Here is a 108,402-nt window from a genome sequence, read left to right as displayed (position 1 = left end):
CGTGCTTTGGGCGACGTCGACGGTTTACCATTCGGTCTACTGGGTCGGGTATGTAATTTCCAGCGGCTACGATGAGAGGGTTCTCATGTCGTGCCGCCTTCTCAAAATGGCGCAGCGATGCCGACTGTAGATACTTACTGACAGAGTTAAGCTCCAGGTCATCGTGGAGATCCACGTTCCTCAGGAACCATGGTGCTCCGACGGCTATCCTGCAGAATCGGGATTGAATAACCTGAAGGGGCTTCAAGTTGGTGCGGGCTGCGTGAGCGAACACTACGCTTGCATACGTCATAACGGGGCGTATGCAAGTTTTGTAGAGAGTTACCTTATTACGGAGGGACAGTTTGCTTCGCTTGCAAAGCATAGGGTAGAGACGTCCTAATATGAAGGCGGCACGGTCGCGTACCGTTTTAATATGGGGACGGAATGTCATCCCTCTGTCGAGGGTGACGCCTAGGTATTTGACCTGCGAGGCCCACGGTATGGGCTGGCCAAAGAGAGTGACGGGGCTAACGGCGGAGGTGTTTGCGCGCCTATTCGACGAAACACAATAAAAAGTTTCAAGCTATTAAAAGTATTCTCTATTTTTATTGCTTTGATGCGGAACGAGTTCAGGGTCTACCTGATGTTAACTGGTCACAGAAGTCCATAGACATCAACAACATAATTGCCGATACCCACCTTGAGACATGAGTCGTAAGTCTTAGTTTTATCAACGATTGCCCTATTTTCCAAGACGCATTACTACTTGCATGTCAGAGATAGGCGGGGTGGTGGTACATATTCGTGCCGACCCAGAAGACGCCTTACCACCAGTATATTTCATTTTATCTATTAAGTGTAAGTCAGGACGTAGCCTAAAACTCCTTGAAATTTTTCTGTTTTTTAATAAGGTCACTACTAATTAGATGTTTTTAATTGATCACGTAGACAGGTAAACCCACCTGATGTTTCATGGTCACCGAATCCCATAGACATCGCAACGTGAAAGTGGTCCTTGAGATAATACGTCATTCTGGAAACCATTTGAAAGCATGGGTACATGCTTGCGGGATTTGAGCACAGGTATAGTCTCATCGCTTTAAGGTTAAAGTAAATACTTTAAAAAAATACAAATTATTATTGTGACATTGCTGCATCAAATACGTCCCTTTTTAGACGCAATAAGGTAACCCACAATCTGTTCATTAAGTAATGAATGAATATTATTAACTTAACATTAACTCAACATTCACCCTAATATGGATTTAATTTTTTTTATGTCCTTTTTTATTTCAAGTCGATTAAGAATCATCTGCAATGATCCTAAACATAAATATTTAATTTACCTAAGGGACTAATGAAGAGTGCTATTTAAATTAAATCAACTCTTAGCACGTGGTCAAATTAAAAAATGCATTAAATTTATAATTTGATGACGTTCAATAGGTTTCTGATAGTTTCGTCTTAAGCTATTTTTTTCTTTACGACAAAGCGCGTTAAGGTAATTGTTGTCAACATTATCCATTTCATTTTTAAAAAACATTATTAAACGGTACAAAACTATTTTTTTATATCTATAGCCGCACGTTAAACCGATTGCTATTGCTATTGATAAGAGAGTATATAAAATATATACAGTCTATATCTAGTCTGTACAGTGTTGCAACGCGTGCTATTTGCAAACGAATGTACGGTTTTCTTACCACTGGTTGGGCCTGCGAATTTAATTTATTAAATATTGAATAATAATTTACTATATAATATTGTAAACACATTCATAATGCCACACGCATTTTCTTTCGTAAGCTATACTTTTATGCATCTATACAGGGTGTTACAAAACTACCCATAAAGCCGAAAGGATGAGCAAACCCTATTTCAATAAAATTAAAGAGTAAACTATGCTGAATGTACATTTCTACCTAATTCGTGGAACGACAAAAATTTTAAAAGACCTAACCTAACGAAACAACCTAAACGAACATTTACTTTTTCATTATAGACGTCAAATTTACAGAAACGGCTCAAAGTGTGATCCGTCTTTTTCAATACACAACCTCACTCGTCGAGATATCTTTACCAGTACCAGTACTTGAGTATAATGACAATATATTTTACTTGTTTTTTTATGATTGAGGAAGGATTACTGGCCTGGAGGCCTTTCCAGTTTCACCAGGATAGGTGGGCGAGCAAAGGCTCAGCCAGGAGGGGTGGGATTTGCTAACAGCTGCCCGAGTGCCTCCGAAGGAGACCTAACCGCTCAAGAGCAGCTGCTTTGCGAATGAATCATCTACCGGATCGAAATCGCGACCCGCTGAGAAGATCCGACGAGAAACTCAGCGAGCTGATTCATGGGTTAGGTTGCACGTCGAACTCTTTGTCGAGTTCGACGAGTGCGGTTACCGAGGTCCCTAAGCCTGCTCCTAGTGTTAGAGCTGAAGACGTCTAATATCCTTGTATTGAGGTAGCAAACATTTATGTATGAAAAATATAAAAACTATTAAAGTAGACAATTATTAGGTACAACAGCTACGTAGGCCTTTCTGTAAAATAATCTGGTTCCCGAACATGACAGCTTAATAGGGTTGACAAATTTTTTTGCTTTGATAATTAATTATATTTTTTACGGGGTATTTTGTAACACCCGGTATACATACCTGTACGAATTATTACTTATCAATGTTTCACATCTGCCAGCCTTCCCGCGATGGCTCACAATTTGTTTTATTCATTAGCACGATCCACTGGTAGGTACGTGGTACAATCGCCGCGCCGCCTGCCGTTAGAGATTGTCACAATGACATAAAAAGACTAGCCCTCCTATAGAACAGAAAGTTTCACGGCATAAATAGGGATATAAACCTCACAACACACTTGGCCGCCTGTAATTAATATATGAAATGAGGTTAGAGATTGAAGAAAAAGTATGAAATAAATGATGTGAATACAGTAAAAATTGAACTCGACCATGTCATTGACACAATACGCATATAGTAAGAATCATTAGGTAATGAATTACCTATATTATAATTCATTCGAAGTATCCGTAGCACAGTCAGTGAATCAGGTGCTCGGATTCGGGATTATCTTTATAAAAATCGCTCCTAGCCTTTAAAAAAAATCCCTAGCAAAGTTATTTCAATCAATAGAACATTGAGTTTAATCTTGCTCTCTATTAGATTCGTTAAACTCAACTAGGTTACTTTCATTTTACAGCAGACGCGGTTTAGACCTCGTTGAAGTGCTAATCTATATTAATATTATAAATCTGAAGAGTTTGTATGTTTGGTTGAACGCCAAAAAACCAATACAAGCAGAGCACCAATAAAAAATGTTTTAAATCGTTTTTTTTCTTTTCTTTTTGAGAGCTTCCGCTGCGTGGGCAGCGGAAACGGTTTTAGCAAAATAAAATTATGTATGACAGAATTGTTCCCCTTTAAAAGTTCTAATAAAGTCTGCGACAACTTTTTTTTTTATTGCTCTTGTAGGCAGACGAGCATACGGCCCACCTGATGGTAAGTGGTTGTCGCCCATGGACTTCAGCAATGCCAGGAGCAGAGCCAAGCCGCTGCCTACCGTTAAGTAATATTTGTTAAATAATATCTATATTTTATGCTAATCAAATTTGTTCAAAAATAAAGCATTGTTTGTGAAGGTGTTTTTATGAAGATAATATTAATTCTTATCCAAATAAATACGTTATTCATTACAAGTATTTAATTTTAAAGAAATTTGCCCACACTTGATTTTAATGAGTATCTAGCTATGAGTATTATAATGAGTATGAGAATATATCGCAGTTTCAAAATAACATCGCAGCAAAACAATGATCAAGCGCGTAATAATGATTTACAAGGCGCCACCCGGTCGGTGCGCGGTGGCACTTAATAAGAAGAATACACCAAAATCACTTCAAGATAGGCTTTGGAAATTATAATTTTTCCTGGTCTTCTCCAGGATCCCATCATCAGATCTTGATGATTACAGGACAATTCGAGAAGTCTACTCTTCAGAACAAAAAAAGTTTTTTTTATCAGAATCGGTTCACGCATTCTCGAGAAATCGATGAACATAGATAGATAAAAAATGGTGGTCGAATGACCTCCTATTTTGAAGTCGGTTAAAAGCATGATTTTGGTACTTTAAATAGCTCCTTAACATTCTATTATTCAAAAATATTTTCACTTTCTATGTAAATTAAGTCGCGGATAAAATTTAGCGTTATGCCAAAGAAACTATTCCACGCCGACGAAGTCGCAGGCAAAAGCTAGTTCAAAAATAATTAAATTCGTTGCATTTTCACGGGATAGGTAGTTCTTCGCTTATTGGTCTATAAACTACTAGTAGATGTGTCAATCCGTATGTTCGTTAAATCAGAAACTGGCGAACATACTGTAGTATTTAACTATAGCAGATACATATACCCGAAGTTTATATACTAGTCAATCTATGCAAAAATATTGTGCATAAATACAGTAAGTACTATATTTGTGTGAAATTTCACCCATATCCGGTTCAACATTTTTGATTTTTTTTTGCCTACCTAATCGTTGGTAGCGGTTATTCCAACCACGCGCGTACGGATAAGTAAGCTCACGGGGCTCGACCTGAGAGTACTTACTAACACTAGCCCTTGTAAGAGCAGCACTTCGTTGAAACTACCACTGGATCGAAATCGCATTGTATAACAAGCATTAAACATTTTTTATTGCCTTGATAAGCAGACGAGTATACGGCTCATTTAATGGTGAACGGGTACTATCGTTCGTGGATGATTTCAATATCAGAGGCGCAGTCGTCGCTGCCTATCCCTAATTACTCTCCTCAAGCCTCGTTTGATGAGGAAAATGATATATATTCCAAAACCGGATCGGGTACCATACGAAACAAATTTTCGTATTTATAATCTTTATATATTATTTCTTCTGTGCGTATTTTTGTCACTGAAATCATTAAAATCGGTCCAGCCGTTTAGTCCTTCTAACCGATTTTAATGATTTTTTTGTTTGCGTTTGGGTGGCACCCTGGATGATTTAAATTCACAAATCAGCCCGGCAAAGGGCGCTGCAGTCGGTACCTAGATTATTTATCTTTCCTATAAATAATTTATATGGCAAAACAACGTTTGCCGGGCCAGATAGTATTATTATAGATATTAAGATTTTACTAAATACATTGATAATTGAGTGGAGTATCTGTAAACTCTGTCACAAGGAAGTTTATCTAAAATAATAAAGTAGGTTGGTACGTATGTAGAATTCGCTTCTATCTTAATGAGTTTGGTATCAGTTGAAGTAGGTAGGGACCTACATTACCCACGTAATAAATTGTGGTTTTACGCATCTGTCATAGGGTTTTATCTCACTTTTGACGGTAGGACGTCTGGTTACCTACCAAAAAAGTATGCATTGTTGAGCCAGTTCAAAATTAAATGTTGATTTACAATTATTAACTCTCAGATAATCTCTTTTCTATTTTTCAACAACAGCTTCGGTCATAGTACTGCTCTCTGATATGGATCACGTGCTTATTCTATATATAACTTGCTTCTTCTGACTCAATCTTGTTCTCACAAACCAACCAATACTCAATAAAGATGCTTTCTTCGAGCCTCTTTGGGGTATCAGGTTATACCCCATCACATTTTCGCGGTACTCATCATCAACATAGTTAATTTCACTACTTAGAAGCATTATGAATTTAATTATTGCTTAGGTGGTTGGATTAGCTCAGCTGGTGATGAGTGGTTACCGTAACTCATATACATCTACAACGTAAATGCCGCCACCTACCTTGAGAAATCAGTTCTAAGGTCTCAGTTTTTGAGTTCAGCAGCGGGCTTATCCTTTAAACCGAAACGCATTACTGCTTCACGGCAAAAATAGGAAGAACGGTGGAACCTGCTTACCTACCTGAGTGAACTCACAAGAAGTCCTACCATTAGTAAGATTAGTATTTTAGTTGCGCAGCAGCAAAATGATGCATTTTTATAAAGTTTGTGTAGCGCAGTCATCCTCCGTACAATGTTAATACAGTAAAAGTACACAGTACCTATTATTTAATCTTATGAAATATGACAGTAACCAACGCAGAGTCCCAAAAAATGCTCGCTAAGATTTTATGTAAAATAAAATATAGCCTTTGATAAAACGTTTTTGATTTTAATACGCTTGTACAAAATTCGTAGACTATTTACGAACGAAGACTTCGGTGCACTTTTTCATTAAAAAACATATTACATATATGTATAAAAACACATTATCAATTTACTGAAATTGATAATTTTATATGTAAATAAAATTATGGACAAAAATATATATGGACTTTTCATCTTTTATATGACTGCATTTAAAAGTTGAAAAGCCCATATTTTTCTTCCACGTTTTTAAATATAATATTACTACGTTTCTCTGCAGTAAAATAAAAATAGGTAAAGAAATGATTACTCTTTGGACAGGAGAATTTCTTAGTGATTTACGATAAACATTTGTGACAAGCATTCGTGCTACCGTTACCAATTCTAAACTATTATCTATTGACTGTCCACTATCTGAAACCCAGTATGTTAGGCTTATCGGAGGCACACAAGCAAAAAGCCCTCCTAAAATAAAACACACAAATGAACGAAGTCATTACCAAATTAACCACAAACAGGTGACAAAAAGCATTTTGTAAACAAGCCTCAATCTGTCCGGTCGTTTAAATGTTTAGTAATACAAATTTTGATGTACAACCTGTGCGCTTGTAAAATTTTATTAAGTGAATTAACTGTTTGTGTGAGTGAGAGTGGTCTCATGCAGGGTATGAGCTATGTCGTCAGTGACGCCATCCCCACCAAGCGTGGTATCAGATAACGATGACTCGAGAAATTCCACGTCATCAGAATTTTCTAACGCTACCATTGAAAAACACAATATAAACAATATAATTATCACCCAAGAGAAAAGCGCATTTAGGCCTAGCGGACTGTCTTCTCATACGATCCAAGATATTATCACTGAAGATGTCAATTATCCTATGGGCAATAATACCTTCTCTGATTGTAAAGTCGAGGTTTTATCTCCAATACCTAGTGCTTTCGTGCAAGACTACAATTCCAGAGATTCGACTGGTTTTACTATTCACGACATTCTTGGATTGCATCAACCATTCACTCAACCTCATATGCCGGATGAAACCCAAATAAGATACGATTATCAATTGTCAAACTACGAAAATGTCAATAACATCGGTCAGAATTATTGTTCTGGAACTGAAGAAGTAAGTGCGGAAGGATGTCTGACAAAAGATGATATTTTGTTCAATTCCACTTCTTCGCAAATAAACAGTCAAGTTCTTTACGATAGAGATTACGCTGATAAAGAACTTATCGAATATGAACGAAGGGGATTGATTGCGGACGCAAAGGATCACGAAAAAATTAACTTACAAGAATCTGGTTTCAACAATCAGGTAAGGATAGTTTGGCAATATGGACCCCAGACACTAAATGATCGGCCAGCACGAGTTTTGAAATGTCGTCGACAATGAGTTTTACCGCAGAATAACCGGATTTTAATGACAATTTAATTTTATATTGATAATAGCCATTAAGAAGTAGGTCGAACATACCTTATTGTGGTGTGATACCTAGTAAAAGTGAGACGCGTTTAAATTAATATATTTTTACAGAACTCTTCTTGGACCAACCACACGTCTTTAAGTACACCTATCGTAAGAGCCTCAACATCCATATCAGGAACAGGTAATCTCCTTCGCTGTTAAATATAATAAATGTAGCTAAATATATCGATTAAAAATTATTAGTTGAAACCACTACGTTCTTCCATAATTCAATTCCAGAGATCATTCTTGCCACGAACCATCCCGACCTAGACTGAACTCCAAGGTGTTTTCTAAACGCTATGACATGTCCTTCTTCAAAGGAGGTTTCAAAGAATTCTTACGCAGTAGGCCACGGTTATCAGACATAATTAGGTACACCATGTGTTAATCTGCCTATAATAGCGATAAAATTATTCAAAACCGGTTAAAGTACACCTTCCAACTTTTCACTTCTCATCTTGTAAATATTTTTATTTTTTGCTTAACCTAATCTAACATCTTCAACTTCTCTAAAAATTACAACACTAATTTCAGGAATGTCATCTACATCACCACCGTTTCAAAAGGGCTTCACAAAACGAGCTAGAACTGCTTACACCAGTTCTCAGCTAGTCGAACTAGAGAACGAATTCCACCAGAATCGGTACTTATGCAGACCAAGACGCATAGAGCTGGCAAATTATTTACAACTTTCCGAACGACAAATAAAAATTTGGTTCCAAAACCGTAGAATGAAATACAAAAAGGACAATAAACATAACAAGCCATCGTCGTCTGTGGACGATAGCAGTCCTTCAAGTTCCAAGGAGCTATCTCCTAGTCAAGATCACAAGTTGAGCCATGTGCGAAGTTGCGGAGGTCACGATAGACACAGGCGATTGCTGAGCGACAGTCACGCGAGCCATCACAAAATATACACTTCAGCGAACGACAATATTACCAGACCTCCTGATTACAGTGCAATGAATTCAATGAAATCTACAATAAAAGGACAGCAGGGAACAATCGAATTGCCATCATATACACCGAATCTATCTTATTCGTCGTACTATGCTGCCGGCACGAGTGGTGCAGCTTACTCACCTCTGTCTGAAGTTTATCGGTACACTAACGATGACTCACTACCGTCGAATTCTACGTTACCGCCGCTAACATCAGATAGCTATGTTCCAAACGGAATAAATTTGAAGTTAAACGAGGACATGACAAGATTCACTTCTAATACTTCGTATTACAGTTCATTATCTAATAGTATCGTGATGCATCATCCACCAACAGATTCTTATGGATTTAATGCTATCACTTCGGTTCCGACACCTACTTATGATGAAGGCAGTTTTACTACAAGAACCTCTACTTTACCACTAAGCCAAGATTCATACTTTTCATATTTAACGTCTGCGGAAAATGCTAATCAATTAGCCTCCGCTTCCAACAACAAGTTACCGCCGTCGTATGTTTCCTTATAACTAACTAATCCATCTTAATTGCATAATTTACAATTTAACATGAGATAATGTTCCATATTTCTGAGTATATAATATTTAGAAAAGCTATTTTGTTTATTTGTAAATTTAATTTAAAATACACTCATTTGTATAAAAATTCGCAATTTGTAAAAATTTACAATGAAATAAAATTATAAACAAGAAACTACAGTGAGAATACATTCTAAATCTTTGTTAAAATGGTAAATGCAATTAACATCCATTTGCTAATTTATGCAGAGGGAATCTAAAATATTGGTATAATGGTATAAACAGATTGTATGGAAATAAAGTTTTTCATCTGAGCGTCTTGAGAAATGGTAGTTAGCATCCGAGTTTGTAACACGTAACGCTTTCACACCCTAGGGTAAAAGAACCGTAAGTACTGAAATTACGATGAATGAATTTGACCTATTGTCTACGGGCTAGTGGCGGCATTTACCTTGCAAATATTTATGGGCGCTTTCGACCTTTTAATTACAGAAAAGTATTGAAAACAATTTTTTTTATTATAAAGAATGTTAGATTAGATTCTTAATTTGATATCAAAAGAGCTAACGGACCACCTTATTTCAAAAAGGGCTCGGAAAATTCTAAGAAATAATTGTAATTTAGTTTTACATTGCATTGTATTTTTTACATGTTAAATATGCAATATTTTATCGACAAATTAAAATGGGTTGGCTAAAGAATCGATTGTCTCTGACACTGCTGATATTCATGAGTGCCGGTGACTACTTATCATCAGATGATCCTAAAATTCGTTCTACACGCTATGATTGTAAATAAAATGAAAAAGGTCCCCAACATTGATGCCATAAGCCTTTTAAAAAATCTACGTTTTTGTAATTCGCTGATTATAATTTCAGTATAAAATTATCAAGTCTTATTAATAAAATTGACTTTTTTTAATAGTAATTTATGAGTTTGCATTGCTAAACCAATTTATTTAAAACTTGGTTCAGTTGTTCTTTGCGTTCATGGAAGGTTTTTTGTGGTTCTTACGCGAGGTGGTGCGAAAACATTTTAAACAATTTTGCGGCCGAGAGTCGCAGTGGAGCGTGGTCATGTAAACGAATATACAACCAGTCGTTCTTTGGTTTAGATTCGTTTAGAATTTGCGCACAATAAGAACTTCTAATATCTGGAAGACTGACAGTCAAAACATATAGCTTTGAGGTTTAATCAACTCCGCGAGACACAAATGCTATTTCTCTATTAAATACCATAAGTCAGAATATTTTAAATTAATAATGGCGTGTCCAGTTATACAAACCATAATCTCAACAACCTATAACTGTACTACTGTCTGCCCGTAACTTATCAGATGTTAAGTTATGCACCATTCTGTCCCCTACCCCAAATTACAAAGATGGTATTGTGCATTGCAAGCTCGAAGCACGATCCTACCAAAGCTTATCACAAAGCATTCGTGAATTCCAGTTTAAAGCCTAAGCTTTATTCTGGCTTATACTTAGTGTCGCCCACGGTTTCCGATAACAACTTAACACTTGGCGAACCGTGAGCTTGATTGCCTATCTGATCTAACTAAAATACATTAATAACTCAAATTAGTCATTATTAAATTGGTTTTCCTCTTTGAAATCCTCCAAATTAACGTCTTAATGATAACAACGAGTGGTCAAAAACTAACAGTAATTGTTTTATTTTATAGAACTAGTTTATTTTTATCGTCGTGAACTGATAAAAAAGAATCGATGTAAATTATTTGTACAAAAAAAAATCAGTACTAGTAAAAGTTATTAATAACAAATTGCAAATATTTGAATACTTTCACGTAGGTATATTAAGTACTTCATTTATTTGGAATATGTACGAGAATAAAACAATGTTTTTCTGCACCAATATTTTAGAGTACTCCACAGCCTAGTTAAAGATTCTTACGCATCAATGCTCTGAACAAAATCACACGACGCATGCGTGATTTGACGATATCCATGATGATCGCTGCTAAAAATGAGGGTATTTGATAATATTTGTATAAAACCTAGTAATTTTTATTAAATTTCGAGCTCAGTCTGAGTATTGCTCTGTTATATTTAAAGATTTAGTGCAACTGTGGAATGTACATATCTATTTGAACAGTACGTAGCGTATTCAATTGTGTTTTATTAAAAAAAAAATTAAGTATATGTACTTTCTTTTTAATTCTATGAGGATCTTCATTGTCAAATTGTGTAGATGACTGTGTTCATTTCTTTTGCATGTCTTCTGTTTTTACAGTCTTCGCAATATTTTCGTAGACTGAACAAGAAAATATAATATGTAATTTCTACTTAAGTGCTTTTGTTTATGACGATAAAGATACTAAAGTAACAACGATACGTTTTCGTTAATATATTGTAGTTTTTTTTTTTACATACCTATCATTCGAACCAGAACAATTAGGTTCCCTGTGTACGTATTGAATCGAATATCATGGAACACGATTTTGCGGTGCCTTAATGAATCATTCTAAATAACACCAACACCTCTGTTCGACAACGCACCACCTTCCAAATTTGAGTTTTGACAATTTCCATTATGTGAATTTACTTCCTGGGTGTTACCAAAGCACTATATTATAAAACAAGTTATAAAACGTATTTGTCCAAGTTTAAAAATATTCTTTTGTGTGTACAACAAAATCACTATCTACCACTATCCACCGCCTGAGCAGTAATTTTTTTTTTATTACTTAGATTTGTGGACGAGCTCACAGCCCACCTGGTGTTAAGTGGTTACTGGAGCCCATAGACATCTACAACGTAGACGCGCCACCCACCTTGAGATAAAAGTTCTAAAGTCTCAGTATAGTTACAACGGCTGGCCCACCCTTCAAACCGAAACCCATTACTGCTTCACGGCAGGAATAGGCAGGGCGGTGGTACCTACCCGTGCGGACTCACAAGTGGTCCTACCACCAGTAATAATAATTTGGCATGTAACCCATTAATTACTGATAAGCGATATTACCACTTTGTATATACAGTCAAACCTGGATAAGCGAGAGTTCAAGGGAGCACTATCTCATTCTCGCTTATAGAGGTTTCTCACTAACCCGAGTTTCTCACTAATGCACCCTCTGAATTTCATTTCGCGATTTTCCGGATTCAAACCCATTCACTATTTTAAGTTTATCACTTAATGACAGTACTTTAATTTTCCGTTTTGACATGATGCAGAACAGAACTTTCCTTCGCAATTAATTAACGATAAACTGAGTAAGTCCGACAAACAGGACGGTACACAGGCACACGTGTCCATTCGAGAAGAATGCGATAAAATAATAACGTTATTTAGTTCCATTAAATAGAATAGTTTCAATATTGACGAGAAAACAATACAAAAACAATGGTAGGAAGTTCCACGAAAGTTAAGAATGAGTCATAAAATAGCAGATGTTAAATTTGTAATTTGTTTTGTCATTTGTTCCTCCTAAATATTTATAATATAAATAAATAAAGCTCGACTGTCGCTTATAGAGGTATAGATACGTAGCAGTCTCACTTACGGAGGTCCATGAGGGAAAAACGACTCTCGCTTACAGAGGTTTCTGTTTCTCGCTAATAGAGGTTTTGGGAGCTTAAAATGACGGGTCCTGACTATTACTCCCACTTATAGAGTTTTCTCACTTATCCAGTTCTCACTTACCCAGGTTTGACTGTAATATATAATTTCTTTTAAAATTGTAGGCTTCTCCGATAATAGTAATAAAAATACATGATGGCAAAATGCAGCAAGTGTTAATTCTATTTGGTTTTACTTTACAGATGCAACGTTTTCAACAACTTTCCTTTCCAACCAAAAAAAGCAAAAGAATAAGGAGCGCTTTCACTACTGAGCAAATAAATTATTTAGAAAATGAATTCAAGAAATCCCATTACATAAGTGCTGTACAACGTAAAGAAATAGCAAATATAGTAAATGTACCAGAGAAGGTAATTAAGATTTGGTTCCAAAACAGAAGAATGAGGGAAAAGAAAGAGTTATGTCTCATTGACAACTATGAAGAAGATGAAAGTTCACAGAACATACCATTTGTTCAAGATCCATCGAGCTACGCCAGTACATCAACACAGGACGCGTCCGTTTCATTGCCATTAATGAGTAATACTGTGGAAACTATTCCACAACCTGGTACTAGTAAACAAATTGATGATCTCAACAAATCGTATGATAAAGATAACGAAGAACAATTTTTGATTACAAATGAAGGCTCTACTCTATTCCCCTATTATATTGATTTATCTAAAAAAAACGAACATATCAAACAAAACTATCCAGAAAAAGCAAACATGAAAGCAACTGGAAATACAACAAAATCAATCAACCATAATCGAGAAAATCCGCTAGATTTATCACTGAAAAATAGTGTTGTAGAGAACCAGGGCGATATCACAGCAACAGCCGACAGCCCACGTATATTTCTAATTGATTCTCAGTCGTATATGCCTCCGAAAAATGTAATTGACAAACCTGTTATTCCAAGCTTGGGACAAGATATACCTGCGAGTACTTCAAAAACAAGCAATGAAAAGGAAGACAGTGAAAAAAAAAGCTGTTGTAAATGTAAAAAGAATGGTATTTCTTGGCCTGTATTATTTCATACCAATTCAACGAATTCTCAGTTCATACTAGCTGCTATAGAAATACCAAATCCTAATCCGCCAAAATGACTATATATCTATATTACGAAGTTATAACAAAACATTCAACGCTTAGTGTTGTTTGCGATTAAAAAACAATTTGTTTTTGCATTATGTAATTTATTTCAATAAAAAATACTTTTAAATTTTCGAATTGATTTAACCTATTTTTAAGCCTATTTTGTTACAATACTATTATAATTTATAATTTACTAATAATGTCCGTGCTTTATAGAAAATATACAATTAAGATTTCTTAGAAATTCGTTTCACAATTTTAGTTTTTTTATTTAGACAACACTTAAAAAATAAATACTTTAATTAAACTATAATTAATTTGATAAAACATTGTAGTAAATATACCTAGTCAGGTCATAAGTATTGTCACACAGTAAAAACTTTTCTTTTAGAATGCTGGCCACAAAAAAGTTTATTGAATTCGAATTTCGAATTGTTCATGAAAATAAAAATGTATACTTTTAGAATTTTTACTAATTTTTAAATATGGAGTGGACGCTTAAAGAAGACCGTGTTGCAGTTATTGCGTTGCATCGTTACGGTTACGCGCCAATTCAAATTTTTAACATACTGAAAAATTTGAATCTAACCAAAAGATTCGTTTATCGTACCATCAAACGATACAATGAAGACTCTAGTGTAGATGACAGATCAAGAAGTGGTCGCTCTCGGTCTGTTAGGACTCCAGCAGTGAAGGCGCGAATTCAAAGAAATCCCAAACGTAAGCAGAAACTGTTGGCCCTTCAGATGGGGTTAAGCAGAACCACGGTGAAAAGGGTGTTAAATGAAGACTTAGGGTTTCGGGCATATCAAAGAAAAACAGGACATCGTTTGAATGCTCGTCTAATGGACCTGAGACTGAAGAGATGCCACGCTTTGTTTAAGCGGTACGCGGGAAAAAAATATCGGGAAATTCTTTTTTCGGATGAAAAATTTTTACCGTAGAAGAGAGCTACAACAAACAAAATGATAAGGTGTACGCACACAGTAGCGAAGAAGCGAGCAACCGTATTCCACGTGTCCAACGAGGTCATTTTCCATCCTCGCTCATGGTATGGTTGGGAGTTTCTTATTGGGGCTTAACAGAGGTACATTTTTGTGAGAAAGGTGTAAAAACGAATGCAGTTGTGTATCAAAATACAGTCCTGACGAACCTTGTGGAACCTGTTTCTCATACTATGTTCAATAACAGGCACTGGGTATTCCAACAAGATTCAGCGCCAGCTCATAGAGCGAAGAGCACACAAGACTGGCTGGCGGCGCGTGAAGTCGACTTCATCCGGCACGAAGACTGGCCCTCCTCCAGTCCAGATTTGAATCCGTTAGATTACAAGATATGGCAATACTTGGAGGAAAAGGCGTGCTCAAAGCCTCATCCCAATTTGGAGTCACTCAAGACATCCTTGATTAAGGCAGCCGCCGATATTGACATGGACCTCGTTCGTGCTGCGATAGAGACTGGCCGCGCAGATTGAAGGCCTGTATTCAAAATCACGGAGGTCATTTTGAATAAACTTTAGTGTCATAAGAATCTATGTTTTGTTAAGTTCATTTTGGTATATGAATGGTTACATAATGAATAAACTTGTTTCAATTATTTTACATTAAACATGTGACAGAATTTATGACCTGACTAGGTACATTAACAACCCTGGAGTTTACAGCAAACAAGAACATCTTAGGGTTAGATGACTTTTGTTTTAAGCGCTTAAATCGATAACGTCAAATTTACCTTCAAAAAATATATTTGCATATACCAATTACAGGTGGTAAGGCGTATTGTGAGTCTCCACGGGTAGGTACCACCCTGCCTTTTCTGTGGTGAAGCAGCAATACGTGTCAGTTTGAAAGCCAGCCTTGGCACTATAGAATTGAGACTTATAACTCATGTATTAAGGCGGGTGGTGGTAATTATGTCGTATTTGCTTATAGGCTCTGGTACTACTTAACAATAGGTGATCCGTAGGCTCGTTGACCCGTATAATCAATAAAAACAACTAATGCACTATCTAGAAAGAGCATCATTGAAGTTATAAATACAATATTATCTTTACACAATTTTTTTTACTTTATGCTTTGTCAACTTAATAAAATAATCTCATCCATCTGAGCTGGAAATTATATGTAAAAATAAATCTTTTTTTATATTAAAATATATTAAATTTATAGAAAATAGTATGCATACGTACTTAAAATAACTATTACTAATAATAAAAATAAAACTAGTTTACAACTACCAAGAATTAATAGATTAGAAAAATGAATTCAGAATTAATGATCGATTCACGAGGGTTAAGGAGTCGCAAAGTTTCAGCAAATGTGGGTTATGAATCCGCTGATTATATTATTGGCGCGGTTTATGATTTAAGTAGCAATAGTATGATTAGGTGTGGACGTAAAATCGGTAAAAACGAACCAAACTCATCAGTGAACTAAGCTATCTTCATATTATTTTGGAAAATCATAAAATATCGAATTAGTTTGTCTCTTTTAAATTATTAAAGTTATTGAAATTTTTTGGGCACCAATAATTATTTTTTTCGTAATATTGACAGGACGTATCTTGTACCGGACTGTTGTATGTTAATGTATTAATTGGATAATATTGGGTGTACGTATAGTCAATATTGGTGCCGTAACAAAGTTCTGCATCGAGTGAATTGGTTGATGTTTGGGCAGCATCAGAAGTTGCATACAAATTCTCACCGTGATTACTGGGTAAAACGAAATTATAGTCTGGATTTATTACTGGTGAATTACTCGATGGTTGGGGATTCATTGTCTCTGGCTCAGCTAAAGAATCACTTGACTCTGAAGATTGCCTTTTCTTTTTCATTCTCCTATTTTGGAACCAGTTTCTGATGCATTTTTCCTCAATGCCCAATTTCTGAGCTAGCTCTCGCCGGTGGCTTACGTGAATGTAATTTGTCTTCTCGAATGTACTCTCTAACATCCGTAATTGTTCCCATGTAAAGTTTGTCCGTAAACGTTTGCATTTCTTCCTTGCAGTTTTTATTGACTCTGTAATGTTAGCGATGAATGTTATATTTAACTAATTGAACATTTTTTCACACATTTTTAGTCGATTCGGTTATTTTTCAGAGGCAATGACTTTGCCGTCCAAGTTACTATTACTATGTATTCGGAGCCCATACATGTCACCATCCTGTGTCTATCGGAATCAAAAGCATACATTGCATTCCAGTTTGAACAACAGGAGGGCGTTCTTTCAATTCCGCGCGGCTAGGTACCACCGCCTCGCCTATTTCTGCCGTGAAGCAGTGATTCGTTTCGGTTTGAAGGGTGGGGCAGCCGTTCTAACTATACTGAGATTTTAGAACTTATATCTCAAGATGGGTGGCACATTTACGTTGTAGATGTCTATGGGCTTCAGTAACCACTCAACACCAGGTGGGCTGTGACCTCGTTCACCAATATAAGCAACTAAAAAAAAAAAACATTGAGGTTTCGACGTCATAGTTATCTTCGATTGATCGAAGATAGTTATAGTGAAATTAGACCTTAGTAACCGACACGAATGAAAAAAGTAGAAGAATGAAACCATTCGTTAAGCTTCATTGCCATAGAGATGTCAATCCAAACTAAAATCTAAAGGGAAGTAAAGAATAATATCTAGTCAAATTTTACATATAAATATAGATTGAGATATAATTTTTTTTATCAATTGATTGAATTAAATATTACATAAAAAAATATCAATGACAAGATAGATATTGGACAATTCTTACCTTTTTTTGTATCGCATTCCGGAACTGTGGACGATTCTGTGAATGGCATGCCATTTTCCCATTGTGTTTGCTAGAAACAATGCGTAATTCTTCAATTATTTAATTGTTAAAATAAAATGAAAAATTTCATTATTAAGATGGCAAATTGAATTTAGAACTTCAAATTTTTCATGTCGCTTTCACAAAAGTAATTTGTTTTTAAATTATCTAACAAATCAGTACTCTTAGGGTAAAACTTTGATGCTTTTTCAACAAGTAATAAAATAAGCAATCGAGCTTACCTCATAAGTGTTACTATGTGGTGTCAAATCTGATAGAAGAATGCTTTGAAACATTTTGTTCGTAAACTATAATATTATCCTTCAAATAATAACTAAATTCGTATTTGACAAAAATAATGGATACGTCTACCTTCAATTTGAAATAAATACTAGTCCAAAGATGCGTTCTAAAACAATAATCATTTAAAAAATAAATATGAACATTACGAGAATGAGAAAGAAAGAATTGGAATCTCCAATGTAATTAAACGTTTTTCAAATCTATTTTTTTCAGTACGAATTATTTGAAATAATGTAAATGAAAAAAAAAAATTAAAAAAATTATAATACTAAGGCGATTTTTTTTTTCAAAAATACAGTTTACAGGCAGAACTGAACTATACTAACTAATACGTAGGTCTGAATGCTCATAGCTATGTTTCGAAAGTGTGCTTTTCCAATTGAGAAAATTCATAGCCTTTTAAAACCATATTTCAGAATACTTAAGTGCTTTATAATTGGATATTTAAAAGGAGTGCAGGCCAAGTTTTTATGCAAAAATTTTAATATGTTTATACATAATATAATAGCTTATACTACATAAATCAAATTTAAATAAAAATAAAGATGTGGTGTCGTGGGACACCAGGTAGGAACGAAGTTCCTTCGGCTAATGTAGAATCGACACAATTTGCAAAAAAAGAAATGGTGCTCAATTTTATGTAGGTTTTCTTGGTTTTTCTCTTAAATTTTGCTGATTAGTTTTTATTTAAGTACGGGAAAGTATTTAGGAAATTCAGTATTTTAGGAAATAATAATTTACGTAAAATAAAAAAAATAGTAATTCAAATTATCAATTAAAATAACAAAATATGTCTCTTTATTTTTGGTTGACAACATAAAATTACATAGAAATAGAAATAATTACTAAATAGAGAGAGAAGGGATTAGAGAACGAAAAGAAAGAAGGAGAAAGAGAAAGGTATTATACACTACTCGCTTGTATATACGACTGTCGCGCCTGCGCACGTCTCATTTAACTGTTTTATTCCACGCACTTTTTTCCACGGATTTATTCCACGCACTTTTTTCCACGGATTTTTTCTTACAGTTTTACTATCACATTTTTTTCAGTTCGGTCGCGCAGCAAAATCCGTATCCCCTCCAAGCCTGCCGTAAGGAACTTCGTTCCAAAAATGTGGTGTCGTGGGACACCAGGTAGGAACGAAGTTCCTTCGGTTAATGTAGAATCGACACAATTTGCAAAAAAAAAATCGTGCTCAATTTTATGTTGGTTTTCTTGATTTTTCTCTTAAATTTTGCTGATTAGTTTTTATTTAAGTACAGGAAAGTATTTAGGAAATTCAGTATTTTAGGAAATAATAAATTACGTAAAATAAAAATAAAATCGTAATTCAAATTATCAATTAAAATAACAAAATATGTCTCTTTATTTTTGTTTGACAACATAAAATTACATAGAAATAGAAATAATTACAAAATAGGGAGAGAAGGGATGAGAGAACGAAAAGAAAGAGGGAGAAAGAGAAAGGTATGACTCCAGCAGTGAAGGCGCGAATTCAAAGAAATCCCAAACGTAAGCAGAAACTGTTGGCCCTTCAGATGGGGTTAAGCAGAACCACCAAAAAAATATCGGGAAATTCTTTTTTCGGATGAAAAATTTTTACCGTAGAAGAGAGCTACAACAAACAAAATGATAAGGTGTACGCACACAGTAGCGAAGAAGCGAGCAACCGTATTCCACGTGTCCAACGAGGTCATTTTCCATCCTCGCTCATGGTATGGTTGGGAGTTTCTTATTGGGGCTTAACAGAGGTACATTTTTGTGAGAAAGGTGTAAAAACGAATGCAGTTGTGTATCAAAATACAGTCCTGACGAACCTTGTGGAACCTGTTTCTCATACTATGTTCAATAACAGGCACTGGGTATTCCAACAAGATTCAGCGCCAGCTCATAGAGCGAAGAGCACACAAGACTGGCTGGCGGCGCGTGAAGTCGACTTCATCCGGCACGAAGACTGGCCCTCCTCCAGTCCAGATTTGAATCCGTTAGATTACAAGATATGGCAATACTTGGAGGAAAAGGCGTGCTCAAAGCCTCATCCCAATTTGGAGTCACTCAAGACATCCTTGATTAAGGCAGCCGCCGATATTGACATGGACCTCGTTCGTGCTGCGATAGAGACTGGCCGCGCAGATTGAAGGCCTGTATTCAAAATCACGGAGGTCATTTTGAATAAACTTTAGTGTCATAAGAATCTATGTTTTGTTAAGTTCATTTTGGTATATGAATGGTTACATAATGAATAAACTTGTTTCAATTATTTTACATTAAACATGTGACAGAATTTATGACCTGACTAGGTACATTAACAACCCTGGAGTTTACAGCAAACAAGAACATCTTAGGGTTAGATGACTTTTGTTTTAAGCGCTTAAATCGATAACGTCAAATTTACCTTCAAAAAATATATTTGCATATACCAATTACAGGTGGTAAGGCGTATTGTGAGTCTCCACGGGTAGGTACCACCCTGCCTTTTCTGTGGTGAAGCAGCAATACGTGTCAGTTTGAAAGCCAGCCTTGGCACTATAGAATTGAGACTTATAACTCATGTATTAAGGCGGGTGGTGGTAATTATGTCGTATTTGCTTATAGGCTCTGGTACTACTTAACAATAGGTGATCCGTAGGCTCGTTGACCCGTATAATCAATAAAAACAACTAATGCACTATCTAGAAAGAGCATCATTGAAGTTATAAATACAATATTATCTTTACACAATTTTTTTTACTTTATGCTTTGTCAACTTAATAAAATAATCTCATCCATCTGAGCTGGAAATTATATGTAAAAATAAATCTTTTTTTATATTAAAATATATTAAATTTATAGAAAATAGTATGCATACGTACTTAAAATAACTATTACTAATAATAAAAATAAAACTAGTTTACAACTACCAAGAATTAATAGATTAGAAAAATGAATTCAGAATTAATGATCGATTCACGAGGGTTAAGGAGTCGCAAAGTTTCAGCAAATGTGGGTTATGAATCCGCTGATTATATTATTGGCGCGGTTTATGATTTAAGTAGCAATAGTATGATTAGGTGTGGACGTAAAATCGGTAAAAACGAACCAAACTCATCAGTGAACTAAGCTATCTTCATATTATTTTGGAAAATCATAAAATATCGAATTAGTTTGTCTCTTTTAAATTATTAAAGTTATTGAAATTTTTTGGGCACCAATAATTATTTTTTTCGTAATATTGACAGGACGTATCTTGTACCGGACTGTTGTATGTTAATGTATTAATTGGATAATATTGGGTGTACGTATAGTCAATATTGGTGCCGTAACAAAGTTCTGCATCGAGTGAATTGGTTGATGTTTGGGCAGCATCAGAAGTTGCATACAAATTCTCACCGTGATTACTGGGTAAAACGAAATTATAGTCTGGATTTATTACTGGTGAATTACTCGATGGTTGGGGATTCATTGTCTCTGGCTCAGCTAAAGAATCACTTGACTCTGAAGATTGCCTTTTCTTTTTCATTCTCCTATTTTGGAACCAGTTTCTGATGCATTTTTCCTCAATGCCCAATTTCTGAGCTAGCTCTCGCCGGTGGCTTACGTGAATGTAATTTGTCTTCTCGAATGTACTCTCTAACATCCGTAATTGTTCCCATGTAAAGTTTGTCCGTAAACGTTTGCATTTCTTCCTTGCAGTTTTTATTGACTCTGTAATGTTAGCGATGAATGTTATATTTAACTAATTGAACATTTTTTCACACATTTTTAGTCGATTCGGTTATTTTTCAGAGGCAATGACTTTGCCGTCCAAGTTACTATTACTATGTATTCGGAGCCCATACATGTCACCATCCTGTGTCTATCGGAATCAAAAGCATACATTGCATTCCAGTTTGAACAACAGGAGGGCGTTCTTTCAATTCCGCGCGGCTAGGTACCACCGCCTCGCCTATTTCTGCCGTGAAGCAGTGATTCGTTTCGGTTTGAAGGGTGGGGCAGCCGTTCTAACTATACTGAGATTTTAGAACTTATATCTCAAGATGGGTGGCACATTTACGTTGTAGATGTCTATGGGCTTCAGTAACCACTCAACACCAGGTGGGCTGTGACCTCGTTCACCAATATAAGCAACTAAAAAAAAAAAACATTGAGGTTTCGACGTCATAGTTATCTTCGATTGATCGAAGATAGTTATAGTGAAATTAGACCTTAGTAACCGACACGAATGAAAAAAGTAGAAGAATGAAACCATTCGTTAAGCTTCATTGCCATAGAGATGTCAATCCAAACTAAAATCTAAAGGGAAGTAAAGAATAATATCTAGTCAAATTTTACATATAAATATAGATTGAGATATAATTTTTTTTATCAATTGATTGAATTAAATATTACATAAAAAAATATCAATGACAAGATAGATATTGGACAATTCTTACCTTTTTTTGTATCGCATTCCGGAACTGTGGACGATTCTGTGAATGGCATGCCATTTTCCCATTGTGTTTGCTAGAAACAATGCGTAATTCTTCAATTATTTAATTGTTAAAATAAAATGAAAAATTTCATTATTAAGATGGCAAATTGAATTTAGAACTTCAAATTTTTCATGTCGCTTTCACAAAAGTAATTTGTTTTTAAATTATCTAACAAATCAGTACTCTTAGGGTAAAACTTTGATGCTTTTTCAACAAGTAATAAAATAAGCAATCGAGCTTACCTCATAAGTGTTACTATGTGGTGTCAAATCTGATAGAAGAATGCTTTGAAACATTTTGTTCGTAAACTATAATATTATCCTTCAAATAATAACTAAATTCGTATTTGACAAAAATAATGGATACGTCTACCTTCAATTTGAAATAAATACTAGTCCAAAGATGCGTTCTAAAACAATAATCATTTAAAAAATAAATATGAACATTACGAGAATGAGAAAGAAAGAATTGGAATCTCCAATGTAATTAAACGTTTTTCAAATCTATTTTTTTCAGTACGAATTATTTGAAATAATGTAAATGAAAAAAAAAAATTAAAAAAATTATAATACTAAGGCGATTTTTTTTTTCAAAAATACAGTTTACAGGCAGAACTGAACTATACTAACTAATACGTAGGTCTGAATGCTCATAGCTATGTTTCGAAAGTGTGCTTTTCCAATTGAGAAAATTCATAGCCTTTTAAAACCATATTTCAGAATACTTAAGTGCTTTATAATTGGATATTTAAAAGGAGTGCAGGCCAAGTTTTTATGCAAAAATTTTAATATGTTTATACATAATATAATAGCTTATACTACATAAATCAAATTTAAATAAAAATAAAGATGTGGTGTCGTGGGACACCAGGTAGGAACGAAGTTCCTTCGGCTAATGTAGAATCGACACAATTTGCAAAAAAAGAAATGGTGCTCAATTTTATGTAGGTTTTCTTGGTTTTTCTCTTAAATTTTGCTGATTAGTTTTTATTTAAGTACGGGAAAGTATTTAGGAAATTCAGTATTTTAGGAAATAATAATTTACGTAAAATAAAAAAAATAGTAATTCAAATTATCAATTAAAATAACAAAATATGTCTCTTTATTTTTGGTTGACAACATAAAATTACATAGAAATAGAAATAATTACTAAATAGAGAGAGAAGGGATTAGAGAACGAAAAGAAAGAAGGAGAAAGAGAAAGGTATTATACACTACTCGCTTGTATATACGACTGTCGCGCCTGCGCACGTCTCATTTAACTGTTTTATTCCACGCACTTTTTTCCACGGATTTATTCCACGCACTTTTTTCCACGGATTTTTTCTTACAGTTTTACTATCACATTTTTTTCAGTTCGGTCGCGCAGCAAAATCCGTATCCCCTCCAAGCCTGCCGTAAGGAACTTCGTTCCAAAAATGTGGTGTCGTGGGACACCAGGTAGGAACGAAGTTCCTTCGGTTAATGTAGAATCGACACAATTTGCAAAAAAAAAATCGTGCTCAATTTTATGTTGGTTTTCTTGATTTTTCTCTTAAATTTTGCTGATTAGTTTTTATTTAAGTACAGGAAAGTATTTAGGAAATTCAGTATTTTAGGAAATAATAAATTACGTAAAATAAAAATAAAATCGTAATTCAAATTATCAATTAAAATAACAAAATATGTCTCTTTATTTTTGTTTGACAACATAAAATTACATAGAAATAGAAATAATTACAAAATAGGGAGAGAAGGGATGAGAGAACGAAAAGAAAGAGGGAGAAAGAGAAAGGTATTATACACTACTCGCTTGTGTATACGACTGTCGCGCCTGCGCACGTCTCATTTAACGGTTTTATTCCACGCACTTTTTTCCACGGATTTTTTCCACGCACTTTTTTCACGGGTTTTTTCTTACGGTTTTACTATCACATTTTTTTCAGTTCGGTCGCGCAGCAAAATCCCTATCCCCTCCAAGCCTGCCGTAAGGAACTTCGTTCCAATAATGGTTAAAATACAATTTTAAATTAATCTCGGGGGTAATGACGAGAGTAATGACGTGTTCAAAGTAGATGACGACATTCGCGTTGTGGAGTCTTGTGGGTTTCAGTTATCACTAAAAATTTTTAGTGATAGGTGTGATAGTTTTTAGTGATAGGTGGGATCTGAGCTGGTTTGACCATCTACGCCATTAATACATTTCGCTATTCATATGTACATATTGTATACCTATATGAAATCAATTAAGTATGTACATGAAACTATGAGGTAATTTGTTTTAACAGTTTACTTGGAATAAATTATATTCATGTCTTTAATGAACTAGTATGAACGAGCTGTTGTCTCAGTTGATGTTAAATGCCGGAGCCCATCGACAATATAATGCCGCCATCGACCTTGAGTCATGAGATCGAAGTTTAAATATTATTAATGTTTAGTAGACTACAAAAAAGTATAATTCGCATCATAAATTGTATATTAACTAAAATTCTGTTTTAAGAAAAATAGTTTTTCATAAAGTTTTATTTAAAAAAACATAGTTTTTTTTTTATTTTGTCATCCTATCTATTTATTGACTTGATACATAAAAGCTCCGCTATTATCTATATATTAATACGTGAAGGAAAAACTTTGTATTCTTTTTTCCCACACTTATAGAGAATATAGAGAAGGAGTGCAGAATGTTAATATTTTTAAAAATTATTCCTAAAAATATGTACATTAAATCAATAAAAAAAAACATTACACACCCTACCATGTATTTGACGCATACACGCATGCATACTATTTATTGTCAAACTTCTATGTATTCAATATATTTGTATGATAAATATAAATGTCTTTCCAGGTTTATGGGTGTATATTAAATATATGTATAATAAAAATATTATATTTATTTCCGTTATCTGGTACTTGTAACACAAGTTCTTTACGAACTTATCACGGGACTAGTTAACGTGCCGTGATTGTTATTAAATATTTATTTATTATTTATTTATAACTTCTTGACGTCTGTGGTCAAATTGAGAATAGATTAAATATTGTTTGTCTTTATTAATATTTTTCCATAATGTATTCTTGGCTAAATTTGTTATTATAGAAGTATAATAGTCTTTGAAAATAGAACCATAATAATGTATAAACATAAAATTTCAATTGATTAAAGTCGAATTTCGACTTCTGCGGGACCACTATATAGTTTTTTTTTTTATTGCTTGGATGGGTGGACGAGCTCACAGCCCACCTGGTGTTAAGTGGTTACTGAAGCCCATAGACATCTACAACGTAAATGCGCCACCCATCTTGAGATATAAGTTCTAAGATTTCAGTATAGTTACAACGGCTGTCCCACCCTTCAAACCGAAACGCATTACTGCTTCACGGCAGAAATAGGCAGGGCGATGGTACCTACCCACGCGGACTCACAAGAGGTCCTACCACCAGTAATTACGCAAATTATAATTTTGCGGGTTTCATTTTTATTACACGATGTTGTTCCTTCTTCGTGGAAGTCAATCGTGAACATTTGTTGAGTACGTAATTCATTAGAAAAAGTTCAATTATAACGCACAGATCATTCGTAGTTCCGAGTCAATGTTTCAGAACGCCTTACCTTCATTATTTTTAATCGAAGGTAGTTTCGTCTTGAGGCTAGCTTTGCCGACATAAAACGAATTTCTGTTTAATTTTCATTGAAAAGTGAATAGGTTAATTGTCAGGCGGTGGATAGACTTTTGGGAAAAATGTTTCATAACATGCTGTTAACTGCTTTGACCCCGCACAGTAATACATATGAGGTATGTACGTAATTTGGAATATTTGAATAGATATCGTGAAAATTACTACAAATCCATCACTACCTACAATCTTAATGTCATTATCCCTTTCTTTAGTAAACTAAAAGCAGCTACAGATTCGCATGAAAACTACATAGACCATGCTGTTACCAAAATCGAGGCATAAAGTGCCAATGTACAAGTATGGTAAAAGTCTTTTCTCACTTTTCAAACCGAAGACCATGATTAATTCACAGCTGAAATAAGTAGAATGGTAGTTGGCACCCATACTTATGCCAGACACGTAATACACTCAACAAGAACTTAGGAATTGCAGAACTAATAGGGTGGCAACTACAATTACGCGAGCATGATAAAGATGTCTGCACGGGTAGGTCCCACCGCTCTGCCGTGAAGCAGTAATGCGTTTCGGTTTGAAGGGTGGGGCAGCCGTTGTTACTATACTGAGACCTTAGAACTTAAATCTCAAGGTGGGTGGCGCATTTACGTTGTAGATGTCTATGGGATTCAGTAACCACCTAACACCAGGTGGGCTGTAAGATCGTCCACCCATCTAAGCAATAAAAAAAAAAGATGTAATAAAATCATATAGATATACTAGCTGACCCGGCAAACGTTGTTTTGCTATATAAATGATTTCTAGGAAATATATATTTTTTGGGTGAACCACCCTTAACGTTTAGTGGTATGAAAAATAGATGTTGACCGATTCTCAGAGCTACCCTATATGCACACAAAATTTCATGAGAATCGGTAGAGTCATTTCAAAGGAGTTTGGCAACAAACACCGCGACACGAGAATTTTATATATTAGATAAATACCCGTAGTTTATGATTGATATCCAATAAATGCATTAATACCAGTTAAACCTGAACTAAACTCAAGAAAGCTTAGCATCTTTTTTTTATTTTTATTTTATTGCCCTTGTAGGCAGACGAGCTTACGGCCCACCTGATACTGAGTGGTTACCGTCGCCCATGGACTTCAGAAATGCCAGGGGCAGAGCCAAGCCGCTGCCTACTGCTTAATACTCTCCACAAGCCTCGTTTGAAAAAGGACATGTCATAGCGCTGAGTAACACTGAGTAATCGAAATTTATTCGAATAATATTATAATGAAAGTTTTGTTTAAGAATAATCCATGGAAGAATCAGCATTTCGCCACACCATGGCCTGCGATTCCGGAAAACATTACAAAAAATGGTATGATTTTTTTTTAACTACATAAAAGTGTAACTAGTTTCGTATTTGTTAAATAGCATGAAACTAGATATGGACTACGTGGCACAGACTACCTTATAAGTTACAGATAATGCTTACAGATTTTTTTTATACGAAACGAATACTGGAAAGCCGTAATAATTTTATTTTAGGTCTTTACATGCATTTGTTTGTATGTAAATTCAGGGTTTTCCCACAAAGATCTCCGGTCATCGTTCTCGTCGAATCCGTCGCGGCGTCACTTGCGACGAAGGGCTCGACGAGTAAATTAACCCACAGACAAAGCCCACTGAGTTTCTCGCCGGATCTTCTCAGTGGGTTGGGTTTCCGTTCCGGCGGTAGATTCTACGAAGCACGGCTCTTGCTAGGGTTCGTGTTAGCAACGTCGTCAGGTTTGAGTCCCATGAGTTCATCTACTAGTTAAGGTTACGCTGAAATAGCCTCTCAAGGCTAACAGCATAGGAAGGAAAAAAAACAGGAAAATAATTAGGTATCAAGCTGAAAACTGAAGACAGTGTTGTATTAGAATAATCTATGGCCAAAAAAAAATTTGCCAATTCGGAATAAAGAATACTTGAACATAACGATCAAAGTATTCTTCTTTCAACTCTTGAATTATGTTTTAACATGTTTCGTAGGTGGACAAGCTCACGGCCGACCTGGTGTTAAGTGGTTATCGAAATCCATAAACATCAACAGCATGCTGCTACCCATCTTGAGACATGAGTTCTACGGTCTCAGTTTTTTATAATACAACGGCTGCCCCAAACTTTCCAAACCGAAATGCATTACTGCATCACGTCAGAAATAAGTACGTAAGACGTCCTATCACCAAATCCCAATTACGCAAATTACAATTTTAGATATATAAATTCAAGGCTGCCATCGAACAATTAATAAATTAGTTTTTGTATGAAACTACTAATTACAACTTAGATTTTTTTACATTTGTTAAAACCTTGTTGATTTTATGGCCATGTTTCGACTTGTTGCACCTATTGTGGGACACTGCATATATAATTAGTTCATATTTTTGTAATTGACAGATTTTACCAATCCAATGTAATTTAGCACAACATAACCACTATATAGTACAGATACATAACTAATAGATTGTTATTCACACTGGAAATGTTTGCAGAATCGAGTAAGCCTAGAAAGTACAAATCTAAGCGTGTGCGTACATCTTTTACTTGGGATCAACAGTTAATGCTAGAACAGACGTTTGAGAAAACCCAATATATAAATGGAACTGACCGCCGAGAACTAGCTCAAAAATTGGGCATCGGCGAAAAATGCATCAAAATATGGTTCCAAAACCGAAGAATGAAGAACAAAAGAAAATCTTCAGAGTCTAGTGATTCGTATACTGAAGCAGAATGCTCATCTACATCTGATATTCCAAAACCTGTCCACGCAAGAATATCTAGTGCAGTTAACATGACATTTCCACATAACGAATATGTTTTACCTAGTAATGTTGGAAGGAATTTGTTTAATATTGCTCAAGGTACTCAATTCGTCAGACCTTCATATGATACAGGATTTCCCTACGATACTAATATGTACCCAACCCAATACTATCCCAATAATATAACCGCATACTACGATTCGGGTGAAAATCAAGGCATCCAAAATCATAACCCGAATAATTACAATCGAATATCCAATGATCATGACAATTGAAGCCAATCACTATTAATACTCTTAAAAACTTTTAAATTATTTATAAAAAAAAGAGACAGAGAGACATCTAAATTATTTCATAGTATTATTTCTTTGTTATTAAAATAAATATTTAATGATTTTATGAAAATCAACTGGTAATTATATATTAACTTAAAAACAATTTATAAACGATACAAGAGTATGATTAATGTATCGAATAGTGTATCGTTGAAAAATTGTTTTTAAGTATGAGTAAAAAGTTTGTTGATATATTAAATAATATTACATTTATTAATTATAGAATTATTTAGGAGTACTGACTCAGTACTGCATAATTATGTTAATTATTTTAATGAATATTTAGTTTAAGTTTTTTAATGTTTCAAAGTATTTATCTTTAGTCTAGAAATTTAAAATGTTCTTTCTATTTCCTTACAAAGCTATCAAGAAGAACGCCACTTTTCCTGAAAAGTATTGTTCTGACTAAGCCTAATTCTTAATTCTATCATAAAGCTGAAATTCCAAATTCAACTTTTTTGTAAATATTATCATATAAATTATAATTGCTAAAAGTTTTAATATATAATTATGCTATGCTAAGTGGCATTTTAATGGCATGGCGTAAAATAATAACACAATATCTGTTACCTTATTTAGATTTAATATAATAGAGAAGTGAGAAAAAAATAAACCCATGTAACACTTCCAGTAACAAACAACGCTCAACATTGTAGTTACGTATTTACAAAATACTAATGCAATATTCCACTATTTTGATTCAGTTTAATTAATTTATAATTTTATAGACTACCGTAAATTTACGTACAGTGGATTTTTCAAACCACTTTGCAATAACACCGGTACAGGTATAATTTTTTTATGACAATCGCAATTGCAATCTTCTATTCTGTTATCATAATTGTCAATATTTTGTACTGTAGCAACAACTGGTTTTAAAAACGGTAGTAACTTCAATGGCTCATAAATTTCACTTTGTAGCAACCCATCATTTAATTGTACACAAATTTGAGGGACACTATTCTTGACTGCTGCTACTAGATTGTTTTCTCTATTCTTCACCGATAAATCCATTGGAGCTAGTTGGATGTCGTCGTACATTTTAATGGTTTTACTTTCATTTTGTTGTACCAATGTTTTTGCTATATTGTTTTTGTTTTGTTTTAAATATTCGTTTTTGCTAATTGAATTGAGGTAATGTGGAAATAGAGGAGAGTTTTTTTCTGTCAGTTTTAATCGTCTTGCCCCTATGTCTTTATAATTTTGTTTACATTTTTCTTTAAGATCGTCCATTTCATTAATGTTATTTGATTTTGAAATCCATTCCACAGAACTACTAAGTGTTGGTGACGACAATAATATATCATTAGCTAATGTATGTGCATTGCTCATTTGCTCCGTAATGAAATAATCATTAGGATGATCAAACTGTTCTTCAAAGTCTTCTTTGCTACACAATTCTTTCTTTTCTTTCATTCTTCTATTTTGGAACCATATTTTAACAGCTCTGTCTGAAATGTTTAATCTGAATGCGACCGCTTTGCGTTGCGTACTGTTTACGTAAGGAAGTTTCTTGAATAGTTTTTCCAAATAATTTACTTGGTCTGTTGTAAAAGCGCTCCTCATCCTTTTTACTTTTTTTATTGAAATCGATTCATGTTCCAAGCGCTCCATCTGTTAAACAAATAAAGTCTTATTAACAAATATAACTAAAAAGGGTACGTAAAAAGTAGAGTCAAAATATTTCTATTTTTTATAAAAACAAAATATTGCGAAGTTGAAGTATTCATTTTCTAGATTTCACATTTTAATCAAATTATTGACAGAATAGCATACAACGCCACCTATTGATTGGAAGAGCACGCTCCGACAATCATTTACAAAGCCACATTAATACATACTGTAATGGAAGTCTTCATTATATAATAATATCGTTTTTTTTTTTAAATTAAAAATGCATTACGCACCGTCTGTTCGAAACAGAAGATCTTATCCTAGTGCAAAAAACGAATAACCCTAGGGTGCATTACTATCAGAATCAAAAAAAGCATTCGAACTTGATAAAATTAACAATATTGTTTTATATCCCTTCCACACAAACAGTAATTTCCACACAAACAGTTCCTTGAACAACAAATTAAACAGTAATTTTGGACATAATTAATTTAGTAGGTAAAGTTTTAAAGTCATGCAAATTACGATATGCGCATTGGTTAATGGTATGAATTATAATAATAACCTACTACGTTTTATATAAGACACTAATGATATAAAAAATAACATGCAAGAAGAAAATGCAAAAAGATATTTTGTTCAAACTACATATATACAGTTTATGAATTCAATAACTTATTATAAAGATTTAATTAGACAAATTTTGAAAATTATAATCTACATTTGACTATTACATGGAAATGAAAAGTGTGGTTACTGGACCCATAAACTTCTACAACGTAAATGCGCCACCCACCTTGAGATATAAGTTCTAAGGTCTCAAGTATAGTTACAGCGGCTTTATCTTGAGTAAATTAACTAACTCGCGATCGTTGTGGCTCTGTTGAGAGATTGATAAACGGAATGTGCTTACCATAATGTACGATGTAAATCAATCGTATTCTAACACTAAATACAGGCTTACTTTTCTCACTGTCTGTTGATTTTTGAATTTGCCACTGTATCGGAAACTTTCTATGGACTCCCTCATTCTGCTTCTGTAGTGACTGCTCATCATTATTAACGTTATTTTCAAGATCTTATAGTACAATACTATGACGAGAAAACCGCTTGTCGTCTATTTATACTGGTGATAGAAAAATAATTTCTAATAGTCCGTTATTAACTAATCACCGTTGATATTTTATCGTTCATTTTCGGACATTAAATTTTGAGTTCAAAACTGGAAAAATAATTTATAACTTGATAAATGATATTAATGGCGATTATTTCAATTAGCGAATAATCAATAATATTGTTATTTTGTGTGTCATCTTAAAAAATAGACGGCTTTACAGCGTGCCCGGTATCAACTTAGTACATTTTATTTTTAATTATTCCAATCAAAATTAACCTAGCTAAGTAAATTTTGTTAAATACCTACTACAATTTTAGATATATTCCAAGAAACTAAATTGGAATTGCATCTCGGTCTTATGGAAGACTTGAATAGGAAATTTAACGAACTACAGACGAGTTACTGACATTCGGAGAATACTAACGAAATGAACTACGAAATTGAATACTTCTAACAGCACTATTTTGGGTACTTGTGTCGCGCCTCCATACGTCCCCGCGTGAGCATATGAGGCTCATCTATTTATTGAACATCACGGTCCTTAGCATAAACCTGGGTTGCCAGTACGACGTCGTACTGTTGGTCAATACTACTACCTCAGCGGGGCCTGTCAGAATTTTTTTTCGAACTAAACCATACCGGTTGTGTTTTCTTTCTACTTTTCACAACTGAAGACTTCCGGTTTCGTTGTGCTGATAGCAAATTCATGTTTCCGTAATTAGGCCGTTTTGTTGTATACTCTTCTGTGTATAATTTTTTTATTGAAACCGACTAATACTTCTTATTTGTTATTATTTATTATGCGTGCGTGACGCCACAGTTCTGTTTATTTTGCCGCGAAACAACAGAGCAGGCCGTTTGAAGTCCCATTAAACGTTTTCTAAGTTTTCGGATACTATAGGAGAAAAATGAAACAAAGCAATTGTTAAAAATAAAACATATATTTATTGTACATAGCAAAATAAATTAATCATATGAAATACTTAAGTATTTCACGTTCTAAGTGTTCACTAACTAGTTCGATGATATTTACATGTGTCTATCTATCTAAATAACATGAATTTACTAAAAATAACATTAACATAAATACAAAAGTGTTTTTGCTACAAAAAAATAATATTATCAATATACTGAAATGTGACATTGAACTTTACAACGGAAAAATGACAATGGGATTGACGTAAAAGCTAGACCTACTGTTTCAACAAGCGTTAGCTTTAGTGGAATGAAACAGTATCTAGGGGCCCTTGCCAATACTACATTTAACAAGAACAGATACTATACTACTATATAATAATGTATAATAATAACACTTGAACACAACACACACATCAACACAACGTCAACAGGTCAATATTCATTTTCGGTGTTCATACTGTGAATCCAGGATGAGTCCCACGTCATGTTATTGGAATTCGGCATGGGCGGCGTGCTCCCTTGCATTGAACTTCCAGTAGGCTGATTAACCTCAAACTCTTGTAACGTTAGTTGTTGGAGCTCTGTCCCGGGAGCTCCTGTTGAACTGGCAACGATTCTATTTGCTGTCGGAGGCTGAAGTAGCCTTTGTAGCCCATACATCGGCATGATCGAAGAAGATTGTGCTGGTTGGTTTCGTTCAGTAAACATTAGGTCACTGAACGTATTGTTGTGATATACTGGAAGCGGACCTAAATCTGGCGAAGAAGCAGTCGTGCTGGTTTCTTCAGACTCTTCTAAGTGCTCCGTCAAAATCTTTTTCTCTTTCATTCTTCTGTTCTGGAACCATATTTTTATAGTCCTTTCGTTGAGATGTAAGATTTCCGCCAGCTCCAAGCGACGTGCCCGGTCCAGGTATTTTGTGCGAGTGTATTCTTGCTCTAGCTCCGTCATTTGGTTGCTAGTGAATGCTGTTCTCACACGCTTTGGTTTTTTGGTGCCTCCATTATTAATTTTATTTATAGCAATGTTGTTCCAGGCTTGTGATGGATTCACAAGTTGTGGAACACCAGTACCTTGTCTAGGCCATGTCGGAACACTTAACATATTCATATGCGCATTTGGATGGTTGTTTATGTATATGTCAGCTGCGTTTGGGCCGCGGATAAAGGTTAGCTGCTGATTCGGTGGCTGAAGTCCGTTCCTTTGTAATTGCTGATAACAGAAATTGGAATTGCAGCAATTTCGAGCACACGCCTTATTGACGCTTTGAGGCACCGGTGTATTATTGGCCACAAAACCAGACCTGATCTGAAACCCGCTGAAGAAAGTGGCACTTGCACCTGTCGCGTTTTGAACACCAGGAGTAATCGATATACCTGTAGTTGACAACCCATTTGCATCATTCGTGTTGCTCACTTGTACATCATGAGGTATAAAATCATTTGCGCCATTTGCGTTGTTCTTCTCGTGTGCTTGTTGTTGTGCTTGTGTGTTATTGAGTATGGAGTTTTCCGTTACGGGTATCGTAGAGAATTGATTAGACTGTTCCTGATGATTGTAAGATGAAGTCTGTAAACACAACACATATTTTTATATTATTTTCAGATCGATTTGTTCAGTTTAGTTATGTTCTTCTCAAAATATGTAGGTAGCAGTGCCTCAGTAGTATGAAGCCATTTCACTGTCTTAACATTGTCGTTGTCTATGAACAACACTGGCGGTAGCGCGACTTGTGAGCCCGCACGGATAGTTTTTTTTGGGATGATTTTTTGGCACGATTTTTGGCATGAAGTTGTAGTTCGTTCCAATTTGAAATGTGAAACAGTTGCTATAGTATACAATTGAGACCTCGAAGTCGTGCTCCAAAGATGATGGCGGCAATCGTGTGGTGATGTCTACGGACCCTGCTAACCACTTACCCACACTAAGCACACGACCAATGTGTCAGTAAATACAGGAAACACTCTTAAAGCAAAACATAAATTTGCAAAGTAAATAATTACCGGAGGCACTTGCAGCACACCGTCGCTTGAACGCATTTCTTGATTCCACTGATCCTCGTTAGGATTGAACTGAGGCAAATTCGAATAATTGTATTGACACGATTCCATTTTTGTAAATTGTTTGTTTCGGTGTTCCGCACGCTCCCCACGAAGGAATAATTTCAAATAAGCTCGCACATAAATCAACCCGTTTATATATTGCAAATTCTCAATTCAAATCAATGGGTTTGTAAGAATGGATAATTAAAAAAGGTTCGGAGACAATTAGGTAATGGATTTTAAACTAACAACTACACGAAAATAATGTTCAAAAAATAATGAAACTCATAATTACGATAAAATAAATCGATGCATAACGAGATTTGTGTATTTTCTAATTAAAATATTTATAATTAAAATATAATAAATATAAAATAATATTGAAATAGTACATAATTCGTTTATGAATCAAAACACAAAACTTTGAACACTGTTTTATTGTTATCGTATGACAAAAGCCAAATTAAAAAAGTAACATTTTTTTAGGATAACAGGTAGTGATTGATTTGACAAACATACCTATAAGTTTAAAATAGGTTCATTAATATTTTAGAATTACGTAACATAGTAATTTTATATGTATTTCAAGTTGTTTCTTTTTTTCATATTTATTTCGATAATACAAAATCTAAATGTTTGTCCAAACATAAATCTAAAGTAATCTCTTTTATGATTACGTGATCGTAAACAGAAAAAACTGTAATGATTTCATTAAAATATTCATACAAGCGTTTCTTCTTCTTCTTTTTCTTCTTATCCTTATCCTACACCATGTAAGGTCGGCGCAGCATGTCCTCTTATCATGCTGCATAGATACTTGGCGTGAGTTTTACGACCGGCCTACACATATTAGTTACAACAATACTGTGCAATCCCACGTAAATCATTATGTCATTATATCAGATACTTCGTTGTCATTACATGAATAGTCGCGGACAGTCGATGATAACTGTTTACCGGATCTCATAGATATATGTGTATTTTTAACGGGTCATGTCTTCGTAACTAAATCCGGCTAGAGAACTAGAGCACGTTGCCCGCGTCGCTTCGCCAGACGTTGCACTCACCAAACACACAGAAACTCCAAACCTAGTCTAATCACCATTGAGGTGCATCCGTAACAATAGAACTTGCCCTTCTGGAGTAAAATCGTAACTAAATAAGAGATTAAAACGATCGTATTTTTATACACAGACGTTATTATAATGATACGGCATAATGGCATAATTTTCATTAGATCACATCACACTTCGACGTGACGAAATTACGTAACGCAGTGGAAGAATAATCCATAGAGAGAAAATTAACTGGAATTATTGAATTCTAATTCTCTGGCTATAATATTCATAACCAGCCGTACTAAATAGTAATAATGAACTGAAATAATGACTTAAATAAATAATTCGTAAACAGACTGACAAACAAATAATAATGAAAATTTACTTGCTCTCCCTTTTTCTTTCTTTGTTAATCAACACCTCGCAATGGAATCTCGCCATGGACCAAACACGGCCGAGGCAACTAAAATATGACGAAGCGTTTAGTGCGCTATACGTCTCATCTCACGTTACCGTCATCGCAGATGCGGCTTTTTTTTTTATTGCTTAGATGGGTGGACGAGCTCACGGCCCACCTGATATTAAGTGATTACTGGAGGCCACAGACATCTAAATGCGTAAATGCGCCACCCACCTTGAGATATAAGTTCTAAGGTCTCAGTATAGTTACAACGGCTGCCCCGCCCTTCAAACCGAAACGCATTACTGCTTCACGGCAGAAATAGGCGGCGCGGTGGTACCTACCCGTGCGGACTCACAAGAGGACCCACCAGTAATTACGCAAATTATAATTTTGCGGGTTTGATTTTTATTACACGATGTTATTCCTTCACCGTGGAAGTCAATCGTGAACAATTGTTAAGTACGTATTTCATTAGAAAAATCGGTACCCGCCTGCGGGATTCGAACATCGGCGCATCGCTAGATACGAATGCACCGGACGTCTTATCCTTTAGGCCACGACGACTTCATCGGCTGTGACGATGTTCGAATCCTGCAGGCCGGTACCAAGTTTTCGAATGAAGTACATACTCATAAATGTTTATGAATGACTTCCACGCTGAAAGAAAACATCGTGCAATAAAAATCAAACCCGAAAATTTATAACTGGCGCAATTTTTTTTATATTTTTTTATTCTAAAAATTCAAAAATCTAATATTAAAAAAAAATATAAAAAATTTATCTAATATTTAAAAAAAAAACGACATGCCCGCTGAGTTTCTTGCCAATTCTTCTCAGGACGGAGGCTAGTTCTTGTGAATTGGCGGTAGTTCTTTTGACGTTCAAAAAGTATGTACTTTCATTTATGTGATTTTTTTTTTTTAATTTGATTTGATTTGATTTGATTTGATTTGATTTAATTTCATTTCATTTGATTTCATTTGATTTCATTTGATTGCTTTGATGGGTGGACGATCTCACAGCCCACCTGGTGCTAAGTGGTTACTGGAGCTCATATTTGGAACACGTACTTATATTATTTTAAAAACTTTTTCCGGTTTTGCGCCATTTCACATATTTTTTCGTGTTCATTATCAAATCACAATATAGAATGAGCTGTTAAAGAAAATAGGATTGCAGTGACCGCCTTGCACAAAGTGGGTATGGAGCCGTCGGTCATATTCCAGACACTTCAAAAGCTTGGTATCAGCCGTATGTTCGTATATCGTATTTTTTTTTTTTATTGCTTTGATGGCTGGACGTGCTCACAGCCCACCTGGTGTTAAGTGATTACCGGAGCTCATAAACATCTACAACGTAAATCCCGCCACCTACCTTGAGTTGTGAGTTCTAAGGTCTCAGTAGGTTTAGAACGGCTGCCCCACCCTATAAACCGAAACGCATTACTGCTTCACGGCAGAAATAGGCAGGGTGATGGTACCTACTTGGTGCAAATTATAATTTTGCGAGTTTGATTTTTATTACACGATGTTATTCCTTCACCGTGGAAGTCAATCGTGAACATTTGTTGAGTACGTATTTCATTAGAAAAATTGGTACCCGCCTGAGATTCGAACACCGGTGCATCGCTTAACACGAATGCACCGGACGTCTTATTCGTTAGGCCACGACGACTTCGAAACTGTCAACAGATACAACAACACTTCGTGTGTCGAAGGCTAGAAAAGATCGGGCCGGCCGCGTTCTGCTAGAACTACAAAGGCTGTTAATGCTGTTAAAGTCAGAATTCGTTGAAATCGCATTAGGAAGCAAAAAATATTATCGCGAGAAATGAATAGTCCCGCTAGGGCTCTGTCGCGTATTATAAAACAAGACCTGAAGCTCTTTGCTTATCGTCGATATACAGGACATGCCCTAAATCAACAGAAACAGAAATATACTCTTTACCAATGAAAACATTTTCACGATTGAAGAACACTACAATAAGCAAAATAATAAAGTGTACGCTCGCAGTTCTAAAGAAGCTACATAAGTGGTCATCATCCTGCGTCAGTGATGGTTTGGGGCGTGTCTTATCAAGGAGTCACAAAACTACATTTTTTGTGAAAATGGAGTGAATATTTCAGCCAAAGTATATCAGGATATCACGTCTTGGATCATGTTGTAAAACCTTTCAGCAATAAACTTTTTAAAAATATACCGTGGACTTTCCAGCAAGAAACCAACGTTCCGGACTTTATAAGAGCTTGAAGACTGGCCCTGATTTCTTTCTCTCCTTTTAATTTTAATAATATTATTATATGTATATAAATAATATCATAAAATGCAATTTTTTAATGTTATAAAAAAATGCATTTTCGTTTATAACAGAATAAGTTCTGTAGCCATAATGGCTGGACTAAGTAGATTACCATAATATATCTAAATACTATAAATACTAGTAAGATTGAAACTTTCAAGAATTTTTTCTGAAGTTCAAATTACTTGAGTAGTTTTGTAATAGTCGAAGTGAATATAATTGTATAAATAAAATTAAAAAAATATATTCTAAAAATTTATTTTAAAATGTTACGAATTACGAAAGAATGCACGTACAATACATTAATCGAACAGTTCCATTGAAATGATTTGGACCTACACTAATAGATGTACTCATTACGGTACACAATTTTAATGAGAGACCATTACATAATTGCAAATTGGTGCTACATAATAATGATGTACCTACCTAATTAAAAAGATAATTACGGTAAATCGTTATCAGTAAATTTGACAATTTTAAAGGAAATTTTATAAACTAAGTTACAAAAATCCAATACATTTAATTAAAATTGTGTTGAGTTCTCGAAAGTTAGACTTAATAAAAATTGTTTAATTGTGTTGTATATTATACCTATGTTTCTACAAATTCTGACACAAAATTAAGTCAACTGCCTAATAATTACTGCCAGAATTATAAAAAATCACTAGATTAGTCAGTATTCAGTATTCAATTTTCGGTAACAAAAGTATTAAATACCATCGAATAGTCAACAGTTTATTATGTGAATAATTTCTTCATTCTCTCTTTCATAAACAAAACAGTTTTCGAAAATATAATGAAAACATAAACATGAATATCTATATATTAATACGTGAAGCAAAAACTTTGTATCCCTTTTTACAAAAATTGCGCGGACGGAGGAGTATGAAATTTTCTACACTTATAGAAAATATAGAAAAGAAGTGCACAATGCTTATTTTTTTTTAAATAATGCATAAAAGATACATTAAATCAATAAAGAAAACATTACACACACTACATGCCATGTATTTGACGCACACACGCATGCATACTATTTATTGTGAAACTTTTGTTCTTGACGTCTGTTGTCAAATTAAGAATAGATTAAATATTGTTTGTCTTTATTCATATTTTTTTATAGTGTAGCCTTGGCCAAATTCGTGATTATAGAAGTATAAAATAGAATCATAATAGTGTACAAGCTTACAATTCCAATTAATTATAGTCGAATTTCGACTACTGCGGGACCTCTAGTTATAATAAACCCGTTAAACGTTCGCGAACAGAATCAGGGTTGTTTCCGTGGCATGTTTGATTTATTGATTTTGCCTCTGCGTTTCTTTTTGCTGCTAGATCTCATTCTGTGGCAACCCTATCGAATAGTTGATATTTGTTTGAACAAATTCAATCTTTCTTATAATAGGCTAGGTTATTTAGATACGAAAATCACACAGAAGGTCACGTAATCTTCTTTTTATAAATAATATAAAACTGAATTACAAAGTATTTCATTTCTTTTTAAAAACAAATTGGTGGCTGCGATCTGGAGTTTACTATGCATGAAAGATATCTTTCTACTCGAGTAGTAGATAGCCGTATCCGCGAAAAGGGCTAATTGGGTCGCGGTGACCAGGGTATACGCTTTTTTACACGCTTTTTTACAATAAAATCATTATTTCTTACACTATTTTTAATTCAAACTTATTAAAATTTATTATCTATTTTTTAGTTGGATTTTCTATAAAAGCGTATTTTGTTAGTTTTTGTAAACTATTATTTATTGTTGACACATGACACTGTTACCGCGAAGTGAACAAAAGAAATCTAAAGTATATTGTGCGTATCCTGGTAAGAACCCGGGTAACGTTACACTAAAAGCTGAAGCGACAGGGCGATATATTTTTAAGTTCAGTATATGAGTTTTATGACTAAGGCGGTGATTGCGCCAACGCTTTAATTGATATGCGTTCCAAAGGAAGATCGAGGTGAGACAGTCAGAGTCTTACGAGGTGTTTTTCATCATCAAAAAATTGAACATGCACAAAAGCTTAGACGCGTCTGAACCATGACCTGGGACTTAAAAGGACTTCTGTTTTTTTTTAAATTGTGAACAACTCCTACATCTCAAAACTAGAGGAAAAGACTTATCAGTTTTAATATGATTTGCAAAAGTTTTTTTCTGTTTGACCACTAATTGCTATTCTAAATTATTTTGATAGGACAATACAGTGGCGAACCTATTCTTGAAATGTAAACAGAAATTAAGAAACAAACATGATTAGGACCGAAGTATTGTACGGCTAGAACTAAGTAAACAAGCTCATTGTAAACATGTTATTTGTGGTCATTTGATATTTTTTGCCTTTGCAGGCATACAAGTATGCCGTCCACCGGCTCATGGACATCGGCAATGTTAGGGGCACAACCAAGCCGCTGCCTATTGCTAAATCTAGGTGTACATTTTCACTACATTAAACAAAGTCGCGTTCTCTGTCCCTATGTATGCTTAAATCTTTAAAACTACGCAACGGATTTTGATGCGGTTTTTTTAATAGATAGAGTGATTAAAGAGGAAAATGTATATGTATAATAACATCCATTAAATAGTGGAGAAATCAATAATAAAATACAGTTTCCGAAGCGAAGCGAGGGCGGGTCGGTAGTTATCGAAGGCGGGTCGGTAGTTATTTAATATATGAGAAAAGACGAAACAGTTCACATTTAGTTTTATCTCCGCTCTTTGTTTTATTAGTTATAGCGTAGATTGTACTAATTTACTGCCCATACGGTACCAAGTAATTATCAGACCATGAACAAAATAATATGTTCAAAATTGACTTCCACGGTGAAGGAATAGCATCGTGTAATAAAAATCAAACCCGCTAAATTATAATTTGAGTGGTTATTGGTGGTAGGACGTCTTGTGAGTCCGCACGGGTAGGTACCAACCACCACCCTGCCTGTTTATGCCGTGAAGCAGTTAGTCTTGCCTGTTTACATATCAAGAAAACTGAAAATAAACTTTTAATTAGGTATTCGATAAAAATTTGACCTGATGATACATTCAACATTCCAATGTATTGACCTAGCGTGTGGCCTTGTCTTAACATCAATACACAATTGATTGGAGTTTAAATTAAGCAGGATTCTACCAGTAATATATATACGAATATAACACCTAATAAAAGTCGAAATGAGTTTTATCGTGTGAAGTAATCTAATATTCTCTAAGGAGCATTAATATAAACCTAGCCTAAGTAACTGTATACTAATATAAGCAATGTAATTGAAAAAAATTATCAAGGAAATAAAGCTATTCATGACTCACCGTTCAATTAGGATTTTGTAATTAAAACTTTTTTCTCGAGCCCTATATTTTGTATTTCTCATCGAATTTCTATGAATGTATTTTTTTGTTTCTTATTACTAAAAAGGTTTTTACGTAAGTTACGTAATTTCGTCACGACAACGTAGGCAGTTCAAAACAAGTACTATTTGTTCCATATCGAGGAGTAAAAGGCTTTTTGGTTTAAGCGACATTTCGGTTAATACGCGACATTTATCTTTGTAATTAAAGATCCGTTTTATTTTGTATTATTGTATTTTGTATTTCGGTAGGCAGCGGCTTGGCTCTGCCCCTGGCATTGCTGAAGTCTATGGGCGACGGTAACCACTCACTATCAGGTGGGCCATATGCTCGTTTGTCTACAGTTATTACAGGCAATTAAAAAAAAACCCGCTCCTCCCCGCAAGGCTCCGCCTTATCGCTGCATCTATTTAGTTTATTTATTAACGACATTCCCCGGTCACCGCCGACCCATTTTTAGCCTTATTCGCCGACGACACGACCGCTTACTACTTGAGTAGAAACAAATCCTTAATCGCGAGGAAACCCCAGAGCACAGCCGTAACCCTCGGACAATGGTTTCGAAAATGGCGGCTAGACATCAACCTAGCGAGAAGCACAGCGGTGCTCTTTCACTGGAGGAACTCAACCCATATCTTCTCCCGCATTAGGCGTAGAAACCTCACTCCCCCGATCGCCCTCTTCGCTAGTTAATACCCTGGGCCAGGAAGCACCTGGGAGTCACCCTGGATGCATCGGTGACATTCCGCCCGCATATAAAATCATTCCGCGACCATGCCGCGTTTATTCTTGGCAGACCCTACCCTACCATCTGTAAGCGAAATAAAATGTCCCTTTGGAACAAGGTGACGCTTTACAAAAATTTCATACGACCCATCATGACGTACGCAAGTGTGGTGTTTGCTCATGCGGCCCGCATACACATAGATACCCCCCAAGCCCTCCAATCACGTTTTTGCAGGTTAGCCGTCGGAGCTCCGTGGTTCGTTAAGAACATTGATCTACATGACGAGCTAGGCCTTGAATCGATATGCAAATACATGAAGCTAGCGTCGGAACGGTATTTCGATAAGGCTATTCGTCATATCTTCAATCGCCTTATCGTTACCGCCGCTGACTGCTCCCCGAATCCTATTCACGCAGGAATCAATGACAGAAGACCCAGAAGGACCCCTAGAAACAGAATAACTGTTGCATTAGTTACTTTCGGCTCTAACAATAGGAGCAGGCTTAGGAATCCCAGTAGCCGTACTCGTCGAACTTGGCAAAGAGTTTGACGTGCAACCTAACTTAAGCATTAGCCCGCCGAGTTTCTCGCCGGATCTTCTCAACAAGTCGAGATTCCGATCCGGTAGTAGATTCATTAGCGAAGCAGCTACATATAAGTTGTTAGGTTTCCCTTGGAGATGCTCGGGTAGCTGTTAGCAAATCCCACCCCTCCTGACTGAGCCTTTGCTCGCTTACCTGTGGTGAAACGGGAAAGGCCTCAGGGCCACCAGTAATCCTACCTTCACCCAGCGACATAAGCAACGTGCTCTAGTTCTCTAGGTGGAACATCTTGATAAGAAAACACAATCCATTAAAAATACATAAATATCTATGAGATCCGGTAACCAAATATCATCGACTGGCCGCGACAATTCATGTACTGACAACGAAGTATCTTATATAATGACATAATGATTTACGTGGGATTGCATAGTATTATTGTAACTATGTCTACGCTGGTTGTAAAACTCACGCCAAGTACCTGCGCTGACCACATGATGTGGGATAAGGATAAGAAGAAGAAATGGTTTTATGAATATTTTAATGAAATCATTATAGTTCTTTTTATTATCGTGACTAAATGAGATTACTTTAGATAGCTGTTTGGACTGGCATTTACATTTTCTATTATCAATAAATAAATGAAACTGAGTACTTGCAATACGTATAAAATTACAACGTCACGTAAATCTAAAATATTAATGAAAATATTTTAAAATCATAGTTATATTTGTGAAATCAATCACTTTCTGTAATCCTTAAAATGTTTATTTGTTTAATTTCACTTTTGTCATACGAGAACAATAAAAAAATATTCAAAGTTTTGTGTTTTCATAAACGAATTATGTACTATTTATATATTATTTTAATATTATGTTATAAATATTTTAATTAGAAAATACACGAATCTCATTAAATATCGATTTATTTTGCTGTAATTATGTGTATTATTAGTTTTTGTAAATTATTTTCGTGTACTTGTTAGTTTAAAATCCATTATCTAATTGCTTTCGAACCTTTTTTAATCATCCATTTCTAATAAGCCCATTGATTTGAATTGAGAATTTGCAATATATAAACAGGTTCGGTTGTGTAGGAGCTTATTTGAAATTATTCCTTCGTGGTGAGTGTGTGGAACACCGAAACAAAAACATACAAAAATGGAATCGTGGAAATACAATTTTTCAAATGTGTCTCAGTTCAATCCTAATGAAGTTCAGTGGAATCAAGAAATGAATACAAGCGACGGTGCGCCTCAAGTTCCTTCGGTAAGTAATTATTTACTTTACAAGTTTGTGTTTTGCTCTAAGAATTTTTGTGTATTTAATTAAACGTTGATCGTGAGGTAAGTGGTTAGCAGAGCCCGTAGACATCACCTAACGAATGCCGCCATTAACTTTGGAACACGAGGTCTAAGTTTGAATACTATAAAAACTGTTTCATATTTCATATTGAGGAGAATTACAACTTCGCGCCAATAATAGGCAGGATAGTGGTACCTATCCGTGCGGGCCCACAAGTCAAGCTACCGACAGCGTTGTTCATATAATTCAAATTCAAATTCAAATTTCATTCATTCATTCAATTCATTCATAGTCAACGACAATGTTATGTCTCAAGTATAGTTACAACGGCTGCCCCACCCTTCAAACCGAAACGCATTACTGCTTCACGGCAGAAATAGGCAGGGTGATGGTACCTACCGGCGCGGACTCACAAGAAGTCCTACCACCAATAATTACACAAATCATAATTTGGCGGGTTTGATTTTTATTACACGATGTTATTCCTTCACCGTGAAAGTCAAGCGTGAACATTTGTTGAGTACGTATTTCATTAGAAAAATTGGTACCCGCTTGAGATTCGAACACCGGTGCATCGCTCAACAGGAATGCAGCGGACATCTTATCCTTTAGGCCACCACGACTTCAGAAGTTAGTTGTTAGCAAGTTGGATTTCTAAATGGGCATTTAGAAATTAAAGACATAATATAATAATCTTAAAAATAAATTAACCATATTGATTAATTCATCACTACTGTTTGAGAAGCTTACAGTTTTGTGAACAATGTATTTTTCATAAACTAAACAAATAGATCTGAAAATAATAAAAAAATATATTTATTTACAGACTTCATCTTACAATCATCAGGAACAGTCTAATCTAAGTTTTGCGATGCCGGAAAACCCCGTTATCAATAACACAGAAGCACAACACAAAAACTTCAAACTTCAGCCACCGAATCAACAGTCATGCTTTATTCGCAGCTCAAACGGAGCTAACGCGTACATTAACAACAGCATAAATGCACATATGAACATGTTAAATGTTCCGACATGGCCTAGACAAGGTACAGGTGTTCCGCGACTTGTGAATCCAGCACAAACATGGAACAACATTGCTGTAAACAAAGTTAACAATGGAGGCGCCAAAAAACCAAAGCGTGTGAGAACAGCATTCACTAGCAAACAAATGACGGAGCTAGAGCAAGAATACACTCTCACAAAATACCTGGACCGGGCACGTCGCTTGGAGCTGGCGGACATTTTACAGCTCAACGAGAGGACTATAAAAATATGGTTCCAGAATAGAAGAATGAAAGAGAAAAAGATTTTAACGGAGCACCTAGAAGAGTCTGAAGCAACCAGCACAACTGCTTCTTCACCAGACTTAGGCCCGCTTCCAATGTATCACAACAATACATTCAGTGACCTAATGCTTACTGAACAAAACCAACCAGCACAATATTCTTTGGTTGTGCCGATGCATGGACTACAAACGTTACTTCAACCTCAGACAGCAAATGGAATCGGTGCCAGTTCAACAGGAGCTCCCGGGACAGAGCTCCAACAATTAACATTACAAGAGTTTGAGGTTAATCAGCCTACTGGAAGTTCAATGCAAGCGAGCACACCACCCGTGCCGAATTCCAATAACATGACGTGGGACTCATCCTGGATTCACAGTATGAACACCGAGAGTGAATATTGACCTGTGATTCTTTTTTATTTTTTTTTATTGCCTTTGTAAGCAGACGTGCATACGGCCCACCTGATGGTGAGTGGTTATCGTCGCCCATGGACTTCAGCAATGCCAGGGGCAGAGCCAAGCCGCTGCCTACCGAAAAGTGATTCGAAACATTTCAAACCTGACGGCCGATTGCAGATTACAGTGGCAGTGTAACCCAACTGCATGGATTCATAAAATTGTGTTTGTTGTCTACTGCTGACGTGATATCGCTAGTGTTATATTCGAAACATCAATGGATTGATTGGTTATTAAGTTAACTAGATATAGAGGTATATCAATTGTTCCTGGTGTTCAAAACGCGACAGGTGCAAGTGCCACTTTGCTCAACGGTTTCCAAATTTTCCACCAGATCCGGTTTTGTTGCCAATAATACACGGGTGCCTCAAAACGGAAATAAGGCGTTAGCTCTAAATTGCTATAATCCCAATTTCGGTCATCAGCAATTACATAGCAACGGACTTCAGCCACCGAATCAGCAGTCAACATTTACTCGCAGCTCAAACGCAGTTAACGTTTACATTAACAACAACACAAATGCATATATGAGTATGTTAAATGATCCGACACGGCCTAAATAAGGTACAGGTGTACCACGACAATCATGGAAAATAATATAATAATATAATACAATCCAACACAAACATAGAAAGACATTACTGTAAACAAAGTTAACAATGGAGGCGCCAAAAAACCAAAGCACGTGAGAACAGCATTCACTAGCAACCAAATGGCGGAGCTAGAGCAAGAATACACTCGCACAAAATACCTGGACCGAGCACGTCGCTTGGAGTTGACGGAAAATTTTCAACTCAACAAGACGACTATAAAAATATGGTTCCAGAATAGAAGAATGAAAGACAAAAAGATTTTGACGGAGCACTTAGAAGAGTCTGAAGAAACCAGCACAACTGCTTCTTCCTACCAGATTTAGGCCCGCTTCCAGTATATCACAACAATACATTCAATTGCCTAATGTTTACTGAACGAAACTGACCAGCACCACCTTCTTCGAACGTGACGGCATGTGAGCTACAAATCTTACTTTAGCCTCCGAGAGCAAATGGAATCGTGTAAATAGAATTTTACGAGTTTGCCTGAATTTAATCCTATCGAAGTTCAATGGAATCAAGAAATGAGTTCAAGCGACTCGGCGCGACGATGCGCCGCAAGAACCTTCGGTAATTATTTACTTTGCAAATTTGTGTTTTGCTCTAAGAATGTTTGCATCTTTAGTGAAACGTTGATCGTGTGGTTAAAGGTTGGCATCACCGTAGACATCACCACACAAATGCCACAATCAACTTTGGAACCTGAGTTCTAAGTATAAATTGTATACTATAACAACTGTTCATTTCACTCATTTAATTGGAACGAATTACGACTTCACGCTAAAAATAGGCCGGATAGTAGTACCTATCCATGTAGGCCCACAAGTCAAGTTAGCGCCAGCGTTTGTCATAGATAGCGACAATCTTAAGACTGTGAAATGGCTTCATTCTACTGAGGAACTACAACATATTTGAGAAGAACAGAACTAAATTGAATAAATAGATCTGAAAATAATATAAAAATATATTCATTTACAGAGTTCATCTTACAATCATCAGGAACAGTCTAATCAATTCTCTACGATACCTGCACCGGAAAACTCCATACCTAATAACATACAAGCACAACAACAAGCACACGAGAAGAACAACGCAAATGGCGCAAATGATGTTATACCTCATGATCTACAAGTCAGCAACACGAATGATGCAAATAGGTTATCAACTACAGGTATATCGATTGTTCCTGGTATTCAAAACGTGACAGGTGCAAGTGCCACTTTATTCAACGGCTTTCAGATTCCCACCAAACCCCGTTTTGTTGCCAATAATACACCAGTGGCTCAAAGCGGCAATAAGGCGTGTGCTCTAAATTGCTGTGATTCTAATTTCTGTCATCAGCAATTACAAAGGAACGGACTTCAGCCACTGAATCAGCAGTCAACATTTATTCACAGCTCAAACGGAGCTAACTTATACATTAACAACAACACAATTGCACATATGACTACGTTACATGATCCGATATGGCCTAGACCAGATACAGGTGTACCACGACTTGTGAATCCAGCACAAACATGGAACAACATTGCCGTAAACAAATTTAACAATGGAGGCGCCAAAAAAACAAAGCGTGTGAGAACAGCATTCACTAGCAACCAAATGGCTAAGCTAGAGCAAGAATACACTCGCACAAAATATCTGGACAGAGCACGTCGCTTGGAGCTGGCGGAAATTTTACAGCTCAACAAGAGGATTATAAAAATATGGTTCCAGAAGAATAAAAGGGAAAAATATGTTGACGGAACACTTAGAAGGGTATGAAACAACTAGCACGACTGCTTCTTAGCCAGATTTAGGCCCGTTTCCAGTATATCACAACAATACATCCAATTGCCTGATGTTTACTGAACGAAACCAACCAGCATGCCCTTCTTCGAACGTGACGACATGACAATGTGAGCTACAAATCTTACTTTAGCCTCCGAGAGCAAATGGAATCGTGTAAATACAATTTTACGGATTTGCCTCAATTTAATCGTATCGAAGTTCAATGGAATCAAGAAATGAGTTCAAGCGACAGTGTGCCGCAAGTGCCTTCGGTAAGTAATTATTTACTTTGCAAATTTGTGTTTTGCTCTAAGAGTGTTTGCGTATTAAGTGAAAAGTTGGTCGTGTGGTTAGTAGTAGATAAGTAGTTAGCAGAGCCCGTAGACATCACCTAACCAATGCCGCCATTAACTTTGGAACACCAGGTCTAAGTCTGTATTGTATACTATAAGAACTGTCTCATATTTCAAATCGGAACGAATTACAACTTCACGTCAATAATAGGCAGGACAGTGGTATCTATCCGCACGGGCTCACAAGTCAAGCTACCGCCAGCGTTGTACACAGGCAACGACAATGTTAAGACAGTGAAACGGCTTCATACTGCTGAGGAGTTGTAATACCTATATATTTTTTAAAACCTCGTCTGTAAATTTATATATTTATTAAAAAAATCAAATGTTTTGTACGATAAAAAGATAAATTAAATCAAGTTATTCGGTACTACTATTTGAGAAGCTTACAGTTCCGTGAAAAATGTTATTTTGATAAACTGAACAAACAGATCAGAAAATAATAAAAAAAATTATTTATTTACAGACTTCATCTTACAATCATCAGGAACAGTCTAATATAATCTCAGCGATGTCCGCACCGGAAAACTCCGTACTCAATAACACACAAGCAGAACACAAAAAGAACAATGCAAATGGCGCAAATGATTTTATACCTCATGATGTACAAGTCAGCAACACGAATGATGCAAATGGGTTATCAACTGCAGGTATATCGATTGTTCCTGGTGTTCAAAACGCGACAGGTGCAAGTGCTACTTTGTTCAACGGGTTTCAGATTCCCACCAGACCCGGTTTAGTTGCCAAATAATACACCGGTGGCTCAAAGCGGCAATAAGGCGTGTACTGTGCTGTGATTCTAATTTCTGTCATCCGCAATTACAAAGGAACGGACTTCAGTCACTGAATCAGCAGTCAACATTTATTCACAGCTCAAACGGAGCTAACGTATACATTAACAACAACACAAATGCACATATGACTACGTTACATGATCCGATATGGCCTAGACAAGATACAGGTGTACCACGACTTGTGAATCCAACACAAACATGGAACAACATTGCTGTAACCAAAGTTAACAATGGAGGTGCCAAAAAACCAAAGCGTGTGAGAACAGCATTCACTAACAACCAAATGGCGGAGCTAGAGCAAGAATACACTCGCACAAAATACCTAGACCGGGCACGTTGCTTGGAGCTGGCGAACATTTTACGGCTCAACGAGAGGACTATAAAAATATGGTTCCAGAATAGAGAATGTAAGAGAAAAAATTTTAACGGAGCACTTAGAAGAGTCTGAAGCAACCAGCACAACTGCTTCTTCACCAGATTTAGGCCCGCTTCCAGTATATCGTAACAATACATTCAGTGACCTAAAGCTTACTGAACGAAACCAACCAGCACAATATTCTTCGATTGTGCCGACGCATGGGCTACAAACGTTACTTCAGCCTCCGACAGCAAATGGAATCGTTGCCAGTTCAACAGGCTGAGCTCCAACAATTAACGTTACTAGGTTTGAGGTTAATCAGCCTGTTGGAAATTCAATGCAAGCGAGCACACCGCCCATGCCGAATCTCAATAACATGACCTGGAACTCATTCTGGATTCACAGAATGAACACCGAAAAGAATATTGACCTGTGATTCGAAGTATTTCTAACCTGACGGTAGACTACAGATCGTAGTGGAAGTGTTGATTCACATTATTAAAATAGTCGCCAGCGGTGAATTCAACGAATACTTGTGATTTAAAATTGTGTCTGTTGTCTACTGCTCACGTGATGTCGCTAGTATTACAATTGCCTAGGATTATAATCGTACGCAATATCAAGGGATTGATTGGTTTTTGGTTTTTGTCAACAGTCACTATGTTAAGTACGTTATTATAAGTTAATAGATTATGTGAGCTACTGTAGCTAATGTAGTCTTGTTTAAGAATAAAATACGTTTAATATATGTTCTTGTTAAATTTAGTATTTGCGAGGGTCCCTAGATACTGTTTCGTTCCACTAAACTTAAAGCTTGTTGAAACATTAGGTCTAGCTTAGGTCTAGCTTATGTCAATACCATACCAACTTTTTCACAAATGTTAATTTTAGAAGTATTAAAACATTGTATTGTATTGTCTGGGTCCTTATGGACCCAGATATATTTTTAGATTATATTCATTTTTATACAATAGATGGTAGTGTCACACGACTAATTTGTAATTGTAAATGAATGAAAAACTTGTCAGTTTTCCGTTGTAAAAGTCATGGTCTCATTTCAGTCCAATAATAATAATATAGTATTATAATTTTTTTGTAAAAAAAAACCCAGTAAATACATACACTTTTGTATTTACGAGTATAATAATGTTATTTTTAATAAATTTATGTTATTTAGGTAGACACATGTAAATATCTTCGAACTAGTTGGTGAGCACTTAGAACACGTAAAACACTTTAGTACTTAATAATAATATGATGCAATGTTTGATTTTTATTGAGGTGTACAATGAATAAATATTTTATATTTAAAAATTACTTTGTTTTTTTGTTTCCTGTAGCATTAAAACCTCAAGTATTTTTTTAATTATCATTTTTGTTATTTCCCCTGTAGGCAGACGAGCATACGGCACACCTGATAGTGAGTGGTTACCGTCGCTCATGGACGTCAGCAATGCCAGGGGCAGAGCCAAGCCCCTGCCTATCGTTTAATACTCTCCACAAGCCTCGTTTGGAGAAGAACATGTCATAGCGCTCAGGAAACACCGTGTAAGGGAGCTCATTCCAAAGCCGGATGGTACATGGCAAAAAAGATCTCTGGAAACGCACTGTGGATGACTGCAGTGGTTCCAGGTAGTATGGATAAACTACTCCGGTGGCGAGCGGTACGATGGTAAAAACGAGATGATGGTATCATCTCAAACAATTCCTCAGAGCACACCCCATGGAACAAACGGTACAAAATACAGAGGGAACCGAAGTCTCTCCGCAGACCCAGAGGTTCCAAACTATCCATGAGAATGGGTCTATCGACAATCCAAACAGCTCTCTTCTGTATGGAGTCAAATGGAAATAGTTGGTATTTGGGAGCTCCAGCCCAGAGGTGGAAGCAGTACTCCACGCGAGGCCGGTACTGTACTTTATAAAGCAAAAGTCTTTGTCCAGGTGTGAAGTACCGCTTCGCTCTGTTGAGGACTCCCAGCATTTTTAAGCTAACTTAGCTTTGCCCTCCAAATGACTCCGAATTTATACACCACTCGAACTATAGACCCCAAGTATCCCAATACTCTTGGAAGGTTGCAGGGATACTCCTTGGAATTGCGGCACCAGAGACAAAGAGGTCCTTGTTCGAAGTGTTCCAAAAATTACAAAGTACTGTTGATACTACTCACAAAAATATAATAATAATGGGTGATTTTAATGGACAAATTGGGGAATGTCGTAGTGGCGAAGAGTACATTGTAGGAAGACATGGCAATGGCAATAGGAGCAAAAACGGACAAAAATTGGTTAACGTAAGTGAATACGTTTATCTGGGCCAATTATTATCACTGGCAGAGAGCATGCAGAAAGAAATAGAAAGAAGAATAGTACACACTTGGTCTTCAGATTGATTCGTTCTGGTAATTGAGTGAAGTAATGAAAAATAAAGAAATGCCTATGACACAGAAACGAAAAGACTTCAATGTTTGCATACTGCCATGTCTTACATACGGATGCCAGACATGGGCCTTAACTGAAAAACAATAAAATAAATTTATTATAATATATTATTATGTATGTCAGAATGAGATAGAGAGAAGCGTATTGGGAGTAAGAAGACGGATAAAATAGAACTAAAAAAGATCAAAGGAGAGACTAAATTTGGAAAAGTTCAATCAATACGCAGAAAATTAAAATGGCGCTAGACGGGACATATTACGAAAGAAAAGAAAGAGAAATGTACTAGAATAATAACGGAACCCTACTCGGAACGGTACCTTAGAGAAAACAGAAGAACTAGAGGAAGACAGCCAAAGCGATGGGAAGATAACTTGAAGCAAGTAGCTGGGCCAGGATGGTTACGTACAGCAAAGGACAGAAGCAAATGGAAATCCTTAGACGAGGCCTTTGTCGAAAGACAAGCTATTAAGAGGAGAGATAAGCCGAATGCCGAGATATGTTTTAGTTTAAGTTAATTTGATAGTTTTCTCACTTCTATTGTTATCATTTTATGTTTAGTTAAATAAGTTAAACTCTAAAAGCAATAAAGGCTTATTTATTTATTATGCGTGTGTTCTGCAACGCGAAGCAACAGAATAGTCCGATTGAAGCCCCATCGAACGTTGCTAAGTACTTATAAATTTTTGAATGCAATAGGAGAGAAAAAAACAAAGCAATTATTAAAAATTAAACATTTATTTAATGTACACCTCAAAAAAATCAAACATGGCATCATATTATTATTAAGTACTAAAGTGTTTTACGTGTTCTAAGTGCTCACCAACTAGTCCGAAGATATTTACATGTGTCTACCTAAATAACATAAATTTATTAAAAATAACATTATTATACTCGTAAATACAAAAGTGTATTTACTGGTTTGTTTTTTTACAAAAAAATTATAATACTATATTATTATTGGACTGAAATGAGACCTTGACTTTTACAACGGAAAACTGACAAGTTTTTCATTCATTTACAATTACAAATTAGTCACGTGATACTACTAGCTATTCTATAAAAATGAATATAATCTAAAAATGTATCTGGATACTTATACATGCATACTTCAGGTCTTAACATTTGTAAAAAGTACGTATATAAAAGTATGGGATTGACGTAAGCTAGACCTAATGTTTCAACAAGTGTTAACTTAAGTGGAATGAAACAGTATCTAGAGACCCTTGCAAATACTACATTTAACAAGAATAGATCTTAAACTAATTTAATTCTTAAACGAAACTACATTACATAATAATATGGAGTACTTACTTATCTATAGCTACTACATGATGTAAATAAATAGCACTTCCCACCACCACTAAAGTCATTTGATACAATTACAAGTCAAAACTTATTTACAAAATTTCTTAAAGTAGCTCACACAATCTATTAACTTAAATTAACGTAGTTCACACACCATACGGTACGATTGACTAAAACCAATAACCAATCAATTCATTAATATTGCGTACGACTATAATCTTATGCAATTGTAACACTAGCACTGTCACGTCAGCAGTAGACAACAGACACAATTTTAAATCACAAGTAATCCTTGAATCCACTGCTAACGATTATTTTAATATGTGAATCAATATTATTTGTCGTTTGCAGTTAGGCGACACTGCTACTGCGATCTGTAGTCTGGCGTCAGGTTTAAAATACTTCGAATCACATGTTTAAAATTTTTTAGTTTTCATGCTGTGAATCCAGGATGAGTTCAAGGTGCTTGCATTGAATTTCCAATAGGCTGATCAACCTCAAGCTCTTATAACTTTAATTGTTGGAGCTCTGTCCCGGGACCTCCTGTTGAATTGGCAACGATTCCATTTGCTGTCGAAAACTTAAGTAACGCTTGTGGCTCATATGTCGGTACGATCGAAGATGGTTGTGCTGGTTGGTTTCGTTCAGTAACCATTAGGACATTGCATGTATTATTGTGATATTCTGGCGAAGAAGCAGTTGTGCTGGTGTCTTCAGACTCTTCTAAGTGCTGCGTCAAAATCTCTTTCTCATTCATTCTTTTATTCTGAAACCATATTTTTATAGTCCTCTCGTTGAGCTGTAAGATTTCCGCCAGCTCCAAGCGACGTGCCCGGTCTACGTATTCTGTGCGAATGTATTCTTGCTCTAGTTCCGCCATTTGTTTGCTAGTGAATGCTGTTCTCACACGCTTTGGTTTTTTGGCGCCTCCATTGTTAGCTTTGTTGATAGCAATGTTGTTGCATGTTTGTGCTGGACTCAGGTGTAATGGAACACCTGTACCTTGCCTAGGCCATGTCGGAATATTTAGCACGCTCATATGCGCATTTGTGTTGTTGTTAATGTATACGTTAGCTCCGTTTGAGCTGCGAGTAAATGTTGACTGCTGATTCGGTGGCTGAAGTCAGTTCCTTTGTAATCGCTGATGATAGAAATTGGGATTGTAGCTATTTACAGCACACGCCTTATTGACTCTTTGAGACACCGGCGTATTATCGGCAACAAAACCGGATCTGGTGGTATATTCGGAACCCGTCGAACAAAGTGGCACTTGCACCTCTCGTGTTTTGAACACCAGGAACAATTAATATACCGTTATAACCAGTTAACTTAATAACTAATCAATCCATTGATATTCCTAGCCATATCACGTCACCAGTAGACAACAGACACAATTTTAAATCACAAGTAATCGTTGAATCCATGCGGTTGGGTGACACTGCCACTGCGATCTGTAGTCGGAGATTACTCGAGTCAGATTAGAATTTCTTCGAATCACAGATCAACAATATTCATTTTCGGTGTTCATACTGTAAATCCAGGATAAGTTCCAGGTCATGTTATTGGTATTCGGCATGGGCGGTGTGCTCGCTTGCATTGAATTTCCAATAGGCTAATTAACCTCAAACTCTTGTAACGTTAGTTGTTAGAGCTCTATCCCGGGAGCTCCTGTTGAACTGGCAACGATTCCATTTACTGTCTGAAGTTGAAGTGATGTTTGTAGCTTATGCGTCGGCACGATCGAAAAAGGTTGTGCTCGTCGGTTTCGTTCAGTAAACATTAGGTCACTGAATGTATAGTTATGATATACTGGAAGTGGGCCTAAATCTGATGAAGAAACAGTCGTGCAGGTTTCTTCAGACTCTTCTAAGTGATCCGTCATAATCTTTTTCTCTTTCATTCTTCTATTCTGGAACCATATTTTTATAGTTCTCTTGTTGAGCTGTAAAATTTCCGCCAGCTCCAAGTGACGTGCCCGGTCTAGGTATTTTGTGCGAGTGTATTCTTGCTCTAGTTCCGCCATTTGGTTGCTAGTGAATGCTGTTCTCACACGCTTTGTTTTTTTGGTGCCTCCGTTGTTAACTTTGTTTGCAGCAATGTTGTTCCATGTTTATGCTGGATTCGATTGATCAATCGATATACCTGTAGTTGATAACCCATTTGCATTATTCGTGTTGCTGACATCATGGACATGTACATTTTTTTTTTTTTTTTTTTATTGCCCTTGTAGGCAGACGAGCATACGGCCCACCTGATGGTGAGTGGTTACCGTCGCCCATGGACTTCAGCAATGCCAGGGGCAGAGCCAAGCCGCTGCCTACCGTTTAATACTCTCCACAAGCCTCGTTTGAAGAAGGACATGTCATAGCGCTCGGGAAACACCGTGGAGGGGAGCTCATTCCATAGCCGGATGGTACGTGGCAAAAAAGACCTCTGGAAACGCACTGTGGATGACCGCAGTGGCTCCAGGTAGTATGGATGAACTCTACTCCGGTGGCGGGCGGTGCGATGGTAAAAACGAGATGCCGGTATCATCTCGAACAATTCCTCAGAGCACTCCCCATGGAACATACGGTACAAAATGCAGAGGGAACCGAAGTCCCTCCGCAGACCCAGAGGCTCCAAACGATCCGTGAGAATGGGATTATGGACAATCCGAACGGCCCTCCTCTGTATGGAGTCAAATGGAAGAAGCTGGTATTTGGGAGCCCCGGCCCAGAGATGGGAGCAGTACTCCACGCGAGGCCGGACTTGTGCTTTATAAAGCAAAAGCCTTTGTCCAGGCGTGAAGTACCGCTTCGCTCTGTTGAGGACTCCCAGCATTTTGGACATCATGAAATATAAAATCATTTGCGCCATTTGCGTTGTTCTTCTCGTGTTGTGCTTCTGTGTTATTGAGTACGGGGCTTACCGGCATCGCAGAGCTTAGATTAGACTGTTCCTGATGATTGTAAGATGAAGTCTGTAAATAAATTTATTTTTTTAATATTTTCAGATCTATTTGTTCAGTTTTTCAAAAATAAATTATTCACGGAACTGTAAGCTTCACAAACAGTAGTAACGAATTAATCAATATAATTTATCTTTTTATCGTACAGAACGTTTGATTTTTTAAATTTCTAAATGTTCTATTTTGCTAACAAATTTTTCAAAAGATGTTTTTAAAAAATTTATATCACAACTTCTCAGTAGGATACAGTCATTTCATAGTCTTAGCATTGTCATTATCTATGAACAATGCTGGCGTTAACTTGACTTGTGGGCCCGCACGGCTATGTACCATTATCCGGCCTATTTTTGGCGTGATGTTGTTATTCGTTCCAGTTTTAAATGAGAGACAGTTGCTATAGTATACAATTGAGATTTAGAACTCGTGTTCCAAAGTTGATGGCGGCATTCGTGTGGTGATGTCTACGGGCTCTGCTAACTACTCACCAACCACTAACCACAATACCAACGTTTAACTAAATACTCAAACAATCTTCGAGCAAAACACAAATTTGAAAAGTAAATAATTACCGGAAGCACTTGCAGGACACCGTACTTTTAGTTATTTCTTGATTCCACTAAACCTCGTTAGAATGGACTGAGCCAATTCGATAAATTGTATTTACACGATTCCATTTGGTGTCGGGGGCGGAAGTAACGTTTGTAACCCATACGTCGGCATGATAGAAAGAAGATTGTGCTGGTTGGTTTCTTCAGTAAACATTAGGTCAATGTATTGTTGTAATATACTGGAAACGGGCCTATATCTGGCAAAGAAGCAGTCGTGCTAGTTTCTTCAGACTCTTCTAAGTGCTACGTCAAAATCTCTTTCTCTTTCGTTCTTCTACTCTGAAACCATATTTTTATAGTCCTCTCGTTGAGCTGTAATTTTGTAAATTTCCGCCAGCTCCAAGCAACGTGCCGGGTCTAGGTATTTTGTGCGAGTGTATTCTTGCTCTGGTTCCGCCATTTGGTTACTAGTGAATGCTGTTCTCACACGCTTTGGTTTTTTGGCGCCTCCGTTGTTAACTTTGTTTGCAGCAATGTTGTTCCATGTTTATGCTGGATTCGATTGATCAATCGATATACTTTTGGTTGATAACCCATTTGCATTATTCGTGTTGCTGACATCATGGACATGTACATCATGAAATATAAAATCATTTGCGCCATTTGCGTTGTTCTTCTCGTGTTGTGCTTCTGTGTTATTGAGTACGGGGCTTACCGGCATCGCAGAGCTTAGATTAGACTGTTCCTGATGATTGTAAGATGAAGTCTGTAAATAAATTTATTTTTTTAATATTTTCAGATCTATTTGTTCAGTTTATCAAAAATAAATTATTCACGGAACTGTAAGCTTCACAAACAGTAGTAACGAATTAATCAATATAATTTATCTTTTTATCGTACAGAAAGTTTGATTTTTTTTAAATTCTAAATTGACTGTTTTGCTAACAAATATTTCAGAAGAGGTTTAAAAAAAATATATCACAACTTCTCAGTAGGATGCAGTCATTTCACAGTCTTAACATTGTCGCTATCTATGACAAACGCTGGCGCTAACTTGACTTGTGGGCCCGCACGGATAGGTACCACTATCCGGCCTATTTTTGGCGTGAAGTTGTAATTTGTTCCAATTTGAAATGAGTGAAATGAACAGTTGTTATAGTATACAATTGAGACTTAGAACTCGTGTTCCAAAGTTGATGGCGGCATTCGTGTGGTGATGTCTACGGGCTCTGCTAACTACTCACCAACCACTAACCACAATACCAACGTTTAACTAAATACTCAAACAATCTTCGAGCAAAACACAAATTTGAAAAGTAAATAATTACCGGAAGCACTTGCAGGACACCGTACTTTTAGTTATTTCTTGATTCCACTAAACCTCGTTAGAATGGACTGAGCCAATTCGATAAATTGTATTTACACGATTCCATTTGGTGTCGGGGGCGGAAGTAACGTTTGTAGCCCATACGTCGGCATGATAGAAAGAAGATTGTGCTGGTTGGTTTCTTCAGTAAACATTAGGTCAATGTATTGTTGTAATATACTGGAAACGGGCCTATATCTGGCAAAGAAGCAGTCGTGCTAGTTTCTTCAGACTCTTCTAAGTGCTACGTCAAAATCTCTTTCTCTTTCGTTCTTCTACTCTGAAACCATATTTTTATAGTCCTCTCGTTGAGCTGTAATTTTGTAAATTTCCGCCAGCTCCAAGCAACGTGCCGGGTCTAGGTATTTTGTGCGAGTGTATTCTTGCTCTGGTTCCGCCATTTGGTTACTAGTGAATGCTGTTCTCACACGCTTTGGTTTTTTGGCGCCTCCGTTGTTAACTTTGTTTGCAGCAATGTTGTTCCATGTTTATGCTGGATTCGATTGATCAATCGATATACTTTTGGTTGATAACCCATTTGCATTATTCGTGTTGCTGACATCATGGACATGTACATCATGAAATATAAAATCATTTGCGCCATTTGCGTTGTTCTTCTCGTGTTGTGCTTCTGTGTTATTGAGTACGGGGCTTACCGGCATCGCAGAGCTTAGATTAGACTGTTCCTGATGATTGTAAGATGAAGTCTGTAAATAAATTTATTTTTTTAATATTTTCAGATCTATTTGTTCAGTTTATCAAAAATAAATTATTCACGGAACTGTAAGCTTCACAAACAGTAGTAACGAATTAATCAATATAATTTATCTTTTTATCGTACAGAAAGTTTGATTTTTTTTTAATTCTAAATTGACTGTTTTGCTAACAAATATTTCAGAAGAGGTTTAAAAAAAATATATCACAACTTCTCAGTAGGATGCAGTCATTTCACAGTCTTAACATTGTCGCTATCTATGACAAACGCTGGCGCTAACTTGACTTGTGGGCCCGCACGGATAGGTACCACTATCCGGCCTATTTTTGGCGTGAAGTTGTAATTTGTTCCAATTTGAAATGAGTGAAATGAACAGTTGTTATAGTATACAATTGAGACTTAGAACTCGTGTTCCAAAGTTGATGGCGGTATTCGTGTTGTGTTGTCTACGGACTCTGCTATCTACTCACCAACCACTAACCACACTACCAACGTTTCACTAAATACACAAACACTCTTCGAGCAAATCACAAATTTGAAAAGTAAATAATTACCTAAAGCACTTGCAGCACACCGTCGCTTGTAGTTACTTCTTGATTCCACTGAACCTCGTTAGAATTTGCTGAGGCAAATTCGAAAAATTGTATTTACACGATTCCATTTGGTGTAGGGGCGGAAGTATCGTTTGTAGCCCATACATCGGCACGATAGAAAGAAGATTGTGCATGTTGGTTTCGTTCAGTAAGCAGTTCATTGAATGTATTGTTGTGATTTACTGAAAGCGGGCCTATATCTGGCGAAGAAGCAGTCGTGCTACTTTCTTCAGACTCTTCTAAGTGCCCACAGAGCCATACTTTCTAAGCGAATGGTTCACGGCTCCTGGTAGCCTTACTGCGCGGATTAGCTCACATTAGTTTTACAGTCAATACTCCTTGACCTCCTCCTTTTGCATCCGGGCTTGGGACCGGCAATGGCGGAGTTAAGTTCACGTTCAAGTTTAACTTCTAAGTGATCCGTCAAAATATATTTTTCTTTCATTCTTCTATTCTGGAACCATATTTGTATAGTCCTCCATGGTTAATTTTTCTTACAGTAATGTTGTTCCATGTTTGTGCTGGATTCACAAGTCGCGGAACACCTGTACCTTGTCTAGGCCATGTCGGAACATTTAGCATGTTCATAGGTGCATTTGTATTTTTGTTAATGTATACGTTAACTCCGTATTAGCTGCGGATAAATGTTGACTGCTGATTCGGTGGCTGATAGAAATTGGGATTGCAGCAATGTACAGCACACGCCTTATTGAATCTTTGAGACACAGTCGTTTTATTAGCCACAAAACCGGATCTGGTTGAAATTTAGAACTCGTTGAATTAAGTGGCACTTGAACCTGTCGCATTTTGAACACCAGAAACAACTTTTATAACCAGTTAACTTAATAACCAACCAATCCATTGATATTACTAGCCATATCACGTCAGCAGTAGACAACAGACACAATTTTAAACCACAAGTAATCGTTGAATCCATGCGGTTGGGTTACACTGCCACTGCGATCTGTAGTTGGACGTCAGGTTAGAAGTACTTTGAATCACAGGTCAATATTCATTTTGGGTGTTCATACTGTGAATCCAGGATAAGTCCCAGGACATATTATTGGTATTCGACATGGGCGGTGTGCTCGCTTGCATTGAATTTTTAGTAGGCTGATTAACCTCAAACTCCTGTAACGTTAGTTGTTGGAGCCCTGTCCCGGGAGCTCCTGTTGAACTGGCAACCATTCCATTTGCTGTCGGAGGCTGAAGTAACGTTTGATGTCCATAGGTCGGCATGAACAAATAAGGTTGTGCTGGTTGATTTCGTTCAGTAAACATTAGGTTATTGAATGTATAATTGTGATATATTGGAAGTGGGCCTAAATCTGGCAAAGAAGCAGTCGTGCTGGTTTCTTCAGACTCTTCTAAGTGCTCCGTCAAAATCTTTTTCTCTTTCATTCTTCTGTTCTGGAACCATATTTTTATAGTCCGCTCGTTGAGCTGTAAGATTTCCGCCAGCTCCAAGCGACGTGCTCGGTCTAGGTATTTTGTGCGAGTGTATTCTTGCTCTAGTTCCGTCATTTGGTTGCTGGTGAATGCTGTTCTCACACGCCTTGGTTTTTTGGCGCCTCCATTGTTAACTGTGTTTACAGCAATGTTGTTCCATGTTTGTGCTGGATTCACAAGTCGCGGAACACCTGTACCTTGTGTTGGCCATGTCGAATCAATTAGCATGATCTTATGTGCATTTGTGTTGTGGTTAATGTATAGGATAGCTCCATCTGAGCTGCGAATAAAGGTTGAATGCTGATTCGGTGGCTGAAGTCCGTTATTTTGTAATCGCTGATGATAGAAATTGGGATTGTAGCAATTTACAGCACACGTCTTATTAACTCATTGAGACACCGGGGTATTATTGGCCACAAAACCGGATCTGGTGGAAATTGGGAACCCATTAAACAAAGTGACACTTGCACCTGTCGCGTTTTGAACACCAGGAACAATTGATATACCTTTATAGCCAGTTGACTTAATAACCAATGAATCTATATTGCGAATATAACACTAGCGATATCACGTCAGCAGTAGACAACAGACACAATTTTAAATCACAAGTATTCCTTGAATCCATGCAGTTAGGTTACACTGTCACTATGATCGGTAGTCGGCCGTTAGGTTAAAAATACTTCGAATCACAGGTCAATATTCATTTTCGGTGTTCATACTGTGAATCCAGGATAAGTTCCAGGTCATATTTTTGGTATTCGGCACGGGTGGTGTGTTCGCTTGCATTGAATTTCCAATAGGCTGATCAACCTCAAGCTCTTGTAACTTTAATTTTTAGAGCTCTGTCCCGGGACCTCCTGTTGAACTGGCAACGATTCCATTTACTGTCTGAGGTTGAAGTGATGTTTGTAGCTTAAGCGTCGGCACGATCGAGGAAGGTTGTGCTGATTGGTTTCGTTCAATAAACATTAGGTCACTGAATGTAATGTTGTGATATACAGGAAATGGGCCTATATTTGGCGAAGTAGCAAGTCATGATGGTTTCTTCAGAGCCTTCTTAGTGCACTGTCAATCTTTTTCTCTTTCATTCTTCTATTCTGGAACGATATTTTTGTAATCCTCTTGTTCGGTCGGGGCTTTTTTGTGAATGTGCTATTTCTCTAGCTCCGCCATTTGGTTGCTAATGAATGCTGTTCTCACACGCTTTTTTTGGCGCCTGCACTGTTAACTTTGTTTGCAGCAGTGTTGTTCCGTTTTTGTGGATACATATTATTGGTATTTGGGATGGGCGGTGTGCTCGCTTGCATTGAATTTCCAATAGGCTGATTAACCTCAAGCTCTTGTAACGTTAATTGTTGGAGCTCTGTCTCGAGACAGAACTGAATCGTTGAACTGGCAACGATTCCATTTGCTGCCAAAAGCTTAAGTAACGCTTGTGGCTCATATGTCGGCATGATCGAAGATGATTGTGCGGTTAGTTTCGTTCAATAACCATTAGGACATTGCATGTATTGTTGTGATATATTGAAAGCAGACTTGCATCTGGCGAAGAAGCAGTTGTGCTGGTTTCTTCAGACTCTTCTATGTGCTCCGTCAAAATGTTTTTCTCTTTTATTCGTCTACTCGGAACCATATTTTTCTAGTCCTCTCGTTGAGCTGTAAAATTTTACATACCTAGACCTAGACCGGGCACGTCGCTTGCGACGTGCCCGGTCTAGGTATTTTGTGCGAGTGTATTCTTGCTCTAGTTCCGCCATTTGGTTGTTAGTGAATGTTGCTCTCACACGCTTTGGTTTTTTGGCGCCTCCGTTGTTAATTTTTTTATAGCAATGCTGTTCCATGTTTATGCTGGATTCGAATTATCAATCGATATACTTTTAGTTGATAGCTCATTTGCATTATTCGAGTAGCTGACTTGTACAGCATAAGATAAAATCATTTGCGCCATTTGCCGTGTATTATTGGTTACAAAACCGGGTCTGGTGGGAATCTGGAACCCGTTGAACAAAGTTGTACTACACCTGTCGCGTTTTGAACACCAGGAACGATCGATGTACTTTTAGTTGATAACCCATTTGCATTATTCGTGTTGCTGACTTGTACATCATGAGGTATAAAATCATTTGCGCCATTTGCGTTCTTCTTCTCGTGTTGTGCTTCTGTGTTATTGAGTACGGCGCTTACCGGCATCGCAGAGCTTAGATTAGACTATTCCTGATGATTGTAAGATGAAGTCTGAAAATAAATTCATTTTTATATTATTTTCAGATCTATTTGTTCAGTTTATCAAAAATAAATTGTTCACAGAACTGTAAGTTTCTCAAATAGTAGTGACGAATTAATCAATATAATTTATCTTTTTATCGAACAGAACCTTTGATTCTTTTAAATTTCTAAATTGGCTATTTTGCTAACAAATATTTCAGAAGAGGTTTTAAAAAAATATATGTCACAACTCCTCAGTAGGATGCTGTCATTTCACAGTCTTAACATTGTCGCTGTCTATTAACAACGCTGGCGCTAACTTGACTTGTGGGCCCGCACGGGTAGGTACCACTATCCGGCCTATTTTTGGCGTGAAATTGTGATTCGTTCCAATTTGAAATGAGAGACAGTTGTTATAGTATAGAATTTAGACTTAGAACTCGTATTCCAGTCTATGGCGGCATTCGTGTGGTGATGTCTACGGACTCTGCTAACTACTTACCAACCACTAACCACACTACCAACATTTCACTAAATACACAAACACTCTTCGAGCAAAACACAAATTTGAAAAGTAAATAATTACCGAAGGCACTTGCAGCAAACCGTCGCTTCTACTGATTTCTTGATTTCACTGTACCTCGTTAGGATTGACTGAGGCAAATTCGAAAAATTGTATTTTAACGATTCCATTTGGTGTCGAAGGCAGAAATAACGTTTGTAGCCCATACATCGGCACGATAGAAAGAAAATTGTCCTGGTTGGTTTGGTTCAGTAAGCATTAGGTCATTGAATATACTTGTGATGAACTAAAAGCGGACCTATATCTGGCGAAGAAGCAGTCATGCTGGTTTCTTCAGACCCTTCTAAGTGCCCACAGCGCCAGACTTTCTAAACCAATGATTCACGGCTCCTGGTAGCGTTACTGCGCGGATCAGCTCACCTTAGTTTTACAGTCAATACTCCTTGGACTAACCCTCCTCCTTTTGCATCCGGGCTTGGGACCGGCAATGGCGGAGTTAAGTTCACGTTCAAGTTTAACTTCTAAGTGATCCGTCAAAATCTCTTTTTCTTTCATTCTTCTATTCTGGAACCATATTTTTATAGTCCTCTCCTTGAGCTGTAAGATTTCTGCCAGCTCCAAGCGACTTGCCCGGTCTTGGTATTTTGTACTAGTGTATTCTTGCTCTAGTTCTGCTCTAGTGAATGCTGTTCTCACACGCTTCAGTTTTTTTGGCGCCTCCGTTGTTAACTTTGTTTATAGCAATGTTGTTTCATGTTTGTGCTGGACTCACAAGTCGTGGTACACATGTACCTTGTCTAGGCCATGTTGAATCATTTAGCATGATCATAAGTGCATTTGTGTTGTGGTCAATGTATAGGATAGCTCCATCTGAGCTACGAATAAAGGTTGACTGCTGATTCGGTGGCTGAAGTCCGTTCCTTTGTAATCGCTGATGGTAGAAATTGGGATTGTAGCAATTTACAGCACACGTCTTATTGACTCATTGAGACACCGGGGTATTATTGGCTACAAAACCGGATTTGGTGGAAATTTGGAACCCGTTGAACAAAGTGGCACTTGCACCTGTCGCGTTTTGAATACCAGGAACAATTGATATACCTTTATAACCAGTTGACTTAATAACCAATCAATCCATTTATATTGTAAATATACCACTAGCGATATCACGTCAGCAGTAGACAACAGACACAATTTTAAATCACAAGTATTCCTTGAATCCATGCAGTTAGTTTACACTGTCACTGTGATCTGTAGTCGGCCGTTAGGCTAGAAATACTTCGAATCACAGGTTAATATTCATATTCGGTGTTCATACTGTGAATCCAGGATAAGTTCCAGGTCATGTTATTGGGATTCGGCACGGGCGGTGTGCTCGCTTGCATTGAATTTCCAATAGGCCAATTAACCTCAAACTCTTGTAACGTTAGTTGTTAGAGCTCTATCCTGGGAGCTCCTGTTGAACTGGCAACGATTCCATTTACTGTCTGAAGTTGAAGTGATGTTTGCAGCTTAAGCGTCGGCACGATCGAGGAAGGTTGTGCTGGTTGGTTTCGTTCAGTAAACATTAGGTCACTGAATGTATAGTTATGATATACTGGAAGTGGGCCTAAATCTGATGAAGAAACAGTCGTGCACGTTTCTTCAGACTCTTCTAAGTGATCCGTCAAAATCTTTCTCTCTTTCATTCTTCTATTCTGGAACCATATTTTTATAGTTCTCTCGTTGAGCTGTAAAATTTCCGTCAGCTCCAAGTGACGTGCCCGGTCCAGGTATTTTGTGCCGAGTGTATTCTTGCTCTAGTTCCGCCATTTGGTTGCTGGCGAATTCTGTTCTCACACGCTTTGTTTTTTTGGCGCCTCCGTTGTTAACTTTGTTTGCAGCAATGTTGTTCCATGTTTATGCTGAATTCGATTGATCAATCGATATACTTTTGGTTGATAACCCATTTGCATTATTCGTGTTGCTGACATCATGGACATGTTCATCATGAAATATAAAATCTTTTGCGCCATTTGCGTTGTTCTTCTCGTGTTGTGCTTCTGTATTATTGAGTACGGGGCTTACCGGCATCGCAGAGCTTAGATTAGACTGTTCCTGATGATTGTAAGATGAAGTCTGTAAATAAATTTATTTTTTTAATATTTTCAGATCTATTTGTTCAGTTTATCAAAAATAAATTGTTCACAGAACTGTAAGCTTCTCAAATAGTAGTGACGAATTAATCAATATAATTTATCTTTTTATCGTACAGAAGTTTGTTTTTTTTTAATTTCTAAATGTTCTATTTTGCTAACAATATTTTTCAAAAGAGGTTTTTAAAAAATTTATATCACAACTTCTCAGTAGGATACAGTCATTTCATAGTCTTAGCATTGTCATTATCTATGAACAACGCTGGCGTTAGCTTGACTTGTGAGCCCGCACGGCTATGTACCATTATTCGGCCTATTTTTGGCGTGATGTTGTTATTCGTTCCAGTTTGAAATGAGAGACAGTTGTTATAGTATACAATTGAGATTTAGAACTCGTGTTCCAAAGTTGATGGCGGCATTCGTGTGGTGATGTCTACGGGCTCTGCTAACTACTCACTAACCACTAACCACAATACCAACGTTTCACTAAATACTCAAACAATCTTCGAGCAAAACACAAATTTGAAAAGTAAATATTTACCGGAAGCACTTGCAGCACACCGTACTTATAGTTATTTCTTGATTCCACTGAATCTCGTTAGAATGGACTGAGCCAATTCGATAAATTGTATTTACACGATTCCATTTGGTGTCGGGGGCGGAAGTAATGTTTGTAGCCCATACGTCGGCATGATAGAAAGAAGATTGTGCTGGTTGATTTCTTCAGTAAACATTAGGTCAATGTATTGTTGTAATATACTGGAAACGGGCCTATATCTGGCAAAGAAGCAGTCGTGCTAGTTTCTTCAGACTCTTCTAAGTGCTACGTCAAAATCTCTTTCTCTTTCATTCTTCTGTTCAGGAACCATATTTTTATAGTCCGCTCGTTGAGCTGTAAGATTTCCGCCAGTTCCAAGCGACGTGCTCGGTCTAGGTATTTTGTGCGAGTGTATTCTTGCTCTAGTTCCGTCATTTGGTTGCTGGTGAATGCTGTTCTCACACGCCTTGGTTTTTTGGCGCCTCCATTCATAACTGTGTTTACAGCAATGTTGTTCCATGTTTGTGCTGGATTCACAAGTCGCGGAACACCTGTACCTTGTGTTGGCCATGTCGAATCAATTAGCATGATCTTATGTGCATTTGTGTTGTGGTTAATGTATAGGATAGCTCCATCTGAGCTGCGAATAAAGGTTGAATGCTGATTCGATGGCTGAAGTCCGTTCCTTTGTAATCGCTGATGATAGAAATTGGGATTGTAGCAATTTACAGCACACGTCTTATTAACTCATTGAGACACCGGGGTATTATTGGCCACAAAACCGGATCTGGTGGAAATTGGGAACCCATTAAACAAAGTGACACTTGCACCTGTCGCGTTTTGAACACCAGGAACAATTGATATACCTTTATAGCCAGTTGACTTAATAACCAATGAATCTATATTGCGAATATAACACTAGCGATATCACGTCAGCAGTAGACAACAGACACAATTTTAAATCACAAGTATTCCTTGAATCCATGCAGTTAGTTTACACTGTCACTGTGATCTGTAGTCGGCCGTTAGGCTAGAAATACTTCGAATCACAGGTCAATATTCAGTTTCGGTGTTCATACTGTGAATCCAGGATAAGTTCCAGGTCATATTTTTGGTATTCGGCACGGGTGGTGTGCTCGCTTGCATTGAATTTCCAATAGGCTGATCAACCTCAAGCTCTTGTAACTTTAATTGTTGGAGCTCTGTTCCGGGACCTCCTGTTGAACTGACAACGATTCCATTTACTGTCTGAGGTTGAAGTGATGTTTGTAGCTTAAGCGTCGGCACGATCGAGGAAGGTTGTGCTGATTGGTTTCGTTCAATAAACATTAGGTCACTGAATGTAATGTTGTGATATACTGGAAATGGGCCTATATTTGGCGAAGTAGCAAGTCATGATGATTTCTTCAGAGCCTTCTTAGTGCACCGTCAATCTTTTTCTCTTTCATTCTTCTATTCTGGAACGATATATTTGTAATCCTCTTGTTCGGTCGGGGCTTTTTTGTGAATGTGCTATTTCTCTAGCTCCGCCATTTGGTTGCTAATGAATGCTGTTCTCACACGCTTTTTTTGGCGCCTGCACTGTTAACTTTGCTTGCAGCAATGTTGTTCCGTTTTTGTGGATACATATTATTGGTATTTGGGATGGGCGGTGTGCTCGCTGGCATTGAATTTCCAATAGGCTGATTAACCTCAAGCTCTTGTAACGTTAATTGTTGGAGCTCTGTCTCGAGACAGAACTGAATCGTTGAACTGGCAACGATTCCATTTGCTGCCAAAAGCTTAAGTAACGCTTGTGGCTCATATGTCGGCATGATCGAAGATGATTGTGCGGTTAGTTTCGTTCAATAACCATTAGGACATTGCATGTATTGTTGTGATATATTGAAAGCAGACTTGCATCTGGCGAAGAAGCAGTTGTGCTGGTTTCTTCAGACTCTTCTATGTGCTCCGTCAAAATGTTTTTCTCTTTTATTCGTCTATTCGGAACCATATTTTTCTAGTCCTCTCGTTGAGCTGTAAAATTTCCGCTAGCTCCAAGCGACGTGCCCGGTCTAGGTATTTTGTGCGAGTGTATTCTTGCTCTAATTCCGCCATTTGGTTGCTAGTGAATATTGCTCTCACACGCTTTGGTTTTTTGGCGCCTCCGTTGTTAATTTTTTTATAGCGATGTTGTTCCATGTTTATGCTGGATTCGATTGATCAATCGATATACTTTTAGTTGATAGCTCATTTGCATTATTCGAGTTGCTGACATCATGGACATGTACATCATGAGATATAAAATCGTTTGCGCCATTTACGTTCTTCTTCTCGTGTTGTGCTTCTGTGTTATTGAGTACGGTGCTTACCGGCATCGCAGAGCTTAGATTAGACTATTCCTGATGATTGTAAGATGCAAGTCTGAAAATAATTTTATTTTTATATTATTTTCAGATCTATTTGTTCAGTTTATCAAGAATAAATTGTTCACAGAACTGTAAGTTTCTCAAATAGTAGTGACGAATTAATCAATATAATTTATCTTTTTATCGGTACCACCATCCGGCCTATTGTTGGCGAGAAGTCGTAATTCGTTTCAATTAAATGAGTGAAATGAACAGTTGTTATAGTATACAATTGAGACTTAGAACTCGTGTTCCAAAGTTGATGGCGGCATTCGTGTGGTGATGTCTACGGACTCTGCTAACTACTTACCAACCACTAACCACAGTACCAACGTTTCACTAAATACGCAAACACTCTTCGAGCAAAACACAAATTGAAAAAGTAAATAATTACCGGAAGCACTTGCAGCACACAGTCGCTTGTAGTTATTTCTTGATTCCACTGAACCTCGTTAGAATTGACTGAGTCAAATTCGAAAAATTCTATTTACACGATTCCATTTGGTGTAGGGGCGGAAGTAACGTTTGTAACCCATATGTCGGCATGATAGGAAGAAGATTGTGCTGGTTGGTTTCGTTCAGTAAACAGGTCATTGAATGTATTGTTGTGATATACTGGAAGCGGGCCTATACTCTGGCGAAGAACCAGTCGTGCTAGTTTCTTCAGACTCTTCTAAGTGCCCACAGAACCAAACTTTCTAAGCGAATGGTTCACGGCTCCTGGTAGCCTTACTGCGCGGATTAGCTCACATTAGTTTTACAGTCAATACTCCTTGGACTAACCCTCCTCCTTTTGCATCCGGGCTTGGGACCGGCAATGGCGGAGTTAAGTTCACGTTCAAGTTTAACTTCTAAGTGATCCGTCAAAAACTCTTTTTCTTTCATATTTCTATTCTGGAACCATATTTTTATAGTCCTCTCGTTGAGTTGTAAAATTTCCACCATCTCCAAGCGACGTGCCCGGTCTAGGTATTTTGTGCTAGTGTATTCTTGTTCTAGTTCCGCCATTTGTTTGCTGGTGAATGCTGTTCTTACACGCTTTGGTTTTTTGGCACCTCCGTTGCTAACTTTGTTTATAGCAATGTTGTTCCATGTTTGTGCGGGATTTACAAGTCGTGGTACACCTGTACCTTGTCTAGGCCATGTCGGAACGTTTAGCATGTTCATATGTGCATTCTTATTGCTGTTAATTAATGTATACGTTAACTCCGTTTGAGCTGCGAGTAAATGTTGACTGCTGTTTCGGTGGCTGAAGTCCGTTCCATTGTAATCGCTAATGATACAAATTGGAACTATAGCTATTTACAGCACACGCCTTATTGACTCATTGAGACACCGGGGTATTACTGGCTACAAAAACGGATCTGGTGGAAATTTGGAACACATTGAACAAAGTGGCACTTTCACCTGTCACATTTTGAACACCAGGAACAATTGATATATCTTTATAGCTAGTTAACTTAATAACCAATCAATCCATTGATATTACTAGCCATATCACGTCCGCAGTAGACAACAGATACAATTTTAAATCACAAGTAATCGTTGAATCCATGTGGTTAGGTTACGCTGCCACTGTAATCTGTAGTCGGCCGTCAGGTTAGAAATACTTGAATCACAAGTCGATATTTATTTTCGGTGTTCATACTGTGAATCCAGGATAAGTCCTAGGTCATATTATTGGTATTAGGCATAGGTGGTGTGCTTGCTTGCATTGAATTTCCAATAGACTGATTAACCTCAAGCTCTTGTAACGTTAATTGTTGGAGCTCTGTCCCGGGACCTCCTGTTGAACTGGCAACGATTCCATTTGCTGCCGAAAGCTTAAGTAACGCTTGTGGCTCATATGTCGGCATGATCGAAGCTGATTGTGCGGTTAGTTTCGTTCAGTAACCATTAGGACATTGCATGTATTGTTGTGATATACTGAAAGCAGACTTACATCTGGCGAAGAAGCAGTTGTGCTGGTTTCTTCAGACTCTTCTATGTGCTCCGTCAAAATATATTTTTCTATCATGTTTCTATTCTGGAACCATACTTTTATAGTCCTCTCGTTGAGCTGTAAAATTTCCGCCAGCTCCAAGCGACGTGCCCGGTCTAGGTATTTTGTGCGAGTGAATTCTTGCTCTAGCTCCGCCATTTGGTTGCTAGTGAATGCTGTTCTCACACGCTTTGGTTTTTGGCGCCTCCGTTGTTAACTTTGTTTATAACAATGTTGTTCCATGTTTGTGCTGGACTCACAAGTCGTGGTACACATGTACCTTGTCTAGACCATGTCGAATCATTTAGCATGATCTTATGTGCATTTGTGTTGTGGTTAATGTATAGGATAGCTCCATTTGAGCTGCGAATAAAGGTTGACTGCTGATTCGGTGGCTGAAGTCCGTTCCTTTGTAATCGCTGATGATAGAAATTGGGATTGTAGCAATTTACAGCACACGTCTTATAGACTTTTTGAGACACTGGCGTATTATTGGTCACAAAGCCAAATCTGGTGGAAATTTGGAACCCGTTGAACAAAGTGGCACTTGCACCTGTCGCGTTTTGAATACCAGGAACAATTGATATACCTTTATAACCAGTTGACTTAATAACCAATCAATCCATTTATATTGCAAATATACCACTAGCGATATCACGTCAGCAGTAGACAACAGACACAATTTTAAATCACAAGTATTCCTTGAATCCATGCAGTTAGTTTACACTGTCACTGTGATCTGTAGTCGGCCGTTAGGCTAGAAATACTTCGAATCACAGGTCAATATTCAGTTTCGGTGTTCATACTGTGAATCCAGGATAAGTTCCAGGTCATATTATTGGTATTTGGGATGGGCGGTGTGCTCACTTGCATTGAATTTCCAATAGGCTGATCAACCTCAAGCTCTTGTAACGTTAATTGTTGGAGCTCTGTCCCGGGACCTCCTGTTGAACTGGCAACGATTCCATTTATTGTCTGAGGTTGAAGTGATGTTTGTAGCTTAAGCGTCGGCACAATCGAGGAAGGTTGTGCTGGTTGGTTTCGTTCAATAAACATTAGGTCACTGAATGTAATGTTGTGATATACTGGAAGCGGACCTATATTTGACGAAGTAGCAAGTCATAATGGTTTCTTCAGAGCCTTCTTAGTACAGCGTCAGTCTTTTTCTCTTTCATTCTTCTATTCTGGAACGATATTTATCTAGTCCTCTTGTTCGGTCGGGTTTTTTTATGAGTATCTTCTTTCTCTAGTTCAGTCATTTGGTTGCTAGTGAATGCTGTTTTCACACGCTTTGGTTTTTTGGCGCCTGCACTGTTAACTTTGTTTGCAGCAATGTTGATCCATGTTTGTGGATACATAGTATTGGTATTTGGGATGGGCGGCGTGCTCGCTTGAATTGAATTTCCAATAGGCTGATCAACCTCAAGCTCTTATAACTTTAATTGTTGGAGCTCTGTCTCGAGACAGAACTGAATCGTTGAACTGGCAACGATTCCATTTGCTGCCAAAAGCTTAAGTAACGCTTGTGGCTCATATGTCGGCATAATCGAAGATGATTGTGCGGTTAGTTTCGTTCAGTAACCATTAGGACATTGCATGTATTATTGTGGTATACTGGAAGTGGACTTATATCTGGCGAAGAAGCAGTTGTGCTGGTTTCTTCAGACTCTTCTAAGTGCTCCGTCATCTCTTTCTCTTTCATTCTTTTATTCTGAAACCATACTTTTATAGTCCTCTCGTTGAGCTGTAAGATTTCCGCCAGCTCCAAGCAACGTGCCCGGTCTAGGTATTCTATGCGAGTGTATTCTTGCTCTAGTTCTGCCATTTGTTTGCTAGTAAATGCTGTTCTCACACGCTTTGGTTTTTTGGCATCTCTATTGTTAGCTTTGTTGATAGCAATGTTGTTGCATGTTTATGCTGGATTCGATTGATCAATCGATATACTTTTGGCTGATAACCCATTTGCATTATTCGTGTTGCTGACATCATGGACATGTACATCATGAAATATAAAATCATTTGCGCCATTTGCGTTGTTCTTCTCGTGTTGTGCTTCTGTATTATTGAGTACGGGGCTTACCGGCATCGCAGAGCTTAGATTAGACTGTTCCTGATGATTGTAAGATGAAGTCTGTAAATAAATTTATTTTTTTAATATTTTCAGATCTATTTGTTCCGTTTATCAAAAATAAATTATTCACGGAACTGTAAGCTTCACAAACAGTAGTAATGAATTAATCAATATAATTTATTTTTTAACGTACAAAAAGTTTAATTTTTTTTTAATTCTAAATTGACTGTTTTGCTAAGAAATATTTCAGAAGAGATTTAAAAAAAAATTATATCACAACTCCTCATTAGGATGCAGTCATTTCACAGTCTTAACATTGTCACTATCTATGACAAACCCTGGCGCTAGCTTGACTTGTGGGCCCGCACGGATTGGTACCACTATCCGGCCTATTCTTGGCATGAAGTCGCAATTCGTTCCAATTAAATGAGTGAAATGAGCAGTTGTTTTAGTATACAATTGAGACTTAGAATTCGTGTTCCAAAGTTGATTACGGCATTCGTGTGGTGATGTCTACGGACTCTGCTAATTACTTACCAACCACCAACCACACTACCAACGTTTCACTAAATACACAAACACTCATCGAGCAAAACACAAATTTGAAAAGTAAATAATTACCGAAGGCACTTGCAGCAAACCGTCGCTTCTACTGATTTCTTGATTCCACTGAACCTCTTTAGGATTGACTGAGGCAAATTCGAAAATTGTATTTAAACGATTCCATTTGGTGTCGGAGGCAGAAGTAACGTTTGTAGCCCATACATCGGCACGATAGAAAGAAGATTGTCCTGGTTGGTTTGGTTCAGTAAGCATTAGGTCATTGAATATACTTGTGATGAACTAAAAGCGGACCTATATCTGGCGAAGAAGCAGTCATGCTGGTTTCTTCAGACCCTTCTAAGTGCCCACAGCGCTAGACTTTCTAAACGAATGGTTCACGGCTCCTGGTAGCCTTACTGCGCGGATTAGCTCACATTAGTTTTACAGTCAATACTCCTTGGACTAACCCTCCTCCTTTTGCATCCGGGCTTGGGATCTGCAATGGCGGAGTTAAGTTCACGTTCAAGTTTAACTTCTAAGTGATCCGTCAAAATCTCTTTTTCTTTCATATTTCTATTCTGGAACCATATTTTTATAGTCCTCTCGTTGAGTTGTAAAATTTCCACTAGCTCCAAGCGACGTGCCCGGTCTAGGTATTTTGTGCTAGTGTATTCTTGTTCTAGTTCCGCCATTTGTTTGCTAGTGAATGCTGTTCTCACACGCTTTGGTTTGTTGGCGCCTTCATTGTTACTTTGTTTATAGCAATGTTTTTCCATGTTTGTGCTGCATTCAGGTATAATGGAACATCTGTACCTTCTATAGGCCCTGTCGTATCATTTAACATACTCATATGCGCATTTATGTTGTTGTTTATGTATACATCAATTCCGTTTGAGCTGCGAGTAAATATTGACTGCTGATTTGGTGACTGAAGTCCGTTCCTTGATGATGATTGTGCGGTTAGTTTCGTTCAGTAACCATTAGGACATTGCATGTATTGTTGTGATATACTGGAAGCGGACTTATATCCGGCGAAAAAGCAGTCGTGCTGGTTTCTTTAGACTCCTCTAAATGCTCCATCAAAATATTTTCTCTTTCATTCTTCTATTCTGGAACCATATTTGTATAGTCCTCCATGGTTAGCTTTGCTTACAGTAATGTTGTTCCATGTTTGTGCTGGATTCACAAGTCGCGGAACACCTGTACCTTGTCTAGGCCATGTCGGAACATTTAGCATGTTCATAGGTGCATTTGTATTTTTGTTAATGTATACGTTAACTCCGTATTAACTGCGAATAAATCTTGTCTGCTGGTTCGGTGGCTGAACTGCGTTTCTTTGTAATCGCTGATGATAGAAATTGGGATTGCAGCAATGTATGTATGTATGTATGTAATTGAATCTTTGAGAACAGGCGTTTTATTAGCCACAAAACTGGATCTGGTTGAAATTTAGAACTCGTTAAATAAAGTGGCACTTGTACCTGTCGCGTTTTGAACACCAGGAACAAATTATATACCTTTATAAACAGTTAACTTAATAACCAATCAATCCATTGATATTACTAGCCATATCACGTCAGCAGTAGACAACAGACACAATTTTAAATCACAAGTAATCGTTGGATCCATATGGTTGGGTTACACTGCCAATGCGATCTGTAGTCGGACGTCAGTTTAGAAATACTTTGAATCACAGGTCAATATTCATATTGGGTGTTCATACTGTGAATCCAGGATAAGTCCCAGGACATATTATTGGTATTCGGCATGGGCGGTGTGCTCGCTTGCATTGAATTTCCAATAGGCTGATTAACCTCAAAATCCTGTAACTTTAGTTGTTGGAGCCCTGTCCCGGGAGCTCCTGTTGAACTGGCAACCATTCCATTTACTGTCGGAGGCTGAAGTAACGTTTGATGTCCATAGGTCGGCATGATCGAATAAGGTTGTGCTGGTTGACTTCGTTCAGTAAACCTTAGGTTATTGAATGTATAGTTGTGATATATTGGAAGTGGGCCTAAATCTGGCGAAGAAGCAGTCGTGCTGGTTTCTTCAGACTCTCCTAAGCGCTCCGTCAAAATCTTTTTCTCTTTCATTCTTCTGTTCTGGAACCATATTTTTATGGTCCTCTCGTTGAGCTGTAAGATTTCCGCCAGCTCCAAGCGACGTGCCCGGTCTAGGTACTTTGTGCGAGTGTATTCTTGCTCTAGTTCCGTCATTTGGTTGCTAGTGAATGCTGTTCTCACACGCTTTGGTTTTTTGGCGCCTCCATTGTTAACTTTGTTTACAGCAATGTTGTTCCATGTTTGTGCTGGATTCACAAGTCGCGGAACACCTGTACCTTGTGTTGGCCATGTCGGAGCACTTAACATACTCATGTATGGATTTGTGTTGTTGTTAATGTATACGTTAGCTCCGTTTGAGCCGCGAATAAAGCATGACTGCTGATTCGGAGGCTGAAGTCTGATGTTTTTGTGTTGTGCTTCTGCGTTCGTGAGAACGGGGTTTTCCGGCATCACAGACTGTTCCTGATGATTGTAAGATGAAGTCTGTAAATAAATATATTTTATTATTATTTTCAGTTCTCAAAAATTAGTTAAGTTTATCAAAAATACATTGTTCACAGAACTGTAAGCTTCTCAAACAGTAGTAACAAATTAATCAATATGGTTAATCTATACTAATATTATATAAATCTGCAGTGGTTTTTACGGATGTTCCGTTATAACAACCGAACCATGCACCCGATTGACTTGAAACTTGGTATCCATGTAGAAAATGCATATTCTTAATGGATAGGCATATTTATGTGAGTGTTGGACTCCCTACACCAGTGGCGGGGACGTTAATGATGAGAATCTTTGTGGGGGTGAGAAATAATAATGTTACTTTTAAATGTCCAGCGAAACGGACGTATACAGCTAGTTTATTTTTAAAATTATTATATTTCTTTAATTTCTAAATGGGTCAACTTGCTAACAAAATTTTCAGACGAGACTTATAAAAATATATATGACGACATCCCAGCAGTATGAAGCCATTTCACTGTCTTAACATTGCCGTTGTCTATGAACAACGCTGGCGGTAGCTTGACTTGTGGGCAGGCACGGATAGGTACCACTATCCTGCCTATTTTAGGCGCGAAGTTGTAATTCGTTCCAATTTGAAATATGAGACAGTTGTTATAGTATACAATTCAGACTTAGACCTGGTGTTCCAAAGTTAATGGCGGCATTGGTTAGGTGATGTCTACGGGCTCTGGTAACCACTTATCAACCACTAAGTACACGACCAACTTTTCACTAAATACGCAAATGCTCTTAGAGCAAAACACAAATTTGCAAAGTAAATAATTACTTACCGAAGGAACTTGAGGCGCACCGTCGCTTGTATTCATTTCTTGATTCCACTGAATCTTGTTAGGATTGAACTGAGGCAAATTCGAAAAATTGTAATTACACGATTCCATTTTTGTAACTTTTTATTTCGACGCTCTGTACACTCTCGACGAAGGAATAATTTCAAATAAACTCCCATACAACTCAATCCGTTTATATATTGCAAATTCTCAATTCAAATCAATAGGTTTGTAGAAATGGATGATTAAAAAAGGTACGGAGACAATTAAGTAATGGATTTTAAACTAACAACTACACGAAAATAATGAGCAAAAACTAATTATATACATAATTACGGTAAAATAAATCGATGCTTAATGAGATTCCGAGTATTTTCTAATTAAAATATTTATCACGTAAATATTAATATAATAATATATATCTTTATAAGTTATATTAAAATAATACATAATTCGTTTATGAATCAAGACACAAAACTTTGAATACTGTTTTATTGTTCTCGTTTGACAAAAAATCAATTTAAACAACTTAAAATTTTAAGGATTACAGTAAGTGATTGAATTCACATACCTACCTATCTATGATTACGTGATATTCTCATTTTATATGTATTTCAGGCTGTTTCTTTTTTCATATTTATTTCGATAATACAACATCTAAATGCTAGTCCAAATATAAGTGAGTTTTACGACCGGTGTACACATATTAGTGAAAACAATACTATGCAATCCCACGTAAATTAATAAGCCATTTTAACAGATATTTCTTTGTCACTCACTACATGAATAGTCGCGGACACCGACACGAGAACCCTCTCATCGTGGCCGCTGGCCCAAAGCACGTCATTACGGATCCTCTCGATCCATTAACGGTGCTTTTAGGCACCACAAGCACCGGTCACCGTCCTCGTCGAACCCATCGCGTGTGACGAAGGGCTCGACGAGCGAATTAACCCATAGGCACAGCCCACTGAGTTTCTCGCCGGATCTTCTCAGTGGGTCGCGTTTCAGATCCGGTGGTAGATTCTGCGAAGCACTGCTCTTGCTAGGGTCAGTGTTAGCAACACTCCGGTTTGAGCTGAAATAGCCTCCCAAGGCTATCAGCATAGGTATAAAAAAAAAGCGGACAGTCGATGATATCTGGTTACCGGAACTCATAAATATTTGTGGCTTTTAACGGGTCATGTCTTCACAACAAGATCCGGCTAGAGCACGTTGCTTGTGTCGCCAGGCGTTGCACTCATGCAAACACACAGAAACTCCAAACCTAGTCTAATCACCATTGAGGTGCATCCGTAACAATAGAACTTGCCCCTCTGGAGTAAAATCGTAACTCAATAAGAGGTTAGAACGATCTTATTTTTATACACAGACGTTATATAATGATACGGCATTATGGTGTAATTTTCATTAGATCACATTTTTAAATGATCACATAACGTCACTAATTCTAAAATCCTAGCGTAAGTAGGTACCAAAGAGGTTTATATTGACAGGTGAAAGGCTAGTTATTTGGTTCAGCGACATTTTTTCAACTTCAAAAGACAGCTATTTAGTGCTTAAAAATTTGAAAAAATATCAAGGAAAAAACTTCTTCTGCTATTTGAATGTGGTAAACGTAATTGAAGTCCAATTATAAATATCGAATTGTTGATACTAATACAAAACGGACCTTTAATTACAAAGATAAATGTCGTGTATAACCGAAATATATTAAACCAAATAGCCTTTCTACCCTCGATATGGAACAAATCTATATATTAATACGTGAAGCAAAAACTTTGTATTCCTTTTTACGAAAATTGCGCGGACGGAGGAGTATGATATTTACCACACTTATAGAGAATATAGAGAAGAAGTGTACAATGCTAATTTTTTTTTTTTTAAATAATGCATAAAAGATACATTAAATCAATAAATAAAACATTACACACACTACATACCATGTATTTGACGCACACACGCATGCATACTATTTATTGTCAAACTTTTGTTCTTGACGTCTGTGGTCAAATTGAGAATAGATTAAATAATGTTTGTCTTTATTAATATTTTTTTATAGTTTAGTCTTGGCGAAATTTGTGATTATAGAAGTATAAAATACAATCATAATAGCGTACAAACTTACAATTCCAATTAATTATAGTCGAATTTCGACTACTGCGGGACCACTAGTAGTAATTATTTTGAACTGCCTACCTTGTCGTGACGAAATTACGTAACGCAGTGAAAAACTAATCTATACAGAGAAAAACATCTAGGTATAAAAAATTCAAAAAATGTGTTCAAGGAAAAAAGTTGTTTTACAAAATTTGCATTAAACGTTGAATGACAAATAGCTTTATTTTCTTGATATCTTTTAAAAATTACATTACATATAATATTATATTACCTATACAAGTGACTAAGAGTAGGTGTATGTTATTGCTCTTAATAGAATATTTGGCTATTTCACACGATAATACTCATTTCAACTCTTAGAGGTGTTATATTCATGTATCTATTACTGGTAGAATCCTGCTTAATTAAAGCGCCAATCAATTGTGTCTTAATGTTAGGGTAAGGCCACATGCTATATCAATATATTTAAATGTACGCCTTATCACCTCAAGTTGTATGGCGGTATTTACGATATGATCGTGACGGTGACCTTCGGCATCGGACGAGTCGGAAGATAGTCTTGCTTATTTACATAAGCACGAAAACTGAAGAGTATTCAAAACGTCAGAAAGAAAGGAAAATAATAAATGCGAGATTAAGCCGTAATAATATTTTTTAATTAATTACACGCTTTATATTAGCTTCTCTTGTATGTATCTTTGTAACTGACTCCTTTAGACGCGATTTTGACCCACTTTAAACGGCCAGATTTCATTCAAACTTTGTAGATTTATCGAGGACCGATGACAATACACTAATTTGATAAAATTATTCCATTATTCAATTTGAAAAATAAGATTTTTGCCAATTTATAATTTTTTTATCTATAGTCGATAAAGCAGGAACTGATGTTAAAAGAATTGATGTTAAAGTACTAAATAGTTTTAAAATACGCTTTGATAGAAAATTTAACTAAAAAATGAAAAATAAATAATAGTTTAAAAAAAAAACTAAAAAACACGCTTTATATAAAATTCAATTAAAAAATAGAAAATAAATTTTACTAAATTTAAATTGAAAATAGTGTAAAATATATTTTATTTAAAAAAAGCGTGGGGTGCTTTTTAAGATATTATTGAAATAATAATTCTTCTACTGTCAGAAAATCTGTCAGAAAAATATTTATAACTAATAACACCATGCGCCCACGCTTTAATTTTAAAATTTATTAAAATTTATTTTCTATTTTTAGTTGAATTTTATATAAAGCGTGTTTGTTAGTTTTTTTAAACTATTATTTAAATTTTCTTATTCGATCGAAATTCGACCATAATCATTGACACCTCTAGGTTTTAATTTATTTTCTCTTTTCATTGGTTTATATTATTATATTTTCTTGTTTAATACCTTCTTATCTTCAACACAGATTTGACTTTAGAGTTTACACGCTTGTAATACCGCCTCTTTGGGATCCAATTAATACTCCTTGGCAGTGCAGGGATTTCAAAAATATATCAGTAAAGAAAAATTTAAAATTATAACTCACATACGACTCATTCGTATTCTCGCTTCTTCACGCGCAACACATAACGCTATCTTAGAAATATTAAAATTTTAATTAAATGCGTGTTCTTCTACAACCATTCAAACATACTAGAACTTTCAATACACATTATGAAGTGCTGGCCTCCAGTTCGGCGTCGGAACCCTACCACTGGAGAGGACTCCGGACCACGGCTTGGAGGACATTAAGTAAGTTACGAGTTTTGTATTCTCTGATTCAGAGCTTTTTATTTCTTAGATCGATGTACGAGCTCACGGCCCACCTGGTGTTAAGTGGTTACTGAAGCCCATAGACATCTACAACGTAAATGCGCCACCCACATTGAGATATAAGTTCTAAGATCTCAGTACAGTTACAACGGCTGCCATACCCTTCAGACCGAAACGCATTACTGCTTCACGGCAGAAATAGGCAGGGTGTTGGTACCTACCCGTGCGGACTCACAAGAGGTCCTACCACCAGTAATTACGCAAATTATAATTGATTTTTATTACACGATGTTATTTTCCTTCACCGTGAAAGTCAATCGCGAACATTTGTGAAGTACGTATTTCATTAGAAAAATTGGTACCTACCTGCGGGATTCGAGTCCGGTGCATTCGTATGCCTAATCATTCATTTAAATGATCACCGGAGCTCATAGACATCAACCACGTTAATGCCGCCACCCATCTTGAGATAAGAGTTTTATAGAAGTCTCAGTTTTTACAGTACAACGGCTGCCGGACCTTTCAATCAGAAACGCATTACTGCTTCACGGCTGAAATAAGCAGAGCGGTGGTACATACGGGCTCACCAGCAGTGATTACTCGAATTAAATTTTTTGCCGGTTTCGTGCCATTCTCCGACCATACTCATGGTGTAGCTATTCAAGCGCCATACTAGCTGCAAAGGCGTGAAGAAAACTCATTCGATTTTTTATGTGAAACACGAAGGAAATAATCGGCTGGTCTAGACCAACACGTCATCAGCACTTTGTGGATATTTCAAAGGCGACAAAAGTATTCACCAACCAGAACTTACTGTTGCTAGGGCGTGTTATAAGCCCACACGGATACGTACCACCATCATGCTTATTACTGCCGAAAAGCAGTCATGCTTTTCTCTTTGAATGGTGAGTCCACCGTAATACAGTACAAATGAGATTACCACCTGATGACTATAGGTGAGTGGCGTTCATGTGATGTATGCGGGGTCCGATAATTACTTGATACCGTATCGGCAGTAAATTAGTACAATCTACGCATTAAGTAATAAAACCAACAGCGGAGATTAAACTAAATGTGAACTGTTTCGTCTTCTCTCATAATAATATCTATCTATATCTATATATATAAAAATGAATTGCTGTTCGTTAGTCTCGCTAAAACTCGAGAACGGCTGGAACGATTTGGCTAATTTTGGTCTTGAATTATTAGTCGAAGTCCAGAGAAGGTTTAAAAGGTAGATAAATATGAAAATGCTCGGAATTAAATAAAAATAACAATTTTGTTTTCCCTTAGATGTGTGCCCCATCGGACGGATTCCTTTCGTTTGTTTTAAGTTTATTTTATACAAAAGTATAGGTATTTTATTTATCGATTGAGGCACTACAAAGTCTGCCGGGTCAGCTAGTACTAATATATAAATCTACAGTGGTTTTTACGGATGTTCCGTTATAACTACTGAACCATGCATCCGATTGACTTGAAACTTGGTATCCATGTAGAAAATACATGTACTTAATAGAAAGGCTAATATTTATATGAGTTTTGGACTCCTTAATAATAATGACAATAAATATTCCGGACGGCCACCGCTCAGGTTTCGGCCACCACGTGTGATTTTTAGACTTCTTACTCGTGGCAAACGTGGTGGCTCGAGTATTGCCGCAGTGGCTGTCGCGGAACGGGTGCTGGGATTGGTTCGAGGAAAATAACGAAGTCTTCAAGTATGGCGTTCACACGGTCCTCGTGGCTTGACCGGCGCAGGGCGTAGGAGCGAGTCTTTTCTTGTTCGGTTGGCGCTCTCCTCTTCTTTGGAGAGGTCTTGACTCGTCGGCTCGCTGTCTCGAACTGAATTTGCAGCTTTTTTTTTTTTTTTTTTTTTTTTCCTACCTATGCTGATAGCCTTGAGAGGCTATTTCAGCTTCACCCTAACGTTAGTAGGTGAGCTCGCGGGGCTCAACCGGAGAGTTGCTAACACTGACCCTAGCAAGAGCAGTGCTTCGCTGAATCTACCACCGGATCGGAAACGCGACCCACTGAGAAGATCCGGCGAGAAACTCAGTGGGCTGTGTCTATGGGTTAGTTCGCTCGTCGAGCCCTTCGTCGCAAGCGACGGGTTCGACGAGGACGGTGACCGGTGCTTGTGGTGCCTAAAAGCACCGTTAATGGATCAGGAGGATCCGTAATGACGTGCTTTGGGCGACGTCGACGGTTTACCATTCGGTCTACTGGGTCGGGTATGTAATTTCCAGCGGCTACGATGAGAGGGTTCTCATGTCGTGCCGCCTTCTCAAAATGGCGCAGCGATGCCGACTGTAGATACTTACTAAAAGAGTCGAGCTCCAGGTCGTCGTGGAGATCCACATTCCTAAGGAACCAAGGCGCTCCGACGGCTATCCTGCAGAATCGTGATTGAATAACCTGAAGGGATTTCAAGTTGGTGCGGGCTGCGTGAGCGAACACTACGCTTGCATACGTCATGACGGGGCGTATACAAGTTTTGTAGAGAGTTACCTTATTACGGAGGGACAGTTTGCTTCGACTACAAAGCATTGGATAGAGTCGTCCTAGAATAAACGCGGCGCGGTCGCGTACCGTTTTTATATGGGGACGGAATGTCATCCCTCTGTCGAGGGTGACGCCTAGATATTTGACCTTCGAGACCCACGGAATGGGCTGGCCAAAGAGAGTGATGGGACTAACGGCGGAGGTGTTTGCGCGCCTACTACGGAGTGGGATGCTCGAAGTGATGTTCGGAGGGCGACCCCTTTTGAAGAGCACCGCTGCGCTTTTCGTGGGGTTGATGTCTATTCGCCACTTCCGGAACCACTGTCCCAGGGTGGCTACTGCGATCTGGAGTCGCCGATGAAGCAGCGACATCTTCCTACACGAGTAGTAGATAGCCGTGTCATCGGCGAAGAGCGCTAGATGGGTCTCCGGAGACCGGGGTATATCATTGATATACAAACTAAATAATAACGGGGAGAGCGCGGAGCCTTGCGGGACTCCGGCGGTCAGTTGACGGGGACGAGAACGAGTTCCCTCTACTCGATATCGAAACGAACGGTTCGACAAGAAGTCTCGTATGATGAGCACGAGTCTGTCTGGCACTCCCATGTTGTACAGTTTATAAATTAAACCGTTGTGCCAGACTTTGTCGAACGCCTTCGCGATGTCGAAGAAGAGGGCGCCGGTCGGGATTTGTTTACGCCTATTTAGTCCTATCAGAATGTGCTCCGTGAGGCGGTGCACTTGTTGTACGCACGAGTGTTTTGAGCGGAATCCGAACTGTTCGTCTATGAGAATTTTGTTCGCGGTAACAAAATCCCAGAGGCGTTTCCTAAGGAGCCGTTCGTAAATTTTTCCTATCGTCGAGAGGAGACTAATCGGACGGTAACTAGAAGTTTCGTTTGTCGGTTTGCCCGGCTTATGTATACCGATAACGTCCGCTTCTTTCCACACCGCGGGAAAGATGCAGTGCGTCATAGCGGCATTTAAAATTGTAGCCAACATTGCTATCAGTTGGACTGGCAAGAGTTTAAGCGCGCGGTTGTGGATGCCGTCGGAGCCGGGTGCCTTCCTAGGTTGTAGGTTGTGGATCGCGTCTCTAACTTCGTCGGTGGTAATGGGGGGTAACGCGTCCGAGGGCGGCAGGGAAGCTCTGCGCTCGACCTCCCTGTCGACTAACTCGGTGTGTTCGGGGTCCGCGTGTTGAGTGCTGGTGGTGCACTGCTCTTGCAATGCATCGGCCAGCAGCTCAGCCTTGTCATCGTCATCGAATGCCGGTGGTTGGCCTGAAGGGCGTACGAGGGGAGGCATAGTGGCTATAGTTTCGGATTTGAGAGTCCTAGCTAGTCGCCAGTATGCTTGGTGGGAGGGCGCGAGTTGTTCTAAATAACTATGCCAATTATCGTTACGCGCGTCGCTTAAGCGGGAGTGGACTTCGCGTTGTAGACGACGCATCCGAATCCGGTTTGAATGCGTGGGAAGACGATCGTAGGCCCGGATTGCCGCGTTCCTAACTCTTAAGAGATTCCTAAGATCGGGGGACAGTCTGATGCGGTGGAAGCTGTCCTCCACATCGACTTCTTTAGAAGATCTAATGATCGCGGAAGATATGTGATCGGTAATGATGTTTATGGATTCGACGGTGTCCTCGGGGGATAGATTCGAATCCGGGCCGTAAGGGAGGATTGGCGGAGCGGTGTCGGCTAGGCACGTGCCCAGCTTATTCCAATCCACCATGGTCCTCGTAACAGTGACTGGGTTGTGGGGGCGACCGAGCTGCATAACGACAGGTCGGTGGTCCGAGTCGAGCTCTGACATTGCTTCGATGGAACGCAAGCGCAGAGTTACGTTCCTCAGCAGTGCCAGGTCTATAGTGCTCGGACGGAGCGCGATGTTATACGGATAACATGTTGGAGTTGGGGGACCGACTACTTCAAAGGTAAGGTCGTCTATAAACGCGTCGAGACGCCTACCATTTATGTTTGAACTGTGGCAGTTCCACCTAGTGTGGTGGCAATTTAAATCGCCTGCCAGGATGACGGAGTCTCCCATGCCGAACAGTGACTCGATGTCACTGCTCAGAAGGGGCTTGTCCGGGGGGAGATAAACGGATGCGATGACGATCGGCTGGTGTCCCGTCAGCGAGATACGGCACACTGACGCCTCGATATGTGAGAGCGAGGGAGTATCGAGAGGGACAACGTGCAGGGCCCGCCTATAGTAAATGGCAGTCCCGCCTTTGGAGGCGGTGAGTCTGTCATTCCTAACCATGACGTAATTCGCGACTTTCGGGTCGCGACGCGAGGGCTTCAGACAGGTTTCCTGCACTAATAGAATATCTACAAGATTATCGCGGAGGAATTCGAAAATTTGATCGCGTTGCCGCGCGAGTCCGTTAGCATTGTAGAATGCTAACGTAAGGGAATACGGTTTTTCTCTACCTTTTTGCGCCATTGATTACCGGTAAAGATTTTATAACGTACGCGACACGGACTCATAAACGTCCATGTGATCGAACGCGGCCGCGAGCCGCTGTTCGGGGGTTGTCGACCTACGGATAGCGTCAGCGAACGATCGCAGACGGTCGAAGTTCACCGCGGTGACGAAGTCGCGCACGAGCGCGAAGTCGTTGGCGGCAGAGGGTTGCGGGGGACGGAACGCGGGCGCGGGGCGAGGTGCGAGCAGGGGCTGAGGCGCGGGGCGTGTCGCGAGCGGGGGCGGGGGTGCGGTTTGTGTTCCCGCCTTCGTATACGGCAGCGGCTTTTTCCACGCTGAAACCGTGGGAACTGCAGCCGGCACGAAGGCAGGTTTCGGCACTGAGGGTGCCGAAGTCTTTGGGCCGACGGTTCGCGGAGCTGGGAGGGTTGAACGCTTGCGCGGAGCCCTAGGACATCCACGGTAGTTCGCGGGGTGCCCTTGCTTAAGGCATAGGACACAGCTTGGGGGTTCGGTCGCGGTTTCCCTAACACGCGAGCAATCTAGTGTGGCGTGGTCGCCGAGGCACTTTACGCAGCGGGGGCGCGCGTGGCAATTACGAGCCGAGTGGCCGTAAAGCTGACATCTGTAGCACTGCCCGGGAGTGCCACGCTTGTGGGGGGCTTCGATTGAGATCCCGGATAGGCCGCAAATTGTCGTGAGACATGCGATCTTCTTTTTGGCCTCCGGGGTGGGTTCTAACGCCACGAGTATCATATTATAGGGCTGTTTGCCCCGCCCGCTGTGCATCCGGTGCACACTAACTATCGGGAGGGCCTGAGCGGTCAGATCCTCCTTTATGTAGTCGATGTCGAGTTCTTTAGGGACTCCGCGTATCACTACGCGGAGCTCGCGGTCCTCCTGAAGAGCATAGGTGTGGAAACCTATGTTCTCCTTTCGGAGGTATGCTGAGAGGGCCCTATGGTCGCCCGGCGTTGCGACCTTTATCTGAATCCCATGCGCGACGTTACGCGCATGGGTATAATTAATTTTATTTGCCTGAAGGGCCTGGGAAACGCGGTTCCACGCAGTTTTTTCCTGGAGAATCAGCGGGGGCGGGGCAGCTGCTTTAGGAGCGGGCGCGGGCTTGGGACGCGGCGGCGGGGTTACGCGGCGAGCGGAGTCCGACTCCGGTGTCACGACTACCTGCGGGCGGGAGGCGGTCGCGGATTTTGTCTGCTTCGTCGTGGAGCTCCGGGACTCCACGGCGCGAGTACGCTTTTTACCGCGCGTTACGGTTTGGAACCCATCCGAAGTTCCAGGCTGAGGGCTTGACGCGGATTCGAAATCCATCTCCGATTCGGTATCGGAGCCTGAACTTGAAACGATCGAGGTCGCGGCGGACGTAGCGCGTGATGACGTAACCGACGCGGGCGCGGGGGTGGGGGTAGCGCTAGGCGCTTCGTGAGTCGCATCGTGGGAACGTGCGCTCGAACTTGACGCGGCGGCGGGGGGTGCGCGGCGTGCCTCCGAGGCACGTTTGAAATACGCGGCGACGGACGCGGGGGGGGAGGGATTGCCACGAGAGGCCCTATATGCCAGATATTCGGCCCTAATTGTCGGGTACCTTTCCCGGAGGAACCCGACAAAATCACTATCACTGACACTGTCACGATCTTCAATCATCTTGCTGTCTTCTTGCCCGGGGGGGGCGGCCCCGGGACTTTTGTTGAACTCGCCGAAAGGCGAGGCCCCGGATAGGATAGGATTTGTAACCCCCCTGTGCTGCAGGACAGCAAGGAGCAGGGGGGGGGAATGCCTATGCCGTGAAAACGGCAATCGGCGGGGAAAAGGAAAGGAACCCGCTCGGGCTGTATAGTGCTACAGCAGGCAGAATCGCGAGCGGGGGTCTAGTCTTGAAAAAGACTGTTGTTTTTGGGAAGGGTTAGGAAATCGCTAGCCTGTGAGTGCCACAGGAAGCTGAACGTAGCGATTGGTTGCCTTGAAAAAGGCAGTTGGTAAGGGTGGGTTCGCGGTTACAAAACTTTAGCGCACAAAATGGACCTCGATACGCAGATCGCAAGCGACCAACGGATCGGCACGTCCGCACTACCGAATTGTACGCACGATGTATTCACGGTCACTACACTGTCGAGCACAACAGTGAGTTCAGAGACGCGGCTCGCAAGCGGGCCACGGATCGGAAAGCACGTCCGCGCACGACCGAGTCGTGAGCGAGAATGAATTTGCAGCGAGGTAGGCCCCTTATTTATGGTCGCCCACGCGCACTCGGCCAGCGCTATTATGAGTCCGAGCACGGTGGGCGTCTATTGTTCTCTCGGCCGCCTCGCTCGCCTTTTGTTTGTCTAGTCGCTCTATTAGTTGCCCGTATTGTGACTCGCCCCTGCGTTCCCACGCCAAATTAAAGACCACGAGGACCAATCTTTATTTTCAAACAAATATTTACAAATTACTTATTTCTATTTACATTTGTATGCTAACTATTTTTAACATACCGTCTATCCGGCCATTCCTTATTTCTATTCATTCTCTATTTTATGTTAACTTATTTTTAACATAACTATTTATTTGTTACGGACATTTCTATTATTTTACAGCCAACCTATGACTATATTTTCTATTTTAACTATTTATCTATTAAATCTCGCTGTACTTGCGAACATATCTCTATTTAACTATTTATCTATTAAACTATCAATGTCCGTCGCGAACGATATCTATTAAGCTGCATTTATTTATGTCCGTCGCGAACATCCTCCCGCCGTGCAGCGTCGTTCACGTCGCTGCATCCTCCTTGGTGAGCGGCGGACATCGTGGGCAGCACGATGATCTTCTTTGCCGGGCGTCGCAATATACCGCCGGCGGTGCGCACGTCGACCACTCGAGTGATGCCGTCGGCCCCTGGGTAAACCTCCTGGATAATCCCACGTGGCCAGGTGTTGCGTGGGAGCGTTCCGTCTGCTATTATCACGACGTCGCCTATCTTCAGGGCGGGCCCGCGGCTGTGGGGCTCCCGCCGGTTCTGCAGGTCGGGCAGGTACTCCCGGAGCCAGCGACACCAGAACACATCTGCCAGACGTTGAGCTGCGCGCCAGTGTGCGCGCCCTATGAGGTCGGCGTCGTCAAACTTGCCCGGCACGGGGACTCGCGCCGGGCCTCCTAGCAGGAAGTGGTTTGGCGTTAGAGGGTCGGGATCGTCGGCGCTCACCGATACGTGAGTGAGAGGTCGGCTGTTCACGGTGAACTCTGCCTCTGCTAGCAGAGTATGAAATATTTCGGGCGTCGGGTGCCTCGGCTGTTCCGTGGCCGAGAGCGCGGCCTTTACCGCCCGCACCATTCTCTCCCAGGCGCCGCCCATGAAAGGCGCGCCCGGTGGGATGAAGCGCCACTGGATAAGTTTTAAGCTCGCTTCGTGCTCAGTCGCCTTGTCCATAGCTTGGCGCAGCTCCTTGTCGGCACCCCGTAGATTGGTGCCGTTGTCGCTCCATATTTCCGTCGGAGCTCCCCGGCGCGCGATCATGCGCCGGAGTGCCATCACTGCTGAGTCCGTGCTGAGGCTCGCTGCCGGTTCTAAATGCACCGCACGCGTAGTGAGACATGTGAAGATGGCCACGTAGTGCTTCTGGGTGCTTCTGCCGGTGGTAACTTGATAGGGCCCGAAGTAATCGAGGCCCACGTATGTGAATGGTCGCCGATGGTGTGCCAGTCTGCTCGGTGGGTGATCGCCTGTGGCTGGACGCGGTGGAGTGTCCTTGCGGATACGACACGGAAGACAGATGTGGATTACGCTCCGTGTCACTGGGCGTAGGCGTAAGACCCAGTACGACTGTCGGCACTCGGCGATCGTAGCTTCGGTTCCGGCGTGGTGCATCTTTCTATGGATGAAGTCTATCATCAGTCTCGTTTCGCGTCGGGATCCGTCTAGCACGAGAGGCGAGGTGATGACGTCAGCTCCCTCAATGTTGCCGATGCGTCCGTTTATTCTTAATATCCCGTCCGCGTAAGTTACGGACAAGTTTCGCAGTCGGCTCGCTGGGGATATTTGTTTCCCTCGCTGGAGCGTCAAAATTTCTTCCTCGAAGGCCGCCCGCTGGCTCTGTCGCCAAATGAGCGTCTCGGCGCGTCGAAGCGTGTCGGCGTCTAAAGTCTTCCATTGAATGACTGCTTGCTCTGGCGTCCGCGGTGTGTTCAGCGGGGTCTTCGAAGTCGTCTTCTTTCTATTCTTCTCCCACGTCGGGTCCGAACGCGGGTTCCGTCTGGTCCTCTTATAATGAGTGCGCTCGCGACTTCTGCGGCATAGGTCGACGAATTGCAGTATTCGCCCCGTTGCACGCAGGTACTTCTCCCACTTGGAGAAGCGTCTCGGGTCCGGGATCGCTTCACCGAGGCTCTCTCTGCTCACGGCGAGCGTTGCGCACTTCTCTTCGCCCGTATCTTCTGCCCTTCTTGCAGTCCGTTGTACGGGCCAATCATCCGGATGCCGTCTCAGGTATTCCGGGCCTATGAACCAGCGGTGGTTTCTTTCAAAGCCGACGGGTATCTCCCTTGTGGCGTCGTCGGCGACATTTTCCTTCGTGGGGACCCAGCGCCATTCCTCCACAGTGCTGTTCTCTTCTATGGTGGCGCTGTCGGTCCAGAACACTCGTGTCTGGCTTTCTATAGTGTTTTCTATAGTGTTTTTCCGTGACGGCCGCGGCCATGCGGCTGCCCATCACGTCGGCTTGTAGCTCGAGGCGCGATGTCGATGTTAGCTTCATGTGTGCGACTCGGGCTTTGGCGAGGGAGGTCCTCATCTCCCCGTCGGGCGTCTCCACGCGCCAGTACAACGCGGCGTCGTGGGCGTACTTGCTCGTGTCCACGTACGTGTGGAGCTTGAGGTCGGCGGCGTCCGGGTACTGCAGTCGGTTCTTCACGCAGATGGCGATCGCGGGTGAGCTTGTCGCGCCAAAGACGATGGACCTCATCCGGTATTCTATGGGCTCTTGTGAAGGGTCCTCCCTCCACAAGTACCGGAGCGCGTCGCGGTCCTCGCTTCGGACGCCTATCTGTATGATCATCTCCGCGATGTCCGCGGCGACGGCGATGGCGTGCTGCCTGAAGCGTATCATCACTCCGGGCAGCGACTGCAGCAGGTCCGGGTCGGTGAGCAGGAAGTCTTTTGGGCTTCTTCCCTCTATTTTTCGCATCGGCGTCGTGCACGATGCGAATCTTCTCCTGCTTCTTGGGATGCGTCACGTCGAAGTGTGGCAGGTACCGGGTTCGATCCTTCATACCCGTCGACGGAGTTACTTCGGCGTATTCCTTTGCTACCAGTGCGTCCATTTGTTGCTTGTAGCGCTCTCTCAAATTTGGATCCTTCTCCAGTTTCTTTTCTACGGACGTCAGGCGATTCATTGCGGCTTCAAAATTGTTGGGCATCTTCAGGCCCTCTTCACGCCACAGCAGTGCGGTCTCGTAGCGGCCGTCGGGTTGCTGTTGAGTGGTCTCTCGCAGGATCTTCAGCGCGCGCTCGTCTGGGTCATTCTTCGGTGTCTTGGCGGCGACGGTGAGTCCCTCGATCGCGAAATACTGTTTGAGGGCTTCGTCCATGTTCGTGTCGACCGTCGTCGCGTGTCCCACGAAGTTGACGCGCTGTCTCTTGCCTCCCGGGCGTGCTCCGTGCACAACCCACCCGAGCGGAGTACGAGACGCCACTGGTTGATCGCGTCGTCCCGTGCGCATCTCCTCCGTCACCAGCAGGTGCCAGTTGTCTTGGCCGATCAGGATCTTCGGCGAGGCGTAGCTCGTTTTGAAGTGATTCCGGAGGTCGGTGAGGTGATGGCACGACGCGAGGACTTCGATGTTCAGTCGCTGTGGTGTTAATTTTAAGCCGTTGACTGTCCGTAGATTCAGTTCTCGCGGTTCCCCCGTGCGTCCGCATAGCTTCAGCGGGACGCGTCGTGAGCGTGTTGCGTCTATCTTATTGTCTCCGATGGCAGTGATGAAGAGGGGTTCGATCGGTCCTTTGGCGCCCACTCGTCTCGCGAAGTCTTCGTCGATCAGCGAGATCGTTGACCCGTCGTCCAGCAGGGCCCATGTATCTGCTTCTCCCGCCGGTCCAATAACAGTAATTGGCGCCATCTTCAGGTAGGCTGTCGCACTTCTTGCGGCCCACGTCGAGGTGACCGCCTCTTCTTTTTCCTTCGGCTTCTGCCATGCTGGCTTCTTATGCAACAGCTCGTGGTGCGTGCGTTCGCAGCTGTCGACTCCGCACCTCTTCTTTTTGCATACGTGTCCCCGGGACCGGAACCGTAGGCACCGGAAACACAAATTCTCGCGCTTCGCCGTATCCCAGCGCTCGCTGACGGCTGCTCTCTTGAATTCGGGACAATCTTGTGGGATGTGCCCCGGCTTCTGACATGCTGCGCATTTCCTCTCCTCCTTCGCTTGCGTGGTGTGCGTCCTCTGAGGCGTATTCACCATCTTCCGCCGACCGCTGGTGTTCTCCACTCTCGTCTCTGGCTCCGGCTGTGCGTATGCGCTGCACAGGTCCGCCTCGCGTTGCAGGAAGCGCGACAGCTTGACGAGGTCCGGTTCTCCCGCCGGTTGAGTTGCTGAGAATTCGAACCAGCGGTGGCGTAGAGTGGACGGCAGCTTCTCTGATGTGGTGTTGGTGAGCTCCGGGTTGTACATATAATGTACGCGGTCGAGGGCCCTCAGAGCGGCGACGACGTTGTTCACCTTGTTCGCGAAAACGCAGATGTCCCTCGGTGTGTCCGTGCAGCGTGGCAGCGCGCGCAGTCGTTCCAGCTCCGTTGCGGCGATTGCTTCTGGACGTCCGAAGCGCGATTCTAGAGTCCGCATGATCTCGGCGGGCTCGGTGTAATGCAGCAACAAGTTTTCGACCGCTTCTCTTGCTCTTCCTCTCAGCGTACGCCGAAGTCTCGCGGTGTTCTCTGCGGCGCTGAAGCTGTCCGCTGATTCGGCGTAGGCGACCTTGAAGGAGAGCCATTCCTGGTGCGATCCACTGTACACTGGAAGCTCCCCGTAGTACCGGTGCGATGGTCCGGGCCTGGCTTGGCGGGCGGCCGTCGCGATGGCAGCTGCTAGTTCGGCGATGTCGCTCTTCGGTGCGACAGGTGCGGCAATCGGTGCCGCGGCAGGGGCCGGTAGCTTCAGCTGTTCTATTGGTGCGGGAAGTTCCAGTTGCGGTTGCTCGATGGTGGCTGGTGATCCGTGTGTTGGCTGCATTACTCTTTCTTCGACTCCCTGTAGCGCGATCGATCGTTGCTGACTGAGCCATGTGTCGATGCGCTGTGATTGCTCGTTCTCGTCCTCCGTGAGTGTTGTGCGCGCATCTTCCTCCTCTTCAACGAGCGCTTCGGCTTCTAATGTTGAGATGCGGGCGGCGGCGAGCTCTGCTTGGAGTCGGGCTTGTTCTTCTTTGGCGCGAAGATGCTCTTCTTTGAGGCGCGCCATAAGCAACAGCCGTTGTGACTGTTGACTCGACTTTCTTGAAGATCCTCGTACTGGTGGCGCCATCCCGTCGCGGAGTGTGGAGCCTTCTTCTGTCGTCGAGATTTTGGCAGCGGCGTCCGTGATGTGGGACCCGTGTACAATTGGATTGGCCGTGAGCGCTGACTCTTTCCTGTTCTGGCTCGCGGATACGACGCTCTCCGTTGCTGCGTCGCCTGAAGTTGTTGCCGGTGTCGCGGTGCTGGGAGGTCTGACCACTCGACGACAGACCCCGCTGTTCGGTCCCGTTGGCGACGCCGGCGAGTATTGCGTAGGCAATATTTGGCGGGAGGGGGGCATCGCTTGTGAGCCCCGCGGCACTCCCGGACACTTTTCCACTTGGGAGGAGGGTGCCGCCATCGGTGGCGGTCCCTGCGTCACTCCCGAACGCGGCGCGGTTGACTGGGAGGAGGTTGCCGCCATCGGTGGCGGTCCCTGCGTCACTCCCGAACGCGGCGCGGCCGACACAGCTCGTTGCTGTGCGTCTTGCGATGTTGAGCCCGAGACAGCTTCGTTGCCGGGCCGGTCAAGGCGTGACGACCTCATCTTCTCGGACCGTGTGAGCACCATTTCTTCAATCTTCAATCTTCAATTTTCTTCGATCTTCCTCAAATGAATCCGGCTCTCGAAGGACCAATATTCCGGACGGCCACCGCTCAGGTTTCGGCCACCACGTGTGATTTTTAGACTTCTTACTCGTGGCAAACGTGGTGGCTCGAGTATTGCCGCAGTGGCTGTCGCGGAACGGGTGCTGGGATTGGTTCGAGGAAAATAACGAAGTCTTCAAGTATGGCGTTCACACGGTCCTCGTGGCTTGACCGGCGCAGGGCGTAGGAGCGAGTCTTTTCTTGTTCGGTTGGCGCTCTCCTCTTCTTTGGAGAGGTCTTGACTCGTCGGCTCGCTGTCTCGAACTGAATTTGCAGTTTTTTTTTTTTTTTTTTTTTCCTACCTATGCTGATAGCCTTGAGAGGCTATTTCAGCTTACCCTAGCTTGTGTAGGTGAGCTCGCGGGGCTCAAACCGGAGAATTGCTAACACCGCCCTAGCAAGAGCAGTGCTTCGCAGAATCTACCACCGGATCGGAAACGCGACCCACTGAGAAGATCCGGCGAGAAACTCAGTGGGCTGTGTCTGTGGGTTAATTCGCTCGTCGAGCCCTTCGTCGCAAGCGACGGGTTCGGCGAGGACGGTGACCGGTGCTTGTATTGCCTAAAAGCACCGTTAGTGGATCAGGAGGATCCGTGATGACGTGCTTTGGGCGACGTCGACGGTTTACCAAACGGTCTACAGGATCGGGTATGTAGTTTCCGGCGGCCACGACAAGAGGGTTCTCATGTCGTGCCGCCTTCTCAAAGTGGCGCAGCGATGCCGACTGTAGATACTTACTGACGGGGTCGAGCTCCAGGTCATCGTGGAGGTCCACGTTCCTCTGGAACCATGGTGCTCCGACGGCTATCCTGCAGAATCGGGATTGTATTACCTGAAGGGGTTTCAAGTTGGTGCGGGCCGCGTGAGCGAACACTACGCTTGCATACGTCATGACGGGGCGTATGCAAGTTTTGTAGAGGGTTACCTTGTTACGGAGGGACAGTTTGCTTCGTCTACAAAGCATTGGGTAGAGTCGTCCTAGTATAAACGCGGCGCGATCGCGTACCGTTTTTACGTGGGGACGGAATGTCATCCCTCTGTCGAGGGTGACGCCTAGGTATTTGACCTTCGGGGCCCACGGTATGGGCTGGTCAAAGAGAGTGATGGGGCTAACGGCGGAGGTGTTTACGCGCCTACTGGGGAGTGGGGTGCTCGAAGTGGTATTCGGAGGGCGACCCCTTTTGAATAGCACCGCTGTGCTTTTCGTGGGGTTAATGTCTATTCGCCACTTCCGGAACCACTGTCCCATGGTGGTTACTGCGGTCTGGAGTCGCCGATGAAGCAACGACATCTTCCTACACGAGTAGTAGATAGCCGTGTCATCGGCGAAGAGCGCTAGATGGGTCTCCGGAGACCGGGGTATATCGTTGATATACAAACTAAATAGTAACGGGGAGAGTGCGGAGCCTTGCGGGACTCCGGCAGTCAGATGACGGGGACGAGAACGAGTTCCCTCTACTCGATATCGAAACGAACGGTTCGACAAGAAGTCTCGTATGATGAGCACGAGTCTGTCTGGCACTCCCATGTTGTACAGTTTGTAGATCAAACCGTTGTGCCAGACTTTGTCGAACGCCTTCGCTACATCGAAGAAGAGGGCGCCGGTCGGGATTTGTTTACGCCTATTTAGCCCTATTAAGATGTGCTCCGTGAGGCGGTGCACTTGTTGTACGCACGAGTGTTTGGCGCGGAATCCAAACTGCTCGTCTATTAGAATTTTATTCGCGGTAACGAAGTCCCAGAGGCGTTTCCGAAGGAGCCGTTCGTAAATTTTGCCTATCGCTGGGAGGAGACTAATCGGTCGGTAACTAGCGGTTTCATTATTCGGTTTGCCCGGCTTGTGTATACCGATAACGTCTGCTTCTTTCCATACCGCCGGAAAGATGCAGTGCGTCATAGCAGCATTTAAGATGGTAGCCAACATTGTTATCAGTTGGACTGGTAAGAGTTTTAACGCGCGGTTGCGGATGCCGTCGGAGCCGGGTGCCTTCTTAGGTTGAAGGTTGTCTATTACTTCTCTAACTTCGTCAGAGGTAATGGGGGGTAACGCGTCCGAGGGTGGCAGGGAAGCTCTGCGCTCGACCTCCCTGTCGACTGCCTCGGTGTGTTCGGGGTCCGCGTATTGAGTGCTGGTGGTGCACTGCTCTTGCAGTGCATCGGCCAGCAACTCTGCCTTGTCATCGTCATCGAAAGCCGGTGGTTGGCCTGAAGGGCGTACGAGAGGAGGCATAGTAGCGGTAGTTTCGGACTTGAGAGTCCTTGCTAGTCGCCAGTATGCTTGATGAGAGGGCGCGAGTCCTTCTAAGTAACTATCCCAATTCTCATTTCGGGCGTCGCTTAGGCGAGATTTTACATCCCGCTGTAGACGACGCATCCGAATCCGGTTTGAGTGCGTGGGAAGTTGATCGTAGGCCCGGATTGCCGCGTTTCTAACTCTTAGGAGGTTCCTAAGTTCGGGGGACAGTCTGATGCGGTGGAAGCTATCCTCCACATCGACTTCTTTTGAGGATCTTATGATCGCGGAAGAGATGTGATCCGTGATGATGTTTATGGATTCGACTGTGTCCTCGGGGGAGGGAGTTGAATCCGGGCCGCAGGGGAGGATTGGTGGAGCGGCATCGGCTAAGCATTTGCCCAGCTTCTTCCAGTCCACCATGGTCCTCGTAGCTGTGACTGGGTTGTGGGGGCGACCGAGCTGCATAACGACAGGTCGGTGGTCTGAGTCGAGCTCTGACATTGCTTCGATGGAACGCAAGCGCAGAGTTACGTTCCTCAGCAGTGCCAGGTCTGTAGTGCTCGGACGGAGCGCGATGTTATACGGATAACATGTTGGAGTTGGGGGACCGACTACTTCAAAGGTAAGGTCGTCTATAAACGCGTCGAGACGCCTACCATTTATGTTTGAACTGTGGCAGTTCCACCTAGTGTGGTGGCAATTTAAATCGCCTGCCAGGATGACGGAGTCTCCCATGCCGAACAGTGACTCGATGTCACTGCTCAGAAGGGGCTTGTCCGGGGGGAGATAGACGGATGCGATGACGATCGGCTGGTGTCCCGTCAGCGAGATACGGCACACTGACGCCTCGATATGTGAGAGCGAGGGGGTATCGAGAGGGACAACGTGCAGGGCCCGCCTATAGTAAATGGCAGTCCCGCCTTTGGAGGCGGTGAGTCTGTCATTCCTAACCATGACGTAATTCGCGACTTTCGGGTCACGACGCGAGGGCTTCAGGCAGGTCTCCTGCACTAGCAGAATATCTACAAGATTGTCGCGGAGGAATTCGTAAATTTGATCGCGTTGTCGCGCGAGTCCGTTAGCATTGTAGAATGCTAACGTAAGGGAATATGGTTTCTCTCTAGCGTTTTGCGCCATTGATTACCGGTGATTTTAGAAAGTACGGGCCACGGACTCGTAAACGTCCATGTAGTCGAACGCGGCCGCGAGCCGTTGTTCGGGGTTTACCGCCCTTCGCAACGCGTCTGCGAACGATCGCAGACGGTCGAAGTTGACCGCCGTGACGAAGTCGCGCACGAGCGTGAAGTCGTTGACGGCTGAGGGTTGCGGGGGACGGTACGCGGGCGCGGGGGGAGGTGCGAGCAGGGGCTGCGGCGCGGGACGTGTCGCGAGCGGGGGCTGGGGTGCGGTTTGTGTTCCCGACCTCGTATACGGCAGCGGTTTATTCCACGCCGAGACGGTGGGAACCGCCGCCGGTACGAAGGCGGGTTTCGGTGCTGAAGGCACCGAAGTCTTTGGGCCGACGGTACGGGGGGCTGGGTGGGTCGGACGTTTTCGCGGAGCCCTAGGACATCCACGGTAATTCGCGGGGTGCCCTTGCTTAAGGCATAGGACACAGCTTGGAGGTTCGGTCGCGGTTTCCCTAACTCGCGAGCAATCTACCGTGGCGTGATCGCCGAGACACTTCACGCAGCGGGGGCGCGCGTGGCAATTCCGAGCCGAGTGGCCATATAGTTGGCATCTGTGGCACTGTCCGGGAGTGCCACGTCTATGGGGGGCTTCAATGGTAACCCCGGATAGGCCACATACTGTCGCGAGACATGCGATCTTTTTCTTGGCCTCCGGGGTTGGTTCTAGAGCGACTAGAACCATGTTATATGGTTTTTTGTCGCGGCCGTTGTGCATCCGGTGCACACTTACTATCGGGAGGGACTGAGCGGTCAGATCCTCCCTTACATACTCTATGTCGAGTTCCTTCGGAACTCCGCGTATTACTACGCGGAGCTCGCGGTCCTCCTGAAGAGCATAGGTGTGGAAACCTATGTTCTCCTTTCGGAGGTATGCTGAGAGGGCCCTATGGTCGCCCGGCGTTGCGACCTTTATCTGAATCCCATGCGCGACGTTACGCGCATGGGTATAATTTATTTTGTTTGCCTGAAGGGCCTGGGAGACGCGGTTCCACGCTGACTTCTCCTGGAGAATCAGCGGGGGCGGGGCGACGGTTTTTTGCGCGGATGCGGGCTTGGGACGCGGCGGTGGGGTTGCGCGGCGGCCGGAGTCCGACTCCGGTGTCACGACTACCTGCGGACGGGAGGCAGTCGCTGACTTGGTTTGTTTTGTCGTGGAGCTCCGGGACTCCACGGCGCGAGTACGTTTTTTCCCGCGTTTTACCGTTTGGAACCCATTGAATTTGCAGCGAGGTAGGCCCCTTATTTATGGTCGCCCACGCGCACTCGGCCAGCGCTATTATGAGTCCGAGCACGGTGGGCGTCTATTGTTCTCTCGGCCGCCTCGCTCGCCTTTTGTTTGCCTAGTCGCTCTATTAGTTGCCCGTATTGTGACTCGCCCCTGCGTTCCCACGCCAAATTAAAGACCACGAGGACCAATCTTTATTTTCAAACAAATATTTACAAATTACTTATTTCTATTTACATTTGTATGCTAACTATTTTTAACATACCGTCTATCCGGCCATTCCTTATTTCTATTCATTCTCTATTTTATGTTAACTTATTTTTAACATAACTATTTATTTGTTACGGACATTTCTATTATTTTACAGCCAACCTATGACTATATTTTCTATTTTAACTATTTATCTATTAAATCTCGCTGTACTTGCGAACATATCTCTATTTAACTATTTATCTATTAAACTATCAATGTCCGTCGCGAACGATATCTATTAAGCTGCATTTATTTATGTCCGTCGCGAACAATAAATAATAATGTTAATTTTAAATGCCCAGCGAAGCGGGCGGGTACGGCTAGTACTATATAAATATGTGCACCTAGATTTAGCAATAGATAGCGGCTTGGTTGTACCCCTAACATTGCCGATGTCCATGAGCCGGTGGACGGCATACTTGTATGCCTGCGAAAACAATAAAAAAATATCAAATTACCACAAATAACATGTTTACAATCAGTTTGTTTACTTAGTACTAGCCGTACAATGCTCCGGTCCTAATCATGTTTGTTTCTTAATTTCTGTTTACATTTGAAGAATAGGTTCGCCACTGCATTGTCCTATCAAAATAATTTAAACCAGCGATTAGTGGTCAAACAGAAAAAGATATTTGCAAAAAATATTAAAACTGATAAGACTTTTCCTCTTGTGTATTATTGATCAGTTTTAAGCGGCGGTACCGTACAATGGGGTAAATAGGGACAAAATCGACCTTCAGATTGAATTTTAAAATAGTTCCAATTAAATAGTCACTGCTCAACCAAAGAAATATGTTGAGTCTTGAACGTACCTAGGTGATAAAAACCGTAACATAATTTTAATTATTAATTTTAAAGAAATAATCGGTAAAATAATGGTCGTCCCAATTTACCCAGCGTCCGGGGTAAATTGACACGGTTAAGGGTTAAATTGGGATATTTGTAAGGGTTGTCAACTCGCAGTACTGCGATATATAGGTAGGTGCCATATAATTATTTATATGGACCGAAATGATGAATACAATCCATAATTTAAGCACAATACACAACATAGTGTAAATTAAGCTGGTTTCTATTCCGAAGCGATGTGACGTGAATGATAATCAACAATACAATCATCAAAAAAAGTATGTGCATGTTATATTTTAGAAAATTATTATTTAATTTCCTTAAAAATCACAACTCTGAAACAAAATGATAAAATAGAATAAAAAATAGAAAACAAAAGGACTGGAAATGCAATACAATTTTATTTAATCAACATTTTCAAAATAATCTTTGAGCAAGAGTAAGATATCAGGTGAATAAGATAAAAAAACAGCTTTATCTGATTACTGCCAATAATAACAAAAATAAAAGAAATTCTTTCTAAGCTAAATAACTAAACTCAATTAATTCACTCACTCATAATTGGATATCTCGGATTTTTAATTAATGTTACATTTAAAATCTGAGGCCTGTTTTTATTTGTGTGTGCGTTTTGAATGTTAACAAAATCATGATTCGACGCGTGAATAGATTCTGAAATAACAAAAGTTTTGATTCGTTTGAGTTCTTTTAACTTTTAATTTTTTTTATTGCTATAAAGAACATACGACCGGGCAGATATTACAAGGTAAATGTCGCGAAAAAAAAGGAATTATATATATACTTTTCTTTTACCTATAATACTTACATAAACTAACTGATAAACACATTAACCTTCTTTACATCACGCAATTAAGTGATAGTATAGGCTAAAAAATCTATTATAAGATATCAGTGACAACCCTAACAAGCCATCCCTATTTTGTCTTTTGGCGTTCCAATTTTGTGTTTTCTCGTCCCTAATTTTTCCAGTCTCGTTCCCAATTACCCTACATACATCCCAATTTTCCCCAAAAAGAAAGGAAAAAATATACATTTTTTATTTTGTCGAAATATTGTATTTAAAATAAGAATATTGCAACTTACCGTTTGTTGTGGTATTTCCAGGTGTATTAAAAACTTATATAAACTGTGATCTTATTGAAAAAACAACGATAATATTACTTTTTTTAAAAGTTCTTTAAGCTGTTTTAAAACGCACTTTTCAACCACTATTTTCAATTTAATTTGACGAATTTTTGGGACCAACTTAACTCATATTTAGTACTTCCATAGTTAACTTGGTTTTTCTTCTATACATTGATAAATATTAACATAAACAAAATTAGGTAGATTCCGTGCTACAGGTACTTTGAGAATCTTCCGCAGGTTTGTCCCAATTTACCCCAGGATCCCAATTTACCCCATGTCATGGTAATTGTTCGAGTTTACAATTTTTAAAGAACAAAAGACAATCGTGTCCTTTCTTGTTTCGAACGCGAAAAAACTTTAGTTGATGTTCAATTTTACTGACGTTGAAATGACATAAGCTGCCGTAAGCTCATCGTTTATTATATGTAATTTTTTTTTTTTTTTTTTTTTTTTTTTTTTTTTTTTTTTTTTTTTTTTTTTTTTTTTTTTTTTTTTTTTTTTTTTTTTTTAATCACGCCACGCTAACTGGTCCCGTGATAAGTTCGTAAAGAACTTGTGTTACAGGTACCAGATAACGGAAATAAATGTAATATTTTTATTATACACATACATATATTTAATATACATCCATAACCCTTGGCGGGATTCGAACCCGCGACCCCCGTATGTAGTGACCATGTCACTTACCACTACACCAGACGGCCGTTGGTAATGTTTAAAGGTAAATGGACAATTTTTAAGCACGCATGGGTACTACAACGCATGCCGTTATTTTAATTTTAATTTTCTAATTATGCCATATCCATATTTGGACTTCGTGTCTCCAGGATAATGTGATTCACGATATACTGCACCAACTTATGGTTAGATGGGCCATTAGTTTGTCAGTCGATTAAGAGTAATAAGCCAACCCTAAACATTTTTGCTAATATCAAAAAAACACCAACCTGTATCGGTTGTTTTAGAATTCGTACAACTAACTCTGATTTAAATTATCTATTGAGCGTATAGGGAAAATGCTTACAAAAGATAGAAATATTACTATTACATGTAATTTCTAAAACATCGTACAAAATACATTTGTGAAAAAGTTTACAATGAATTTAAATATTACTAAATTTTCAATACACACACGTATTTCAACGCCATCTCTGTAAAAATTTATAAAACTCAAACCACTGGCGGTTCGTTGACCCACTCAATATGTGAAAAGTGTTTGAGTCGAGGTGAACGTTCAAAACGAAGTCTAGCTACAACAAAAACATCAAGAATAATATAAAAATTAAATCTAGGAAACAACAGTGAAGTCATACGTTGAGAATGTTAATATAAACATAGTTGATAACATATTTTTGATAGAATAATAGTACATTGTAATCTCTGGGTACAGTTTGACTCTTGCACAGTTTCCGGGCACTCATAGATGGCGTGAGATCTCCGAATCGGGTCTCTTTCTAGATATTCACAGCATTCAGAGTACTGAAGTGTCTTGGTAACGATCCTACAGGAGTTCTGTAAATTTTAAAAATATTGCAATAAAAATATACTTGTTTCTTATTAAATTCTAGCGCCTTGTGAATCCGCACAGGTGGTTACAAACAAATTGCGTACTAACTACCCAAGTCTAATGTTAAGCAGCAATATTTCAAAGTTCGAAAGGTCCAACAGCTATTTGAGGTTTAGATCCGATGTCTCAAATTCAGTGAAATTCATTCAGCCCATAAGCTCCGGCAACTAATTCAGAGCAGATGCGCCGGTCTTAGCAATAAAAAAAACCCTACTCTAACTCTTCTAAGAACACTCGGTGCTGTTGCTAAGTTCTAGGTCAGCCACTGTAAAATCGATGCCAAAGTTGTGTTCTTAACATAAATATTCATCGAAGACACCATATGGTAATAACTGTCGTCGCCCATTTTAAAACTTTAGATAAAAGTCTCAGTTTCTTTTTTTATTGCTTAGACGGGTGGACAAGCTCACGGCCCATTTGGTGTTAAGTGGTTAAGTGGTACATATCTACAACGTAAATGCCGCCACCCATCTCGAGACACGAGTTCATAGGTCTCAGTTTTTACAGTACAACGGCCGCCCAGCCCTACCAAAACACATTACTGTTTCACGACAGAAATCGCACCATTGGTAGAAGAAAGTCGCAAGTACAATTACTTCAAATTTTTTTTATTGCACTATTCGTTAAAGGAGACCATGACACATGTGCTCAACAAGTTTGAAAAAAATATTCCAAAAAATGACGGAGATATCGCAAAATTTGCGAAATGCTAAGATTTTTATTTTTTAAATGATTTGCCTTATTATTTACGTAATTTTTGTTATATTTGGTCATTTCTGAAATTTTCCCTATCAATAAAAGCTTATTGTTACTTAAACACAATTTTATTAAAATATACGTGCATAAATGAACATGCACACTTTTGCCACGATATTTGATGAAGATGTGAAGTGCGCAAGTTCAGTTACATGTTTTTTGTACGTGACTTTTTGCGAATCATACATACGTAATATTATAAGCTCGCTTCTTCTATGATTAATTTCGATGGATTTTAATTTTTAAATGAAAACACTTAATTTTATACTGTATATTTTGAAAATATTTCGTAACGTAATTATAATTAAAAACAAAAACATTAGCATATCAGTTGGATACTACATACTTACACTACATACTTACACTACATACTCACACTACATACTTAATATTTAGTTATTTCTTGCGAAATTTGATTATACAAAAATTTGTATCACGAAATTTCTTGTTTGTTTTTAAAACTATCACGCACGAGAGTGGTGCATGGGCACTAGCTGAATAGTTCTCACGTGCATGTCGCTACCTAGTTAACTATCACTGATCTAAACGTATGTGTACCATTTTGAAAACGTATATAGGTAGCATTTTTTTACGCGAAGTTAAATACGATACTCCTGCAAACTGTACTGCAGAAGTAAAGTTATGGATATTATTGAAAGAAAATGTAAATGACTTGATGCGCATGCGCATGCATGACATGTCAATGAGGTTTACTGAAGATGGTATTAAATCTAAATAAAGTCTCAAAGGAATGTTCTTCTTATGACGATGGATCATAAACTAGTTTAAGTTATACAGTACAGAACAGTGGAACTAGACAATGTGATTCCGAATTAGCAGCTTTGTCGGAAACTATAAACTTTTATATAGAATCAACCAAAGAATCTCGATCAAAAGAAACACAATCGCATAATGCAAATGTTTTAGAATTAGCGGAGGAGAAAGTCAGTGGAAAAGAAAACTCTATTTAAACTGCCAATGATATAAATTTCATCGCATCGTAGTTGACCCATAACAATAATCAAATAGCAATGAAAAGAATTAAAAAAGAATGCGACATGAAAGTTCCTGGCAGGTGAAGAAGTAAAATATTCAAATGTTTTGGTAAATCATACCGTTAATGGATACAGGAAAAGGGAAGAGAAAAAGTGTAACGAATAAATAGATAAATTTGAAAGGATTGTTATTTTCAACTACTATTGATGTTTGGGAAATTCTGAGCGTCAATAGAATTGTATTTTATTATAAGATTTGTAAAATCTAAGCCTAAACGTATGACACTGGTAGATTCGAAAAGACTAATAGCATATACTTTGGAATATAATTTCCTAAAAAGTTTAAATACTGAAAATGTAGTAACTATTTGCGAAAATATGTTTATACAGAATTTGGATATAAATGAAAAAAATGTCTACACAGATTGATGAATAAGAGATGGAGTCAGTGAAAGATTTACGAGGATGTCATTCTGACCGGCCTAAAAAAGTAGATGATTTAAATAAAAAAACTTTATTGATCATATAAATCAATTTCCAAGAAACTCAAAGAGAAAAATTGGACGAAAAGCTTACTTATGCTAAAAGTGTTTATATCTAAATTGAACAAAAGATCAACAACTCTGTCGAAATGTTAAGCCAGCAACACTATACCCTTGCTCTATTTTCAACACAAAATTCAATATCGGATTTTTATACCATTTTTTTTTTTTTTTTTTAACGCTGGGTTATCCATTTACGGATACCCGGTCGAGGGGGGTAACGGACCGGGTTATGTCGGACTCCGGCGCCTCCTGAGAGGAAGAAGGGGAGAAGAGAAGGGCCGAGGTGGATTTTTCTACCCTAATTTTTTTTATGTGTTACATGAAGGTGTAGGAACAAGCGGATGATAAAAAGAAAAAGCAATTGAAATACGAATATGAGAATTATTTAAAGAACAAAAAAATTGTACGGGATATAAAAAGCACAGAAAAAGAAAACGCTAATTCAAAAGAAAAATCAGTAGCAAACTTGATTTAGACAAAATTTTGAGCGCACTTCAATCGGAGATCGGAGCTTTTCGCAAATCCAGTATAACATTTCACTGTCGATCATATTTTAACTAAAGGTGGTTATTGCTATATGCGGCTTGCTGAAATTGCGAAAGGGGAAGCCAATGAAATGGATGTCTATGGATTTTTTTACAAAATGAAGCATCAAGGGGTGTCAGAAAAATATCGTTCTATTCGGAGAATTGTTCAGGACAAAACCGAAACTATTTAGTTTTGCACTATATATGTATATATGGATGTTGCAAGTAAAAATTATGCACGGCTTTTAAAAAAAATCTCATTTTCAGAATAAAGGAGACTCGATGCAGCATGTAGGAACAAAAAAAAACAAGTTTATTACGTACCAAACGAAAAGCACTCAATCGTTCGCAATGCGAAATTAAATACGAAGAAGTATGTATTGTGAAACAGATGATACAAGAGAATTTCTTTAACAATAAACGATTAGTTGAACTTGCTTAAAACTGGTATGAGGATACCGCTGGCAACAAAGTTTTGTGGTCTAAAATAAAACGATTATTTGCTGATCTCCAAAATCCTATAATTATTAATATGAAATATGATATTTATGAAGAAGAACCTAAATGGGTTAATACCAATGCAAATTACAGAAAGGGAAGGCAGAACAGAAAGGCTCAGATTGAAAGTAACCTAGTATTATCGGCACTAACGCAGATATACAATGGTTTATTTCCAATTTCTAGAAATTTCAACAGAGATTTGATAAGTCCTTGTTACGGCAATAATATACGATCGCATTATCATGGTTTTTATAAAAGATTACGTCTTGAGCATTTTATTGACTAATTTACTTATAAACATTATTATTAAGTCCTTTTGTTTAATAAAGCTGGTTGATTTCATTCAATATGTTCATATTAACAATTTAAATTTAATTACTACCTTAAGCATTCAATTTTCACATAAATAATAGCAAACAAATGTTGTTGTAGTAAAAAATCACGATTTATTAAATATATTTTAACGTTTTCTATCAGAGTAGAATAAGTAAGTTGTTAGTGATACAGACATATTTATTTTATTATTAAACTTGTAATAAAAACATAAATTTATTTACTATGATTATTTCTATTTTAATGCTTCCGCAACAAAGGCGTATTTTTTTATACACATACATAGGCTAGGTCAATTTTGTCGGCAAGAAATACGTAAGTAAAATTACGAAGCTATGATCCGTGTGAACACCGTAGCAACAAAGCGGTTACTTTACTTATTCCTAAAAGTCATTATATCATAACGGGGATTAAAGACGTAACCGATTAATTTCAAATTAATTTGAAAACTACTCAATATTGTTTTAAATCAATAACAGATATATATGCAGTTTAATTTTGTCCATGAAGTCTCTTAAGAACATTTTTATCTATGATTTACCATTTCTTAACAAAACAGTTTTTTTACGTTCCTGAAAAGTTCGAGTTTTTCACTTGCGACCTTTTTCCACGAATGGTGCGAAATAGGCAAGGTGGGTACCTACCCGTGCCGACTTACAAGACGTCCTACCACCAGTGGTTACGCAAATTATATTTTTGCGAGTTTGATTTTTATTACACAATGTTATTCCTTCACCGCGGAAGTCAATTGTGAACAATTGCCAAGTACGTATTTCATTAGAAAAATTGGTAGGTACCTGCGGGATTCGAACACCGACGCATCGCTTGATACGATTGTACCGGGCGTCTTATCCTTTAGGCCACGATGACGTTCTATAAAAATAATGACTATCCTTCAGATCAAATCGCGTTATTACTTCTTATATCTGCGAGTACATATACCCAGACGACCTCACAATACGCTGTACCCAGTATTCAAGATAGGAATTAGCGTTAGTCATAGAACTTACGTCCAAGTATAAGAACTACTATGACGGATAATAAAAAACTATCTAGTAGTAACTGGTAAATAAGCCCTGACCGTATTGTGTGAATAATAGGTCGGCCATATTTAAAGTTGTAACAAATTTTCGCTTTGTAAGCGCATTCTTGTATTGTGCAAATTTCGATAAAGGATAAACGAAAAAAAGTTTTTTTTATTGCCCGTGTAGGCTGACGAGCATATACGGCCCAAATGATGGTGAGTGGTTACCGTCGCTCATGGACGCCAGTAATGCCATGGGCGGAGCCAAGCCGCTGGTCAAACTTATTCACAACTATGTCTAGTGATAATAAAAAGTTAAGTCCATTAACAAAAATATTGAAATCACGGTAATGGGGGGGCATCGCTTCACGAACGCAGAATATTTCGGCAAAGTACTTTTAGCGTGGCCTACGACTGAGTTCGCTTATATTGAATAAACGTGAGTTGAATAGATGGGTAGGGCTGCCACTTAATAATTTTATTTTAATTTACAGTACCTTCATTAAATTTATTTATTTTATATGAAATTATACGACGCTGTATCTACTGTACTAAAAATATATAAGCATGTTGATTGTATTATTTTATTTATATTAACTAAAATTCTATACGCACTGTAACGAAAAATCTAAGTCAGTAATTCCAAAGAATTTTTAGGATTTCATTTACAAATACATACAAGGGCGGAGTCACGTGCGCTGTTAAGATAGGGACGCGCGATCTGTCAATCACAACGGCCTCCCACACGATCCCTTCTTAAAATCAGTCTATATACATAATTATAGAATTACCCACTTGAAGTAAAATACTTAACACTTGTCGATTACTTTATTAAGTCTTTAGTAATAAACTTATGACCATTATTTTATGATACCATACCAAGGTACTAAAGTTTATTGTTAATATTTATAAAAATAAATTATGTACTTTTTACCAATATTCATCTTCGCACAAACAAACTTAAACATAATTCAATAGATAAAGTAGATTAATCTAAATAATATTGAATAATAGTGGACAAGACCAGAGCTTGTTCGCCCATCTACTACAATTAAAAAACGCAAGTGTGCCAACCCTAGTCGACAGCCGCCGCGGAAGATCATCAATCATCGTGGCAAGACAATCACAACCGGTGGCACATCTGCCGCGTTCGTCGCGTAGCCCCGCTCTCTACCA

The 108,402-nt window shown here is 39.4% G+C and overlaps 16 protein-coding genes, 2 long non-coding RNA genes and 6 pseudogenes across 18 annotated transcripts in view; 6 read left to right on the top strand and 18 right to left on the bottom strand.

Annotated features, from left to right (window-relative positions):
• Nucleotides 1–6,756: 6,756 nt before the first annotated feature.
• zen (zerknullt) lies at nt 6,757–9,122 on the top strand. The gene is given in 3 exon segments (NM_001172719.1): nt 6,757–7,434; nt 7,654–7,726; nt 8,122–9,122. Coding segments are annotated over 3 exon segments (1,650 nt in total). The 5' UTR covers nt 6,757–6,792; the 3' UTR covers nt 9,057–9,122.
• Nucleotides 9,123–11,041: 1,919 nt separating this feature from the next.
• LOC119628660 (homeobox protein SMOX-3) lies at nt 11,042–13,853 on the top strand. The gene is made up of 2 exons (XM_062668997.1): nt 11,042–11,179; nt 12,848–13,853. Exon 2 carries the CDS (start codon nt 12,848–12,850, stop codon nt 13,751–13,753), a length of 906 nt encoding a protein of 301 aa, XP_062524981.1. The 5' UTR covers nt 11,042–11,179; the 3' UTR covers nt 13,754–13,853.
• A 200-nt stretch (nt 13,854–14,053) lies between these two features.
• On the bottom strand, nt 14,054–17,931 carry LOC119628656 (homeobox protein ceh-63). Its single transcript, XM_038011810.2, has 3 exons — nt 17,772–17,931; nt 17,491–17,560; nt 14,054–16,762 (listed from the first exon to the last, which is right to left on the bottom strand). The coding sequence occupies exons 1-3, from the start codon at nt 17,823–17,825 to the stop codon at nt 16,218–16,220; spliced, it is 669 nt and encodes a 222-aa protein (XP_037867738.1). The 5' UTR covers nt 17,826–17,931; the 3' UTR covers nt 14,054–16,217.
• Nucleotides 17,932–18,737: 806 nt separating this feature from the next.
• On the bottom strand, nt 18,738–22,688 carry LOC101742361 (homeobox protein ceh-63). The gene is made up of 3 exons (XM_021350929.3): nt 22,529–22,688; nt 22,248–22,317; nt 18,738–21,519 (listed from the first exon to the last, which is right to left on the bottom strand). Exons 1-3 carry the CDS (start codon nt 22,580–22,582, stop codon nt 20,975–20,977), a joined length of 669 nt encoding a protein of 222 aa, XP_021206604.1. The 5' UTR covers nt 22,583–22,688; the 3' UTR covers nt 18,738–20,974.
• A 3,206-nt stretch (nt 22,689–25,894) lies between these two features.
• On the top strand, nt 25,895–29,103 carry LOC101741023 (homeobox protein ceh-43). The gene is made up of 3 exons (XM_012694129.4): nt 25,895–26,064; nt 27,198–27,267; nt 28,427–29,103. The coding sequence occupies exons 1-3, from the start codon at nt 26,011–26,013 to the stop codon at nt 28,969–28,971; spliced, it is 669 nt and encodes a 222-aa protein (XP_012549583.2). The 5' UTR covers nt 25,895–26,010; the 3' UTR covers nt 28,972–29,103.
• Nucleotides 29,104–29,692: 589 nt separating this feature from the next.
• On the bottom strand, nt 29,693–30,645 carry LOC101742227 (homeobox protein Hox-A2). The gene has a single exon (XM_021350901.3). The coding sequence runs from the start codon at nt 30,643–30,645 to the stop codon at nt 29,761–29,763; it is 885 nt and encodes a 294-aa protein (XP_021206576.2). The 3' UTR covers nt 29,693–29,760.
• Nucleotides 30,646–32,093: 1,448 nt separating this feature from the next.
• Nucleotides 32,094–34,791, bottom strand: LOC101742071 (uncharacterized). Its single transcript, XM_062669240.1, has 2 exons — nt 34,684–34,791; nt 32,094–34,267 (listed from the first exon to the last, which is right to left on the bottom strand). Exons 1-2 carry the CDS (start codon nt 34,789–34,791, stop codon nt 33,113–33,115), a joined length of 1,263 nt encoding a protein of 420 aa, XP_062525224.1. The 3' UTR covers nt 32,094–33,112.
• Nucleotides 34,120–55,187, bottom strand: LOC101741499 (homeobox protein Hox-C3a). Its single transcript, XM_062669239.1, is given in 3 exon segments — nt 34,120–34,249; nt 53,770–54,880; nt 55,134–55,187. Coding segments are annotated over 2 exon segments (714 nt in total). The 3' UTR covers nt 34,120–34,249; nt 53,770–54,220.
• LOC101740881 (homeobox protein Hox-D3) lies at nt 44,336–46,094 on the top strand. The gene is made up of 2 exons (XM_004930517.4): nt 44,336–44,371; nt 45,234–46,094. The coding sequence occupies exons 1-2, from the start codon at nt 44,336–44,338 to the stop codon at nt 46,092–46,094; spliced, it is 897 nt and encodes a 298-aa protein (XP_004930574.4).
• On the top strand, nt 46,598–47,180 carry LOC101741927 (homeobox protein Hox-A1; the record flags this gene model as incomplete). The annotated part of the gene is given in 3 exon segments (XM_021350834.3): nt 46,598–46,756; nt 46,759–47,052; nt 47,055–47,180. Coding segments are annotated over 3 exon segments (579 nt in total), but the record flags the coding sequence as incomplete, so codon positions are not given.
• Nucleotides 48,748–50,452, top strand: LOC101741640 (homeobox protein Hox-B4-like; annotated as a pseudogene).
• On the bottom strand, nt 54,821–57,721 carry LOC101741362 (homeobox protein Hox-B2-like; annotated as a pseudogene).
• On the bottom strand, nt 55,861–60,813 carry LOC101741221 (homeobox protein pnx-like). The gene is given in 6 exon segments (XM_062669238.1): nt 55,861–56,725; nt 57,283–58,027; nt 58,590–58,790; nt 58,793–58,952; nt 58,954–59,334; nt 60,790–60,813. Coding segments are annotated over 4 exon segments (675 nt in total). The 3' UTR covers nt 55,861–56,725; nt 57,283–58,027; nt 58,590–58,680.
• A 101-nt stretch (nt 60,814–60,914) lies between these two features.
• Nucleotides 60,915–61,637, bottom strand: LOC134198704 (homeobox protein Hox-B3-like). The gene has a single exon (XM_062668996.1). The coding sequence runs from the start codon at nt 61,610–61,612 to the stop codon at nt 60,941–60,943; it is 672 nt and encodes a 223-aa protein (XP_062524980.1). The 5' UTR covers nt 61,613–61,637; the 3' UTR covers nt 60,915–60,940.
• Nucleotides 61,638–62,077: 440 nt separating this feature from the next.
• LOC101738026 (uncharacterized) lies at nt 62,078–62,838 on the bottom strand. Its single transcript, XM_062668995.1, is given in 4 exon segments — nt 62,078–62,433; nt 62,436–62,518; nt 62,520–62,592; nt 62,595–62,838. Coding segments are annotated over 4 exon segments (756 nt in total).
• A 2,566-nt stretch (nt 62,839–65,404) lies between these two features.
• On the bottom strand, nt 65,405–66,472 carry LOC101738154 (homeobox protein Hox-A1-like; annotated as a pseudogene).
• Nucleotides 66,473–66,879: 407 nt separating this feature from the next.
• Nucleotides 66,880–67,770, bottom strand: LOC101741079 (homeobox protein Hox-A1-like; annotated as a pseudogene).
• Nucleotides 67,771–67,838: 68 nt separating this feature from the next.
• Nucleotides 67,839–70,727, bottom strand: LOC101740939 (pituitary homeobox 2-like; annotated as a pseudogene).
• A 40-nt stretch (nt 70,728–70,767) lies between these two features.
• On the bottom strand, nt 70,768–71,865 carry LOC101740798 (homeobox protein Hox-D3a-like). Its single transcript, XM_062669237.1, is given in 4 exon segments — nt 70,768–71,051; nt 71,054–71,353; nt 71,356–71,572; nt 71,797–71,865. Coding segments are annotated over 4 exon segments (870 nt in total).
• Nucleotides 71,866–71,933: 68 nt separating this feature from the next.
• Nucleotides 71,934–73,810, bottom strand: LOC101740652 (homeobox protein Hox-A1-like; annotated as a pseudogene).
• A 127-nt stretch (nt 73,811–73,937) lies between these two features.
• On the bottom strand, nt 73,938–75,396 carry LOC101740513 (homeobox protein Hox-A1a). The gene is given in 6 exon segments (XM_038011681.2): nt 73,938–74,006; nt 74,008–74,053; nt 74,055–74,121; nt 74,288–74,506; nt 74,884–75,112; nt 75,331–75,396. Coding segments are annotated over 6 exon segments (696 nt in total).
• A 68-nt stretch (nt 75,397–75,464) lies between these two features.
• shx1 (special homeobox protein 1) lies at nt 75,465–77,161 on the bottom strand. The gene is made up of 2 exons (NM_001146065.1): nt 77,126–77,161; nt 75,465–76,313 (listed from the first exon to the last, which is right to left on the bottom strand). Exons 1-2 carry the CDS (start codon nt 77,159–77,161, stop codon nt 75,465–75,467), a joined length of 885 nt encoding a protein of 294 aa, NP_001139537.1.
• Nucleotides 77,162–100,118: 22,957 nt separating this feature from the next.
• On the bottom strand, nt 100,119–101,393 carry LOC134198998 (uncharacterized). The gene is made up of 2 exons (XR_009973312.1): nt 100,934–101,393; nt 100,119–100,501 (listed from the first exon to the last, which is right to left on the bottom strand). It is a non-coding gene; the product is annotated as an uncharacterized LOC134198998 (long non-coding RNA).
• Nucleotides 101,394–102,014: 621 nt separating this feature from the next.
• LOC101740797 (uncharacterized) overlaps nt 102,015–108,402 on the bottom strand; it is a 9,276-nt gene continuing 2,888 nt past the window's right edge. The window contains exon 2 of the long non-coding RNA XR_002431203.3: nt 102,015–102,490. This is a non-coding gene — a long non-coding RNA (uncharacterized LOC101740797). The remainder of the gene's footprint in view (nt 102,491–108,402) is intronic.

Source organism: Bombyx mori, chromosome 6 (assembly GCF_030269925.1).
Source record: "Bombyx mori chromosome 6, ASM3026992v2".
Classification (NCBI taxonomy): Eukaryota; Metazoa; Arthropoda; class Insecta; order Lepidoptera; family Bombycidae; genus Bombyx; species Bombyx mori.
The sequence above is the reverse complement of the archived record's forward strand: the minus strand, read 5'-3'. Positions and strand labels throughout refer to the sequence as shown.

Excerpts from the sequence above, each read along its gene's own strand:
- LOC119628660 (XM_062668997.1), top strand. The coding sequence starts at position 12,848 with ATGCAACGTTTTCAACAACTTTCCTTTCCAACCAAAAAAAGCAAAAGA.
- LOC119628656 (XM_038011810.2), bottom strand. The coding sequence starts at position 17,825 with ATGTTTCAAAGCATTCTTCTATCAGATTTGACACCACATAGTAACACT. Across the intron at positions 17,561-17,771 it reads CACATAGTAACACTTATGAG|CAAACACAATGGGAAAATGG; the intron begins GTAAGCTCGATT and ends CATTGTTTCTAG. Across the intron at positions 16,763-17,490 it reads GGAATGCGATACAAAAAAAG|AGTCAATAAAAACTGCAAGG; the intron begins GTAAGAATTGTC and ends CTAACATTACAG.
- LOC101742361 (XM_021350929.3), bottom strand. The coding sequence starts at position 22,582 with ATGTTTCAAAGCATTCTTCTATCAGATTTGACACCACATAGTAACACT. Across the intron at positions 22,318-22,528 it reads CACATAGTAACACTTATGAG|CAAACACAATGGGAAAATGG; the intron begins GTAAGCTCGATT and ends CATTGTTTCTAG. Across the intron at positions 21,520-22,247 it reads GGAATGCGATACAAAAAAAG|AGTCAATAAAAACTGCAAGG; the intron begins GTAAGAATTGTC and ends CTAACATTACAG.
- LOC101741023 (XM_012694129.4), top strand. The coding sequence starts at position 26,011 with ATGTTTCATAACATGCTGTTAACTGCTTTGACCCCGCACAGTAATACA. Across the intron at positions 26,065-27,197 it reads CGCACAGTAATACATATGAG|AATAATCCATGGAAGAATCA; the intron begins GTATGTACGTAA and ends GTTTTGTTTAAG. Across the intron at positions 27,268-28,426 it reads GGAAAACATTACAAAAAATG|AATCGAGTAAGCCTAGAAAG; the intron begins GTATGATTTTTT and ends AAATGTTTGCAG.
- LOC101742227 (XM_021350901.3), bottom strand. The coding sequence starts at position 30,645 with ATGGAGCGCTTGGAACATGAATCGATTTCAATAAAAAAAGTAAAAAGG.
- LOC101742071 (XM_062669240.1), bottom strand. The coding sequence starts at position 34,791 with ATGGAATCGTGTCAATACAATTATTCGAATTTGCCTCAGTTCAATCCT. Across the intron at positions 34,268-34,683 it reads GTGTGCTGCAAGTGCCTCCG|TATGTGTTGTGTTTACAGAC; the intron begins GTAATTATTTAC and ends ATAATATAAAAA.
- LOC101740881 (XM_004930517.4), top strand. The coding sequence starts at position 44,336 with ATGAATACAAGCGACGGTGCGCCTCAAGTTCCTTCG. Across the intron at positions 44,372-45,233 it reads GTGCGCCTCAAGTTCCTTCG|ACTTCATCTTACAATCATCA; the intron begins GTAAGTAATTAT and ends ATTTATTTACAG.
- LOC134198704 (XM_062668996.1), bottom strand. The coding sequence starts at position 61,612 with ATGCTAATTGATTCGACATGGCCAACACAAGGTACAGGTGTTCCGCGA.
- shx1 (NM_001146065.1), bottom strand. The coding sequence starts at position 77,161 with ATGAATACAAGCGACGGTGCGCCTCAAGTTCCTTCG. Across the intron at positions 76,314-77,125 it reads GTGCGCCTCAAGTTCCTTCG|ACTTCATCTTACAATCATCA; the intron begins GTAAGTAATTAT and ends ATTTATTTACAG.